Source organism: Neolamprologus multifasciatus, chromosome 18 (genome assembly GCF_963576455.1).
Source record: "Neolamprologus multifasciatus chromosome 18, fNeoMul1.2, whole genome shotgun sequence".
In the NCBI taxonomy this organism is placed as follows: Eukaryota; Metazoa; Chordata; class Actinopteri; order Cichliformes; family Cichlidae; genus Neolamprologus; species Neolamprologus multifasciatus.
This window is the reverse complement of record NC_140456.1, coordinates 4,772,054-4,915,260: the sequence shown is the minus strand read 5'-3', so window position 1 is coordinate 4,915,260 and position 143,207 is coordinate 4,772,054. Positions and strand designations below refer to the sequence as shown.

Here is a 143,207-nt window from a genome sequence, read left to right as displayed (position 1 = left end):
TCTTGCTCAGAAAAAGGAGCTGATCAACATGCTCTGAAGTCAGAGCATGTTCCAGTCCACAAAAGCGTTTTTTTGTAACAAAATATTGATTTCTGCTGTCCCTGTATCGATACATTATTAGCAAACAAAATATCACGATACTACACAGTATCGATGTTTTCCCCCCACCCCTAGTTTCTACCAACCACATATTACAAACCTTTCAAAATGGAACACAACACTATCAAAGTTAAACCAAACCAGTTTAGTCCAAAATATTAGATCTCAAAACAACAGCTGTGTATCAACAGGTGCTCACATAAAAGTAGTGTGAGATATGATACAAACATAGATAATAACCAATGTTGGAGAGTAACGGAATACATGTACCAGCGTTATGTATGTAAAATACAAAATATGAGTAACTGTATTCTGTTACGGTTACCATTTAAAAAGGTGATATTTAGAATACAGTTAGTTTGTTGAAATAAATGGATTACACAGCTGTTTTGTCCTGTTTCATATGTCAGGCTATCCCCTTTATATTTTTGGTAATTCCACGCTGGTGGAAACCCAAACAAGACTCTAATGCCTGGGTCTCAAACTCGCGTGAGGGAGGGAGAAAAAAAACGAGAGTCGAAAAGTACGAGGTGCTACCAACAAGAAATTGTTGAGACTGAAGCATGTAAATATAATAACCACTGCAGCCAAAAAGAGTGCCTGATGAGCCCAGTAAGCTGTTAAGACTTGACTGTACACTGTGTTCATGTTTTCCCTCCAAAACAAAGTTCAATTGGAGCAGCCTTTCAACACCTCTTTCTGTCTCTTGCTAGCAAAGTTGACCCAGAAAGTAAAGCTAGTTAGCTGCTACAGTCACGGAACCCGAGGTATTAGCCAGCGGTCTCTTTACTAGGGTTCGAGATTGTCAGGGCATTGTGGTGTGGAGAGAAGGAAGAGAAGACCCAAATGGAGGACTCACAGATTAGTGAAGGATGAGGATGGTGTTTATTATAAATGCAGGATGAACATAACATAATAGAGATTCTGACATTGACTGACTGAATGGCTGGCTAACTGAACTGGAAAAAACACACACGGAATCGACGATGACAAGATAACTAACTGGCGGAAAGTACGGACTTAAATACTCTGGCAAATGATGACAATTAGAGACCAGTGAGTACACAGCTGAATATAATCTAACTAATAACACAGTAAGAAGAACTATACATAATGCACATAAACAGAAAGTTGACACAGTTAAACAGCAAACATGACATCTAAACCGTGACAAAGTCTAAAACTGAAAACACTGGGTCAATGATCCAGGAATCCTGGCAGAGTACAAAAAGAAAACATTTTTCATTAGCAGTCAAAAACTAATGTGTACAATTATAGCAGAAAAGCTGTCACGTGTCTGGTCAAAAGAGAGTATTAATGTATTTATTTGGTAGTTCACGTTTGCAGTTTTGTCTTGTAATACAATATTTGAAATGAAAAAACAAACAAACAAAAGATCATATTTTAGGAATTGGTTGTGGGTGTTTTCTTGTTTATTTGTTTGGGGTTTTTTTGTACTACCTGAACACTAAAGTGGCCTTCCAATGACATTACAGTGTCAGAAGTGGCCCACAGCTCATTTAAGTTTGAGACCTCTGCTCTAATGTAAGTGTCCTCTTAATGTTGGTGGTGTCAGTTACACAGTGGACCTGGAAATTCTGACACTATTTCACATTTAAAGAACAAGGCATGGGCAAAAGCTGACTGTGCAATGCAAACTCTGTTTGCCAGCAACCAAGCTGCTCTCAGTGTCAAAAAACTCCACCTCCAACCTAAAGAAACATCTGGAAATACGTTGTTGTTGTTTTTTTTTGTTTTTTTTTAAACTAACGTTAGCCTACTGCAACTACCTTGTTTTAGTTGTGGTAGCTACCTGGGTTATGTGCCACTTCAGTATCTTCAATGTACTATTGCTGTGTAATTTATTACTATTACTGAAGGCTACTCACCACCAAGCTAACATTGTTAGCTGGCGTTAGCTGAGGTTAGTTCATAGACTGTCAGACTTGATGGATAGCATTAACAACTTGCAAGCTGCAAATAATCATGTGCAGTTCTGAAAGTAGACAAAAAGAAAAAAAATATTACTGATACAGAAATAGTTTTCTATATAAGATCACTGCAAAAAGTGCAGCCTTACCTAATGTCCACCCTACTGTTACTCATTTTATATTAAGATTTAATAATCTAATTCACATTTGGTATGGAGAGTAGCCTTCAGTAATGGTAATACATCACACAGTAATAATACATTTTTGTAGTTGTAAAAAGCATTACTCCCATTGATTAATGTAATGGAATACATTACAAATTACATTTGGGGCCATGTATTCTGTAATCTGTAGTGGAATACATTTTAAAAACAACCCTCCTAACACCTATAATAACTTGGCAAATAGTTCTGATTACATTAAGACTCATGTGATCTCAAGCACTGTTGAGACCGAACCAAAGCAACATGAAGAAATGTCCATCAAATGTCAATCAAAAGCCCACAAATAATAACATAATGATGTCAGATAAAGGTGGTAAAGGTGCACACCTTTAAAGTTGTGAGACAAACTCTGTTTTTCTTGTCCATATGGAAACACAGAAACTGAGCTTTCAAAAGTCTTCAGCCTTCCTAGAAGGATTTTTAAAAATAAAAAAAAACGTAGTATTCAGTGATCCAAACACTGTTTATATTGGTTAAAGAGCCAAAACAGTCAGAAAAAGCTACATTTACCAAATGTACCTGTTAATGTAGTCAGAGACACATAAGCTCCGCCACCAACATTTTCTAAAAATGAAACTTAGCATGTAGCATGTTTTCCTATATGCCTTTTCAACTGTACCGAAGAAGTGAATTTTTTCCCACAGACACTGCAACAATGTGGCTTTTCATCTGTGTGGCCTCCCATGTGTCTTTTCAAACTTGACATATGGGTAAAACCATTTCCACAGGCACCACAACAATACGGCTTCTCACCGGACTCTCATGTGAATTTTCAAGTTTGTGAGGGAACTAACACTTTTCCCACATGTACTGCAGCAATGTGGTTTCTCACCTGCGTCGACTCTGATGTGGGCTCTCCAGTACTTGAGACAACTAAAACTTTTGCCACATGTGCTACAACAATGTGTTTTTTTACCTGTATGAATTGTTATGTGACTTCTCAAAGTTGTTGCCACACTAAATTGTTTCCCACAGGTGCTACAGGAATATCTTTTTTCACCTGTATGTAATTCCATGTGTATTTTAAAAGATGCTTTATGATTAAATCCTTTCCCGCATGTGCTACAGGAATATAGCTTCTCACTTGTATGAATTCTGATGCGAGTTCTCAAAGCTCCTGCCACACTAAATCGTTTCCCACAAGTGCTACAGGAATATGGTTTCTCACCTGAATGAATTCTTATATGACTTCTCAAAGTTCCTGCCACACTAAATTGTTTCCCATAGGTAATACAGGAATTTGACTGCTCACCTGTATGAATTTTTATGTGACTTCTCAAAGCTGTTGCCACACTAAATCGTTTCCCACAGCTGCTACAGGAATATTGCCTTTCCCCTGTATGCAATTCCATGTGTATTTTTAAAGATGTCTTGTGATTAAATCCTTTCCCACATGTGCTACAGGAATATGGTTTTTCACCTGTATGAATTCTTATGTGGGCTCTCAAATTTGCTGCTACACCAAATCTTTTCCCACAGGTGCTACAGGAATATGGTTTTTCACCTGCATGAATTCTTATGTGGGTTCTCAAATTTGCTGCTGAACTAAATCTTTTCCCACAGGTGCTACAGAAAAATGGCTTTTCACCTGTGTGAATTCGCATGTGTCTATTTAAGTGCGACTTTGAACCAAATATTTTGCCACAGGTGCTACAAGAATGAGGCTTATCACCTGTGTGAATTCTCATGTGTTCATTTAAATGTGTTTTTAGAGTAAATTTTTTCCCATAGGCGCTACAGGAATGCGGCTTCTCGCCTGTGTGAATTTGCATGTGTTGTTTCAAGTTTCCCATGCTATTAAATTTTTTCCCACAGGTACTACATAAATGTACTGTCTTGGAATTTTGAACTCTCAGTCCTGCTACGACTTGATCTGACTTTTTTCTGTGTGAGTTATCATCCTTGTTTTCTTCCTGATCCGTGTCAGGAGAGTTGTGAGAAAGGAGCTGGTCACTGCTTGGTTCTAGTTCACTGTGGTCGTTTTCTTCACGAGCAGGAAAAGCTTCTGTCTCCTGCTTTCGTACAAATGGTTTTGCCACTTGAGTGGTACTGAGTTCCTCCTGTTCCTCTTGTTCCTCTTTTATCTGTGAAGAATCCTCCTGGTCCAGACTGGAGTTCTTCTCCTGGTTACAGACCTGCTGATCTGTGAGGCCCTCCTTGTCTTTACAGTCACATTGTGGAGGATCTGAAGGGACAAAATGATAATATCAGAAAAACATAAATTGGATCAACTGTAATGTAACCTCAACAATTAGCAGGTCCTTACATGGTAAACATGGTTCTCACATGTACCAGTAAAAGGTATGTTCTGGGGAGAAGCTGTTTAGCTGACTCAGTGATAGACATTTTGGAAATCTAATTTACGTAAATAAAAAGATGATCATGCATCAGGTGAGATTTAAAAACAGGACAAAAATTTTGCAGTAAAAAACAGATTCTCAGACAAACTGTAATGCTTCTAAATAAATATAACTGCTGTGTTTTCTGTGTTACCAGCTGACTATTGACTCTTTTCAAGTCAATGTTATTGATACAGCACCAAATCACAGCAACAGTCGCCTCATGGGGCAGCTGATCAAGCCTCGTCGGAGGAGCTACTTTAGAGTGTGGTGGAGCTCTCTCCGACGCTGGATCATTGCGTGGCTTCATGTTAGTCTCTTGGCCAGTTAGTAAGTTTAATCTGCTTGTCAAAGGAAAATTGTTGGTGTGGAGTGTGGAGATAAGCGGGCAGCGAGCACGGGGTGCTCAGACACTGAGGAGCAGGGACAAAGAACACTAACAGTGGGAAGAGGACATGTCACGGGAGTCGGGAACGCATTCAGGTTTTATTGTTATTTTCCATGCACTGCAAATAAACGCACTGCTTGCATTCACAGCTCCTTCCTCACATTCCCACAGTTGGCCAGCGTCAACTGTGACGGTCTGTCTCCCGAATCCAAACTGGAAACTGGTTTCACAGAACAGGGGCCTGAAAACTGAAGGCTCTTCTTCCAATTCTACTTTTAAATACTCTAGGAACAATAAATAAGCCTGCAGTGCGAGAGCGAAGTGATCCAATGGGGTGATATGGTACTTGACCTTGTGTGTGAATAGCAGGACTTTGAATTAAATTCTGGATTTAACAGGGAGCCAGTGAATGGAAGCCAATATAGGAGAAATATGCTCTCTTTCTAGTTCCTGTCAGTACTCTTGCTGCAGCATTTTGGATTAACTAAAGGCTTTTCATGGGTTTTTAGTACATCCTGATAATGGTGAATTACAGTAGTCCTAGAAGTAATAAATGCATAAACTAGTTTTTCAGCGTCACTCTGAGACGGGATATTTCTAATTTTACAGATCTTGTGCAAATGGAAGAAAGCAGTCCTCCATATTTGTTTAATATGTTCATTTGAGGACATATCCTGGTCACAAATAAAAATCACAAACAAATAATAATAATCCCATCCAGAGTATCTCCAAAAGTTGATTCTATTCATCTGGACGTAGCGTTTTCAGTGGGAGAAACGTTTCGTCGCTCATCCAAGTGACTTCTTCAGTCTCAGCTGACTGCAGGTTTTCCTAATCTTATAAACAGTAAATTTGCATAATGACTGAACCTAGCACCACTGAAGGATCAATGGGCTGCGAGGTCAGTTCCTTCATCATAATTATGGAAATTCTCATGACCATTGATCAACAACCACTGATCAAAGCCCACTGATGGCCATGAGTACCATTCACAGAGAGTTGGGGAATGGCTGCAATCACAGCATTGCAAGATGGCGAAAGATGTACCCTCCTCGATTCAGAGATTGTCTTTCCCTTTTCACGTAAATCGCCTCCTTGACTCCGCACTCAAACCAGTGTTTATCCCAGATGTCTTAGCATATGTGAGCATAAAGGCCCTTTTACAGCAGATGGAGCATGTGTTGCTAATGCTAACTGCTAACTAAAAGCCAAGGATCCAGAATTTGTTGCGCTGGCTGCTGAGCTCTGTGAGTTTTTGCGACAGCTCTATGTGTACTAGATGCACCTGCTCCTTGTCGTTTCTATCTCTGACTTTATGTCCTCTTCTAGAGTTTGTGTTGTGTTATCTTCAAATGTTCAATAAAAACATGTATTGCTGGCATATAAAAGGGCATTTATTCTTCCAGGACCTGAAGTTCAGTAAAGCACCCCTTCAACAGCCAAACCCATCTGTTCTCTGGCACAAAAAGCAGAACTGAGTAAACTGTGTGTCGGTGTGACGTAGTGCAGAAATATAGCTGGCAAAGAATTCAGACCTAAGCTACAGCAAACACAAATCTTTTTTCTTTCTTTTTTTACCACACACACACACGCACACACACACACACACACACACACACACACACACACACACACACACACACACACACACACCAAATCTTCACATATTTTGATTTACAAGGTTACAAAAACTCAGTACACAAATATGCATTTGTTACCCGCTTTAAGGTGCGCATTTGAGAGTTATACTACAGAGTCAAGTACTTCTGATTCTTCTCTTTTCACATTAGCTACAGTATCCAGAGTCATACGTAGTGACGAGGTGAAGTGAGGAGGTAAAATTATTAACAATATAATCGACCTCTGTTGGAGTAGCATTCAGGTAGCTGCTCTGCGTTGGTACAGGGCATTAAGGATAACAACAGTGGGTGAATTATATTCTTAAACCTTGTTACAGCACTTTCAGAAAGACATCTACTGTGATGAAATCTACTCACCACTGCTGTGTAATCAATTATTGTAAATTTATATGTTATTGGGAAATGATCAGACGAGAGGGTTTAAATGTTCAGTTTCTATGCCATATGTCAAAACAAGATCTAGAATGTGAGTAAAGGGTTGGGTGGGTTCTTTTACATCTTGAGAGAACTGAGTCTAATAACAGATTGAATGCCATGTTGAGGCCTGTTAGTGTTGGGAGCTTGGAAGCAAAAGCATCTGGACTTTCACCTCTCATCAGTTCTAAGAGCAATTGATGGAGAGTCCCAGATTTTTAAGCCCTATTCGGAGTGTCCCTGAGAGGGTCAAGGAGACCCAATTGATCCTCTACCTAATCACACAAGCCAAGGTGTATAAACGGGTGTGGGTCACAATCAGCCAGGGTTTCGGGTGAATCCATTGAGAGACCTTGCCCCACCCTATCATGTGATTTACTGAGGTCACATGGCCCAGGATATGAGTGGGCGTTAAGTTATTGTCTGGAACCGTCTTCTGACCTTTCTTGAGCTCAAGAGCTAAAGAGAGATTAGAACATCCACCAAGCCGGGCATTTTAAAATCATGGTCAAACTTACACTTCTCTATATTTCATAAACATGTAGCAAGACAAACACAACCCTGTGTATATTGCAGATATTCATCAACAGCTGGCCACACCCTCAGGAAGTCCACCAATAACATCACTACACAGGCCTTGTGCTGGAATCCAAAGGGTAAGACAGGAAGACCCAGAAACATATGGCACAGGGACACACCTATCATAGTGTTGTGCGGTTTGTGAAAAGCTTAATTTAAAATCAATAATTTATTTTCAAATTAAACATTCGGCACTAATAGGGAAAATTGTCAATTTTAAATTGTCAACTATATTTAAAAAGTTTACAAAACAGATGCATTAATGCTGCTTATTGCAGTTGGTCTTTAGATTCTTCATGTGCCCCTATAACTTATCTCTGAGGTCTGATTAGGACCCAACATGAGTTTTATTCAGTTTTGTAGTAAGAAATCCATCCATTACAGCTTTGCATACCTATTATGTGCAACTTTACTTCAGGGTTCCACTTGATGCCCAGCTCCTGCCCGGTCCAGATGATGGTATCTTTGGCTTCCTGCTTCAGTGAAAGCTGCTTTCCTTCCTGACTGATGGACAATTCCTCCTGTTCCTCTTTAGTTTGTGAAGGATCTTTGTCCTCCTGGTCTGGAGTTGCTCTCCTGGTTACATATCTGCCATGAATCTAAAGAAAAAGAAAGACAATAAAAAATAAATCAATTTTATTTTGCCTACATAGTAAAAGGTAACTTTGCTTCTAAACAGGAAAATGTGTACAGTACAGTTCAAGTGGATTTAGCAGGTGAAGGAACCCCATACGTGGTTGTAAAGGGTCAGTGTGGGGAAAAGAATGATAACTCACAATAATTTCTATGAATCTCCAGTAGATTTTCTTAGTGTACAGGCTGTGATACGTCTATCATATACTATCTATCAAATATATATATTCTGGTCTAAATAACCCAAAATGTGATGTTCATGTGGATGCCAGGTCCTAGGAGGTTTAACCAACACTGGCCTGGTGGTGCCACCCACAATGCCAGCAGTGATTATTAGACTTAATCCAAGTAGATATTTGCTCCTTTGTCCTTTGTCACACTGATCTACAAAGTGCAGTGTTATTACAATAAGGACAACAAGCTGTGGGCTTCCACTTCAGTGACTGTCAGTGAGATGTTTGTCCATTCCTCTCTCAGAATGTCCTGTAGTTTATCTCTGACCTCTGACACAGCTGCTGTCACATCCTCAAAGTAGCTCAGAGGACGGATATTGATGCTGGATGAGTCTGTAGACTCACTGAGTGCTGACAGTGAGGGGTAGTTGTGTAGAAACTGGATGTGATCCTCTGTGTGTGAGAGCTGCTTCAGCTCAGCATCTTTCCTCTTCAGCTCAGTGATCTCCTGCTCCAGCTTCTCCTGAAGCTCTTTGACTCGACTCACTTCAGTTTCCTGCTGGGATCTGATCTGCTGCTTCACATCAGAGCTTCTTTTCTGGATGAGATGGATCAGCTCAGTGAAGATCTTCTCACTGTGCTCCACTGTTTGATCAGCAGACTGATTGATGGCCTCCACCTCCTGTTGAAGCAGCTTCACATCTTTCTCTCTGTCCTGGATTCTCTGCTGGATGTTTTGTCGACTCACCTCCATCTCTCTCTGCCTCTCAGTCCTTTCTGCTGCAGCTGAGACTGTGTCGTGGCCTTTATGTTCATCCACAGAGCAGAGATAACAGATAATCTGCTGATCAGTACGGCAGAACATCTTCATCATCTCGGCCGGGGCTCGAACCGGCAACCTTCTGATTACAAGACAAACAGCTTTTGAGCCACGATCACCCCAACAAATGTATATGTATGTATGTATGTATGTATGTATTAGGGGTGCAATGATACACAAAATTCACGGTTCGATATTTTTTCGATACAAAATAATGTTCATGCCTTTTTAATTTGTCATTTATTAAAATTATAAACTATATAAACTAAAATTATAAATTGAACTCAAAAGTACAGTTTTTAAATTTAATGTTGCTGAAACAACAAAATAATAAAAAAATAAATCTATCTGATCGAGAAATCACTCATCTTTGGAAAAGAGAGTTTATTACAGAGAAATGTCTCTTTCCAAAATAAAAGCTATACTATACGCTTCTTCTGGGCTATATTCTCAGCAGCATATTAAACATATCAGGTCCCCATAAGGAGAATCATGTGCTAACGGCTGTCTAAATGACTCGGGTAAAGTTTGTAGCATGCGTGCTTGTTGTTTTTGTCTGCTTCCACTTGTCTTTGCACGAGGATGATGTCGGAGTAAATGTGCAGTCATATTCGTTGTGTTCCCACTATTGCTGTCAGCATTAATCTTGTTAAAATGACATTAGCGCGGCAAATCTCCGTTAACAAGTTACCGCGGATCGCCCCGTGCGTGGGGCTGGACGGCGTCAACACGTTAACGAGCTAACTGCGCTAACGCACTAGTTCCCACCAATTGAGCATTGCGTGGCACATCCAACATACTGTTTTACTTTTGTCCATGATGTGCTTACCATCAGGTTCATACGTCACATGAAGACCAATATAGTTCCAAACACCAGATCCGAATGAGGGTGGGGGAGGTTCAATTTTGGGTAGCGTTGAGGCAGTTGCCATGTTGCAACGAGCATGCTAGCTTGCGCTGCGCTCAGTGGATCTGCACTCGACACTGCAGCCTTGGCGGAGTAGTCGAACGCAGATCCACTGAGCGCTCAACACAGACAGCATCATCAGAAGAAAAGTTGATAAAATAAATAAAAAATGTTGTATTGTTTGATACATATGCGTACTGAACCAAAAGCACTGTACCGAACGGTTCAATATTGATACGAGTATTGTTGCACCCCTAGTATATGTATGTATGTATGTATGTAACTTACATTTATCTGGACGTACACACAGGGGCCTGAATGAAGCCCTGAACTAAAAGACCAGCAGCATGGCTGAAATGGCCATAACTGGTTCAGATGCACTAAATGGCAGGGCCTCCAATGTCAACATCACAGCAGCTCTGAATCGTTAAATGCACTACCTGCGGTAGCAAAGGATCTGGCTGCCCCATCATCAACAAATTGGGGGTGACTGGTTCTGGGTCTGCCAAATCAGATAAAACATAGCCTAAGGGGTGGATAACAGTTATGAGTTAAAAACACCTTCAAGCTCAGCCAGGACTGTTGTTAGCACTTCTTCACTGAGGACTTGCAAACCCAGGACTGTAGTCAGGCCAGCATTGACAGACCGGATTTCACACTCCCAGCAGTGTGAAATCATTTTGGAGGCCAAAATTATGATCACTATGTGGAGTAAGTGGAATTTTATATGATGCTCCCACCCCTGAAATGGGTTCCTTGGTCACATAGCAACTCTGCTGGCTTTCCACTCTGGGGGATAAATCTCCTCAGGGTTATCAGAAAGGAGTCTGTATCTATGTTGAACAGTAACTCAATATGAACTGCTCTTGTGAGATATTTGAAAAGCAGACCCCAAAGTTTCTCATGTCGATGGTCAATTTTGACCTGCAGCTGTCCAAAGCAACCAGTTCCTATTGAGAAAAATGTTGGTTTATGCAATCTGAGCTGAGAAGGATGCAAATCAGCCATCTTAGGGTTGACTGGTTGGGCTCTCAAGCTTTGGCAATAAGGACAAGAGAACCTCTCTCTTGTGATAGCTTCATGACCACAAAGAATCCAGAACACTCTCCTCTGTTCAGCAAAGAGTCGTTCTGCACCTGGTTCCCAAAAGTTGATTCTGTTCAGCAAGTTAAGGAAATTCAAAAAGCACCATACATGTTTTTTGTTGAAGAATAAAAGGAGAGTGTGTCTGTGCACAGAGAAAAACGCCCCAACAACTATTAAGTTTTATATACCTGTGCAGTGTAAGTCTTCCTCGTGTTTCCAGATGTTAACCAGCACTCTGAATCGCTCTTTCCCAGTCCAGACGAAGATTTCTTCAGACTCCTGCTTCACTACAACCTGCACTACATCCTGACTGGTGCAGACTTCCTCCTGTTCCTCTTTAATCTGTGGAAGTTGTGGACCATCCTCGCTCAGACCAAAGTTCCACTCCTGGTTATAGACCTCCGGGTCATTTAGACTCTCCTCTTCCTCACACTTCATATTGCTGTAGGGGATCTTAAAGGATAAGGGGACATAACAAGAAGGTTACTAATATGATGACAGGAAGGCACATCTGAGCAAACAGGGTTCTTGAAAAGTAGCAAGAAGTGAATGTGTTTAACTTTTTTGATTATGTGATTAGGGCTGTGCGATATGACCAAAATCTCATATCCCGATATTAAGACATCTATCGTCCGATAACAATATAAATCACAAAAATTTAACATTTTCTGTAAATTCTGTGAATCTCGGGCAGCTCGATTTGCGTGAAGTGTTTCCAGCTGGGCGTTGCGTACCTGGAGTCGAGTGTTTTAATTGAAACGATACATTTTTAGACATAAGTTGTAACGGCCGCCGTTTTCTTTGTGAGTATTTCTTACACGGCGTGCTGCGGGGAAAAGTCTGTTCTAACGTTTTTAGCACCTGACGGCTCTTTTTTGCTTCTCATCCGTAAATACTCTGCATCTTTCACGTAATTCAGTTTATTTTGAAAAGTCTCAACAGGATCTTGAGCTTTATTGTGAAAGGTTTATGTGGAAAATAAACAAGCGGACACGTTGTTGCTAAGGACAACGCATAAAAACAAGCGCTTCTCTGTCTGTAGTGTGGTTATATTAAATATAAAGAGAACTTTAAAGAAAGAGAGAACTTTAAGAAATTAATATTGCCACTACTGTGACCATCAAAATAATGAAAAAGTATTGCCGTAAACAGTTTATTTTGCGACACCACGAAACAAACGATAGCGTAAAATGAAACGATAGACGTTTTTATATCGTCATCCGATATATATCGTTATATCGAACAGCCCTAAAGGGAAAAAGGAGAAAGGATTGTGGAAGTATATTGCAAAAAGCAAGTCAAGAGGGTCAGATTATGTGGAACACACAGATTTTAAAAAAGGAATGATAATGAGGCATTTGTAATAACTAAGCTGTAAATATAAAAAGATCATGGTCCTTTGTGTCTGAAGGATTTCCCTCCTCTCTTCATTTCTTTAGTTGTGGGGAAGGGGTGGGTAGTGGGTCACTTCATGTGTTTGAATTAACTAGTGATTTTTGACGAGATTTAGTTCTGCAATATTTTCATTTTCTCTCGCCAATTACATAGAATCAATGTACCATTATTTAATAACATTTGGAACACATTTCTGACCTGTTTGGTTCAGACACCCGGGGCTGAACCAAAGTTGCTGCTCTTAGCACAGAAAAACTGCTAATCCGGCCAGTATTCACCCCCAGTGAACCACCATGAGGATTATTCTGCGCCATCGCCGCTCTCTAAAATCATGACAGACATGTACCAAGCTCCTGTCCCATAGCAGTCTTTTTTATTGATAAATTTTAATTGTCTATTCCATTCTTATTATTTAGCTGCTTGCCTTTATTTATACTCCTTTTCTTCTTTAATTGTTGCCGTTCAATTCAAATCAATTAAATTTTTTTAAATTAAATTCAATTTTATTCATATACCACCAAACCACAACAACAGTTGCCTAAAGGCACTTTATATTGTAAGATAAAGACCCTACAATAATACAAGAACACACCAACAATCAAATGTTAAGCAACCACTTTGGCAACAGTGGGGAGGAAAAAACTCTTTTAACAATATATCATTCAGTCATTCAGGTAACAGTCGTCTAAGGCGCTTGGAAAGAAAGTAGCTAGATTGCATGTTTCACCTCCTATCCGATACACTTTTTAAAAAAAATTCTAAAGCCAAATGGTGGATAGTCCCAGGAATTTAAAACCTGGTGGGAGTTGCCCCTTAAGATGATTATGTCTCTCGTCACACAACAAACGTGTGAAAAGAGGGTCAATATCATAAGAGATTTTGTGTCAAACCATTGTGACACCCTGACTTGAAATCACCTGTTCAAAGATGGTCGTTTAGAGTGGATACTTAGAGTGAACACTTTAAGTGTGTGTAAACACACTTAAACACACACACACACACACACACACACACACTTTAATGGTGAAATGTAAATTATATAACTGTGCACAAATGTTCTTTCTTCCCTTTTCTTTTCCGTGCTTTGCCTTCACAGTGTTGCACGTCTAGTATTGTGTCAAATATTATTGAAGTAAGATGCACGTTTTGTAGTCCATCGTGTTTACATACCTGTTTATTTCGGATATCCAGCAGTATGCGCTCACAGCTGGTCCTCCTCAATCATAGCTTATTAACATTTGACATTTCTTCGCCTGCAGTACCAACTCTCTCCTTTTTTTTTCTTTTTTTTCCCTTTATTTATTTATCCTTCTTATTTCATTGTACTGTATATTGTTACTCTTATTTGCCTTGTATGTCTACTGCACAAACTGAACCAACTCTCTCCTTTAACTCTCTCTGCACCGAAACATCGCGTCACATCCGTTTTTTCTTCTATTGCATTTCTGGCAGATTGGACTGAAAAGCGTACTAGCGCCCCCTAATGATTCAAATTGAGCACTGACTTAAAGGAATAGTGAATGACAGAGATCTCAAACTCATTTTACATCGTCAATCGCAAAAACCAAATTTTAATCTTGAGTGGGCCAGACCAGTGAAACTCTGCTTTCTATCGATTTATTCTTCTTCCTGCTCCTTTTCATGCATGGAAACAGTGTTACTTTAATTGAAAGGAAGGTTGTGTATGGGAATGAATTACTGCTGTACCATGTGTGAAACAAAAAAAAAAAAAAAAAAAAAAAAAAAAAAATTTAAGTACACACTTTAGTATCAGTTTGAAATAAAATCAAACAAGCTGAGCTGAACATGATCCCCTCTTTAGCAGAAACTAAAATTAGAGCAACTGAAACAAGAGCATTTTACACATGCTGACGGGGCTGCAGACGAGTAAGGACAAAAGGTATCTGCATGAAGTCCTTTTTTTTTTTTTTTTTTTTTTTACCATTTTATTAGGTTTTTACGTCTTGATGCATTCTCAAACATCCACTTAGGTGAATCTTCAAAGGTTGATTTTGTTTATCTGGACGTAGCGTTTTCAGTGGGAGAAACGTTTCGTCGCTCATCTAAGTCACTTCTTCAGTCTCAGCTGACTGCAGGTTTTCCTAATCTTATAAACAGTACATTTGCATAATGACTGAAACTAGCCCAGTGAAGGAACAATGGACTGGGAGGTCAGTTCCTTCATCATGATTATGCAAATTCTCATAACCAACCCTTGATCAAAGCCCACTGATGAGTACCATTCACAGACAGTTGGGGAATGGCTGCAATCACAGCATTGCAAGATGGCGAAAGATGTACCCTTAGGCCCCCTCCTTGATTCAGAGATGGTCTTTCCCTTTTCACATGAATGTGAAAAGGGAAAGACTTTTCATTTAAGTGAAAATCTTTAGAGAGAAACTTTGTGAGCATTGCAAAATGTTGCTGCACTTGTTATCAAAGTGCATAATCCATTCTCACACTCAGCTGCTGTTGACAAAGATACTCAGCAGACTGAGGAGAAAGGTTATAACAGGGAATACTGGATTCAATTCAATTTTATTTATATAGCGCCAAATCACAACAAAAGTTGCCTCAAGGCACTTTTTATTGTACAGTAGATACAGAGAAAAACCCAACAATCATATGACCCCCTATGAGCAAGCACTTTGGCGACAGTGGGAAGGAAAAACTCCCTTTTAACAGGAATAAACCTTCGGCAGAACCAGGCTCAGGAAGGGGCGGCCATCTGCTGTGTACCGGTGTGTCCTCTCCACTCTGTGAAAGAGGCTCCGATTTCAGATTTCCCAATAGACGTCCACATCGAACGCGATAGATGTGACCAGAGTGTCAGGTTACAGTTTATTGTCTGGAAGGACGTTATTCTCTCTAATATGATGTGTTCTCAATGAAAATTAATATAGTCATTTATGCGTAGTGAGCTTTTTGATTTCCAATGAAAAATGTAGTATGTTATTTACGACTGTACTAGTTCTCACCACATGATCAAACTCCTCACCTTATCACTATGGAAGAAGCTAGCCACCCTTTGGAGAAAAGTCATTTACACTGCTTGTATCTGTGATCCCATTCTTTCAGTCACTACACAGAGCTCATGACCGTAGGTGAGGGTGGAACCATAGATTGACCAGTAAATCCATGGCTTACACTAAAGCTGCATCAAAGCTCAAACCCCAGGAGAGTTAATGGCTTTCCACATTTATTCATTTGACACCTAAAGTTGATTTTTGATTTCCTGAACTTTCTGGGTTGAAGTTAATCCACAGTTTTCATCAGTGAAGGGTTTTAGGGTTTTTGTAGTGGACACTTTTCTCTCCCATCTTTCCCATGGTCCCTTAATGCAGCATCAGTGTTACAGGTTGTGACTCCGGTGAACAAATTGACACAGTGTGATATTACAGATATTTAAATCTCTCTTTACTGATGATGTTGAAGCTGCCGAAGGCTCAGTGAAGTTTATACACTGAGGTTAACAACTGAAATTTGAAAACCAATAATGCACAACACAAGAGGTTGCCTTCATCCTGCTAACCGGGATGGAGATAGGTAAAGCATTGCACCTTCGTTTGTCCATACATTTGACAATTTGCCATGTATTTAGGATGAACAAGTCCTTTATAATAAAGGTTACATTATGATAAAGTGCACTGTGTCATAAAACATAACATATAAACATTTCTACTAAAATATGCTGCAGAAAGGCAAATATGCATTTTTTTTAGTCATAATTACACTCAAACACCGTAGCAAAAGTCAATTTAGTACGTCCTATGTTCTATATATCCTTTTTATTGGATTTATTCTATATGCTGCCGTGAAAAAAAGGTTGCGGTCGAAAAGAGTTTTGAAGCACAAAAATGCAGGACTTTTTTGTGTAAGGAGGGCAGCAACACACCTTTGATGGGTCTAGTCTGCTGTAAATGCAATAGAAGAAGGAAAGCGGAAGTGACGCGACTCTTACTATTTAGCAGCGTCTTCAGTATCCGAGAGTTTAAGGAGAGACGAAACTGCAGCCGAAGAAATCTCAGAAATTGAAAAGACATCAGTGAAGTGATCAGCTGTCCACGCAGACTGTTGGATATCCGAGATAAAGTCACACAGGTGTGTAAAACGGCGTCAATGAGCTAACGCGGGAATACGACTCCTGTAGGACCCTGATCAGAGCTCAGTTTGCAGGCTCAGATCTCAAACCAGCAAGGAGCTACGAGCTGTTTACAATAGGAATAACACAAGTTTATCTCTCTCTCTCTTTTTAATGAAAACATTTCAGCCCGAAGTTCAGTGAGACACGGGAGGCGCGTGACTAGTAAAAAGGCGACTTTACACGTTTAAATCAAAGATACGTACAGAGAAAGTGGGGCAGGTCCAGATAGTCCTGAAATACCTCCTATTATGTCTCCTTATTCTAGCTACTTTTCCTTGACCTTGAAGGAAAGCGTAACGAGGCCGATTAAAGGTGTAAATGAGAATTAATAAGCACTTTAAAAGAGAAGCACAGTTCAGAGAGCTGCAGTGACTCCAGACTGTGCAAGAGATGGACTACAAAACCCGCAGCTGGGTTCTTATAAACGAGGTTAACAGGGGGTTCAATATTCGCCATTTCAGCAATGTTTCTGTTATGTATTCAATAAATTACAATGCTGTATACGTATACATCTATACTTATATTTAATAGTCCTTTATTTATCCAGGGAAAAATCTCATTTCAAAGAGAGTCCTGGCATCATGGCAGCAAAATTAAAAAAAACATGTACCACATAAGCACATAACAATTAAATCAAATACAATATTCTGTACAAACATGTGAAAAATATAGAGTAACAGAGCATTAAGAGCAACCAGTCTAGACCAATTAATGGCACTTGCTGGGTTCCCCCTAGGGGTGGGGGAAAAATCGATACTGTGTAGTATGGTGATATTTTGTTTGCTAATAATGTATCGATACAGGGACAGCAGAAATCGATATTTTGTTACAAAAAAAGTTGACTTCAGAGCATGTTGATCCTTTTTCTGAGCAAGAATCCTGACATTCCTTCACTGTCCAAATGTGTTTAACTTTTTTTTTGGCAGCAATAAACATGACAGTTTACTTATTTTAATTTAAGACATGTTTTATTTTAATTAAGTTTAAAACTTTTTTATTTAATGTAAAATTATATTTTGTTTTAATTTACTTTCAAATTCTTCAGTTGCTGAAGGGGCTGCATAGTTTCATAAACTGCATAGTTCAGAATAGCTATAATTGTACCAGATGGTTGCGTTCAGTTAAGTTGGACTAGACTGTAATACAAACCGTTCAGTTTGTCAACAATAAAACTGAAATGAGAGAAAGACTGAGTGTGAGACTTTGATATTAGAGAAAATGAATATTGATAAAGTTTACCTTTATGTACAGAATCTGAATATCGCAAAATATTTAAAAAAATTGCCATTTGTGTAAATTTGTATAGATTATATTATATCTTATATACCTATTATGATATGCTATCTTACATTACAATGTAAATTTGAATATAATTTATTTTGACAGTAGTCATAACAGCAATAAAAATAATATATTACTAAAAATAACACCGCTGATGGTGAAAAAACAACCACATAACAGCAGTAACCTGTTGTGTATCTCTTATGTGTTTGTGGAGATGTGCATGGCTTCAGCTTCAGGTGTCTGACCAAGGTCAGAAACGGATTCCGGATGTCATTAAATTACAGTTTTTGTTACTCTGGGAGGAAGTTATTCTCTGTAATGTGACGTGTCATTACCCAGAGCTCATGAGCGACAAATGTGGAGATGGATGCGTAGGTGAGGGTGGGACCATAAACTGATGGCTTTGCTTTTACGCTCAGCTCTCCCATCACCACAACAGACATCAATGCACTGATGTCTGTTATCGGAGAGTGGGATTATGTCTGGAACCTATCTCAGCTGTCGTAGTGCAGGAAGCTTGGTACACCCTGGACAGGTCGCCAACCTGATGCAGGGCTAACACACAGAGACAGACAACCATTCTTACTCAGATTCTTGCCTATGGGCAACCAGTCACCAATTAACCTAACCCCACTAACTGCATGCCTTTGAAATATGGGAGAAAGCTGGAGTACCCGGAGAGAACCCACGTGTACCACATAAGCGATATGGGATATGTTGTCAAAAAGAGTGTGTAATTGGCACAGGTAGATGCCTCAAAGCTTTGAGTACAGCACCAAAACTTTGTCTCTATTATGTTACTCTTGACAGAGTCCTCACCATAAGTGTTTACAGTGGACCTGCACATTTTGCTGTGCCTCAGTAATACTGGTATTTGATGAAACATGGCAGAACTTAAATGAACTGTCTTTTCAGTTGTGCACACTGACTGAGCTACTAATGTGAAGATGGATCCAAATGAGAATATTGCAACTGAAAGCTTTTCACTGCTGTTGCAGTACTAGTTAATACAAAAAAACCCCCTGTAAGATGTATCTCACAAATATTTATAAAAAACAATCCTATCATTCCTCCACTTTATTTATCGTTTTCATATTTTGTCTCAAAACATTTGTCACATTTGTGTTTCCCTGTCATCTCATAAGTAACCTTTTTGTTATGTCCGTTTGTCCCTCAAGACTTCCCACAACAACATGAAGTGTGAGGAAGAGGAGGGTCTGGATGACCAGCAGGTCTGTAACCAGGAGAGAAATTCCAGTCTGAACAAGCAGAGCCCAGAGCTCCTACAGATTAAAGAGGAACAGGAGGAAGTCTCCACCACTCAGGATATAGACTCGCTTGTAGTGAAGCAGGAGGCTGAAGGAATCATCGTCTGGACTGGGGAAGAGCAGCTCAGACTACTGGATACAATCTGGAAATGTGAAAAACACGACAAAGGCATGTAATGTTCTTAGTAAAAACAAATATGACTCGTGTAGGATTCCAAACGAGACACCAAATTACTTTTACTTTTAGAGGTAGAGGATGAATTTAAGAGCCAAATGCAAGTAACATTATACCTCTATTATTATACCTTTCCTAAGCTAACTCTATACTCTCTATCAGTCAGCTGATAAACTGACATAAATTCTTAGACTGAAGAGGTGAGACTAGATTTTAATGCAGCATTTTGTCCAAACTGAATACAATTCTTTGCTTATTGAAGCTGAATCATTTTGAAATTCTTTATATTTACCCACAAATGTTGCTAAAAGTTTAGAAAGAAACAATCTTGAGAATGTAAATAATGGTACAACCCAAAAATAACATAAGAGAACTTAATTTATTCCCAGTTAGATGTTCGTGCTCAGTAAGAGCAGAGCATGGGCAGTAACGCATTACTGTAATCCGATTACTTTTTCAAGTAATCGAGTAAACTAAGGGATTACTATTGCAAAAAAGGTAATTAGATTACTGTTACTTTACCGTAAGCACACTGTGTTACTGCGTTACTAAAACCGTGTTTTTTTTTTTTTTTAAAAAAACATTTTGCGAGTGTGTCTCATGACAATGTCGTAAGCGAGTGCGACGTTTGTGGCAACAGCTGTGTGCAGATCAACAATGGATCATATATCGAGTGCAGAGAGAGTATGAGCATGCAGCGTTTAAAGCGTGGAAGTACTGACCTTACTTTGAGTTTGATTCCGTAAAAAGCGTAAAACGCTTTTCACTGCGTGGGAAGAAAACTTCTTTTTACAGTGAAAAAACCCCTAAACTTCCGAGAAAGCACCCAGTACGCTACCACGTAATGGGAAATTCACAGAGAAACTCGCGGATTCTTCCACTGACCGCTGTGGCACACCTGCACCAGGGCAAACATCCGCCTGCCTTACAGGCGAAAACAGAGCAACAGGACCACTAGTCTTTGATTTTATTTATTTTCTGCTATGTTTCACTTGCATTTATTTGAAAGACTGAGTGCAAACACAAAAAATATTTTATTTTTATGTGCTGGAATGTGCAGAAAATAGGTTTAAATGTTAAAACAAAATTTTTCCAGTCAGAGAATGTTGCATATAATTAAATTTTTGCTTGATGCGTAAAGTTAAAAGATTAAAACTAATAAAACAAGTTTTAAAAAGAGACTTTTCCATTTGATTACATTTTGTATGATGGATTATGCAGAAAAAGTAGAATTGGGCTGAAAGATCTATCACTTTATCACCTATTCAGGTTTTGAAAATAAGTAACGAGTAAAGTAACGGGATTACTTTTGGGGGAAGTAATCAGTAATTAGTTACTGATTACTTTTTTTAAGTAACTTGACCAACACTGTCAGTAAACATAGTAAAAACATTGTTACTGCCTTGAAAACTCCAAGGATAGGAAATTTAATTCCAGATAGCAAAAATAGGACAAGATCCAAATATTTTAATAACAAACAATAAAATATTATGTTGCATAGATAAATATTTTTTGTTTAATTCATCTTTTAACTTTTGAATTGTTTTTTTTTTTAGTTAGTTTTATTCAAGTAAAACATAATTCAGTTTTGGTCATAATTTAGACATTTAAATTGTTTTAGTCTAGTTTAAGTTAACTAAATATCATAAAACTTTCATAGACTAAATCTAAAGTTGATTTAATTGACTAAACAATAAAGTGTAAAGGTTTGTTGGGTTTTTACTGGAGAGTGTTGCTCCACATGGTTTGCAAAGCATCTTATTTTCATTGACATTACATCTGAAATGTCTCTGTGCATGTACTCTTCTCTGCCTCCTAAATGTTGAGATTTTGTCACATTTTCATTAGAAATTGGAGGTATAGGAGTTGGCTAAACCCACTCTCCGAACCTGTTTACCAGGTGCAGATTAAATGTGCACATCTAACGTCACTGCACAAGAAGATTACTTCTGATTGGATCACTTACAAACTTGTCCAGCCTTTCTAAAGAAATGACATTGTTCTGATTGGATTGGAGAGCATTCATGTGGTGAACAAAATATGGGTTTGATCACTGCGTGCTGTAATGTGATCATATACCTCCATCTTGACAGTGTAAAACTTTAGGTTCTGCAGCTCTTGGAATAAATATAAAATTGCTACTTTATATCTATTTAATCAAATACAAAAATGTATATTTCTAAATATAATCATAGTAGTCCTAACCAACTGGTATAGTAGTGGTGGACAAGCAGAGGACAATGGCCATAGTAGTAAAGGTAGATAATACCAAGTGATAGCAACATCAGGATGAAGGAGAACAAGAAGCTTTGAGAAGCTGAAACATTGGTCTCAGTGGTAATGGAAGCACTCTGTGCAGTGACCCTCAAGCTAGGCGAGTGGCTCCAGCAGATCCCCGGAACAACATCCAAGATCTCTGTCCAGAACAATGCAGTCAAACATTGTTTGAACAGCGTATTTTGGCCATATCATAATTTTTATGCATGTTTTCAAACTTTGAGCTGTATAAACTTGAGTGCTTATTGGACTTAAAGATATCAGGTGATGTGTATTTGCGTAATGAGTGAAGGCGTGGTCTAAGGAGGTCACCACTTTATAGAAATGTGTGCATAATTTTTAGGCAGCTTCCCTTCCTCAGGCAAAATGGGCCAAAAGAGAGATTTAAAAGACTCTTAAAACTCAAAAAATGTGTACGGTCTTTCAGAGGGATGCAGCACTTTTGAAATTGCTCAAATATTGGGGCGTGACCACAGGACCATCAAAACGTTTTGTTGCAATTAGCAAACAGCATCGGAATAAATGTACCGATGCAAAAACACACAAATTAACTGCCAAAGATTTAAATTTTTTTTTTTTTTTTAGAAGGCACTTTCTTCAAGCAGTGGTGCGGGAAAAATCTGCATCTTTCAAGAAGACCATGAATTTTATGCAGGACAATCGCATGCATCGAAGTATTCCACTGGATGGCTAGCCTTAAGGATGAAAAAATAATGACATGGCGCCCTTCCTCACCGGACCTAAAGCCTATTGAGAACCTGTGGGCCCTGCTTAAACGGGAGATTTACAGGATAGGAAAACAATACACCTCTCTGAACAGTGTCTGGGATGCTGTGGTTGCTGCTGCACAAGATGTTGGTCATCAACAGATTAAGACGCTGACAGACTCCATGAATTAAAGGGTTATGACAGTTATTGAAAAGAAGGGTGGTTATATTGGTCACTGATTTTTTTTTTTTTTTTTTTTTTTTTGACACGGCAGAAATGTTTATATGTCAATTTTGAGTTGTTTTATTATTTTCATCTGTTTAAAGTGAAAACAATCTTTTATCAGATGCGTTTTTTCTATTATGTTTGTCCCTTCAGACTTCCCGCAACAACATGTCTGTAAGCAAGAGGAGGATCTGGATGACCAGCAGGTTTTTAACCAGGGGGGCAACTTGAGTCTTGACCAGGAGGACCCAGAGCTTCCACAGATTAAAGAGGAACCAGAGGAACTCTGCACAAGTCAGGTGCTTGTGCTGAAGGTCGAGACTGATACCTTTATGGTGACTTCTACTTATGAGGAACCTGAACCAAACAGTGACCAGCTTCTGTCTTACAACTCTCCTGAACCAGAAAGTCGAGATGAGGATGAAAGTGAGCATGTAGACTCAGGATCAAATAGAAATGCAAAGCCTGAGAAGAGAGGACATCACAGAAACAGTAACCCAGCAGACAGCTGTCCTGTGTCAGAGAGTGAAACGTCTTTAAAATGTGACACTTGTGGAAAAACCTTTGAATATAAATACAAACTGACAAAACACCAGAGAGTCCACACAGGTGAGAAGCCACATTCTTGTAGCACTTGTGGAAAAATTTTTAGTTACCTGTCTGCGTTAAAAACTCACATGAGAAGTCACACAGGTGAGAAGCCATATTCTTGTAGCATATGTGGAAAAATATTTAGTTACCTGTCTGCATTAAAAACTCACATGAGAAGTCACACAGGTGAGAAACCACACTGTTGTAGCACATGCGGGAAAAGGTTCAGTGATCTGATGAACTTGAAATCTCATATAAGAGTCCATACTGGTGAGAAGCCATATTCCTGTAGCACCTGTGGAAAAAGATACAGTGATAGGACGAACTTGAAAACTCACATGAGAATTCACACAGGTGAGAAGCCATATTCCTGTAACCTCTGTGGTAAAAGATACAGCGATAGGACAAACTTGAAAACTCACATGAGAACGCACACAGGTGAAAAGCCATATTTCTGTAGCGCCTGTGCGAAAAGATTCACTTATAGGATACAGTTGAGAAGACACATGAAAATCCATGTTGGTTAAAAGCTTCCTACTTAGACAATGTCTGAAAGCTGTTAGGTGGAACAGTTTAATAGTGGAGCACATGTTCATGAGGAACCAAATCACTTCAAAGCCTGAAGGAAGAGCTCATACCATTTTCAGGTCAATATGGTATATATCCTGTCTAGAATAGTAATTAACTCTACTCTCTGAATTGTTTATTCCAATTGTTAGCTTTTTTCTGTATAAGGAAAACACTGATTTTACAGCCATCCATCCCTTTTATGGCACTTTTCCAGGGCCAAATGTTAGGGCACGCAGTCTAGGCAGAGAATTATAGACATCACTCATCCCGACAACCTGCTTCAGCTCATTTGGGGGACACCAAGGCATTAGATTCTAGGTTAGCAATAATATATAATTTCTGTAGTGTGGCCCGGGCCTGCCCTCGGGCCCCTTTGTGTTGGAACACCTCACCTAGGAAAAGCTCAGGAGGCATCCTATTCAGATGTCTGAGCCACCTCAATTGGCTGCATGCCACATTATTTTTATTATTTAAGTCGTGTACATAGAACAAGATACAAAGCCTTAAAACGTGTTAAAAACACAACAGCCTTGATAAACATGGAGTAGTTAGGATCTAAAAGCAGGGTTCATCACGTCATCACTTAAAGACCAGATGACAACAAGCCAGATACCCCATGCTCCTATGAGGATAAAGAGCTGGACCTGAACCTGTGGTTCGATTAACACAGAGTCATTTCTCTTGTACCCTGGCATAGATCTTTCCAGGAGTCAGAATAATATGTTGCCTCTGTAATTGGAGCACATCTGCCAGTCCCCCCTTCTTAGGCTACCACTCCAGTCAGAGTTGTAGCCTTAGATTGAAAAAGCAGAGAGGTGTGTCAGCCAAGAAAGTGCCACAACATTCAGAGAGTTGAGAAACTCATGGTGAATCTCATCCACCCCTGCAGCCCTGCCACCAAGGAGTTGTTTAACTACCTCAATGACATCAGCCCCAGTAACGGGCAAGTCCTCCCCCTAGTCTCCAGACTCTACTTCATGTACAGAAAGCATGTCAGTGGGATTCAGAAAATCCTTCAGGTTGTCTATTTCTTGTTTCCTCAGTTCAAGTCAGCAGCACCCCACCCATACTATACACCATATGAGTACAGCACCACTTTGCCCTCCTGAGTCACTTGGTAGTTTGCCAGAATCCCTTTGAGGCAGATCAAAAGTCTTGTTTCATGGATTAACCAGACTCCTGCACGAGAGATTTTGTTTCAGCTTCTTCCAGAGCCACACTCTGCTTGGCCCAGTGGAATCTGTTTCCTTTAGAATCCCACAGGATAACCACAGGAGCTCTTTCAGTTTGACAACTCCCTTCACCTTGGTTATTCACCATCTGTTCAGGGATTACCCCACAACAGGCAACTCCCAGCCATAGCTCCATGCAGGTGCCTGAACAATGAACGTGCAGAACATGGTCCACTCAGACTCAATGTACCCAGACTTCTTCAGAAAACTGCTACTTGATCCATCTCACCACCAGGTGGTGATCAGTTGGCAGCTCTGTTCCTCTATTCACTCATGTGTCCAAGACCACCAATAAAACATTGACAAAATCTATCCTTGACCTTTGACCTGGGGTGTCCTAGTACCACATGCACTTATGCGAATAACTTATGCTCAGACATGGTGGTTGACATAAAAGTCCAGTGACAAAACATCACAAAAAATCACACCCCTCTAGTGTGCAATATCATGTAGACATGAACATTAAAGTCTAAAAATAGAAAAATAAAGTGTCCAAATGTGTCACTTTCCAGCACCCCACCTACTGACTTTAATAAAGCTGGATATTCTGAACTGTCATTCACCTATAATCAGGACCAGGACCTGTTCCCTGACCCAAAGTTGCAGGGGAAAAGACACACTCGTCCACTGGGAAAACCCTATTGTACAGACAGTGAACTTGGTGAGATATTAGTATACCCATCCCTGCCTGTTGCCTTTCTGTGTATGGGGAATCTAGAGTTTGGAAGAGTGGAACATCTCCAGAGCCTGAGCCATGCATTCAGGTGAACCTTACTATGTCTAGCCAGTCCCTCTCAATCTCATGCACTAGCTCAGATTTATGTCCTACCTGAGAGGTGACATTCTATTTGTCAACTTCAGTTTTCCTACCATGAGCCAGGGTTACAACTCCTGGAGCCTCTGCCCTTCACTGCGACCCAAAGTGCATTGCACCCGACCTCTACAGTGCTTTCTGCAGGTGCGGAGTCTGCAGGAGCCCCATGGGTTAAGGTGTGCCCACCAGGTGTTCTCTCTTGAGCCTTCTCCCTAGGCCTGGCATAGGGATAGGCACCAGTATCCATGTCCTGGGCAGGGTGAACTGGCCCCTTGTTTTTCCTTGCTTCAAAGGGGTCACCTAAATCGCTCATCACTGGCCCCTCACACAGGAACAATTTGCCTGTGAGACCCCACCAAGGTCAAGCCTCTGACATCATAGCCACTGTGATCACTGAGACAAACAAGCCCGGCTAATTTTACATATGTCTGTATTTGTACTTTTCTTATTCTTTTAAGCTGTAGAGGTGATACTTAAAACATGTAAAACAGCTTAAAACAGCTGTAGATTGAAGTTCTTAATCGTTTTCACTAAACTAAGCTTTGTTGTACAAAATAAAGCATGAATTTTTTTTTGGCTTGTTGCTTTTGTTTAATAGCCTAGATTTCTCTGTCATTCAATAAAGAGGTTTTACTACACAGGAGTAGAAGCTGTAAATTGACACACACAAGACAAATAATATCGAGTCATTATCAATTCATATGTTGTGATGTAGGCTTAAATTTCAATATGCACTTAAAAGTTATGTTTATAAAGTTTACATAAAACCTTAAATCTTTTTGGGACCAACTCTTTTTCTGAACTGTGATCTCTAAGACAGGTGTGTCCAAACGTTTTGCAAAGAAGGTCAGATTTGGTGAGGTGAAAATGTGTGGGGGCCCACCATTCAGCCTGACATTCTTTGAACCATTAGCATTAAATGCAAATTATGTATTGAAATGTTGTTTTTTTTTTATTTGAAAATGGCATAGTTATCATGTCTTCACATAAACACAAGTAAATTCAAACAAGTTTTTATCCACATACAATAAAGAAAAAGTCTTATCTGGAGGAAAAAAACTTCAGGAAGATTAAACGTATCTGAGTTTGTTTTAAATATTAAATATTATTCACTATTAAATGCTCCCTGTACACTGCTGGATTCAAAACGTGAGCACAGGCATATTGTAACACTGACTGAATCAGTGGATCACTCACTCTTTTCTTTTTTTAAATTGACAATCAAAGAACAAATATATATTATTTCATTTTGAATTGCCTATCAAAAGGAAATAGTACTTGTTTTGATTATTTAAATTTTAGATTTGGATCAAAAATATGAAATGGGGAAAAAGGGCTGCTGGAACAAATTTAATTTTAAAATTCAATTTGTCTGCTTTACGAGACCTTGTTTCATTGTCAATTAAAAAATTAAAGAATTAATGATACATGGATTGAAAAGAGTCTGTGCACATTCAAAATTGGGGTTTTGATCATCAGAAAAAAGAATATAAGTATGAAATAAATTCGCTGATATTTTAGAATTTATTCACCTCAGAAGACCAAACCAATAGCCTGCATTAATTTGAAGGGTGATACAGAGATCTCAACTACATTGAAAAGGCCAGGCCTTACTCAAAGACAGTGGTTTTATGTTACAGAGGTGACAGTCGGTTAGTCTTTATCTTAGCGCTTAAAATTAGAGCCTAAAATATAAAATCATTGTTCTGCTGTCTTTAATGTTTTATTTAAATTCAAAACCTATTTTAAGAATAATTTCTCACACAGTACTCTGTAGTAGTAGTAGTAATAATAATAATAATAATAATAATAATTTATTATTATTATTGCACTTTATTTGTGGGCACCTTTCTAATACTCAAGGTCCTTACAAAGCATAGAAGACAAACTCATTCTCAGGATCATGTTATCTTCAGACTCTACTTCAGAAGAGCATCAAATAAGTTTTTGCAAAATCCGCAGACAGTTACTGCTTGGTTTCTTTAGGAGTATGAAACTGTGATTTACTGTTTACTTCTTTCAGATCAGTAACACCATCTGAGCCGGTTCTAGACAGGCATATATGAGGGGGCAGAGAGAAATGTAAATATTAACAAAACTTTAAAAAGTAGGCCAAGTTACAAAGAAAAAGGCAATAAATCAAGTCTTGAAAAATAAAACTGAAAAATAGAAATACAGAATAAAAAAAATCTCCTTCCAGATCTTTACAACCAACAGCATAAAATCTATCTTAATTAAATGGCCTAATTCTCAAATAAATTTTCAAAATAAAGTATGAATAAAATAAGACATTCATTTCATGGAAACTCAAATTAACAGAGTCACATTAAACGCACATCATTGCCTGCCGTAGCGTTCTTCACAGTTGCACTTCACCTTAAAGGTAGGTAGGTAGTTTAAAACAAAGTCCCGCAACTAAAGGAAAAATTTAAAAAAAATATTTCAAACAAATACAAAATTAAAACATTAAAATAATTCACTGTCAGTTACATTGTGACGACAGAGATTGGCTGCATAATTTTGCTCTGCTCCGATTTGCATACTAACAGTGCTGGGGTGAGTGGGGCAGCCTGCGCACAGAGCACGGAGGGAAACAATAACTAACAAGACATGAAACCCATTATCTCATCATTATCTTTATGAGACCCACGATGTAAAATGAGACAGTGCTTAACTTGAATCATTGGGAGGGCGCTAGTACAAGTTTCCGACTAGCCTGCCGGAAACACAATGAAGAAGAAGAAGAAGAAGAAAAACGGAAGTGACGCGGTGTTATCGCTGTTCGGCGCAGTAGAATTTACGGAGCGACTTGGTGAGCAGGCGATGAAATCTAAAACCTTACTAAAGCTCGATGAAGAAATCATCCGTGAATGCAGACTATTGGATATCTGAGATAACAGGTATGTAAAACTGTCATGTTAAAAGATCCTCTACGAAACGTGTATCCTACGTCTTTCCCTGCAGGACTTATGAACGACAACCACTGGTAAAAAGAACGCTTGAGCACAAAGGCGGGAGTTTTAAAGAAAAGCGAACATATATTTTTAGATTTAATCACCGTCTACTATGGCGTTATTTTCGTGCCACTCGTCTGAGCGCACGTAAAAAGAATTTGCCAGCACGAGTGTTGCATTTTGAGGATAAACTTTTTTTGAGCGAAGAAAGGCTCACTTTTAGCGAACAAAATTTCAGTGTGTGCTTTTATCCATTTACACAGCCCCGAGCTCAGTTTTTGCTTTTGCTCAGATCTTTGCGGACCTGCAGCATTTAGATAGTTTACACAGTGCAGCTGTAGATCTGTAAGGCCAAGGGACTGTGCGCACCGCGCTCCCCTAATAACAGGAAGTAGTGTGGAGACAAAGCACGCAACGGAATTGAAAACGTAGAAAAAGAGAAAAAAACATTTGTTTTTACCCAGTGACATAATTTACATATTCGTCATTTGTGTGTGTGTGTGCGCGCGCGCGTCACACACATGTGTGAAGGGGTTGTATTGTGATGTGGATATGTGGGGCAACCGACTATCTTTGAACAGAAATGTTTAAACCGGTCAGGTGATTTCAGTAGGCACACGATGGGCTGAGCCAGGGTCTCCCAATGCTTTCACACAAAATCTCTTATGATAATAACTCATAGCCTTTTTTCACACCTTGGCTTGTCAATGATCATTGACTCACTTAAGTAGTCCCTAAAGTGGGTCAACGATCCTCTTAAGGGACAGCTCCCACTAGGTTTTAAATACCTGGGACTAGGGCTGGGCCATATCATACCGTTCACGATAATACCGGTATAATGTTGGGCAACGTTAAGAAAATGAAATATCGCGATAGAATATGGGTAAAACACGCATGCACAGTGCCTTTGTTTTCATACGCACATGGCAGAAAAAGCATGGCAGCGACGGAGAATGAGAAGGGGGAAAGCGGATCATTGAATGAACCGGATGAACCAGAATTGATTTGTTAAAATGCTGCAACTTCAGTGGTGTGGAACTGGTTTAGCTTTCGTCCCTCAGATACACAACAAAGCACAATTTTTGGTAGAGCATGCTAGCGGGCCGTCGTTATTACCGTGTTTATTGGAAAATATGACACATTTAAAATCAATCCTTTGATTTTTCTGAAAATCGACAGTGCCCTTTATAATCCCGTGTGCCTTATGTATGAATTCTGGTTGTGTTTACTGACCTCGAAACAATTTTGTGGTACACAGCGCTCGAAAATGTGTCAAATGTTTTAGTACAACTTTGCTATGAACCCGCCGCTTGATGGATTGTCAAAGCATTACGGCTATTGTAGGCAGGAGCCTCACGGAGTGATATGTACTGTGCTTCACAATGGGCGATGTATTGAGTTTTAAAATATATGGATATATTTTTATATGAGATGTGACAATATCGTTTATATCAATGTAGTCTATGTTACGTTGTAATTATACTTGAGCTGCAAGTTTGTTTCTCTTAGGGCTGGGCGATATGGCCTAAAATCCATATTGTGGTACTCCATCCCCCTCAGTTCCCAAAGTTAAAGGAACACCGAGAGTTAAATGGTCTAAATTCTTTCATCTTTAATCAAATGATCAGCGTTGCTGCTTTACCAGGTGTAACAATTAAGTTTAACATCCATGAAAACAGAAGTTATTAAATTTAAGGGAGTTACAAGTTAACAGGATGTTAGCTCGCTAGTTTCCACCTAAACATGACATACCATGTTCTGACTGAGAGATTTTTGAAACTAATTAAGACGTACAGCTCTGCTACCACTTCCAACATAAATGAAGACAGAAAACTAAACAGCAGTGGCGTTTGCGGGGTTACTGAAGTTGGACTACCTGGTATATAATGTTGTGCTACGTGATTGCTAGCGACACAGCTATGTTAGCGTAACATTAGCACAGTGAAGCTGGAGGATGAACGCCAACTTTTTTTCCACTTGATAAAAGTTAACGTGGGGGATTCTGGTGGTTTGGGACAAATGCAATCGCATAGCAGGATGCTATACACGGGGCAAACTTCAGTCAGGAGAACAACTGAGATTATTCATCCACAATACGAGGTTAGTTATTAATATACTGCAACAACATGGGAACAGAACAGCTGCGAGAGAATTCAGCATTAATGAATCAATGTTATGGAAGTGGAGGAAACAGTTTTTGGCTTGTCCCATATTTCAAAAGTGCTTCATCTCTTTCCTATGACTGTCGCCTGCCATAATTTGCAGATGATAATGGTTGTAGCCGCTGTGATGCTTTCGACCAAAACAGGCGACCAAAACATTACTATTTTAGTGCTGTTAGCGTGACGTTAACGCCATAACTGTATTAACGGGGTAATTCTCTGTTAACGAGTTACCGCGGATCACCCCATGCGTGGGGCTGGACGGCGTCAACGAGCTAACTGGGCTAAGACGTTGATGCCTAAAATCCTTTCATTTTCTCAAAAATCGACAGTGTGCCTTATGTATGAATTCTGGTAGTTTACATTTTGACTGCACAATTGTGAGCTTTTTGTTATGCACAAAAACAACATTATTTTATTTTACTTATGGTGCATTATTATTTAATAAATGCTGATAATTTATTTCTGAGTGTTTTTTTTTTTCTTGTACATCTATGCTGTATGTTAATAAAAGTGCCTGTGTGCGATTTGGGACACAGTTTTGACTAAGAACTCTCTTTTTGTTCCTACTTTATGGCTTTAAAAAATATCGAGATATATATCGTATATCGCCATCCAGCTAAAGAATATCGAGATATGAATTTTGGGTCATATCACCCAGGCCTACTTGAACATAATATTACCGTATTGTGTCTGTATAACCTCTTTTTGAGTTTTGTGGATATTATACATGGTTATGCTGAGGATATGTCGGCTAATTTCCACTGGAAATGCCTTTTGGTGAAACTCAGCAAGGAATTTGCATTTGCACTGTTACATTTTTATATAACTTTAATGCACATAAAACAGCTGCTTGTTTAAGTGAAAATACATAGATTTTTTTTTTTGCACTAATAAAGTTGTGAGCAACATGCTCACAGTATACAGACTTGCTAGAATATATTTGCTCAGATGTGCCTTCACATCTGTCATCATATTAGTAACCTTCTTGTTATGTCCCCTTATCATTTAAGATCCCCTTCAGCAATATGAAGTGTGAGGAAGAGGAGAGTCTGAATAACCCGCAGGTCCATAACCAGGAGAGGAACTTTGGTCTGAGCGAGGATGGTCCAGAACCACAGATTAAAGAAGAACAGGAGGAAGTCTGCACCAGTCAGGAAATAGCGAAGGTTATAGTGAAGCAGGAGTCTGAAGAAATCTTCGTCTGGACCGGGAAAGAGCGGTTCAGAGTGCTGGATAACATCTGGACACGTGAGGAAGACTTGCACTACACAGGTATATAAAACTTAAAACAGTCTTAATAGGGAAAAATATGATTGATGTAGGATCATGTAGTGGATATATAGTGCATTTACCTCTTGGTTGAGCCAAGGCTCATAGTCAGGCTCACCTTAACAACCTAACCTGAACGCTTTTTCACTGTTTACAACAGTGTGTGAAATATACTGACTACACTTATAGTCAGTATATTATATTATATTGAGCCAGCAGGCACGGCCCCTTCTGCTTATTGTGTTATGACAAAAAATTACATCATTGGGACCCAAGCAGATCTTAAAGTCCAAAACCTACTGAACTTTGAAAACAGGAAGTTTTGCTATTTTCAAAGGGATCGTACTTTTTTTATTTATTTTTTGTTCTCTGTTCTCACAAACTCTCCCTCTCCTTTTATCTTGTGCTCTTTCACAAAAACACGTATGGTGCCTTTCTGAACAATTTTGAATTTGGCTTAACTTTCTTAAATTTATGTGTTGATGCGTGCACGGTGAATCCGAATCAACTCTTTGGGACTTGCCAAATTTACATCTGCAACATGCCAACTGTTGAGTGACGTCCCATCTGAGAGATGTGAAACGCAGCATTAGAAATGTACAGCCCACACTCACCACAGACTTTTTGCACTCTCCCACAGGTCCGCACACACACGATATTATCAAACTAGAAGAAAATGGACCCCTCAAACACGAAGATTCTGACTCTGTAACAGTGCCGGACGAAGATGGGTTTTCTGTCCACTCCTCTGGGCTGGACTCTGCTGATAGTGATGATGAAGCTGACTTGAGTGAAGAGATGTATCCGTACTATGACACGTACGTATACATTTATGAAATATTGTTTGTTTCTGAGTTAGAGAAATAACTATGCAGCATTAAATATACATCATTATATTATTCTCATGGTGAATGCTTCTAACACTGTGCAACTTCTTTGTGTGAAGTGATGATGATTATGATGATGATTATGAGGAGGAGGAGGAGGAGGAAGAAGAAGAAGAAACCGAAGCCGCCACTACTCTGGATGGAGGCAGAAGAAGATTAAGGAGCCAGAGGAGTTGGCCTTCAGCAAACAAAGCCAAGCGCTCTAGGTCAGAGCCACTCTCTGGTGATGCAGCTGCCTGGAAAAGTGAAAAGGACCCCGACAACTTGCCACACCCCCTGCCACATTTCCTGCCCACGAGAAAGCCAGGTATCCAACTACCTCTTTCAGAGTATCTGACCAATCCATCTCCATCTAAGCTCTTCAAGATGTATTTTAACTGGGCCGCTGTCAAAACACTGTGTGCAAACACAAACAAAAATGCAGCAAAAAATATTGCTGCAGGTAAAAAATTCAAATGGGCTGAGCTCACAGAGGCCGAACTCTATCGCTACATTGGCCTGACACTGTACATGTGGATTCTGAAGCTGCCAAATATCAGGGATTTTTGGCGTGTCAGTTCCATCTTTTATGTGCCGTATCCTAGCAAGGTAATGTCGAGAACCCGGTTCCTCCTCATCACCTGGAACATTCATATGAGTGACCCTGCTGAAGATGAACTCAACGACCGCAAAAAAGGCACCGATGATTATGACTGCCTGCACAGAATACGCCCCCTGTATGACAGTTTGCGGTTAGCTTGCAAAGCGGTGTACCATCCCCAGAACAACCTCTCTGTGGATGAGCGCATGGTACCGACCAAAGCCAAAACTGCCCTAAAGAAAAACATAAAGAAGCAAAAAAAGAGGTGGATAAAATTTTTTGTGTTGTCTGACAACACGGGGTACACTTTTGACTTCAAGGTTTATACAAGGAAGTCCACTCTGGAAACCAGGAGGGGGCTGTCATTTGATGCAGTGGTGTCTCTCGTCAACAAAAACTGCCTCGGATCTGGATATCACATTTACTTTGATAAGTTTTATACCAGCCCAGCACTGTTCCGCCACCTTCACGATCTGGGGTTCGGAGCATGCGGCACATTTCGGGACACGAGAATCGGCACCCCGAAAACCAAAGTTAATGCCTTGACCAAAGAATCTCCCAGAGGGACAGTGAGGTGGATCAGAGAGGGAGCCCTAATTTTCATCAAGTGGATGGACACAAGGGAGGTGAGTGTGTGCTCCACCATGCACACTGCCTTCTCAGGGGACACTCTGAAAAGGATGTGTAAGGTTGGTGGAAAACGCAGAGTAGTCGAGGTGCCGGTGCCATCGGCTGTGAAAGACTACAACAGCTTTATGGTGGAAGCTGACCTGTCAGACCAGCTGATTGGCTCCTATTCCTCATGGAGAAAGAGCAGGGCGTGGTATGTGATGGTGCTGTATCATTTCATTGACATTGCTGTAACAAACAGCTACTTAATCAGCAAGGAGCTGTGTGGCAGACTGGAGGAGCAGCCTGTGAAGCACCAGGCCTTCCTGGAACAGCTGATAGCTGAGCTCTGTGAGGTTCCCCTACAATCGGTCCCAGAGAGGTATCAGCACATCCCTGTTGCCATTGTTGAAGGGGCATCTGGCCATAATAAAGCCTCAAAGGGGCGAAGGAAGTGCAAATTGTGTCGGAAGTGCACTCCCTTCATGTGTGAGGCATGTAGAGTGGCTCTGTGTGTTATCGTTGACAGAAACTGTCACAAGCTGTATCACAGCTCCTTAAAGGGTACTGAAAATTAAAATTTGACTTCATGCTTCTCTGTATACAAGTTTCCCTGACACTTAAAACTTTGATTAGACTGTTGAAAATTGTTTATTTTGATATATTGTAACTTTGCAAATGTTTCACATGTGCATTTTGTTTTAGTTTGTAATGCTGTTAATACATTTAAAATGATTGCATCTCAAAAATGAAGCTATAAACATACTAGCAATAAATTTCGAGAGCTTCAAAAGGATTCTGTGACAATTTTCTTTTTACATTTATAATTTTGAGGCACACAGTTATAAAAAAATTGTATGTAGAAAATTGTCTGTGAAGGTTCTCAGTCATCCAGGTCATCGTAGTCAAAGGAGCTTACAAAGAAAAGCGTCTGGACTTCTTTAAGTTACTTGAAGACGTTTCACCTCTCATCCGAGAAGCTTCTTCGGTTCTAAGGTCAAATGGTGGGGAGTCCCAGATATAAACCTAGTGGGGGTTTCCCCCCACAGAGGGACAAAAGAACCCCCTGTTGATCCTCTAATCACCTGAGCCAAGGTGTGAAACTGGGTGAGGGTCCCAATCAGCCAGAGTTTCGGGTGAGTTCATTGTGAAACCTGGCCCCACCTTATCATGTGATTTCCTGAGGTCAGATGGCCCAGGGTGTGAGTGGGCGTTAAGGCGTCTGGGAAGGGATCTCAAAACTGGATTATAGATGGCAGAGAGTTGGTGTCGTAAACCACCGCCTCTGTTCAAAGATGGTCGCTCACAGTGGACATAGATGGCTTCTTTCACTCCTCTTTCAAACCATCTGTCCTCTCTGTCCAAAATGTGAACATTGGCATCCTCGAAAGAGTGACCTTTATCCTTAAGATGCAGATGGACAGCTGAGTCTTGTCCTGTGGAGGTGGCTCTTCTGTGTTGTGCCATGCGCTTGTGAAGTGGCTGTTTGGTCTCTCCAATGTAGAGGTCTGGGCATTCCTCGCTGCACTGTACAGCATACACCACATTGTTAAGTCTTTGTTTTGGCGTTTTGTCTTTCGGGTGAACCAGTTTTTGTCTGAGTGTGTTGCTGGGTCTGAAATGCACCGGGATGTCATGCTTGGAGAAAACCCTCCTGAGTTTTTCTGATACACCGGCTACATAGGGGATGACAATGTTGTTGCGTCTGTCCTTCTTATCCTCCCTCGCTGGTGTCTGATCTTCTTTTCTGTGCCTCTTTGCTGACTTTAAGAACGCCCATTTAGGATAGCCGCACGTTTTGAGAGCTTCCTTTACATGTGTGTGTTCCTTCTTTTTTCCTTCAGGCTTAGAGGGAACATGTTCTGCCTGGTGGTGTAGGGTCCTAATTACTCAAAGTTTGTGTTCCAGAGGTTGATGGGAGTCAAAGAGGAGGTACTGGTCCGTGTGTGTGGGCTTCCGGTAAACTTCGATGTTGAGGTTGCCATTCTCTTCAATGTGCACAGCGCAGTCCAGGAAAGGCAAACAGTCGTCCTTTGTGTCTTCCCTGGTGAACTTGATGTTTTTATCCACAGCGTTAATGTGCGCAGTGAAGGATTCCACTTCTTGTGTCTTGATTTTGACCCAGGTGTCGTCTACATATCTGTACCAGTGGCTGGGTACTCTCCCTTTAAAAGAGCCAAGAGCCTTCCTTTCCACTTCCTCCATGTAAAGGTTGGCTACAATAGGTGACACGGGGGAGCCCATGGCACCTATTGTACGCAACAACATTGTCATCCCCTATGTAGTCGGTGTATCAGAAAAGCTCAGGAGGGTTTTCTCCAAGCATGACATCCCGGTGCATTTCAGACCCAGCAACACACTCAGACAAAAACTGGTTCACCCGAAAGACAAAACGCCAAAACACAGACTTAACAATGTGGTGTATGCTGTACAGTGCAGCGAGGAATGCCCAGACCTCTACATTGGAGAGACCAAACAGCCACTTCACAAGCGCATGGCACAACACAGAAGAGCCACCTCCACAGGACAAGATTCAGCTGTCCATCTGCATCTTAAGGATAAAGGACACTCTTTCGAGGATGCCAATGTTCACATTTTGGACAGAGAGGACAGATGGTTTGACCTCAGGAATTCGCATGATAAGGTGAGGCCAGGTTTCACAATGAACTCACCCGAAACTCTGGCTGATTGGGACCCACACCCAGTTTCACACCTTGGCTCAGGTGATTAGAGGATCATCAGGGGGTTCTTTTGTCCCTCTGTGGGGGGATACTCCCACTAGGTTTATATCTGGGACTCCCCACCATTTGACCTTAGAACCGAAGAAGCTTCTCGGATGAGAGGTGAAACGTCTTCAAGTAACTTAAAGAAGTCCAGACGCTTTTCTTTGCAAGCTCCTTTGACTATGTAGAAAATTACATCTTTATAAAAATCTGTTTTTTGGGCTTATTGTACTTTACCCATTTATCAGTTACTAAGAACTTATTACATATTGAATTTGGGAAATGAAGGTTATAATTATGTAGCCAGCTGAAATGGCACATTTCACACAGCATGTAAAAATACAAGGATAAGCTGTAGCAGACTTGTTGTATGGGAGATCACAACTTGGAACCCTCTTACCATCTGTAGACCAAAGAACAGATTGGTCTGTAGGCCTGGATTAGTTCAACAAGTTACCATACCAGCGTATGTGAATGACCTTCATAATACTGGCAGACTTTGATTAATTTTCAGCTAACTCCAACTTTGTAACAAATTCAAATCATTAAACTAATAAATAATGTCTAAAGATACATTGATATTATTTAATTTAATTAAGACAATAGAGGCCCTATGGTGGCGGAGGAGCAGCAACAACAACAACAACAACAACAACAACAACAACAACAACAACAACAACAACAACAACAACAACAACAACAACAACAACAACAACAACAACAACAACAACAACAACAACAACAACAACAACAACAACAACAACAACAACAACAACAACAACAACAACAACAACAACAACAACGGAAAAAACAAATGAATTCAATTTTATTTATATAGCACCAAATCATAGTAACTGTTACCTCAAGGTGCTTCATATTGTAAGGTAAAGACTCCACAACAATACAGTGAGTGGAAAAAGAACGTGCATCATGAAAATCCCCGGTAGCCTAACTGCATATTGCAGAATAACTAAGGCAGTATTAAGGGTCACGCAATCCAGCCCTAATATTTGATTAATATGCACATTGAAGGACATATACTCTTTGAAAATACCTTCAAGATTCCTCAGTGCAACTAGAGGCCAAGGTAGTACCATCCACAGTAATAATCTGGTTTGGTACCAAATTCCTAAGATTTTAAGGGGCAAGTACAATAACCTCAGTTTTATATGAACTGAGCAGCAGAAAATGCAAGGCCATCTAGGTCTTTATGTCTTTAACACATTCCTGCAGTTTAACAAATTGGTGTGTGTTATGCCATCTTTGCCTTCTAATGATATTGCCTATAGGAAGCATGTAAACAGAATTGGCCCTAGCACAGAACCCTGTGGAACTCCATTTACACGAACAAACGAGTCTATTAGAGAGATAGAATTCAAAACACTGAAGCGCTGTAGCTGTTTAAGTAAGTTAAATAACTACAGCATGTTCTAATCACTGTAATAAAATACTATGGCCAATAGTATTGAATGCTGCACTGAGGTCTAGCAGGACATGAGTCCACTGTCAGGGACGAAAGAAGATCATTTGAGACCTTCACTAAAGCCATCTCTGTACTGTGATGGGCTCTGAAACCTGACAAAAAGTCTTCAAATAGGAAATTCCTCTGTAGATGACCGAATCCCCCAGGTATAGTATATTGTAATGTTTAGTGTGTGTGTGAGGAAATGAACCTTTGTAGATACATTTTATGTAAGCTTTTATTTTTTAAACATTTTTCTGAACAGCCTCCACCACTTTGCAGTCTGCCTCCCAACCCACTACTAGCAACCATCACGATGCCCTGGCCAGCTACCGGCTCCTTTCACCGCTCCAGCCCAACACACCAACCTACACAACTATACAACCTCCCCAGCAAATAGAGTGTGCGTTGAATGCCTTTGATAATGAAAGTACGCTTTGATAAAATTAGTTTCACCACAATTTCATTGTAATTTTACCATTGAAACACTAATTTATGTTATTAAATATCATCTTATTTTGATTTTTTAGATTCCAGAGACTCTGTGAGTCAACTTTTAAAAGGCAAATTCTAAAATGTTGTACTTTGAAATTTTACATAGGATTTCATCTACATGCGAAAGGGATAAACTTGTAAACAGTTTGAGCTGATTGAACTACTTAAACTTGAAATCAAAATGTGAAGCCATAACTTATGGATATAGTTGTTTTTTTTCTCATCACAAACAGATGCAGCCTTCCAGAAACTGATAACTATGGTGACAGAGCTGACCAGAGAAGTCAGGGACCTCCGTGAGGAGTTCAGAGCCTTCCGTCAATCCTGCAGCAATGAACCTGTTGATGCTGGCGTTTTGCCTCTGGATTTGCCTTTACATAATATGGATGAGCTGAACAATGCAGAGGCAACTCTGCAGTTACCGGAAGCAAATAAAACAATGGTAGGTTCTTAAAGCTTATTAAAATTGCCTGCTGCTGTATGTCCTGCTTGAATATACATCAACATGCTATCATTGGAAGATCCAACAAATAGGAATTAACCAAAATATTTCCTATTATCTCAAAAAAAAAACCATTGTCTCTTTCAATTATTTCATGTCAACTCACAAGCATATTCATACACATTTAAAACATAAGTCACAATAATTCAATTTTTGAAAATATTTTGATAGGTGAGACGCTTTTCTTTGATTGGAGGGACCACACTGGAGGCGCGAGTCCGTCGTATACTAGCCTATGCCATTACAAATGAGCTGGCCTCTGGACTTAACTGGACTGGGAGAAAAAATAAGGACCAGACCAAGCAAAAAAGGGCATTTAAAGAGACAGTGCTCTGCAAGTGCATCTTTGGTAAGTTTTATTGTTGATTGTAGTTTTATGAGCCTTCAGTGAACCAATAGAGTGGATCAATTGAAGTGCTACATGCATCTGTCATTTCCTGTGTCAGGTCTTTGCTAGATTTCTTTCCTCTTTCTTAAGAACATGACTTTTATGTCCTGTTAACCTGGAGATAGTGTTTTAGGTCTTCCACTTCTTTTGTCCTCCATTTGTTTTGTCCTCCATTTGTTCAGTTTCTTCCCTTTTTTTAAGGATACCTGGCACACAATGCTAAGACGTGCCAAATATGCAGCTAATAGCTCTGTGGGAATCACCTTGTTGGTAAAAAAAATTATAGTTATGTCCATCACACTGGCACTTTTCATGATTCAGCTTGACAGTTTAATTATGTATTTGGGACCGCTGAATTGGAGTGACAACCAAAAATTCCTTTGGACAAGCCAAGCCACAAATGCTGAGCTTTCAGCTAATAACACTCAGAGTTTCTTGAAGTCTCTTCACAGGCACCTTAAAGCCCACCAACATCTCACGTTAGCTGATCTCAATAGGTCACATAATAGGGTGAGGCAAGGTCTCACAATAGTTTCACCTGAAACCTCTGCTGATAATGACCCACACCCTTTTTCACACCTTGATAAAGTCACCTTTCATGTGATGAGATACATGATCATTAGTGGGTTCTTGACCCTCTTAAAGGACTGCTATCACCAGGGTTTTAGTACTTGGGACTCTCCAAAGAATGTTGAAAGACCGGAAACTATGACTGCGAACAAAACAAAGTAGTGTGGCACCTTGGAAGCAAAAAAATAATAAATTTGGCAGACTTATTTCTACCTTAACCATGGCAAGGTGATAGTTGTGGCTTGCCCAGTCCTCGTTGTCTGAGGGATACAGGAAAATGTTTAGGACAATATGTGTAATTTCAGGCCCCATGTTTGGTTCTGCAGCCAAGCAGATCATGAAATATAGCACACCGGTGAACAAAGTGAGGCAGTAGCTTGCTGATTTCAGCCTTGTGACTTTCATGTCAAGCCTACTAGTTTATAGCAGCGGTCCCCAACCTTTTTTGTGCCACGTACTGGTTTAATGTCAGACAATATTTTCACGGACCGCCCTTCATGTTGTCGTGGACAGATACAACAAATTAAAATGATATGACCAAGACAAAAACTGTGGTATTTTGTAAATATAATAATAAAATTCAGCAAATTCACGGTAAAATTGTGCAACTTTATTAGCAGCGTCCTCCTGAAATGCGCCAACAACATTGAGAGTAACATCCTCCTCTCCGCCCCTTAATGCTCTCTGGTCACTATGGTAACGTGTAAATATTTCTTTCAAAATAAGAGACACAACTACAACACCGGAAAAGACCCAGGGTAACAGAATTAACGATTAAAAAAAAAAAAACTAACCCTAAACCCTATTCATAAATTTCACACCCGGGCCTCCGTTACCAGTCCGTGGCCCAGGGGTTGGGGAACGCGGGTTTATAGGCTTTCTCCCTGCTTTTTACAAGAGGTTGTTCATATTTAAGCTCTAATTGAGCCTCTCTTTTTTTTCTCTTTATTTTTTTGCTTATTTGTTTTTGTCCTAGATGGCCTGACTCAGCAGGTGGGGGTAAATGCAGTTTCTGAGTTTGCCTTCGCCAAAGCAGTGCAGAAATGGCTCTGCTATGCTCCCGATCGGATGGGTGGTGCAGGACGCCCGATATCCAGCCCCATCCCGGAGTAAACTAAAAACAGTGACTTGTAACTAATACATTTAACAATAAATCTTCTTTATAAAATAAATAGTTTTTTTTATTAATACAAATTTGTCTTTTGTCATTTTTTTAATTACATAATGCCCAGTGCTTAATATTATAGGGTTGTTGTTACGAACATGATAAATTATAATGTTCAACATATAATGGTTATCCTGTTTTTAGATCAAACACAATTGTCTTTTTCACAGGTTTAAGTGTTGATGGTAGTTTTCTGTGGTCTAGGATTGATGGAAATACCTATTAAGTCCTGTTTTAATCATGATTTTATTGTTGTTTCAATATTAACCAAGGGTACAAAAGTATTGGAAAATCAACACCGAAATTCAACATTGATTCATCATTAACTGAGGGTAATAAGTGATATAAAATCAATGCTAAAATTCAACACTGATCAAATATTAACAGAGGATGTAAATGTGATGTAAAATCTACGTCAGATTTCAATGGTGATTCAACTGAATATGCTGATACTGGTTTAACATTATTTCAATGAATATTCGTCATTTGGGTTAGAATATACAAAATAAATTCTTGAGATAAAAGGAAATGTTCAAATCTGCCAGTACTCAGCTGAAACGTGTGGGTCAAGAGATGGTTTAATCATCAACTTGAAGGCCTCTGGTACATCGCCGATTATTAGATAATATTTAAGACTGAAGCATTAATCAATGATAGCACTTCTTTGAACAGTCTTGTAGGAATGGGGCTAAAAGACATGTTGATGGTTTGGAGAAAGTAATTACTTAAGTTAACTTAGAAATATCTCTTGGAGAAAAGTAGAAAATAAATATCAATGGTACTAAAAATAGCTGTATATAATGTTACCGTACCACAGTTCACAGATCGCATTAACTTGGGGACGAACACTTCCAGCTCACCAAGGATGATATAAAAAGTTGCAGGTTAGCCTTTGTAGCCTTTGTTTCCATTAAAAATGGAAGACATTTTAAAGCTGATGTCTACTGTTAACCAAGGCATACGGATCAGTAGGTTTGACCCTCATCATCCACTGCAACACAAAGCAAACACTGTCCTAATAGATACAGCGGCTATGGAAGCAGAAGAACATCATATCCAAATACCTTGATATGATGAGACTAAAGAAGTCACTTGGATGAGCGACAAAACGCCTTTCCCACTGAAAACACCATGTCTAGATGAACAGAATACATTTTTGGGATTTCCCATCCTGGATAATCGAGCATTGATTAAGATATCTGAACTTTGTAATGTCTCAGGAAGAAACTGCTTCAGTTATTCTCTCAGTTTTCTTAGTTTTACATTCTTTGCATCAGATTTAAGTGAGATCCAGGAATGAAGAGAGAAGAAAAGACTTAGAACAAAGTTTATTTTATAATAAGAACCTTTTTTGTTTGTTCACATATTAAATAGATAAAAATATGAAATATCCCACCATTAATTACAATAATTCAACATGCCTTTTTTGTATTCATGAAAACAAAAATGTAAAATAAAAAGACTACACATTTGGTCCATCAGAGATAGATGTGTGTGTGTGTCCAGCAAACAGTTTTATTTAAACGTAATCACTTCAGCACTTTTTTTTTTTTGTCTAAAGGCGAAGAAAGATGCCCAACGGATTTACTTTATCAAATGGACCATCCCAGCCTTGCCGTATTGGTCTATTTGATTCACATTTTATTGTTTATTTTATTTCATTTTATTTTCACTTGCTATATACCTGACAGACTTGACTGGGGAAAAAAAGGGGAGAAAGAAAGAGGGAAAGAAAAACAGCGGGGATGAGGAACGGTGATAAAGGGCAAAAAACAAAAACCAACAAAACAAACAGACAAAAAAAAATACATATATCAATCACCTGGATCACCTGTTGAGAAAGAAAAAAGAGAAAACAAGCAAAAAAAAGAACAACATAATAAACAACATCATTGCGATGATCTATGTGAATATAAGAGTAAATGCTAAATATTAAATATTATTGTGCAGCACCCGTGTGTACACCTGTGACCATGAGTGCACTTGTTTTTAAAAGGTTCCTTCATGTAATGATCTGCTAGAGGGTGTGGGGGAGCCACAGCCCCGTCCTCCAGGGCATGAAGCAGGTATGGAGGAGATCAAAACTCCAGACATCCAGAGGCCCTCAGAGCATAAGAGACCAAGGAAGACCAACGGAGGGGTGACCGAGCCACTATCCCGGAAAGAGCTGAGGAGAGCCCCAGATGAGGGGTCACTCAGCAGCCGCGAAGCAGAAGCCGGGGGGGTTGCAGTGACGTGCCCGTGAGCTCCGCCGGCAGCCAGTGGTGCCAGAGAGACCAAGCCCGAGGCTGAGAGGCCGAGGGCACCCCACCCCCGAAGTGGCCCGAGCGAGCCCCAGGCTCCAGGCCCCGACAAGCAGCCACCAGGAGTGAGCTGGTGTGTACCTGGATGTCCATCCCCGGACACAAAGAACCACCAACGCACCGATGTCTGCCACTGGCAGGGAAAGTGGTGGGGGGAGACAGGCCTCCATACCTTGGAGGGCCTGAGATGTCCCTAGAGAGGTGGGCTCTGATACCCGACCTGACATAGACAGAGGCACACACAGATACAAAGACTCCAAACCTCCCTCCGCCCACTCATATGTAGTGTTGATGCATGTGTGTCCTAAGGTGCATTAAAAACCCAGGAGGGCATGGAGCTACCTGCGAGAGAGCAGCAGGTAGCCCCTCCTGATAGCCCTCAATGTCTAAGTGTATTTAAAATTGAGAGGTGGGCAACAACGCCAGGGGTGAGGTTGTACACCCTAAAGGTCTTCTGGATGCCATGTAGTGTGCCCACCCCCAAGATCCTATATGTATGTGTTATGAGAGTGTGAGTAATGTCTAAGTTGTGGGATAAAATTGAGGGGCAGGCAGCCAGAAGGGGACAGAGGGGGGGATGCCTTCCCTGCACCCTGGTGACACACCTTTACCCCAAGGCCCTGCATGTGTGGGTGATTGTGGTGGAGCGGGAAGAGGGAGGCAGCTGGAGATGGGAAGGGAAGGAAGGGAGGGGCAAGTGGCCTCTACTACGGTAGCTCTGCCCATAAAGTTCAACTGACAGCTAATCTATGTGCAGTGCATAAAGAAAATGATGGAAAGACAAACTAAAAGAAAATTTAAACCTCTTACACCATTAAAGACTAAAGAGCAGCTGAGTCAATGTGGTCTGGACTCTGTGGAGGAGAGTTATGGTTTCAGAGCCTCTGTAGGACAGAAAACCTGCATTTATAGTGGGATAGTCTTCTGCTTAAATAACAGGATCATTCAAAACCGTTGTGTGACTCTGGAGGTTACACCCATAGACTGTGTGTCAGAAATATGATTTGTGTTAAGTATTTAAGTAATTTTATATGGTTTCCATATTCTTAAAATTTGCTTTTGAAGGCGAATTATCTCTATTTCCAGTTAGCATCGGACTTCATTGAACAAGCTGGATGATGGAACAAGCTGATGCTTTAATTTGCTGAATTATTTTGCACATCTTGCCTGTGGTAACAACACAGGCAAAGTTTTCACATCCATTACACAACATGGTGAGCGTCAGTACTTGAGGGATGAAGTCACTCATGTCAACATACATTTGCATCAGAGAACAGTCTATTCAATATACTTTTATTTCTATTTCTATAATATGTGAAAACGAGAATATAAAATACCCCCCAATCTAACATCTCTCACAATACAAGTGAAACTACAATGCTTTGTAGACTGCCCAAGAATTTGAACATGGGCTTAAGTATAACAGATTTTCTTTAATAAACCCAAATTCAAGCACACTGGGTGAAAAAGTCCATTGTAAAAATCTGAGTTTAAATAAATAGTTTCTCAATTTATACAAAACATAGTCAGACACCAAGAAACAAATTGTGGAAAAAAGCTAAATAAAGTAGAACATTGTTATGTTGTTTACTGCAAAGAACTGGTTCTAATCATTTTTATGACATTTTTTTTAAACTATAAAAATCAGAAAGGAATTTGGTTCCAGTAGATGGTGGATCTCAAGCACAGCAATGTAAATCTCTCTTACACACACACACACACACACACACACACACACACACACACACACACACACACACGTCTATATATACATTACACATACATACACATACATACACAAAGCTGTGTAAACCAACTATAAATAACTAATCTAAACTTATATACATTAAATACAGAAATTAAATGAGGTGGAATGAATACTACAGAATGTACACAAATAAAAAGCACAACTAACTAAATCAACATCACAACATGAAGTGACTTCCAGTCCATAATGACTCCAGATTTTTGGTCTTAGGTATTACTTGAATGATTTCAAATCCTTTGTAGGAAAACCAGAATGACTGATGAATTAAATGTTTGCAATAAAAAAATAATAATAAATGTTTTTTATAACAAAATTGATTAGGTAAAAAAAATATTAACTAACATCTACAATTAATACATACATGTTATCTGTACAGAAAAACATTCATCATAGTAACAAGCCAATTAGTGTAACAAACAGTTGTTACTGTTACGGACATAAAACACCAAAATGAACTAAATATGAGGTAATCTTTTCCCTCATGCATTGCAGTGAAGCTCCGCTTTGATATTGCTCCATTTGAACTCTTTCCTCCACCTTTGACACTTTCATGTACTGTGAATTCTCATGTGGTTTTTCAAGTTTGTTGTCTGACTCAATATTTTACCACATATGTTACACAAGTTTGGCTTCTCACCTGTGTGAATTCTCATGTGAACTCTGAATGCTGACGCGTCACTAAAGCTTTTCCCACAGGCGCTACAAGAATATGGTTTCTCACCTGTGTGGATTCTCATGTGAACTCTTAATGCTGATGAGTGACGAAAGCTTTTCCCACAGGTGCTACAAGAATATGGCTTCTCACCTGTGTGGATTCTCATGTGCCTTTTCAAGTGTGCCGCCTGACTGAACGTTTTACCACATATTTTACACAAGTGTGGCTTCTCACCTTTGTGGATTCTCATGTGAACTCTTAATGCTGACGCGTCACTAAAGCTTTTCCCACAGGCGCTACAAGAATATGGCTTCTCACCTGTGTGGATTCTCATGTGAGTTTTTAATTGGATCAGCTGACGGAATCCTTTCCCACATGTGCTACACCGATAAGGTTTCTCACCTGTGTGTGTTCTCATGTGAGTTTTGAAGAACAGAATGCAACTGAATTTTTTTCCACACAGACTACAAGAATATGGCTTCTCACCTGTGTGGATTCTCATGTGTGTTTTTAAGTGGATCAGCTGACGGAATCCTTTCCCACATGTGCTACAGCAATAAGGTTTCTCACCTGTGTGGATTCTCATGTGAGTTTTGAAGCACACAATGTCACTGAATCTTTTTCCACAGCTGCTACAAGAATATGGCTTCTCACCAGTGTGGTTTCTCATATGAGTTTTCAAGCTGTCCATATCACTGAATTTTTTTCCACAGGTGTTACAAGAATGTGGCTTCTCACCTGTGTGGATTCTCATGTGCCTTTTCAAGTGTGCCGCCTGACTGAACGTTTTACCACATATTTTACACAAGTGTGGCTTCTCACCTGTGTGGATTCTCATGTGAACTCTGAATGCTGACGCGTCACTAAAGCTTTTCCCACAGGCGCTACAAGAATATGGCTTCTCACCTGTGTGGGTTCTAATGTGAGTTTTTAAGCCATTCATCTGAATGAATCGTTTCCCACAGGTGCTACAAGAATAAGGTTTCTCACCTGTATGGACTCTTAGATGGTTAAGCAGTCTGTATTTATACTGAAAGGTTTTTCCACAAAACTCACATTTTACAGACTTTCTACTTGTGTCAGGCTTACACTGACTATATGACATGAGCTGGCTCTCTACTCCACTTTGCTTTCTCTGATTTCTCCTCTTTGTGTTTGCATTTGTAGTTGATCCTGAGTGCACATGCTCACTTTCTTCCTGGCCTTGGCTCCACTCTGGCTGAGGACAGTTGTTAGAAAGAAAGTCACTGCTTGGTTCAGGTTCCTCATGAGTAGAAGTCACCATAAATGTATTAGTCTCTTCCTTTAGAAGAAGCCGCTCTCCCTCCTGACTGGTGCAGGGTTCCTCCTGTTCCTCTTTAAATTCTGGAGGCTTTCGATCCTCCTGATCCAGACTGGAGATCCTTTCATGGTTAGAGACCTGTTGGTCTGCAGGAACCTCTTCCTCCATACAGATCTTTTGATCTGAAAAGTCTCAAGAGACAAAAACATAAAATGAAAAAACCAAAAACTCGAACATTAAAAAAAACAAAGCAAAACATCTCATCAACTATTAGAAGTTCTCTATGAGCATGTCGCCCACGTACGCCAGTGTAATTCAAACAGTTATGCTAGTGATACTGACACTTAGATACACCGGAACAAACTGAAATTTGGGGAGCTACATACAAATCAAAAGATCTTGCTGCATTTTCTTACATATTAATTTTGTACATTACTACAATGAATTTTAAATGAAACCACTCAGATGCAGTTTAAGTGCAGACCTTCAGCTTCAATTCAGTAGGTTGAATGAAAACACGGCATAAAAATGTGAGAAAAAAATCATCATGTTCGTTTCTAATACAGATGCTTGCTTTCTCCTTTTTAATACTCTGCCAGGCCTTTACTGCAGTGACTTTTAGTTCTTATTTGTTTGTAGGCCTTTCTGTCCCAAGTTTAGCTTTCAACAGTAGAAATGCATCCTCAACTTGGTTAACACTTGAGAGTCGACGGACGTGCTGACACGCCAAAAATCAGACCACCAATTTAGGATAAAACAGCAACAAGATGCAACAACCCAGAGTCTCCATTTCAACTTGGGTCGAAAGTGCGGACTTCAAACTTTATACCAGTTTTTAAATTGTGTTGACAGGCCACGTAAAACAGACGTATGATAAAAAATACACACAATGTTTTTTTCTGAATAAAACAGTAGTGTTTTCAGCGGGAAGAAACTGTAAAAACAGTGTTTTTTAAGGACAGCACTAGCAAACACTCCTTTTTATCTTGTGAGAGAAAAAGACAAAACACCCCTGTGTTGCCTTTAAGGCATTTCTCTGAATAAATAGGTTCATAAGTTTGAAATAAATAATTCTAAAAAGATTTGCCATTAAAAAATTAATATGTGTTGTTAAAATGAATAATTCATGCTTTACTTAGGTTTTAGTTAAAAGGAAAATATAGCTAAAATGTATTTCCTGTTCTGGCGGGGCACTTCCGGTTCCGGTCAAGCACTTCCGGTTTTGGTCAAGCACTCGGTTTTGCTGAGAAACAGGCTCCTCATGCTAAAGGCAGTATGGAGATGTAATCAAATGCCATCTACTCCGAATTATCAGGCTGGAACGCCGTAAGTTACTTTATATGACAGTTCATGCAGATAGCTTTGGATATTAATGTATATTTTGCTAACATGAATGTTTTAGTGAGAGTAATGCACTTTATTGATGTAAACATGCTTCTGCCTGTTGAGATGGAGTTTATTTTCTGTCATTTCAGTTTTCACCACATGTTCATGGAGACAATTAAACAAGCTGCAACTAAACTCCAGGGTCTTCATTTGTGGTTTAACTCGGTGTCACCAACATCCTCGTTGAAAACATTACAACCCCTTTCTTTCCCTATTAGTGAAAAAATGTACCATGTTGGCCAATGTTGTTTGGGAAGAGGTGGAAGTTTTAGGAGTGACACCGAAAGAAAGAGAGAGAGCAAGTTTTGATGCGGGAGAGATTTGTAACATTTAGCATGTTTGGAGGGTATAGTTAGGGTGTAGTGTAGTCGTTGTGTTGTTTTGTGTCAGTTCTACTCGTGAATGCCACAGTTGCTCCAAAAAAAGCCACCAAAGGCAGATTGCAGTGTAAACGCTGTCTCCATGTGGAAAACAGGAGTGATACGCCTCATGTTGTCATACCTGCAGGGTTTATACCTGTGGTGTTCTTCCCAGTCTTATGTGTGCATTTTTAAGTACGTAGTACCATGTACCGATGATATTGGCAAAACGTGTGCATAATTTTTAGAAATGTACAATTTCTATTTGCATTTTAAGTTTCAAAAATGATTTGTTAAACATGTTTGTGGTTTTTACAGTAAAAAATATAACTTTTTTCTACTCTGATTTTAGGTTTTTTGTCTCAATTGTCATCAGTTGAAGCAGAATTTGAATTTTTTTTTGAAAACATGGACATGGCATCCTTTGGATTAATGAGGATCACTTGCTTGTTCTCAGTGCTCAGGTCAAAAACTTTCTTCTCTGATGGAATTTCCTATCAAACTGGCTGCTTAGGTGTCAAGTTTCTAACTCAACAATGCTCCCATCCAGACGACGGGCTTTTCAGGGAAGGCCTTGCATCAGCTAGACAATATTAAACCACATACTGCATCTATTCCAACAACATGGCTTTGTAGTAGTAGAGTCCAGGTGGTGAACTGGCCTGCCTGCAGACATAGCAAATCCAAAAATCCAAATCCAAAATGCTGCAGCAAGAGTACTGACAGGGACTAGAAGGAGAGAGCATATTTCTCCTGTTTTGGCTTCCCTTCATTGGCTTCCTGTTAAATCCAGAATTGAATTCAAAATCCTGCTCCTCACATACAAGGTCTTAAATAATCAGGCCCCATCTTATCTTAATGACCTTGTAGTACCATATCACCCTATTAGAGCACTTCGCTCCCGCTCTGCAGGCCTACTTGTTGTTCCTAGAGTATTTAAAAGTAGAATGGGAGGGAGAGCCTTCAGTTTTCAGGCCCCTCTTCTGTGGAACCAGCTTCCAGTTTGGATTCAGGAGACAGACACTATCTCTACTTTTAAGATTAGGCTTAAAACTTTCCTTTTTGCTAAAGCATATAGTTAGGGCTGGACCAGGTGACCCTGAATCCTCCCTTAGTTATGCTGCAATAGATGTAGGCTGCCGGGGATTCCCATGATGCATTGAGTTTTTCCTTTCCAGTCACCTTTCTCACTCACTATGTATTAACAGACCTCTCTGTATTGAATCGTATCTGTTATTAATCTCTGTCTCTCTTCCACAGCATGTCTTTATCCCGTCTTCCTTCTCTCACCCCAACCGGTCGCAGCAGATGGCCGCCCCTCCCTGAGCCTGGTTCTGCCGGAGGTTTCTTCCTGTTAAAAGGGAGTTTTTCCTTCCCACTGTCGCCAAAGTGCTTGCTCATAGGGGGTCATATGATTGTTGGGCTTTTCTCTGTATCTATGAAGCGCCTTGAGGCGACATTTGTTGTGATTTGGCGCTATATAAATAAAATTGAATTGAAATTGAATTGAATTGAATAGCAAATGTTTCTTTCATCCACTGAAAATATTTTGCATGAATGTGAAAAATATGAAAATGGAGACCCAGGACTGTTCAACAGCTAGAATCTTATATCAGAGAAAAATGGGAAGAAACTCAAAACAGCAGCTCGTCTCCTCAGGTCACTAACTGTTGTTAAAAGAAGACAGAAAACAGTGGTAACATGGCTGCGTCCTGACTTTTCTTCTTCAATTTCAAAATAAGCAAATGTTTTGTATATTTGTTTGTTTTGTTGTTTTTCTTCTACAATGTCCAACTGGGTTTAAATCTGTAGAAATTTTTATATCCATTACAAAATAAAGCCAATCAGTATCATAATATGAACTCATTTTCAGATTTCAACATTAACTAGACTCAAGATTGTTTCTACTTTCTCAACCAACACACTTCAGCTTGTTCCTTTTAGTTTCAGTCATTTAAACGTGTTGCGCTTGGGCCTTAAATTATTCCTGTACCCCTGAAAATAAAGTTTAAGTTCTAATTAGAATCCTACATTAGTAATATTTGTTTGTCTCATCTATAGAGTATTCCAAACTTTTCATACTTTGTTGGTAAAATTATTTAGCACTAATTTCCTAGCAGCGGCTGTACTGTCTTGTCACAATTACATCCAGCTGTATTAGGAATTAGGTTAAAGAACTGTTTTGTTTTTTAGTTTAACTGTTGTTAGTTTTGCCATATTTGTGCCTTACCAACAGTGTTGGGTAGTAACGGAATACCCCGGGGTTCCCTTTACTACGGTTCGGAGCCACGGACCTGTTTCATATACGCGCGGAATAGTTTTCTATATGAGACGCAGCAAAAAGTGAAGCCGTACCTAATGTCCAACCTACTGATACTCATTTTACATTAAGATTTAAAAGTCTAGTTGGTACTGGTATGGCGAGTATCCTTCAGTAATAGTAATAAATCACACAGCAATTCATGTAGTTGTAAAAAGCATGTTAATATATTAAGTAATCCAAAGTATTCAGAATACATTACACTCACTGAGTAACGAGTTCTGAATACATTACAAAATACATATATTCTGTAATACCTTTTAAAAGTAACTTTTCCAACACTGCCTACTGTTAGCAAACTTGCGAGCCACATGCTATGAAGCAAATCTATGGTCTACAGTGACCCCTTGTAGACATTGTGAGACATCGTTTCTGCTTCCAGAAAACCACAATTTGTGGGACTGTCAACTGCTCCTAAAAGAAAACTGAGCAACAGATATTAAGGCGCCTTTTCCTTCTTCCCAGTGCAGACATCACTGATGCTTCACTGGTTCCTGCCTTCCTGATAGTTTCACATACCTTTGCTTTGTATCTTTATTTCAGGTTTCCAGATGGTATCCAGCAGTCTGAGCTTCTCCTGCCCGGTCCAGACCATGATGTGTTCAACCTCGTGACTGGTGCAGAGTTCCTCCTGTTCCTCCTTAATCTGAGGAGGCTCTGGGTCCTCCTGCTTCAGACTGGAGCTCCTCTCCTGGTTACAGACCTGTTGGTCTGCGAGAACCTCCTCATCCTTACTATTCATTCTGGTTTGAGAATTCTTGAAAAGAGACAAGTGATAACGGGAGAAATTAAAAATGAACAAATGTGACAAATGTTTCAAGAGCACCGTGTGAGTGACTCAAGTTCTGATACTTTTATAAGCAAAATTAAGAATACAAAAACTTTCAGGTAGCTGCTGCCAGCTTCACAGTTGCGCAACTGTTTGTCATTTTAACCTGCCACAGTGACAACCAAAAGTAATTATATCATTAAAATGTATATTTAGATGGAGGATTTTAGAGTGTTTCTCACTACCTGACTATGATCTGAGTCCAAATTTCAAATTAAAAGCTGTTTCACTTTGTTTGCTGATTTGTGCTTAAAGCATTAAATACTTAAAGTATTTTGTTTTGTTTTTCATTATTTTCAAACCACAAAATAATTGCAGTCACAAAAATGAATTAATATCATGTAAATTATTTAAACTGTACTTAAGTAAAAATATAGAATCACCATGGTGGGATGGTGGTTAACATTGTTGCCTCACAGCAAGAAGATTCTTAATTGGACTCAGGAGTTTGCATGTTCTGCTCCTCAGTCTGTCGGTTCTCTCTGGGTACTCCAGCTAGGGCTGCCACAAACGATTATTTTTGAGATAGTCGACTAATCACATCATGCATGCATGCACTCCCCGCTGCCGGTGTTCCAGATTAACTGGCGTCGGTCGAACAGATGTGTGGTAGATTGTCTGGCCTCATTTGAGACTTCTCCAGCTGCTATGTGATAGTGGATCTGCTACAAATTGCAGATCATATGCAAGTTTTGGAAAATACATTATAAATATTACTAACTTAGCTTTAAACAGACAAAATTGAAAGTTCATCAATTATTGTGCTTGAAACAAATTCAAACGTGGCGATAGAGCCAAGTGCAGATGTGTGTCACAAATGAATCTGGCTGTAGGCTATGGCACTTGGCCACAGGTGGCGCTAGTTGACTCAATTTGAGTGCACACAAAGTAAACTGCACGTTTTAGTTGTGCAGCGAAAACGCTGAAATCAGAGTAATAACACGTACGAGGGGAACAATAACGAAGACAAGCTTTACTCTTGCTGTTCTGTGAACATCATCGGCGTGGTGTTAATTGTTTGCTGTTTTCGCGATCGCCTCGCGCACGAGAATATCACCAGGTAAACTCGCGACATTTTGTTGTTCAAGAGCAACAAGACTGAGGGAGTGTGTTTGAGGTAACCTTGTAAATGTCACAGATGACACATTTGGTGTTTATTTGCTGTTTTGTCGGTAGCGGCTACTGAAAAGCAAGTCTACCACGCATCTGGCCGTTCACTCGCAGAAAAAGCTCATCGATGGTGGCTGGGATCGCGGCACGATCTCAGGGCTCAGGTAAACGAGCCCGCCAGCCCTTTATAGTGGCCGCGACCACTGGCGATAAGGAAAGGTAGCTCGCTCGGGGAGACGTTTTTATGGTCGACTTAATAATGGAATAATGGATTGCATTTATATAGCGCTTTTCGAGACCCTCAAAGCGCGTTACAATCCCACTATTCGGCTCCATACTTAGGCTCCCAGAAGAGCCCCGAGAGCCCTCGTGCTGTCTTTGCATACCTCCACAATGGTACGTTATTTAATCTTTAAAAAAAAGGAGATTTCCTGCGTACGACCAGAAAAAGCCCAAGTACCACGCGTTCCACAGTTTTAAAATAAATAACCTACAACATCTGCACGGTAACCACGTGGTGCGAGTTGAAGGTTTCTCTCACAGATTCTTTCGTCCGGGTGTTTAATACTAAAATCTTACCGTTTAAATCAAAGGGACGCACTTACGTGATGAGCTGCTGCTTGAATTTAGTCTGCGCTGGTTGATCTCACCCTGGTCGATTTCTTAACCTCCGAGCAGATTTCTACCTTGAAAAACTCTCAAACCACTGTTGTTTGTTTGTTGTGGAGTTTGAGTGACGTCATTTCCGCTATACTTCTTCTATTAGAATTTCGAGTAGAACTGGCGCACTGCTGCCCTCCTCGGGTCATTCGTAGTCCAAATAAAAGTCCTTCCAAACAGTCCAGTGCTTTGCAGAAACCTGAATAAAGAATTTTAGTTCCCCAGTGATCCAAGCCAAGTATTGACTTAAACAGTCTGTAATATTCTGCAGCACAACTGGAACAGACTGTCTAAACATGTAAAGTAATGACACCCATTCTTTTCATTCTGTTATTGCTTTTGCCACATGCTGTTTTTTTGATGATGGATCCACATTCCGAAGACCCAGTGCTTATTAAATTAAATTAACAGTCTTGAACTTCATTTTAGACCTGTTTTAATCACCCTAGCAGCTACTATGTTTGTCATTTCCACTATTTTTCTTGCACTAAACTATTTGCACTAAACAATAATTTCAGATAAACTGTAATTCCATTCATCCATCCTGCTTTTCTCAAATTTCTCTGTGGCTTTTTCACAGTTAGAAGGAAATGCTTCCCAGTCTGCCTTACTAAAGTCAAATGAGCAAAGTCATTTGTTTTATTCAGTAAAGCATTCCAGAGCTTTTCAGAAGACAAGGCCTATGAACCAAGTGATGCTTCTGCAAGGCCCTCAGAAAAGTAAAACGCTACACTCATCCACACAAAAGCATGTCTTTCATCTCTTCTAGGAGGAAATACTATATTTATATTGTTATATATTATAATTAGTCCTCCAGTTAAGTTAGTCTCATATCACATGTGGCTGCATTACATCCTGCAACACCTCGACCGCGCGGGAACTTACGCCATGGTCCTGTTTGTGGACTTTAGTTCGGCTTTTAACACCATCGTGCCTGAACATCTCTCCTCCAAACTATCCCAGCTCAGTGGATCACCAGCTACCTGACAGACAGGAAGCAGCAAGTGAGGCTGGGGGAGATCACCTCTGAAACTCGGTCCCTCTGTATTGGTGCCCCTCAAGGATGTCTCCTCCTTCTACACTAATGACTACACCTCCAAGAACTTGGCTGTTAAACTCCTAAAGTTTGCAGATGACACCACCGTCATTGGCCTCATTCAGGATGGTGATGAATCTACATACCGGCAGGAAGTTAAGCATGTTTCGTTTGTTTGATGTTACCTTGTTAAATTAGTCAGTAAGAGCTGTAGGGCCATTTTGTTTCTATAAATAAAGAGACTGGTATAGGACCAGCATGCACTGGGGTGGGCCTATGGGTTTTACCAGAGCAGGAGAAGCAGCAGGAAGTAACAAAAAATGGATCTTGTTATTGCTTGCCAAACTGGATGAATAAACCATAAAAACGCAACTTTCAAGTTTGGACAGTGGACTTCTTTTGCCTGCGTACGGAATATTATCGCAGTGCAGCAGTGGCTTGTGGACTTTTAATTGTGGGATGTTTGGTTGGTCAAACAAAAGGAATTGCCACTACAATTGGACTTCAGGAGACATCCCTTAACTCTGCTCCCCCTCACCATATCAGACAGCCCGGTGTCTACTGTGAAGATCTTGAAGTTCCTGGGTACCACCATCTCCCAGGACCTGAAGTGGGAGACCAACATCAACTCCATCCTCAAAAGGACCCAGCAGAGGATGTACTTCCTGAGACAACTGGGGAAGTACAGTCTTCCACAGGAGCTGCTGATCCAGTTCTACACTGCAGTCATTGAGTCTGTCCTGTGCTCCTCCATCACAGTCTGGTATGGTGCAGCCACTAAACAGGACAGGAACAGACTGCAGCGGACTGCACGGGCAGCAGAAAGGATCATTGGCGCCCCCCTGCGCCGATGATCTGTCCACAATCCAGGATCTGTACCTCTCAAGAACCAGGAAACGGGCAGGGAAAATCATCACAGACCCCTCACACCCTGGACACAGACTTTTTGACCTGCTGCCTTCTGGCAGACGGTACAGAAGCCTGCAGACCAGGACCACCCGACATAGGAACAGTTTCTTTCTCCTCGCCATCTCCCTCCTAAACAGTTGACCTGTATTAAATCCCAGTTCTTTGTATTCCTTACGGCAAAGAAAGACACGGCTCAAAGTGGTCAAACTCAAAAAATGATCTTTATTTTACATTCCCGGGAAGGGAGACCTGAACACACGAACACACAAGCTCAGGTCTGAAGCACAAACAGGAAGCCTAGTTATTTATATACTTCCTCTAGACGTCACACACACGTTAAGTTTCGATCAAACACCCTACTTAGTTTCACTTTTTGCCTGCAGCTCATGTTCTCTGCAAAAGCATGCAGTTTCCTGTCAGTACTTTTGGCACAGACTGTACTCAGAGTTGGGCCTCTCTTATCCATAAAACAATATAATCAGCAAATAAGCATTCAGATTATATTATGTCACACTGCTCCCACTGCCAGACTGCAACTGCACCTTATGTAAATTCTGTAGTATTCATTCCAGCTCATTTCATTTCTGTATTTAATGTATATAAGTTTAGATTAGTTATTTATAGTTGGTTTACACAGCTTTGTGTATGCATGTGTAATGTATATATAGACGTGTGTGGGTGTGTCAATATACCAAACAGATAAATGTATTTGTTTCTTTCTAAAGTAAAGACAAAAAAACTGCTTGACAAAGAATGTTCTGCTAATTTCTCTGTTAAAGCCCATGAAGTAGAAGACAAAAAAAGGTGAAGAATATTTGTGTAAATAAAATTCATATCGATCACTGGTACCTTCAATGGACAAACAAACACAGGAAGGATCACCTTTAAAAATTCAAAAACATCAAGAGAACAAAATGAAGATGTCAAAGTACCACCCATAATGTTTGACTGACAGCTGATCTCGGTGCAGAAATGATGGAGAGAAAATAAAATGGAAACTAAAATACAGATTTAAACCCACAAAATGAAAGTCTTCGGTCTATTTCAGGTTAATGAATTCAGCAATATCTCCATAATTGTTGTAAAGTCTAAGCCCAGCGTAGAGCGGCTGAGTGAATGTGGTCTGGACTCTGTGGAGGAGAGTCATGGTTTCAGAGACGCTGTAGAAGGACAAAATACCTGCTCTGTGATCCAGGTACACTCCTACTCTGGAGGAACGAGGACCTGAGACACGAGTTTGGATGTTGTTGTACCAAAATATATAACTGTTTTTGGAACAATCTAGTGCCCAAGATTTGTCATTACGACCAAATCCACATTCATTTTGACTCCCCGCTCTGCTGATATTCTTGCATGCAACTGCTACAAAAACTCCCCCTCTCCTCACTACCTCCCAGTAACAACGTCCAGTCAGGCTCTCTCTACTCAGGACCTGCCACCATCCAGTAAATCTGTCTGGATGATCCAAAAAGGATTGTTGATGATGCATGAATGTTACTTTTCTGTTCTCCTCTGATAATAACAGCTGTGTGTGTGCTGTGTTTGGATCCAGTGAGATTTTACATGAATATTTTAAGAATCCAGCTCTGGTCTTTGGCTCTGGTTGTGACAGTAAAACATCCACTTCAGTGACTGTCAGTGAGATGTTTGTCCATTCCTCTCTCAGAATGTCCTGTAGTTTATCTCTGACCTCTGACACAGCTGCTGTCACATCCTCAAAGTAGCTCAGAGGACGGATATTGATGCTGGATGAGTCTGTAGACTCACTGAGTGCTGACAGTGAGGGGTAGTTGTGTAGAAACTGGATGTGATCCTCTGTGTGTGAGAGCTGCTTCAGCTCAGCATCTTTCCTCTTCAGCTCAGTGATCTCCTGCTCCAGCTTCTCCTGAAGCTCTTTGACTCGACTCGCTTCAGTTTCCTGCTGGGATCTGATCTGCTGCTTCACATCAGAGCTTCTTTTCTGGATGAGATGGATCAGCTCAGTGAAGATCTTCTCACTGTGCTCCACTGTTTGATCAGCAGACTGATTGATGGCCTCCACCTCCTGTTGAAGCAGCTTCACATCTTTCTCTCTGTCCTGGATTCTCTGCTGGATGTTTTGTCGACTCACCTCCAGCTCTCTCTGCCTCTCAGTCCTTTCTGCTGCAGCTGAGACTGTGTCGTGGCCTTTATGTTCATCCACAGAGCAGAGATAACAGATACTCTGCTGATCAGTACGACAGAACATCTTCATCACCTCATCATGACGAGAGCAGATGTTCTCCTGGAGCTTCTTGGAGGGCTCCACCAGCTTGTGTTTCTTTAATGGAGCCACATCATAATGAGGCTGAAGGTGTTTCTCACAGTAAGATGCCAGACAGACTAAACAAGATTTCACAGCTTTTAACTTCATCTCAATGCAGAAATCACAGGCCACATCTTCAGGTCCAGCATAGCAGTGATCAGCAGGAGCAGCTTGGAGTCCAGTCTTCTTCAGCTGCTCCACTAAAACTGCTAACATGGTGTTTTTCACCAGGACAGGCCTCGGTGTGAAAGTCTGTCTGCACTGAGGGCAGCTGTAGATTTTCTTCTCGTCCTCTCCATCCCAAAATCCATTAATACAGTTCATGCAGTAGCTGTGTCCACAGGGAATAGTCACTGGCTCCTTCAGTAGATCCAAACAGATCGAACAAGAGAAAGTTTCTTGGTCCAGCTGAACTCCTTTCTGCGCCATTTCTACTCTCAGTGTCAGCGACTGTGTGAGTTTCACTTCCTTATAACTGAAACTAATGCAGTTAATGGGGCCTGTCAGCTCTTCCACGTCACCACATGCTGGTTACACCCATCTTCAAAGTTTAGATCAGAAGGGGAGGGAACACAGAAACATGTGGACAGAGAGGAGGTGCTGAGTCAGAGAGTGGGAGGTTTATCAGACTGTGTGTCATTAACACTTGTTATAACAGAGCATTTTTCACATTTTAAAAAGTACTGTTCAAACTTTTTAAATTATCTTCTACATCTGCTAAATTAATCCTTTTATCCACTTCAATAAACATTCACATTTACATTTATACCTATGGCAGTTTAGAATCACAAATTAACCTAACCCCACTAACGTGTCTCTGGATTGTGAGGAAGCCAGAGTGCCCAGGGATAACAAATACAAGGACAACATGCAAACCTCATGGAAAGGCTTGTACAAATGCTGCATAAGACATAGGATGAGACCAATATCACCTTCAGAGTCAGTCACACTGAATAAAAACTATGTAGAGGGGAAAATCTACATACTGTGTCTACATTTGCACAAAAGTCTACAGCAGAAGTGGCAAAAGTGCAGACATTCTGTACAGATACCAGTGTTAAAAATATTCCAGTAAAAATAGAAATACTGATTCAACTTCTTTACTCAAGTAAAGGTGAAAAAGTAAGCAAGAGCAAAGCAAAATCAAAATCAAATAGTAAAAATCACAAAACAATAATCAAATAACTTAAACTTTACTTATCTAACTAACCTGCTCTGAGCTAATGCTGATTTTGTTCTTATCTTTTGTCAGGATAGGTTGGTGGAAGGATGAGCACAACCAGGCCTAAAGATGCACTTATCCCTGTGTTCAGTGTTGATTATCATCACCAATCAGGGAAGCAGCTGGACATCCAGTGGAAGTATGATCTAAATCAAAATCCTTCTGAATTAACCATCTAACACGACAAAATGAGCCGATGAAAAGCCAAAAGTTCCAAAATCATTTCACAGGTTCACAGGTTGGACTGTGGTTCTCCTTTTAGCGTCTCTGCTGGAATTTTAACTGTGAACCTCTTAGATCCAGTTTTCTGAACTGCTCATCTCACAGAGGACAAAAGGGAAGAACCCTGAATCTCTTCTTCACCTCACTTTTATACCTGCTCACCCTTTCTCCCCCCTTCCCTCAGTGGATGTCACATCTTTATACTTGGGCCGTCCAATCAAGTTGTTGACATTTACTCAGCCATTGTCCACCCACCTCTCTCTCTCTCTCTCTCTCTCTCTCTCTCTCTCTCTCTCTCTCTCTCTCTCTCTCTCTCGTTTGATACTAAAGTTCAAACTTTAATATCACTTCATTACATTTTCTTTGTTATTTTTAATCACCTAAGACTGAATATTAAGATTTTTTGTCCTCTCTTAGCTGTGATCTAGAGGTGGCAAGGGGAAGATTCAGTCTCTTTCTTGGCTGATTTCCATCCTCTACACTGACAGTGTGGTGTTTACGCTCTCTTTATACTAGATGATATAAAGTAAGTATGAAGGTGGAATTCAGTAAATCAGCTTAACTTGCGATTCATCTCTGCTACACTTGATGTAACCTAACTCTGATCATGAAACCACAGCACCTGTGCACCAATCACACACTGTTCTTTACGTTAAACCCATCACAGTACAGCAACTCAACTTAAGTATTTTCATGCAACCTTTAAATAACACAGTTGGTCTACCTCAGTTTGTTTAGCAGGATGTATGAAAAATATAATATCTGATTTAAAAACATGAGGACTTACATGTAAGCTTTACATTTTCAGTTTATAAACACCACTGAGCAGTGGTGTTAGCTAGCAATACATGGTGCGACAAACTGCAGACACACACAATTTGTGTGTTTACTGATGTTTGTTGAGCTGATAGAAACACTGCATTTGAAATGATCTGCTACAACATGTTTTCCTTTATGCTCACTCCTATTCTGTAGGGATAGCTAGATGCTAGTCACCGGATCCTTCAGTAGATCCAAACAGATCGAACAAGAGAAAGTTTCTTGGTCCAGCTGAACACTTTTCTGCGCCATTTCTTGTCTTAGTATCAGCGACTGTGTGAGTTTCACTTCCGTATAAATGAAACTAGTCTGAGCTCTGATCTAAACAACATGTGTTGCTGCTGTGAATGTGGCCTTTGAGCTCTTACAGATTGCCACATGTTGCTTACACCCATCTACAAGTGGAGATCAGAAGGGGAGGGAACAAGTGAACATGAGGACAGAGAGGAGGTGCTGAGTCAGGGAGGGGGGGGGGGGGGTTATGAGGCAGTGACTCATTACAGGAAGCCAAGAGATGTGTGTTTAACACTTCTGCAGTTATGGCAGACATTTAAATATTCTGATGGCAGAATTTACAGTCTGATATGCTCTGATAACTTTTATTTAGTGCTGCTGAGCTTTAGTAAATGTAAGTATTTTTTTTATTGTTTGTGACACTTTGCTGTTTCTTATAACATGTATGACTGTCAAGCTGACATTAATGGTCTTTTAATGGTATATAATTTGTTAATGTGCAGTCAGAAACCCTGACCAGGAGTCTTTCACTGAGATTTCCTGCTTGTCTCTAAACTCTGCATCAGTGTTTATGTCAGAAACTCTCAAAATGTCAGAAAATCACAGTAATTATCTAGAAAGAATTTCACCCATATCTGTAAAATTAAAACAAATAGAAATAAAAGGAGCAGATTTAAAAATGAAGAGAAAATCCCTTTAATGATTCATCTGGTGACACAGCTGATTAAACCTCAGTATGTCTATTTATAAAATGCTTTGTACAGACATATAATCACTAAGTACTGTAATAATAATAATAGACAAAGGGCTGTGCTCTGAACCCATTCCTACACTCACTCTACACCCATGACAGCTTGGGGTAAAAAGGGCTAATAACATAACTGAGAGTCTTTCAGGATTGAGTTCACTTGTTGGTGAGACAGCCCTGGAAAATTATTGCCAAAACAAGCATTTATGCCTGAATATCTCAGAAAGAAAGGAGGTTATTTTGAATTACATGAAGGTGGAGGAGCATTCATCTGCTGGTACTCATGAATAACTCAACTGTGGAAACAGTGGACAGCTTTAAATACCTCTGAATATATAAAGACTTGACCATATGGGCAACTCCTCCAACTGTTGTTAAAAAGAAAACCAACACCTTGGACCTCAAATTCTCAAAGGAACTTTAACTGCAACGCAAAAGTGTGCTCTCCATATTTATTTATTTATTTTTAATTTAATCGCTTTACACAAATCATGGTCACAATACAAAATGAAAATGTTCCGATTATACATAAAAAACACCCCAAAAAACCAAAAAGAAACCCCCCTCCCTCCCCACCCGAGGCTTATGTAGAGAGAAACAGAACAAAACAAAACAAAACAAACAAAAAATGTATGTCACACATCTGGCAAATACGTTTTTATATAGTCAGTAAATGGGTTCCAAGTCGCAGAGAATTTTTGTTGTGATGAGAGAACTCTGTATCTAAGTTTTTCCAGTGGTAAAAAGAAAAGCACCTCCTTTAGCCATACATTTAGTATACATGAAGGAGCCTTATCAGACTTCCAGTGGAATAGAATAAGTCTACGGGCAAGCAATGTAGCAAATGCTATGGCATTTTCCTGAGATTTACTAATTTCGTATTGAGGTGGCATAACTCCAAAAATGCCAATGCGGAAATCAAGCACTAAATTTTGCGCACTGATGTGAGATAATACTTTGAAATATTTCCCCAGTAATTAGCCAGGTTCGGACAAGACCACATCATGTGACCCTCATTTGCTGGATTATGTCCACACCTGGGACAGGCAGGATCGGCTTCTGGGAAAAATTTTGAAAGCCTCTCTCTTGTATAATGAAGACGATGAAGAATTTTAAACTGAATTAAACCATGGCGAATGCAAAGGGAGGGAGTATGTATACGATTCAAACAAGATCTCCACTCATCATCAGATAAATCCACCCCAATGTCTTTTTCCCAATTATTTTTAGTTTTTTTTTCCAAGTAGTTTTCCAAGCCTTAAGCTCTGTACCAGTTTGGAGATTCGCCTTTTGCCAAAAGGATCCATTTCCAAAATAGTATCCACTTGATTTTTAGGAGGTAGGTAGGGGAAAAGGAGGGAAAGGGAAGGGAAAGAAGGAAAAAATGTTTTTGCAAAACTTCATATTTGCAGATATCTAAACACATGTGAGGTTGGTATATTGTAATCTCTCATCAAAGCGTCAAAGGTGTTAAAAGTTTCTCCTGAAAATAAATTGTTAAAAAAACTTCAAACCATTATTATGCCAAATTTGGAATGTTTTATCTGAAATGGATGGCAAAAAAGGGTTAAAAGCAACAGGGAAAAATTACTAACCTGTTGCAAACAGAAGTGCCTTCTGAATTGAAGCCATATTTTTATAGATGTTCTTACAACTGGATTTGTTATTTTCTGTCTTTGATTTAGAGCTAGGGATGAGGTTAAGAGGGGAAGTGGATTAGACATCAGTTCCATTTTTACCCAAGCCTCACCCTCGCTATTTTCATAAACACATTTCCAGTGCAATAATTTGGTGATATTAGCTGCCCAGTAGTAAAAGATCAAATTTGGCAACCCTAGCCCACCAGCCTCTTTTGGTACTTCCAAAAATGTTTTTTTCCATTCTGGGATTTGAATTTTTCCAAATAAATGTTGCTATTAATCTATCTAAATCTTTGAAACTTGATTTGGTTATGAAAACAGGAACCATTTGGAAAACATAGAGAAATTTTGGTAAGACCACCATTTAAACTATATTTATTCTGCCTGCTAATGAGATTGGAAGTGTTGCCCATTTTTTAAAATCGTGTGATGTTTGTTCTAACAAAGTGTCAAAATTATGAATCCACAACTCGTTCATTGTGCGGGTTATATTTATTCCCAAATATTTAAACGTTTCTTTTACTAATTTAAAGGGGAAGGCAGAGAAATCTTGCTCTGTTATTAATAGGGAATAGTAGGCTTTTTGAATAGTTCAATTTGTATCCAGATATGCGTCTGAAGTGGTCTAATACCTTGAGCAGTTTAGGGATTGATGCCGTTGGATTAGATATATACAGCAATAAGTCATCTGCATACAATGATACTTTGTGCACTGTCCCATCCCTAGAGATCCCGGCAACCTGACTGTCCTCCCTAAGAGTGATAGCTAAAGGTTCGATTACTAAGTTGAAAAGATAGGGAGATAAACTACAGCCTTGCCTGCAGCCTCTACTAAGCTGAAAAAAGTCAGAAGTTACATTGTTTGTCCTCACTGCTGCAACTGGAGAGGAATACAGTATTTTAATCCATTTTCAAAACAATGGGCCAAATTCAAATTCAAGGACTGCATGAAGATGTGGCCATTCTATACAGTCGAAGGCCTTTTCTGCATCAAGAAATTATTATTTCTGACTTTTCTTTTGGCTCTTATGCATATAGAATATTAAGTAGGCAGCACATATTATAAACTGACTGTGCCCTGGTATAAAGCTTGATCAGGATTGATAATTTTGGCAGTATAAGATCGATTCTATTAGCTAAGATTTTTGTGAGAATTTTGTAATCGCAATTTAAAAGGCTCACCGGTCTGTAGGAGCTGCATTGTGAGGGATCCTTACCCTTTTTGTACAGCACAGAAATTATGGCTTGTTTCATAGTATCTGGTAATTTCTCTTGAAAGAATATTTCCTGGTATACAACTTTGAGTATTGGTGCTAGTTTGTCTATAAACATTTTATATAATTCAATAAGGAAACCATCAGGTCCTGGTGCCTTGTTACTTTGCATTGATTTAATTACTTCAACAATTTCACTAATGGTTATCTCTCTATCAATTTCTGTTCTGTCATTTACAGATATTTGTGGAATCGGTAATCTATCAAGCATTTCAGCAACATTTTTTTTTTTTATCAACCGGATCTGAAGTGTAAAGATTGAAATAAAACATTTTAAACTGGTCATTAATAGTTTTCGGATTGGACGTCTTTTCTCCAGAGGTTTTACAGATTTCAGAAATCGTGTTAACTGATATGGATTGCTTAATTTGATGTGCCAAGAGTTTTTCGGCTCTTTCCCCATGTTCATAGAACTTTTGCCTTGATTTGAAAAATAAACGTTCTGTTTGCTGAATGGAAAGGATTTTGTGTTCTGAGTTTAGTAATAATTTTCTCCTATAGAGGTCTGGTGTTGGATTTTCTGCATATAAGCAATCAATTTCTTTTATACTGTTGGCTAGGTTGTTTATTTGTTGTATGTATTTCGTTTTTTGAAATGATACATATGAAATTATCTGGCCGCTAAGATAGGCCTTTAATGCCTCCCATATAACAGTCATTTTCATTCCATGGGTTTGATTTGTCTCTAAGAAATATTGTATTTGCTCAGAGACCATTTTTTAAAATGAGTCTTTAGTTAGGAGTAAAGGATCAAGCCGCTATGCCGATTTTTGACTTGGGCGTTCATAAAAATAACAACTAATTGCAGTGGACTATGGTCTGAGATAACGATAGAGTTGTATTGGCAATCTAAAACCTTGGGAAGAATTCTATTATCTACAACAAAAAAATCTATCCGTGAATATGACCGATGTACTGGTGAGAAAAATGAGAATTGTTTAGATGTAGGATTCTTGTTCCTCCAGGGGTCGAAAAAAGCGTAAGATTGCATAAAGGATTTTAGAACGTTGCCCGCTTTTGAAATTTTGCTGTCAGGTTTTGGATTTGATCTGTCAAGTTGAGGATTAAGCATGCAGTTAAAGTCACCACCCAGTATCAAATGGGACTCTGGGAGGTGCTTTAAAAAAGTACAATAAAAATTTGGGTCATCCCAGTTTGGTCCGTATACATTTGCAAGAATTACTTGTTTCCCATACAAACTGCCCTGTACAATAATATATCTCCCTCTGGTATCCGCCACAGTTGATAGTGGAATAAATGGAATCCCCGTCCTAATTAGAATAACTCTCCATATTTATATTTCTATATTTAAGTTAGTCCCTGAGGTTAAGTGGCTTGAATCAACCTTTGTTGTGATTGGGCACTATATAAATAAAATTGAATTGAATTTAAATTAAATTGAAAGTATTTCATGTGTTTTGGGGGAAAAAAAATGAACAAAAAGTTATTTATAGTAAAAACCTTCACTTTGTTCACATGCTAAACATTAAAAACAATGCATGAAGTTATCATTGATTGCAATTATCAAAGCAATAGGTTTATAACATATAAAGCTGGGAATACACTGTGTAATTTTTTCAGTCGCATTATTTCGTTCCTGCTGAAACTCTACGACTGAATCGTAGTGGTTATAAGTTAGTAAGGTCATGATGCATGTTCTCATACTATACTCTCCGATGGTCCGATGCGACCTATGTGCTCACACTGTGTGTCCAAATTTTAGCTTTATAACATGAAGTTTTACCAAAGCTTATATTATATAGTTAATAACACAAAATCTGTCTCTCGCTCATCCCTCTCTCTCCTTCACTCACACACACACACACACACACACACACCACCATCAACTTTTCTAAATTGCTAATGAAAACATAACTGAGCAGCAAAGTCCATCTAACTCTTCACGGTTGTTGTGGTCATGATAATTTTGTGAGGCCACATTGAAAAGCCTCGGATGAACTTGCCAAAGTTCTACAAGTTAGGCGTCCGTAGCTTGTATCCAGATCACACGCTGCACTGCCATGTTGCTCCGACTTTTTCCCTTCTGTGTTTGGGCACGCGCAGTGTGAGAGGTTGTGTTAAATTGGCTTGTGGCACTGCTTCAAGGTTCAAGGTTCTCTATTTGTCACATGCATAGTTATACAAGTATAACACACAGGGAAATGTAACCTGACACGCTCCTCGACATGTGCAAAAATGGGGGGGGGGGGGGGGGGTATGCAGTGTATGCCCAGCTTTATTTGTTTGTGTATTCAAAAGCAAAAACAGAAAGATTTAGTCTCCAAACAAATAAATATAATTACAGATTTCTGTACAAATGTACACTGATAAGAATAGAAATCTGTAGACAGATTTCTATTCTTATCAAAAAAAAATTCTCATCAAAAACTTTATTTTTTTGTCCCAGTCCAGCCCTGTATGCAGCTCATCTGCAGTCTGGTGTTACCTACATCTTCCTATTCAGAAGGCAGAATTTCAGAGTTCTGAGTACAATCGAAAGCACCACGGCTGCAGTTTTTCTGTTGGATGTAAAAAGCAGGCTAGAATCATGCAGCGGTCAACGAAGGTCCAGGCGTGGGATTTCTCTCGTGGAAATATGTATTATCTTTTCCTTTCTATTGGTAGGTGGCACAGTGCACTTGTGGCAAGTAAGCAAGCTAGACGACTGGCAGTCTGGCTGGGTATCCAGTTACGGAAGCAACACATTAACAAGAGAATTCTGAGTAAAACCAGTTACTTTCCCTAGTAAGTTACTTTGAAAGTAACGAGTAACTTGAAATAACTGAGTTACTTTTGACAGAAGTAACTAGTAATGTAACTAAGTTACTAATTTAAAGTAACTTACCCAACACTGGTATTTTATTCATCGGTTAAATTGTGTTCATATTTTTTAACAATAAGTAGGAGGACAGAAATACAGTGAAAGATTAGTTTCAGTTAAGGACATTCTTTTACCATGCTCCCATTACTGCTAAGGACCTTCAGAATGACACAAATGATGAAGTGTCAGGAAATGTATTTTTTTTTAAAGACACATAGTTAATTTAATTATTTTAGTATCATGTCATGAATAATATTTTCTGACCAAACAGGCTCAGACAGCATTATTCAGAAGGATATCAGAACTGGAGCAGTGAGATACAGACAGGTGACAAATTAAAGGAAAACGCTTCTTAGTGAGCTTTTTGTGTACCATGTGCCCTCAGAACAGCCACAACTACTAACTAACAGATGTCTGTGAAGGTTCTCAGTCATCCAGGTCATCGTAGTCTAAGGAGCTTGGAAAGAAAAGCGTCTGGATTTCTTTGAGTTTCTTGAAGACGTTTCACCTCTCATCCAAGAAGCTTCTTCAGTTCTAAGGTCAAATGGTGGAGAGTCCCAGATTTAAACCTAGTGGGAGTTTCCCCCCAAAGAGGAACAAAGGACACCCTGATGATCCTCTACCTAATCACATAAACCAAGGTGTGAAAGCGGGTGTGGGTCACAATCAGCCACAATCCACACTCATACAATCTAGTAAGAGTGGCTGGATCCAGGCAACTAACCGCTCTTACTGGATTGTATGATGTCATCTCAACAAGAACAAATTAAGTTGCTGAATTTCATGCAGATGCTACATGATTTAATTACGTTCACCATAGAAACATGGAATTATTTAGTTCAAATTACAAGTTTGGATCTTATGCATGTAACAACCACCCAATTTCATTTTTGTGATTCGACTCACGAAATTCACAAGATCACATTAGATGTCAAACCACAGGAAAATCAGTGGGGTTACAAGAGGCAGACAACCATACACACACCACGTGTATGCTGTTACTATTTCTTATGGTTTAACTTGTCAAGGACAACAACATAAAGCATCATCAAGCATAGCTTTCCTACTTTTGTTAAGTCTGTATTGACAGATTAATGCCGTGGTGGTTCGTGCTGTTGCCTCAGAGCAAGAAGATCCTGGGTTCAAATCCACAAAGTGGTGAAGTTTGCAGTGGGTTCTCTCTGCGTACTCTGGTTTCCTCCACAGTTAAAAGTCATGCAGTTGTAAGGGTAACTGGTTATTCTAAATTGCCCAAAGGTGTTAAAGTGCAAATGATTGTTTGTCTCTGTATGATAGACTGGCAACCTGTCCAGTCTGTACCCTGTCCCTCTTGCCCTATCACTTCTGCAGCCCAGATAAAGATAAGAAGATGGGTGGATTGGAAGTTGCTGTAAATCCAATGATTTTTTTTGTTGAACATTACTTAATATGAATACAACAGACTACAGACATAAGTTACATTTCATTCATTCAACAAGATTATCATTGGTGTAACAAACAAATATTTTACTAGTTCATGTAACAAGACTGATTTGATGTGCCAAAGTGTTTAAACAATATGAGATGGATTTAAATACATTTAATTAGACTAACGTGGTGCAAACATGTTGATTGAACAAAAGTCAAATTAATTGAATGTTAATGTTAATATTATGTTAAACCTACACACATATATCATGTTGACACAACACAATCAAGATGGATTAATATAACATGATTTGTTTAGATGGAATATAAGTGGCAAGATAAAATTACGTTCATCCAATGAATTATTTTTTTTGAGTGTGTGTTAAAAGACTTAAGAAAACTATTCATTTTTTTTTAAATTTAAGCATACATCCTTTGTGTTTATTCTGCATTCACTAAATTATTTTTGCATAAATGTCAGTTACAACCTTAAATACAAAGTTGAAAAAATGTAATTGCAACCAGGCTATCAAGTAGTTGCGATTAAACGCGATTAATTTCAGAAAATTGTGCGATTAATTGGTAATTTTTTTAAAATCTATTGACAGCACTACTAATCACATTAACTCATTTTCTTTAAACACCGCGTCTCTGTGGCTTTCAAACCCCAAAACGGGCTGCACTAAAAACTGGTCCACCCATAGAATTGGGTCTCACAGCGCAAGCAGAGTAATATAGTGTACACTGTTAAGTGCCAGGAGGATTGCCGTGATTTATACGTGGTAATTAATGGTCATTAATCGGTAGTCATTGATCAATGGTCATGACAGTTTGCATATTAATGATTATGAAACTGACCTCACAGCCCATTGTTCGTCAGTGGTCCTAGTTTCAGTCCTTATTCAAATATACTGTTTATAAGGTTCGGGAAACCTGCAGTCAGCTGAGACTGAAGAAGTCACTTGGATGAGCGATGAAACGTTTCTCCTACTGAAAATGCCACGTCCAGATGAACAGAATCAACTTTATGGGACTGTTAAAATATTCTTTTTAAAAGAATCTACCAAGTCTTCTAAATTAGTTTAATCATTTTATTCATTTTAGGTATTCACATACTCCATATAAAGACAGAAAATAGGGAATAGGTTGTAAAGACTGAGCTAAGAACAAATATAGAACATATACGTTTTGCAGTTTTAGTTACAAAAATAAGAAAATTCAAATTGGCTCAAAAACAAAAATTGAGCAACAATAATAGAGCATTTTAACTTCTTTTCCTTCATCTCAGTGCAGACATCACACATTTTACACTGATCGTTTGCTGTCCTCTGCTGTTTGTTATTCAAGTTGTTTTTGACATTTACAGTGGGATGCAAAAGTTTGGGCAACCTTGTTAATCTGTAAATCCAATAAACACTTCTCAAATATCACTGTGTGTGTCTCCTATATGATATATTTAACTGACATTTTTGTATTGAAACAACCAACGATTTATACAGGAAAATAATGACTATTAACAAGGTTGACCAAACTTTTGCATCCCACTGTAACTCTTACAGTACTAAACCTTTTCTCATCTGTGATAATATAGAGCCCAAACAGACAGGACATGCACAATGTCACCTTCAGTGTCAGTCACACTGAATAAAAACTAGTATAAAGGTAAAAATGCACATCCCATTAGTGCAGAGGTCTACAGTGACTGCAGACAAGGTGCTCTGATTGTTGCAGAATCTACAATATATGCTTATGCTCTAGTAACTGTAATTCAGTATCTCTAAACTGTGTGTATTACAAATAGTTTTCATTCATTTCTAAAAAAAAAAAAAGTTTCTTATAACACATGTAACTGTCAAGCTGATACTAATTTTATTTATTAACATGACCTGGGAGAAGGAATTTTTTCAATGTGTGTTTTGCTAAATAATTTGATGCCCTGTCAGTATTTTTCATTTTAATGACATGTAATTGTTAACCATATTTTTGTAGTGCTGTTTCCTGTTTTATGATCTTCATTCAAATAAGTGGTAAATATTAAAGTAACAGTGAGTTTTATAATATAGTATTTTCATCATTTATAAGTACAACAATTGTGTTTATATGTTTTAACAATAAATAGGCGGACAGAAATCAAGTGACTAAGTTTGAAAACTAAGTTGTTGTTTGTTTATTGTGTTTTTTGTTTTTTCCCCCCACCATCTTCTATATACTACGATCTAGGGACCTTCAGAATGATACAAAAAGTATTCAGTCACGTGGTTGAAGATTCTATTGTGTCATACATAATGTTTTCTGACCAAACAGCTTCAGACGCCATTTTTCAGAAGCACAAGAGATCAGAACCAGCTCAGCAACAAAGACAAGTGGGAATGGGAAATTAAAGGCTTTTTATTAAGTTGTTTGTGTACCATGTGCCTTTAGAATAGCTCCAGTGTTTCATGATATTGATTCTGCAAGTCTCTGAAACTGTCAGGATCTGACGGCGCCCTAACCGGTCGACCTGCCTGTGTATATATTTGTGTGCGTGTGTATGTGTCTCTCCTATCACCCTGTCTTCCCCTCCGGCTCCGCTGTGTGTTAGGAGGTAACCTAGCAACAGGCTACCTCCGACCCGGAAGTGCTGTCGCCCGGAGCTGCCGCACCTGCAGCCAATCCACCAGCTGCTGCCCATCTTCAGCAGGGCTACTTAATGGTGTGGCTGAGCGACAGACAGCGCTGGAGTATTGCACTAAGCCTGGTAGTGTTTTCGAGTCGCTAACGTTATTGAAGTACTGTCTGATCTTCGTACTCGTTTTGCTGTCGTGTGTGTGTTCACCCAGGGATTGACGGAGGATTTACGGACACAAAGGAAGCACTTGGAGGAGAGACGGGCACTCACTACCACGCACGGGCTTACACGGAAGGAGGGACGCACTATCACCATCGTTGCACATTTGAACTGTTGTCACCTTGCTGCACTGTAAATAAATGCACTGTCATTATTTCTGAGCTCCGCGCCTGAGTCCACTCTTTAACAACCGTGACAGAAACTCTAAAGGAGAAATGAACACAGTTCTATAAAAACAACTACAAAAAACCCCTTCATTTTGTGTTTTGATTATGGTGGTGAGAACATTTTCTTCAGTCCAAAATCTGCCAGAGGTGTGCTGCTGGGTTGAGATTTGTGATTGCCAAAGCATATGATTAACATCATTTTCTTAGTCCTCAAATGTTCAGTGACCCCACTTCAGTCCAGTCCCATCACAGTAGAGATAATTTTGCTTTATAAAGGTGAAGTGGAAAAAGGTGTGGTTATTGATTTCACATGGGCTGGTCAGAAACTTGCTGATCTACTGGGAGTTTCCCGCACAACCTGTCAGGGCAGGACACACAACTCCAAAGCACAAAGTAAAACTCAAAACAGCTTTGTAGTTGAACAATAGTGTTAAGCCTGGGCGGGCCCAAAAGCAGACACGGGAGAGAAAACAAAAGGCGAGCCATTTATTAGGCTGAATCCACAAACAGAAAACAAGGCAAAGCAAGCTGGAGAAAAACTAAACTGAAATCTAAACTGGGATAACTTAAAATTAGCTATCAAAACTGTGACAAGACAACATGAACAGAAGCATAAAAGAAACGTGAGACCTGGAATAACATAATGCAAGACGAACAGACAACCCGACAGAGGGAGACAACAACAGAGAGGCTGAGACAATATATATACACACACGTTGATAAGGGCACAAGAAACAGGTGGGAAAACAGCTGAAATTAATCACACACTAAAGTAAAAGAAAAGATCACAGAATAGCTAATATTTTTGTGTATGTACAAAATAAAAACAGAAAGGTTAGGTCTTCTAAACAGATAAAATGTAATTATGCATTTCTTTCCTAATGTGCAAAGTGATGATAAATTCTGTGTGATAAAGGAAACAATCCTAATTTCACTGTTAAGGCCCATGAAGTGGAAGACACAATATACGAATACATCAATACAAATATTCCCTAAATATTTAGAGCAAAGAAAAGTTTACATTTTCATGTGGTGAAGCATTTTTGTTAATAAAAAAACACCATGAGCAATGATAGGGTCCATGGCTAGATATACAAAGGAAAGAAGACCACCTAAAAAACTTAAAAACAAAACAAAACTAGAATGTATCACCCATAATGGTTGACTGAGAGCTGAACTCTATGCAATGTAGAAATTGGCAAAAATGATGGAGAGAAAATAAAATGCAGACTTTAAACCCACAACACTATATAAGAGTTCAGTTTATTTTGGTTTAATGAACTCAGCAAAATCTCCATAACTGTTGTAAAACCTTACTCCAGTGTAGAGCGGCTGAGTGAATGTGGTCTGGACTCTGTGGAGGAGACTCACGGTTTTGGAGACACTGTAGAAGGACAAAATACCTGCTCTGTGATCCAGGTACACTCCTACTCTGGAGGACCCAACATCTGAAATGGGAGTTTCAGTGTTGTTATGCCAAAATGTATAACTGTTTTTGGAACAATGTAATGCCCAAGATTTGTCATTATGTCCAAATCCACATTTATTTCCACCCTTTGCTCTGCTGATGTTCTTGTAGGCAACTGCTACATAAACTCGCCCTTTCCTCTCCACTTCCCAGTAACAACGTCCAGTCAGACTCTGTTCACTCAGGACCTGCCACCATCCAGTAAATTTGTCTGGATGATCCAAAAAGGATTGTTGATGATTCATTAAAGTTACTCTTCTGTTCCCCTCTGATAATAACAGCTGTTTGTGTGCTGTGTTTGGATCTAGTGTGATTTTGCATAAATATTTTAAGAATTCAGCTCTGGTCTGTGGCTCTGGCTCCACTTCAGTGACTGTCAGTGAGATGTTTGTCCATTCCTCTCTCAGAATGTCCTGTAGTTTATCTCTGACCTCTGACACAGCTGCTGTCACATCCTCAAAGTAGCTCAGAGGACGGATATTGATGCTGGATGAGTCTGTAGACTCACTGAGTGCTGACAGTGAGGGGTAGTTGTGTAGAAAGTGGATGTGATCCTCTGTGTGTGAGAGCTGCTTCAGCTCAGCATCTTTCCTCTTCAGCTCAGTGATCTCCTGCTCCAGCTTCTCCTGAAGCTCTTTGACTCGACTCACTTCAGTTTCCTGCTGGGATCTGATCTGCTGCTTCACATCAGAGCTTCTTTTCTGGATGACATGGATCAGCTCAGTGAAGATCTTCTCACTGTGCTCCACTGTTTGATCAGCAGACTGATTGATGGCCTCCACCTCCTGTTGAAGCAGCTTCACATCTTTCTCTCTGTCCTGGATTCTCTGCTGGATGTTTTGTCGACTCACCTCCAGCTCTCTCTGCCTCTCAGTCCTTTCTGCTGCAGCTGAGACTGTGTCGTGGCCTTTATGTTCATCCACAGAGCAGAGATAACAGATACTCTGCTGATCAGTACGGCAGAACATCTTCATCACCTCATCATGACGAGAGCAGATGTTCTCCTGGAGCTTCTTGGAGGGCTCCACCAGCTTGTGTTTCTTTAATGGAGCCACATCATAATGAGGTTGAAGGTGTTTCTCACAGTAAGATGCCAGACAGACTAAACAAGATTTCACAGCTTTTAACTTCATCTCAATGCAGACATCACAGGCCACATCTTCAGGTCCAGCATAGCAGTGATCAGCAGGAGCAGCTTGGAGTCCAGTCTTCTTCAGCTGCTCCACTAAAACTGCTAACATGGTGTTTTTCACCAGGACAGGCCTCGGTGTGAAAGTCTGTCGGCACTGAGGGCAGCTGTAGATTTTCTTCTTGTCCTCTCCATCCCAAAATCCATTAATACACTTCATACAGTAGCTGTGTCCACAGGGAATAGTCACTGGCTCCTTCAGTAGATCCAAACAGATCGAACAAGAGAAGGTTTCTTGGTCCAGCTGAACTCCTTTCTGCGCCATTTCTACTCTCAGTGTCAGTGACTGTGTGAGTTTCACTTCCTTATAACTGAAACTAATGCAGTTAATGGGGCCTGTCAGCTCTTCCATGTCACCACATGCTGGTTACACCCATCTTCAAAGTTGAGATCAGAAGGGGAGGGAACACAGAAATATGTGGACAGAGAGGAGGTGCTGAGTCAGAGAGTGGGAGGAAGTGGGAGGTTTATCAGACTGTGTGTCATTAACACTTTTTATAACAGAGCATTTTTCACATTTTAAAAATACTATACTACTTTGATTTTTGCCTTTATTTATCATTTCTAGTCTTTTGGTTTCTTTATCTGAGTTGTGCCTGCTGGTTTCTGTTCTGTGTTGTCTCCCCTGTCTGCTGTATCCCCATGTCAAGTCTGCGTCTCTGTGTTATGTTTCTAGTTTTACTTTGAAAGTCCGTGTCTCATGTTAATGTGTCTGGTTTTGCTTCCTTTGTCTTTTTAGGCCTGAGTTTCTGTCCAGCCACCTGTTGCTGCTGGAGGGTCCAAGAGGCCCGTCCAGCAACCTGCCTCTGCTGGAGGGTCCGAGAGGCCCATCCATCCTTCTGCCTCCGCTGGAGGGTCCGAGAGGCCCGTTTAGCAACCTGCCTCTGCTGGAGGGTCTGAGAGGCCCATCCAGTCTTCGTCGCCTGCAGCGCCACCATCAGTAGCTCCCACGCCATCGCCTGCAGTGCCACCACCTGCTCCTCCATCTGCAGCCCCCCCGCTGTTGATGCAGTGCCACCGCCTGCTTCTTCATCTGCAGCTTCCACGCTGTCGTCGCCTGGTCCTGCCTCGCCTGGTCATGAATAAACACTATGTAGAGGGGGAAATGTACATACCAAGTCTACATTTGCACAAAAGTCTACAGGAGAAGCAGCAAAAGTGCAGACATTCTGTGCAGATACTCTGTACAGATGCTAGTGTTAGAAATTCTCAAGTAAAAGTAGAAATACTGATTCAACTTCTTTACTCAAGTAAAGATGAAAAAGTAAGCAAGAACAAAGCAAAAGTAAAAATCAAGTTTTTTGCTGGATGTCAAACATATGAAAGACTCTTGAGCATATTTATTTAGCAAAATCCACAATGGTATAGCCATGCAAAATAAAAGATGCCCAAGTGTGCACCCTCATGCTTGTCTTTGAACTGTATGTGAAGTGTACATCTACAGCTGAAAAGAGACTGTTTCCGTAATTCGTGAATCTACTGATTTGTTTTTAATGTGACACTTTTTTTTCATGAACTGCAGATGATGAAATCCTCTTTATTTGAGAAAATATATCCTTATACTAGTAACAACTTCTTTACTATGTGAATAAACTATTTGAACAACTAAATCAGAATCAGAATATTTTATTGATTCTGATTCTGATTTAGCTAGTGGGTTCAGAGTGAAATCCAATTCACACACACAGATAAACACAAGGACAACATGCAAATCACACAGAAAGGCCTTGCACAGTTGCACAGTGCTGGAGGCCTTAAAGCCTTTCAATAGATATAAGAAGATGGTTAAGGCAAGAGATTACTATTTTGTCTTTTACATTGGTGCAAATGGAGGAATAAATGCCAAAAAAAAGAAAGAAGGTTTTTAAAAATGACCACGTAAAACAGTTCAAGTGCCTCTGTGTTTACGGAGAGAAGGGGATATATGTGGCGGGCAGATGGTCGCTTCACCAATGACCTGGGCTACTTTGAGCTGGTTAACATCAACGACAAACGTAAGACTAAGTGCACAGACACAATTGATAATCTGGACAATAAGAAAATCCAGATATGTTTTCCACAGGGAGCAATACAGAAATAAAAGATGTAAAACAAGTAGCCATCCTGGGCAACAGAAACAGCAGAATCCTCCACATGCATCAAATATTGCAGAGCGCAGATATCAGTCACAGATGCAATGGAATCAATCTAAAAACAGCAATCAAAGAAACATTGCAGCAACATTGGCTTGAGGAGGTTTATGACCTACTTTGTCAGCATAAAGAGTAGATTCCTCCGAAATTCTTTCCAGGAAGCACTGAAATACAGGAATGAGAACTTTGGAAAGATCCGACAATCTTTGTTGTTATCTGTTTGTGCTGCTTTTTAAAGGAACAATTGGATTGTTTATAATTTGCAAGAGTACATGTATTTGTTTGGTTGATTTAGCAGAAGCACTGTGGAAAATTTTACAAGGACGTGCGCTTACATCCATGTAACAGTACAAGAGAGGCACGGCTCAGCAGGTTCTGAGGTACCTGTTTACAAAATGTTGTATCCTATCTAAAGATTCTTTACAATTTTACATTGAGAAACATTATTCTTGAAATATTTGACCTGTATAAAGTATCATGTCTTAAATGTATTTCATTCATTTTTGAACCATAAGACTAACAAACTGAAATGTAACAGGAGGGAACTTAAATACTGACTTAGCTAAACTCTATGACACACGAGGGGAAAACAAAATAGCTGCCATATAACTACCTAACACAAAACAATTAAGCAAACTCCAAACACCCCCCTGGCAATTAAGCATGTTGTTCGGTCCAATGAGGCTGTCAGCAGTACTTCAGATCCCCCAGCCTTTTGCCAACCAGGAAGGAGAAGCCAAACCCGCAGGTATCTCAAACAAAGAGAGACGTATTAATAAAACATAGAATATAAATTTGACCATGCAGTGTTGATATGGGTGCACTCCATATAAACATTGTAAGGTGTGATGGAAAAAGTAAACTAATTTCATAAAGAAACAATATAATAGACAATAAATAAAATATATTTAAAGTAGGGACTGCAAAGTAAACTAAAGTGAAGCAAACTAGTGGTGAGGTGTGGAGCTTACCATGTGTGGCTTGGCATCACAAACACAAAGCCAACAACAAAATGCAAAGATGAAAATCACCGCAAGAAGTTTTTAAAGCAATCAAACCACTATGAATTCTACTTTAGAAACAAGAACAGATAGAAACGAAGGCTGCGACCTGACTGGTTACACGTTTGTTACCTGTTGAAGTTCAGAGTCTGGCTGCTGTGCTGGGGTCGGCATTGCTCAGCTTTAACATCACTCTGGGTTCTTGGCTAGCTTAGTGTTGGTTGTCTGTGCAAAGTTGTGTTAGCAGGATCATGCAGCTGTTTCTGTCCTGGACACAGTTTACACTTTACCATCTCACGCTTATCCTTTTGTTTAATAAAAATAAAAGTCCAAGCTGTAGACTGTGCCACTATTTTCCTCCTGCAGCACACACAATGAGATAAATTCCACAAATTTACCCACTTGAAACCAGTTCTCTACAAGAACTTGATTCTTTTATATAATTCAATTCATTTTTATTGATTTGGCGCCAAATCCCAACAGTTACGTCAAGGCACTTTATGTTGTAATGTTTTCTTGTTGTCATGTCTGTCGTTGTCCACCAGGTGTCTGCTTTGGATCATTTTTTCCTGTGTAACTGTTGTTTTACACCAGTGATCAGAGTTTTGTTTGTTGGTTTTTTGTGGTTTGTTTCTTTGTTTGGATTTGTTTTTATCCACATTTGTACATATGTCTGTATATTTTCACCAATAGCTATGACAGGAGATGGGACAACCCTGGAAAAGTAGTGCCAAAACAACCATCTATGCCTAAATGTCTCCAAGACAAAGGAGGTGTTTTAGTTAAATGAAAGGGGCGAATCACTCATCTCCCAGAGATTCACGAATCTCACACCGGCAGGCTAAGAGAGCAGTCCATATCTGACTGAAGAGAATAAAAATCTAGGACAGAGAGGCTGTGAGTCACAACCAGTAATGCTGATGCTGCACCGAGAGACCATGGGAAAAACTGATAAGTTTGCAGTTTATAAATATGAAATTAAACACTTCAGTGCTTTAAAATGTTTAATAACTTTGTCCATGATGACCTAAATTAAAAAACTCTATATACTGATTGAAAGAAAAACATTGCTTTAAAAATCAACAAGTATGAGATTGACTGATGAATCTTCCTCTGGTCTAAACATGAACTTTGTGGGGTTTTAGGAGGAAGATTTCTTCAGTTATTCCCTCAAGATTATTTTAGCATTTTTCCTATCATACTTGACTGAGACCCTGGAATGAAGACAGAAAAAAACTTTTTTTTCAACAACGTTTTATTTGTAATTATAATAATATTAAATTTCTTCATGTAGTGAATTTTAAAAACAATGGACAATCTCATCTTGATTACTCCTTAAAACTAGAGTTTCATAATACCTCATTTGTCATGACTTAACTAAAAAAAGTCTTCCAGTTATACATTTCTTTCCACGTGTATAAAGTGATGATCACTACTCATTTAGAGATCAGCTCTTTTTATGCAGTGAAATGTTTTTGTAGATGAAAATAATCATGAGCAGTCATAGCCTCCATGGCTAAACAGACTTAGGAACAGCTCGTTATAAAACACTCAATAACATCATTCAACATCTAGAAGATTTTGGGGTAACACCCATAATGATCGATTTACAGCTGATCTCTGTGCACAGCCAAAATGTCACAACAGTGATGAAACTAAAATACAGATCCACAATATGAAAGACTTTAATCTATTTCAGTGTGACGAACTCAGCAATATCTCCATAATTATAGTAAAGACTCACTCCAGCATAGAGCGGCTGAGTGAATGTGGTCTGGACTCTGTGGAGGAGAGTCATGGTTTCAGAGACGCTGTAGAAGGACAAAATACCTGCTCTGTGATCCAGGTACACTCCTACTCTGGAGGAATGAGGACCTGAGACAGGAGTTTGGATGTTGTTGTGCCAAAATATATAACTGTTTTTGTTGCAATCTAATGCCCAGGATTTTTCATCGTGCCCAAACCAACATTCATCCTGTGCTGTCCTGATATTTTTAGATGCAACTGCTACAATAACTCCTCTTCCTCTCCTTAACACTTCCCAGTAACAACGTTCAGTTAGACTCTCTCTACTAACGACCTGTTTGTAAGAAGTGAATCTGTATGGATGATCAAAATAAGACTCATGATAAAACAATAATGTGACTCTTCTGTTCCCCTCTGATAATAACAGCTGTGTGTTTGCTGTGTTTGGATCCAGTGTGATTTCCTTTGAATGTTTTAAGAATCTATCTCTGGTCTTTGGCTCTGGTTGTGACAGTAAAACATCCACTTCAGTGACTGTCAGTGAGATGTTTGTCCATTCCTCTCTCAGAATGTCCTGTAGTTTATCTCTGACCTCTGACACAGCTGCTGTCACATCCTCAAAGTAGCTCAGAGGACGGATATTGATGCTGGATGAGTCTGTAGACTCACTGAGTGCTGACAGTGAGGGGTAGTTGTGTAGAAACTGGATGTGATCCTCTGTGTGTGAGAGCTGCTTCAGCTCAGCATCTTTCCTCTTCAGCTCAGTGATCTCCTGCTCCAGCTTCTCCTGAAGCTCTTTGACTCGACTCACTTCAGTTTCCTGCTGGGATCTGATCTGCTGCTTCACATCAGAGCTTCTTTTCTGGATGAGATGGATCAGCTCAGTGAAGATCTTCTCACTGTGCTCCACTGTTTGATCAGCAGACTGATTGATGGCCTCCACCTCCTGTTGAAGCAGCTTCACATCTTTCTCTCTGTCCTGGATTCTTTGCTGGATGTTTTGTCGACTCACCTCCAGCTCTCTCTGCCTCTCAGTCCTTTCTGCTGCAGCTGAGACTGTGTCGTGGCCTTTATGTTCATCCACAGGGCAGAGATAACAGATAATCTGCTGATCAGTACGGCAGAACATCTTCATCACCTCATCGTGACGAAAGCAGATGTTCTCCTGGAGCTTCTTGGAGGGCTCCACCAGCTTGTGTTTCTTTAATGGAGCCACATCATAATGAGGCTGAAGGTGTTCCTTACAGTAAGAAACCAAACACACTAGACAAGATTTCACAGCTTTTAGCTTCATGCCAGTGCAGAAATCACAGGCCACATCTTCAGGTCCAGCATAGCAGTGATCAGCAGGAGCAGCTTGGAGTCCAGTCTTCTTCAGCTGCTCCACTAAAACTGCTAACATGGTGTTTTTCACCAGGACAGGCCTTGGTGTGAAAGTCTGTCTGCACTGAGGGCAGCTGTAGATTTTCTTCTCGTCCTCTCCATCCCAAAATCCATTAATACAGTTCATGCAGTAGCTGTGTCCACAGGGAATAGTCACCGGATCCTTCAGTAGATCCAAACAGATCGAACAAGAGAAAGTTTCTCGGTCCAGCTGAACTCCTTTCTGCGCCATTTCTCGTCTCAGTATCAGCGACTGTGTGAGTTTCACTTCCGTATAAATGAAACTAATCTGAGCTCTGATCTAAACAACATGTGTTGCTGCTGTGAATGTGGCCTGTGAGCTCTTACAGATTGCCACATGTTGCTTACACCCATCTACAAAGTTGAGATCAGAAGGGGAGGGAACAAGTGAACATGAGGACAGAGAGGAGGTGCTGAGTCAGAGAGCGGGGGGGGGGGGGGGGGGGGTTATGGGGCAGTGACTCATTACAGGAAGCCAAGAGATGTGTGTCTAACACTTCTGCAGTCACTGCAGACAATTAAATACTCTGATGGCAGAGTTTACAGTCTGATATGCTCTGATAACTTTGATTTAGTGCTGCTGAGCTTTGTGTGTTGTAAACTATTATCTATTGTTTGTGATAGCTTGTTGTTTCTTATAACATGTATGACTGTCAAGCTGACACTAATTGTCTTTTATTGGCATATACTTTGTTGTGCAGTCAGAAACCCTGACCAGGAGTCTTTCACTGAGGTTTCCTGCTTGTTTCTAAACACTCTGCATCAGAGTTTATGTCCAAAACTCTCAAAATGTCAGAAAATAATTATCTAGAAAGAATTTCACCCATATCTGTAAAATTAAAACAAATAGAAATAAAAGGAGCAGATTTAAAAATGAAGAGAAAATCCCTTTATTGATTCATCTGGTGACACAGCTGATTAAACCTCAGTATGTCTATTTATAAAATGCTTTGTACAGGCATATAATCACTAAGTACAGTAATAATAATAATAGACAAAGGGCTGTGCTCTGAACCCATTCCTACACTCACTCTACACCCATGACATTATTAGCTCTTTTTGGGGGAAAAAGAGCTAATAACATAACTGAGAGGTTTTCAGGATTGAGTTCACTTGCTGATGAGATAGCCCTGGAAAATTATTGCCAAAACGAGCATTTATGCCTGAATATCTCAGAAAGAAAGGCGGTTATTGTGAATTACATGAAGGTGGAGGAGCATTCACCTGCTGGTACTCATGAATAACTCAACTGTGGAAACAGTGGACAGCTTTAAATACTTCCGAATACCAGTGTTGGGGAGTAACGGAATACATGTACCGCCGTTACGTATTTAAAATACAAAATATGAGTAACTGTATTCCGTTACAGTTACCGTTTAAAAAGGTGGTATTTAGAATACAGTTACTTTGTTGAAATAAATGGATTACACGGCGGTACTTCCCTGTTTCATATTGTCGCGGGTCAGGACTGTTTGGGTTTTGTTTGACAGCTACGTTCTGTTGTTCCCAGTGTTGCCAACTCCTTAGTAAGGAAAATCGCTATTGGCTGTCCTAAAAGTCGCTAGAAGTCGCCAAATGACGTCATCACCTAATTTGCATATTTTGTCATACTAATGTAATTGTAACCTACGTTGTTGGAGAGAGAAATAACGTTGTGGAAGAGACATAAAGTGAGTAAAAAACGTCCTAAATGCAGTTAGAATTTATTTAGAACTACAAATTAAATTTATTTTAGCAATTATTGTTTTTTAATGTCACAATTCCAACCCTGCTCCTTTATCCAGGCCTGGACTGGCAAAAGTGACCCGAAATTGGCACTCTGGTGGAGTTACTTTGTGTGTGAGAGTGTGTGTTTATAAGTAGTTTTAAACCTTGTGATCCACAAAACAGCCTAACAGTAAAAGAAGAACTCATGAGCGATTCATTTGCAGTTTGGACGCACAGGTGTGAACGTCTCCTGCCTTGATAGCAGCTGGGGGAGGACTATCCTCCACCCGTGAGCGCTTTGGCACGGGTGAGGCGCCCACGGCAGCACCTCTGCTTGTTGAGAGTGAGAGCGATACGCGTTTTCACGTCAAAAAGTCGTCATAAATAAGTCTCCAATAATACCAGAAAAAGTCGCCAGATTTGTCGCTAGTCGCTTTTTAGAAAAAGAGTCGCTAAGGGGGTCTGAAAACTCGCTAAATATAGCGACAAAGTCGCTAAGTTGGCAACACTGGTTGTTCCAGGCGGCAGCGTTATGGTTGCCATGGTTACAGGGTGACGCTCTCTCTCTGCGTGTTTCCTGGGTGAGAGAGCGTTGTTGTGCTAAGCTAATAGGCAGAATGCTACAGGTATAGCTCTAAAGAATGTAGCATCATAGGCAGTGTAGTCCGTGCTGCAGGGAGAATGGACTGCCATACCCGTTATGTGTCTGTGAGCGAGGGAGGGAGGAAAAGGAAAAGTACGAGCTGTCATCGAGCAAAAACGGGAGCTAGAAGCATGTAAATATAATAATAACCACTGCAGCCAAGAAGAGAGCCTGACGAGCCCAGTTGTAAGTAAGCTATTAAGACTCGACTGTACGCTGTGTTCGTGTTTTCCTCCGAAACAATAAGTTCGGTTGGAGCAGCCTTTCAACGTCTCTCTCTGTCTCTGCTAGCAAAGTTGACCCAGACAACAAAGTAAAGCTATTTTTCAGCTACGAGCCTGACACGGAACCCACCGTATTAGCCAGAGGTCCCTTTACTACGGTTCGGAGCCGCGGACCTTCAGTAACAGTAATAAATCACAGCAATAGTACATTCATGTAGTTGTAAACAGCATGATAATATATTAAGTAATCCAAAGTATTCAGAATACGTTACTCTCATCGAGTAACGTAACGGAATACGTTACAGAATACATTTTGGGGCATGTATTCTGTAATCTGTAATGGAATACATTTTAAAAGTAACCTTCCCAACACTGCCGAATACACAAAGACTTTATATGCGCTACTCATTAAACTGTTGTTAAAAAGAAAACCAACACCTTGGACCTCAAATTCTCAAAGGAACTTCAACTGCAACACAAGAGTGTGCTCTATATTTTTATGTTTATATATTACAGTTAGTCCTTGAGGTTAAGTGGCTTGAATCAACCTTTGTTGTGATTTGGCACTATATAAATAAAATTGAATTAAATTTAAATTAAATTGAAAGTATTTCAGGTGTTTCGGGAGAAAAACTGAACAAAAAGTTATTTATAGTAAAAACCTTCACTTTGTTTACATGCTAAACATTAAAAACAATGCATGAAGTTATCATTGATTGCAATTATCAAAGGTATAGGATTATAACATCTAAAGCTGGGAATACACTGTGTGTTTTTTCAGTCGCAGTATTCAGCTCCTGCTCAAACTGTACCACTGAATCACAGGGGTTAGAAGTTCGTAGGTCATCGTTCTCACATTATACGCTCTGATGCAACCTGCGTGCTCACAGTGTACGTCCAAATTTTAGCTTGGTAACATTTCGTGTTACCAAAGGTTATATTATTTAGCTAATATGTGACACAAAATCTGTCTCTCGCTCTCCCCCTCTCTCCTTTGCTGACACACACACACACACACACACACACACACACACACACACACACACACACACACACACACACACACACACACACACACCACCACCATCAACTTTTCTAAATTGCTAATGAAAACATAACTGAGCAGCAAAGCAAAAATTCTAGCTCAAGTGAAAAATCCACTCCAATTTAAACCCACAACAATATGAACGAGTTCAGTCTATTTCAGTTTGATGAACTCAGCAATATCTCCATAATTATTGTAAAACATAAGTCCAGCAAAAAGCGGCTTAGTGAATGTGGTCTGAACTCTGTGGAGGAGAGTCATAGTTTCAGAGACTTTATAGAAAGACAAAATACCTGCTTTGTGATCCAGGTACACTCCTACTCTGGAGGACCCATGACCTGAAACTGGAGTTTCAATGTTGTTATGCCAAAATGTGTAACTGTTTTTGGAACAATCTAATGCCCAAGATTTGTCATTACGACCAAATCCACACACTTTTCCACACCCTGCTCTTCTAATGTTCTTGTACGCGACTGCTACATAAACTCGCCCTTTCCTCTCCACCTCCCAGTAACAACGTCCAGTCAGACGTTCTCTACCCAGAACTTGATAACAATATCTGAATCTGTTTGGATGATCAGGATAAGACTGCTGATGTTTCACAAATGTAACTTTTTTGTTCCCCTCTGATAATAACAGCTGTGTGTTTGCTGTGTTTGGATCCAGTGTGATGTCACGCGAATATTTTAAGAATCCAGCTCTGGTCTTTGGCTCTGGTTGATCTGACAGTAAAACATCCACTTCAGTGACTGTCAGTGAGATGTTTGTCCATTCCTCTCTCAGAATGTCCTGTAGTTTATCTCTGACCTCTGACACAGCTGCTGTCACATCCTCAAAGTAGCTCAGAGGACGGATATTGATGCTGGATGAGTCTGTAGACTCACTGAGTGCTGACAGTGAGGGGTAGTTGTGTAGAAACTGGATGTGATCCTCTGTGTGTGAGAGCTGCTTCAGCTCAGCATCTTTCCTCTTCAGCTCAGTGATCTCCTGCTCCAGCTTCTCCTGAAGCTCTTTGACTCGACTCACTTCAGTTTCCTGCTGGGATCTGATCTGCTGCTTCACATCAGAGCTTCTTTTCTGGATGAGATGGATCAGCTCAGTGAAGATCTTCTCACTGTGCTCCACTGTTTGATCAGCAGACTGATTGATGGCCTCCACCTCCTGTTGAAGCAGCTTCACATCTTTCTCTCTGTCCTGGATTCTCTGCTGGATGTTTTGTCGACTCACCTCCAGCTCTCTCTGCCTCTCAGTCCTTTCTGCTGCAGCTGAGACTGTGTCGTGGCCTTTATGTTCATCCACAGAGCAGAGATAACAGATACACTGCTGATCAGTACGGCAGAACATCTTCATCACCTCATCATGACGAGAGCAGATGTTGTCCTGGAGCTTCTTGGAGGGCTCCACCAGCTTGTGTTTCTTTAATGGAGCCACATCATAATGAGGCTGAAGGTGTTTCTCACAGTAAGAAACCAAACACACCAGACATGATTTTACAGCTTTTAGCTTCATGCCAGTGCAGACATCACAGGCCACATCTTCAGGTCCAGCATAGCAGTGATCAGCAGGAGCAGCTTGGAGTCCAGTCTTCTTCAGCTCCTCCACTAAATCTGCTAACATGGTGTTTTTCACCAGGACAGGCCTCGGTGTGAAAGTCTGTCTGCACTGAGGGCAGCTGTAGATTTTCTTCTCCTCCTCTCCATCCCAAAACCCATTAATACACTTCATGCAGTAGCTGTGTCCACAGGGAATAGTCACCGGATCCTTCAGTAGATCCAAACAGATCGAACAAGAGAAAGTTTCTTGTGTCAGCTGAACTCCTTTCTGCACCATTTCTCCTCTCAGTATCAGCGACTTTGCGAGTTTCACTTCCGCATGACTGACGCTAGTCTGAGCTTACCAGCATGTATCTGTAGTGAATCGGGCCTGTGAGCTCTTCCGTGTTACCACATGTTTGTCACATTCATCTTCAAACTGCAGATCGAAAGGGGAGGGAACACAGAAACATGTTGACAGAAAGGAAGTATTGAGTTAGAGAGCAGGAAGAAGACGAAGGGTGTGATTCGTTTCAGGAAGAGGAGAAATGCTTGTTGAACACTTCTTATAACAGAGCTTGTTTCACACTTTTTTTCAAAACGTGTTTAAGTCTGCTAAAATAATTTTAGCTTCTTTTCCTTCATCCCAGTGCAGACATCACTGTTTTTTCTGTCTATTCCTGTGTGTCATTTATATAAAAGGTAACTTTTGACAGAAATAGACCATGTGTCATGTGAGAATATAGAGCCCATGCCTTTATTGCACATAAATGTAATATATTTTTAAAAGACACACAGTTAATTAAATTATTTTAGTATCGTGTCATGAACAATATTTTCTGACCAAACAGGCTCAGACACCGTTATCCACAAAGATATCAAAACTGGAGCAGTGAGATACAGACAGGTGACAAATTAAAGGAAAAAACTTCGTCATGAGGTTTTTGTGTACCATGTGCCCTCAGAACAGCTTCAGTCTTTCATGGTATTGATTCTGCAAGTCTCTTAAAATCTAAAGAACAAATGAAATGAAAAAAAAGTGTTTTTTTTAGAGTTTTGATGAAATTGTTAAGATCACTTTATTTTACGTCATTCAAAAGATAATGATGAAATCATGACTCATGAAAGATGTTCAGCTTGGTTGAGACTGCCTGGCTTTGATGGCCAAAGCGCATGACTCACACCATTTTCATACTCCTGAAATATTCTATGATCCTGCTGCAGTCCAGTCCCATCAATATAGAAATGTTTCACCCTACACGGTGACTGTGAAAGTGCTGTGGTCAGACGGTCCAGTCTGAGTATTTCAGACACTTGCTGATCTATTGGATTTTCTAGCACAACCACATCTAAGGTCTACAGACAACGGTCTAAAAAAAAGTCTAGCAAGCTGAAGTTTTCTGGGTGAACTTTTTGTTGATGTCAGAGGTCAGAGGAGAATGGCCAGAGTACTTTGAGCACTTTTGAAGGCAACAATGACTCAAGTAGCCGCTTGTTACAAACTAAGGCAAGCAGAAGAGCATCTCTGAACATATAACATGTTCCTCTTTGAAGGCAATGGCCTGCAGCAGCAGAAGACAATGCTAGGTGCCATTGCCGTCAGCTAAGGATGAGTTTTTTGCTGCAGCATTTGAATTATACCTCTGGTATCATCTCACTCTGATCCTTTTGTGCAATAAAAATAAAGGTTATGTCCATATCCACTCTGCAGACTGCGCCCTATTTTTCTAATCTGGTACACTCTGTGTAGAGGTGTTTTTTTTTCTGTTCTCAAACTGATCTCCCCGTTGGAGCTCAGTCTGGGGGGAGTTATTTTTTTTATCCTTATCTTTCCTCATGTGGTGCATTTTCCATTGTTATACCTTTCTGACCTGTCTTCCCCATGTGATGTTTTTTTGTATGTTTGTATGGTTTGTATGGAGGTTAAGATGGCACCGCGATTGCGTGCGATAGGTCGGCAGCCTTAACATGAAATTTCGCACTCGTGGGACTAATAAAGGTATCTTATCTTAAACTGTAGCAAGTGTGAGTGGAGCTGATGAGCAGAATCAACAGGCAAGGAGATTAACAAATCCAAGGAATTTAACTATTGGGAACCAGTTTGTGACTCCCATCCCTAATGATGACAGATTTCATTTATAGAAAGTAAAACACAAGCAAAGTGAAATCAATCAAAAAGGATGAAAAGTATAAAAAAAAAATACAGATTTTTTTGTTCAAAGGCCAGACTTTTTAGTGAGTCTGGATGTGTGGGGGCAGTTTTATACAACTCAGTAGCTAACTTATACTTATCAAAATCCTAAAATATTCAGAAGCTTTGTACAATTCAGATTTTAAAAGACAGCTCAGTTTAGGACCGTAGAAAACCAACATCTCATGTCTGTGGCATTTGAAAACTAAAGTCAACTGAATACAAATTTTGTGGGAAGATGATGAAGTGTTGTAATGATTACTACAAACACTACTGATGTTATACATTGTGGATGTAGTGAAGAAAAAGACGAAGAGGGCTGGCATAACTAAAGAGGATGCTAGAAACTGTGAGATATTGGAAGATGAGTCACTCTGGCGACCCCTAAAGGGAGCAGTTGAAAGAAAAAAAAAAGATTGAAATCATTTTCTTTTTCTTACTATGTTGTTGTAATTTTGCTCCCAAGAGCTGACATACTGGTTTAATGATGCTGAAATGTCTCCTGCAGTTTCCATCAGTATTTCTGTCAAACACTCAGATTTTAATAATAATATAATGTCAAAACTCTAAAACAAATTTCACCCAAATCTGTAAAACTAAAACAAATAAAAAGAAATTGAGCAGATTAAAAAATGAAGCAAAGGCAGAAAAATCCATTCATTAACTTAGCTGATTAACTACAGTCAGTAAATTTATTTACATAACACTTTTCACAGACATGTAATCACAAAGTACTGTACAACAAAATTGGTAAACTATAAACTATAAAAAATAAAAATACAGTAGAAAATTAAAATAGAGGTAAAACAAAACCAGTTACCAGTACTGTGCAAATGTCTCGAGCACCCCTCTTTTCTTTACATTTTACTTTCAAGGAGCCAGAGTTGTAATTTTTGACAGTTGGACAGGTAATCCATTTCTAGGTCACAGCAGCAAGTATAGCAGCAGGTATAAGCAGAGACACACAGAGTTGAATTTTTCCAGCCACCTCCTCTAGTTTTTCCTAAGGGCCACCAATAAGTTCCCAAACCAGCTGAGAGATAAAATCTCTCCATTGTTTCTCCTGGGGCCACATCCTGCAGTACCCAGAACACTTCACACTGGACACTTTCTGGTTATATGCAAAAACCACCTTAAACATCTCCTTTTGATATTTGGGGAGTAGGAGCTCGACTCTGAGACGGAAAAACACGTGAAACGGTCCATTCAGAGTCAATGTCCCTAGCTTTCATCAGAATGCTGTTAAAGCTCTCAGAGTTAACGATCTTGTGAACTGGAACCTCTACCAGATGCTTTCAGCACATCTACAGTATGGGTATGCAAGGTCGTTCTGGCATCCTTCCCCACCACGTCCTCCAACTCACCACTAGCTAATGATCAACTGACAACTCATAACCTGACTGTTCAGAACATACAGCTGCAGACCTGACTATATGATTACAAAATTGATCAGCAATCTATGGCTCAGGTTTTGCTTCACTTCTTATGTTGAGTGTTGGGGACCCTAAGTAGCCCAGGTACATGCTGAGTAGTTCTCGGATAATATTCGGCATGTAAGCAGAGACATCAGCCAGGAAACGTTCGCCAACCCAAAGATGCAGGGAAAAAAAACGCCCAAAACAACTGTTGAACCAGAAGGAAACAAGTATACCTGGAAAACTCCAGAGTAGAGTAGTAGCAGGGCTCGCAAAATCACTAGCCCCGGGACGTCAGGCTAGCGATTTTTCCAGTTGGGCTACCAAAATCTAACTCAGCCCTGCCCGTCGGGCTATTGTAGGAAGGAAAATATATGTCTATGCTTTTGCATTCTTTCGCCAATGTAGCTGAGTAATTATGTCATTGGCATCGATGAGCTGCTGTCAATGTGTGACATATTGAAATCGTGTTTGAATTTGCGCTTGCTTTTTGCTTTCACTTTCATTTTGCGATCGCGCGAACGGTGTGTAGAGAGCGACAGCACTGATTGGTGAGTGACGATTAATTGCGCACCAATTCCTCTGACATCTTATCACTCATTAGCTTACTATTCAAACGCTACAAGTGAAATCTCTTGCAGCAAGCTTAAATATGTGAGAGGTTGAGTGCGCAAAGAATCGCTGACCGTTATGTAAGTGCGTGTGTAAAGCAGCAGGATATATATTTTAGTTCTGCTGAGCCAAATAAGACAGGTCAGGGTGAAGAAGGGGCAGCCAAAGAAAAGCTCACCGCAAAACGGAAAAGTTATGACAAATCAGACTATGAGGCAAAAAGAAAGCGCAGCTTTTTTGGTTTCATGGACAAAAGAATTTCTGTGGCTGGAATATGACAAGCTAAAGAACATGATGTTCTGCCAGGTGTGTTGCGAGTTTCATTTGATTTCTGAGTCGACAAGCGCCTTTGTTACTGGGACCAGTAATTTTAAGAAAGACCCCATCAGAACCCATGAGAAATGCATTATTGCCCAGTCTGCAGTATCTTTCCCAGAAAAAAACAGCAATTGCAAAAAAAACCCAAAACATACTAAAAATAAACCAAGCACAACAAGAACTCCTGAAAAATCTGTTTAGAACAGCGTGGTATATTGCAAAGAGTGAACTACCACTGGCAAAATTTATCAGTCTTTGCAAACTTCAAAAAGCAAATGGCCTCGATCTTGGTTCCACTTGCCTCTTACCCGTGACTTCAGTGGAAATTTCAGATTCAGGATCTGACACAGACTGATTCATGTTCTACACATTTCTTACAAGTTCATAGAAATTTCTGTTCAATTTGAACCAAGTATTTGAGTTGATGGTTGTAATTTTTATACAGTTGTTGTGATTTGTATTTTAACAATTTTTTTAATTAACTTTTGTTTCCGTTACAATATTATACTTTAATGTATAATATTGTAAAGGAAACAAAACATAAAAAAATAGCTTTCTTTTTTATTCGGGCTACTTAAATTTATTTTGGGCTACCAAAAACTGAAGAATGCCTGCCCGAAGGGCTACCAGAGATTTTGAAATTTTGCGAGCCTTGAGTAGAGTAGTACTTTCCCAGAGACTGGTTGCACAACCCAACCTGTGCATTGAGGGGAGCCCAACTATATCTAGAGGTATATCTTGACCTTAGCCACCAGCTCAGGATTCTTCCCCACCACATGTACCCAAATTCAGTTTCATTACCTGGGGGTTGCCAGTTAGTTGCTTGCACACATTCCAGGCTCTGGTTGTCAATCGTCAATCCAGTACTATCTTCAGTCAATTACTCATCATAAACTTGGAAAAACTTTATGTTGCATCCTGCCTACTTCACATTAACAGCAGTTATGTCACTTTCTATGTTCTCTGGTCACCACGTCACAATTAATTTTTTTTAAAAAGTACAATAAAAAAAGGTTCCAATGCGTCATAATAATAAGCCAAATAAACAATTGTGAGAGTTCTGTACACGTCTCAACCTGAATATGAGGTCACATTTTCCCTTAGTTGTTGCAGTGATTTGGTTTTTCACCAGTGTGGGCTCTATCATCGGCACACTGCCATGTCTGACAGCTCTCACTCATTTGTAATCTTTAACCAGTATGAATTCCCATGTGTCGTTTCAGGTTTGCCATCTGACTAAATCTTTTCCCACAGATTGCACAAGAATGTGGTTTCTCACCTGTGTGGATTCTTACATGAGTTTCCAGTGTTGATTTCTGACTGAATCTTTTACCACAGGTGCTACACGAATGCGGCCTCTCACCTGTATGAGTTCTGATGTGAGTTTTCAAGTGTATCATACGACTGAATCTTTTCCCGCAGGTGCTACAAGAATGCGGTTTGTCACCTGTGTGATTTTGCACGTGAGTTTTCAAAGTTATCATGTGACTGAATCTCTTCCCGCAGGTGTTACAAGAATGTGGCTTCTCGCCCGTGTGAATTCTCATGTGTGTTTTCAAGTTTGCCATCTGACTAAATCCTTTCCCACAGATGCTACAGGAATGTGGCTTTTCACCTGTATGTGTTCTCAGATGTTTAGTCAAGTTGGATTTACACTGAAAGGCTTTTCCACAAGTGTCACATTTTACAGACTTTCTACTTGTATCAGTTTTACACTGGCTGTCTAAAGCCTGAGAGTCATTTACTCTTCTAATATGACTTCTGTCTATTTGATGTCTCAACAGATCTGCACATCTAGTCGATCCTTCGTTTCTGCTCTCTGGTTCAGGACAGTTGTGAGAAAGGAGCTGGTCACTGTTTGGTTCACTTTCCTCATAAGTAGAAGTCACCATAAAGGTATCAGTCTCCTCTTTCAGTATAAGGTGCTCTCCCTCTTGACTGGTGTAGAGTTCCTCTGGTTCCTCTTTAATCTCTGGATGCCCTGGGTCTTTCTGATCAAGACTGGAGTTCCTCTCCGGGATGCAGACCTGTTGGGGGAGACCCTCCTCTTCCTTACATTCATGTTGTTGTGGGATTGCTGAAGGAACAAAAGGACACAAGAAAAAAGCTTCCTAATGTTATGACAGGAAAACACTAAAAACAGTATGGTATGTCATTCAAAATATGAAACCTGACCTGTTTGCTTCAAAAGTCAATCCTATTAATTCCAGTTTGCATAAGTCAGTTTTTGTTTCAACTGCATGTGATCTTAATGTTCTGGATCTTCAGTCCTGGCTTCAACAACTTGAAAAAGAAAATGCTCAGCAAGTTGATAAAGTAAAATACTTGGAAAACCAAAGCTGACCGAGTTCCCCCTTTGTTTTCTTTGTCTTCGTCCGCTGCCATAAAGAAGCTTCCTTCATGTCATCCATGAACTCACCATCATAACATTGACCTGCTGAGGTGCATTCTGTTATTTTCTTTAGTCAGTTATTACTTTTTAGTGGATTGTTCAATGTGATTTCTAAAATTATATTATATATGGGTTCGTATACAAAGTGTAAACCTGCACGTTGAAAGGAGCGATTTCAGATGGTTCGAGGATGCCTCATGGGCACCTCCCTTTGCAGGTGTTCTGGTCATGCCCAGAAACCTGCTGGAGACATAAAAATTACTCATCTAGCCTGGGAATGCCAGGCTAGATGATCCAGTTCCACAGGATCCCTCAGTTGGAGAGGAATGTCTGGAAAAGTGTGCTTAGCTTACTGACCCAACTTCGGATAAGTGGATGGATGGATAGATAGTACTCATCTGTTATGTAGAAAACATAACAAGCAATGGGAAAACAACATGAATTGAATTGCTTGTTTGTTGTATCCCACATTGTAGATGAGTTACCAAACATTTGAATAACACGAAGTCAGCGTTCATTTCACAAAAACAGAGTTCAACCTGTCTTGTTCTTACATCTTTCTCTGTCTCTGAGTAAACATTCTCACCCTGTGAAATAAAGCAGTGATACCTTTAGCTAGCAAATACACAGTGTAACATGTGAACTGAAGAAAATCAGATATAATGACAGCCCTAAAAAGCAAATTTTTCAGGCTCATAGCCTGGATTTATGCCCCAGTACAGTCCTGCATATAACTAAACAGGAGTAATGTTTAGCCACATTAAGATGTGTGGATCCACTGTGAAAAAGTAGGCTTGCTTGTTAGCACTTATAACATTAGCCACACTTGACTAACTAGTCTGACATTTGGGGTATTTTAAATTATTTTATAGTATGTTATAATGATCTCTTCAACCTGATCTATATCTAAAGGCCTACGGGTCTTGTTTTGGGAAATGAGCTACATTTGTTGTATTTTTAGTTGTAATGAATGTTTTTTGTTTGCAAGCCCTTTTTGTGTATGTTTGGACAAACTGTGTAATTTCTTTCTATAGTTTTATCATTAATGTCCATTTTGTATCTGAGGGTGTTTGGATCAAAGATTTTATATTTTTGGCTCTTTCTGTGTGAAATACTACCTTTAAATATTTCAAATATCTGCTCCACGTTAGCTTTTTGCTTATTCAAACATGTTTTGTTACTCAAACCAGACTACATATATTTTCATTAAGTTAATCAGTGTTAATTTGTTTTATCGTTGCTTTGTAAAAAGCTATCATTTTATTTATTTTGTCTTGTGACCTTTTGTTTTCTGTTTGCTTGTCTTATTCGTTCTGTGTTAGTTGTGTATAGTATGTGTTGCTCTCTTATCATTTGTTGCATGAATTTTTGTTTGGACCCCTTCAACAAAGAGATGCTACAGCTCAAGAGGTTTATCAACATATAATGAATCTGATTCAGATGTAGAGCTGTGTGATGTCATGTCGTGTAATGAGACTTATGACTATGACTCAAACTAAATGACTAATATTAAGGAAAGAGGTGCGATATATGGTCATCTCCATAGAAGCTTCCAAAATATTATTTATATTTATATTATTTATTATTATTATTATTTATTACTTTGTAATTTTCCACAGTTTATGTGTACAGGAAGTAAGTATGCAGCCAGTCTGAACCAGTTTGCTCATTGTAGCTCTTTTCATTCAGTCTCAAGGTCGGTCTTTCTTTATCAGGCAGGCTCACTCAATAAATGCCTCTCAGAGGGCAGTTCTTTGTTAACCAGCCTGCACAAAATGCTTTGTGTGTCTGTTCATGCTGGTCCTTCTGCAGCTTTAATGAAGCACTCAAAGACATTGGAAGTGGGCTTTTTCCCCCCAGATTTCCACCACACAGCTGAATCATTTTAGTCTGAGCTAAAGCTGCTGCAAAAGCTTACAGCAAAATTCATAATCACGATTATTTTTGGTCACATAAACCTGTTGCAGTTTCACTCATTTAACAGGGTAAATTTTGAAAATAAAACCTACATTTAAGTCAAATCGATTTGTTTGTTTAAAAGAGACGAGAGTGATGGGAGACACAGCGTCGTCTTGCAGGGAGTTTGGCCCTGATCAGGCAGTGATTTTGATCACTGAACCCATCAAAGGATGAAGATGGGTGGTGAGGAGCAGAGGACTCTCCTGCCTCAGGACCCACAGGGTAAGGGACAGAGAGATCAAGCTGTCAGCCAGCTGTGGCACAAGTTTTGTCTCACATTTTAACCTCAAAAGTGACTTTCTCTGCGCCTTACTCAGTGTGTAATGCTAAAAGTTTACATTTGTGTATATATATATATATATATATATATATATATATATATATATATATATATATATATATATATACAAATGTGTATATATATACACATATATATATATACATAGCTGCACCAGGGTCCTACATGATCATCGCAGTTATACATACCTGTTATGTGTAACTTTGTCTCGGGTTTCCGGCTGATATCCAGCAGTCTGCGCTGACGGCTGATCTCCTCCTCATACTGGACCATCGTTGTTTCAACCTCAGAGGAGATGTCTTCAGCTGTAGCAGTTAGTCTCTCCCAGATAAAGTCTCTCAAATGCTGAACTGAAGACATTGTTGCTTCAGTAACTGAAACATTTGTCAAACCAAAATCTTCCAGCTAACTGCAGACATATATGTGTCACACCTGAAGATAACATCCATCAGAGCCCTTGAGTACTAAAGCTGTATCCCAATTCAGGGGCTGCATCCTTCTCCGAGGCTGCTTTAATTGAGATCGTCTAGCCTACGACGCGCTGCTCCTGTTGCTTAGCAACGCTGACAGTAGCAGCTGAGAGCCTTTTTTACAGCATTGCTTGATGGATGTGAAAATATCAATTGTATCTCGTTTATTTAATTTTTACAGGAGATGTGATGTGCCTTACATTGAGAGAGGACCACACCCAGGTGCAGTAATGTTAACACTAGGAAACAACAGTTAGGTATGTAGATAAAAGCAGAGTCATTTAAATTTAACTTTATTTAGTTAATAAAGGGATTCTCCTTTCTTTGCTTTATTTTAAACCTGCTCAGGTTAATTTTATTTGTTTTATTTTTTAACAGATTTGGGTGAAATTATTTTTGTCCAGAAGCTCTGACTGTTATGTGTTTGCAGGAGCCAAATGCAGATTCTCAGACAAAGTGAGTCAAAAGAAAATACTTTTAATTTTATAGGTGGAAGTTCAACCTTTCTGGGTACTCCGGCATTCATCCCTCAGTCGCCTCTCATCCGAGAAGCTTCTTCAGTTCTAAGGTCAAATGGTGGGGAGTCCCAGATATAAACCTAGTGGGAGTTTCCCCACACAGAGAGACAAAAGGACCCCCTGATGATCCTCTAATCGCCTGAGCCAAGGTGTGAAACTGGGTGTGGGTCCCAATCAGCCAGAGTTTCGGGTGAGTTCATTGTTCACTCATTGTTCCTGTGCCGACATATCAGACGTTAAAGTGTGTTTCTGTGTCTCTAGATTCCCCAGACCCATCCCCGTGTTTCCACGTGTGGAGTGTGGAGAGAGGTCGGCGTGGACATGTGTGGGATTTCCCTTTTTCCGTGGAACCCTGCCCCTCACGTCTTGTAAATAGCACAATTTCCGCACTGCCTGTAAATACACTTGGTGAAGAAATTGTAAATAAAACTTTCTCTGTTAAATCACAACCCCGGAGTCCTGCGTGTGGATCCTCAGAGCAACCCGTGACAGTCCAGCAAGAACACCACAAAAATTCAGAAGAAAAGCAACAAACAAAATCCCGACTGAAAAACAGACAAGGTCACAATAACTGAAATTATTTATACTAATACATGTTGTGCTTTTCATACAAATTTATACACATTAGAGCTAATCAGGGGAATAGGGAACGACTGAACACACAGGTGAGACTCATCAGAATTAATGACGCAGGAAGTAAAACTAAATACAAAGCATAAGAGACAAATGACCATCAAATAAAATGAGAAGTCAATGGCTAACACTGAAACATCACATAAAAGAACATGGGGGAAAAGTTAGGAAAAACAACATAAGCATCTTTGTGCAAACTGCTTCTGAGCAACACAAACTGACCTGCATAACTTATTTTTCTTCACTTGGGCACACTGGATGCTGGTTTTTATTCCACTTGCTTTCGATAGTTAAATCTTACTATAATAAACTTTTACTCGTCTATGAAAGGGCCCTAAAGTATGTTAAAGGAGCCACCTTCAGAATATGAAACCTCTAACTGCAAGGCAAAAACTGTAGCAGCTGAACATCCCTATGCTATCAGACCTGAAGATGCTTTTAGCTACCTTCAATCAGGCACTTGACCTGCCACAAGGACAGAAAGCAAAACAAACAGAGACAGGACTTCCTTCATACAGGAGACTTCAAACACAGAGACGGGATAAGACAGACAGGACATGAAAGGAAACTAAGATCATCTGATGATCATAGAAAAGAAAACTCAAAATCACTATAATATTTAAAGGACTTAAGAGAACTCTTAAATCCAAAAGAAAAAATCACGAGCCACCAAAAATCTTAAGACTCTGGGCCAAACACACTGAACTATGACAGTGAGATGAGCAGTCAGAGACTAATTATTCTTAATCTTTATCCTTTATCTCCCCACATTCTCCTCCTCTACCTCCACTCCTTCATTTTCTTTGTTCTTCTTTGTAAAAGAGGAAGACAGGGAGAAGCCGCTCTCTTTCCCCCACACACACTCTCCCACCTCTGACTCTCCATCATTAGTTACGACCACAGGTGGACCTCTGCAAGAATGTGAAAATAAAAGGTTTTGTTTTGTACTGCATATATTAACAGAAAATTAATCTTTATTCAGGCTTAGCTGTATTTAGGTGGTCACTCTGCAGTGACCTAAAAATATGCCCAAGGAAAAGTGCAAATGGTTAGTAGCAAGTATCATCCATGAAAAAGAGAGGAGCAGAGAAAAGCCTGTGAAAAGTCCTGAAAGGGTTTCTTTATAGTGCACCTGAGCCTGACCTGCTCACGTATGTTCATCCAAAATCAGGTCAGCTCCACCTAGCAGGTACCTGAATGAGACAGAGAACAAGAAAACACGGCCTGGCCTGCGGCGATCACACAGTGCATACTGTAATCATTATGTCAACATTATGTGCAAACAGAAATCTACTTTTACTTTACTGCTCAGCCTTGTAAAAGGTGTAACTGTCACGAACATTTAGAAAGCTTCATATGTTTATGAGTTATTATGTAATATTTACAGAATCAGTTTTACTTTGTGATGCAGTATTTGAAAAGAATTCCTGGAATCCGAAGCTTTTTCTTACATGTCTGTGTGTGCATTAATTTCTCATTTCATTTATACGATGATGTGTTCAGGTTTGAGGACCTCCTGCGGCTTTTTGGAGACTTTTATTGATTTTAATATAACACTGGGTATGGACCTACTAACAGAGTTAAATTCTGTATAATGTAAAAACCAGAAAATAAACCCCATATTCCAAAGGAAAACACACCCAAACTAACACCAGTCTGACGTCAAGATCCTGGAATGAAGACTGAAGAAAAGACTTTGTTCAAAAATGTATTTATTAGAAAACCCTTCAGCTGGTTCCCACATTAAACAATGAACATAATGACTAATCTCCTCGTCAAGTGTGATCACAGAAACGTTCTGATAACACCCCATTTGTTTTTTGATTTAGAAAATAAAAACTGTGATAATGGAAAACCCATGAAGTGAAGGAGAAACAACAATAACATACAAAAGCATTAATATACATGTTAAATAAAATTTTTGATTTACATTTAGATTTAAGATTTACATTTGGAAAAATATATATGTTTAAAATGAAAATCATAAAATTATTATGAGCAGTGATAGCCTCCACGACTAAAGAGACATGGGAAGTTTCCCTTTGAAAAACTAGCAAAATTAACCAAAATTAACTAATAAAATAATCAAGGAAATAAAATATGAAATACCTACAACAAAAATAAAACCAACCCATGAACAGACAAATCTAGAAGTGTACTAGAAGCAACACTAACAACACTCAATGGGGAGGGCTCCACACAGGAGGCGTCTCTCCTGCCTCTTTAGCTCTGATGGTGTAAGTAAAACATCCACTTCATTGAATGTCATTAGAATTTTTTTCTATTATTTTTTAACATTTTCAGTTGGTTCTGGCATGCCCTTCTTCTTAGATCTAAGAAAGCTGATTGATGCTGTACACAGGGAACCACTAATGGGGTGCAGGGAGGCAGTACGCGAGACAACATCTTGAAGATGTCGAGGTTCTGCCCATAATGTTTGACTGACATCTGATTTATGTGCAGCACATAAATACCACAATAATGATGGAGAGAAACTAAAAGGGAACTAAAATACAGATTTAAACTTACAACAATATGAAAGACTTAAGTCTATTTCACTTTAATGAACTCAGCCATGTGTCCAACCCAAAGTCCACATAAAACTATGTCTGTGAAATTTTCTGTTGATTGTTTGAAATAAAAAAGTGAGATAAGAGCCCAGACAAAATTCTTCGGGAGGTGTAGCCGTTAGGGGTAGGGTGGGGTGTGGGGGGTATTTTCAATCCATAGCCATAACTAACTAACTAATTATATATATAATGTTTAACCTGAGTAGCAAAAGAGTGCAGGGGGGTTGAAAACAATAAGCCAGGAGTTAGCTGTGCTCCTGGACTCTATCAAGCCTTGACCTCCCGGTCAGCTATTGCGCTGGTGGATAACAGAGCTCTCCGAAAACGTGGAAGCACTTTTGCAAATATGTGATATTTTTATAAATTAAGTAGATATTTGAGCATTACACAGCTACATTCTCGCCTGAAAATATCTTAAAAGGTTATTTTGTGACCCAGAAAGGGTAGTCTGGGGAAAAGGAGGAGGGTGGTCATTGGAGCCTGGGCCAAAAAACTTATTACTTTTTCTGGGTCACAAAATAAACTTTTAAGATATTTTCAGGCGAGAATGTAGCTGTGTAAAGTTCAAATATCTGCTCGATTTATCAAGACATCACATATTTGCAAAAATGCTCTGACGTTTTCGGAGACGTCCATTTTTTTTTTCATGCTTTGTGGCAGCTTTTGAACATCTGTGGCATCTATTAATGTCAAATCTAGCCTTTATTTAACAACATAAGCAATCTCTATGTTACAATAATTGCACAGCCATTAAGGATAAAATCAGTTTCTGAAAACTGTTCTGCTTTTTCTCCCTCTGCTTGCTTCTTACTGTCTTTGAGGATCGGGATCAGCACTCCTGTTGTTGGACAGAAAGACATCAACTCAGTGGTAAGTATTTCGGTTTTCCAATATATTAGCAACTGTCAGTGACATTTATATTAATCAGGCTGAACTTTAATCATACTTTAGATCAGCCTGTTTTACTTATCGTTTTATTTGTGCTTTGGTTTGGGGAAGTTGTTTCTTTACTGATCTTTTCCTGTCTTCTGTTATTAGACTTGAGATATGACTGCACTATGCTGTTGCTGGTGACTCCAGTTAATTCTACAAGACATGCTGTGTAAGTAAACAAACAACAACAGTTTGGTCTGCATTTCTTGAAAGATCACATCCCCCAAACTTAGTTTAGAGGGTCTACACTGTATATAGTGAAGTCTGCAAGTTTTCTAACAGCAAAATTTGTTTTGTTCCCAAATCATTTTGCACATCATTAGAATGAAAGTTATTGGCCATGTTTGCATAGCCCTTTTTAAAATGATGCTTTCATGGCATTATTGTGTGTCGGGTGGGGGTCAGGGCTATCCAGACTGACAATTGGGACATTGAATGTCACCTCTCTGGTGGGGAGGGAGCCTGAGATTGTGTAAATTGGAGTCTGTTTTATACCAAATGCAGAAAAAAATGTTTTAAGAAAGCAATTAAGTTCATGTTCCAAAAAATATGATTGTTTGCTCGCAGGACACCAGGAGAGATGAGTCCTCCGTCACAGATGGTGTGGTCAGTGAAGATGGTCGCCTGCAGGTTCAAGCTCATTGCATCTCCAACCCACATCCACTGCCACTGTACTTAAGGGACGTTAAAGACCTTCTTCTGCACCTACATTTGGATCACCTCGATCCATGACAGTTATTCGGGCAGTAATGCCTGGACTGGAAACAAGCCATCCTTAAAACATTACAACATTCCAGCTCCTGTGTTGGAATGAAAAACAAATGTGTTGTTTAAATCAGAGACTGCACTTGTGACAGAACAATAAATATTTTATTTTGATTATATAAGTAATGTAAGTACAAAACAAACTTGTGGTAGGCCTAAACTTATTTTCAGAATAATTACATCTGAGACTTTGTTTCATTGTAAGATTATAACAGTGATGGCAATATAATTGTTTGTTGTTCAGCAGAACAGTGTCCAGTATGTTGGCTGTTATACTTTGTTGTGTTTGAAAATAAAAGTTGGGCTGATTTTAACATCATTACAAAAAGTGTTGTTAATTCTTTTTAATCATATTCAGGTTACCACAAATAGTTTTTTCATTTAGTTGAACTTGAAATGTTTGTCAGTAGGTAAACAATTAAAATTGTACAGTCAGAAATATCAAGTTATTCTTAATACTGCAGACTTGCAATGTGTAAGTTGTCCTAACAGTCATCTTAAGTAAGCTTTACTTAGATTTTTTGAGGCAACGAGTTTCCTCAATTTTTTTCGAGTTCTGGGAACTAACAAGGCTGTACAGTGTACTCAAAATGAGCCAGGTACAGCGTGTGGTGGTGGTGCACATGCATAGACCATGGTGTGGTGGCAGGTTGAAAGGTTGTGGTGGTGGATGCATGACTTGTCTTAGCAGTAAAAATCCATCTGCAACTGAACTTGTCTCTCAAGAGTGACTTATAATTTACTGTGATGTTCAGAAGCTGGCCTCTCAGATGACTCCATCATATCCAGAATTCTTTTCTTCATCTGTATGTCCACCTCTGCAACATTACGCAAATGTGTTTCAGTTGAAAGTCTTCTTTTAAGTCTGTCCTGTCTGTAGCCCTTGAGTTTTGCCTTGACAAAAGGTAGAATAATGAAAAAGAAATGAACCACAATAAATGTTAAAAATAATTGAGTGGTGGAATGCCAAGATGAATATTTCCTTAAGTGCTCCACTTAAATATTTTAGGTTAAGTGTTGTCTTTTCCTATACTTTTAAGTGTACAACATTGTTGAGGTAGGGATTGAAGAGCAACACAGTTACACTGCAGATTGAGATGAATATAAATGTGTGATTATGATGACTTGGTATAGGTTAAGCTACACAGTAGTTAAAGAAATGAAGGCGAGCTGTATGATTACTAGGTGAAAGCTAAAGGAAACGCGCGTATGCGCCTCCCCGTCCCCCAAGCGAAGGCCGTGGCAAATGAGTTCGTGAGGGATTCGAACTGGCGGCCTTCTGTACCAGAGACTTCCGCCACATGTCATACGCCAAGCGGCCGGCCGAGAGATCGATTGAAAAAAAAGCCATTTATCTTTTCCTCTTCAGCCAGCTTTTTTTCTCATCGTTTTTACAAAGTACACATTAAGCTTCTTCTGCAATATTCTTACACACTAATTACACATGGAAACCTACACTGTACAATGGAATATTGTGTTTCATTTAAAATATTAAATAGGCTCAACTCAATTTTTGACAATTTGTTATTAGAACTCCATTTAAATAACTTACCAGTACTTTTTATGCAAAAATGCAGATAAACTCAATTTATTTCACTTGTCTTAACTTAGAAAAACTAACTAAGCTGGAAGTTTTACTTCACAGGGCGGAAGGATGAAAGATGTGTTTTGAAAATGCCACGTCACTACCGTCCTCCTCCCTCTCGGATCAGTCCGCATGTTCACGGTGCCAGCATTTGTTATGGAATATGTTGAGCAAACCTGGAGAAGCCTCAGCTCAACATATTATTGTCATTGCTGTGGATCTTTACCTGATACACTGACTTGGTGAGTAAATGTTTACTCTTATTCAAACTGATTTTGTGGCTTCTCTTAGTTTAGCACCAGGATTATAATCTTGCTAGCTAGTTAGTGTTAGCCTAGCGTTGCTGCTGCCGCTGGGCTCATGTTACTTAAAAATTAACACCACAGCCTTAAAAACCTTACATAAAACTATGTCTGTGAAATTTTCTGTTGATTGTTTGAAATAAAAAAGTGAGATAAGAGCCCAGACAAAATTCTTCGGAAGGTGTAGCCGTTAGGGGTAGGGTGGGGTGTGGGGGGTATTTTCAATCCATAGCCATAACTAACTAACTAATTATATATATAATGTTTAACCTGAGTAGCAAAAGAGTGCAGGGGGGTTGAAAACAATAAGCCAGGAGTTAGCTGTGCTCCTGGACTCTATCAAGCCTTGACCTCCCGGTCAGCTATTGCGCTGGTGGATAACAGAGCTCTCCGAAAACGTGGAAGCACTTTTGCAAATATGTGATATTTTTATAAATTAAGTAGATATTTGAGCATTACACAGCTACATTCTCGCCTGAAAATATCTTAAAAGGTTATTTTGTGACCCAGAAAGGGTAGTCTGGGGAAAAGGAGGAGGGTGGTCATTAGAGCCTGTGCATACTTGTAAACGCAGCAATGGCGGAGGAGCGCGGCTAAAAAACTTATTACTTTTTCTGGGTCACAAAATAAACTTTTAAGATATTTTCAGGCGAGAATGTAGCTGTGTAAAGTTCAAATATCTGCTCGATTTATCAAGACATCACATATTTGCAAAAATGCTCTGACGTTTTCGGAGACGTCCATTTTTTTTTTTCATGCTTTTGGCAGCTTTTGAACATCTGTGGCATCTATTAATGTCAAATCTAGCCTTTATTTAACAACATAACATAACTTTTCACAGGTGGGGGCCAGTGAAAAGTATAAGAAGCTGTGTAACACGTCACCATTTGGAGACTTGCTGTGACCCTCTCTGCATCTCTCCCCATCCGGATGGTTTTTATGCTCATTGTGTGAAAATTGTATGGAAATAAAGGATTGTTGATTGAGCATTTATACACCGAGTATTGTCCTTCCTTCAGCCCAAAGATTCAAAGAACTGGGAAAATTCAACAACTTGGTGCCGGTGACCCGGATCTTTGGTGTGCTGAGGAGGGGCAGATTTGGCCTGTGGTGAGATCGTGGGGCGAGGCGAACAGAGGACGGTCCAAACATAAAAAGGTAAGCACAGCCTGTTGTATTATAAATACCAAATGTGCATATTGGGCTTTCCAAATTAATCTGTTCGCTGAGTTACACGTATTTTCACATTAAATTGTCGGTGTCTGGTTTTCGGCGCAAGATACTAACAACATAAGTTGAGGCTGAATTCAAGTGTTATAGGAATTTTCTAGCAAGATACTAATAATATTCTACGTTGAGACTAGAAATCAAGTGTGTTATAGGAACTGGCTCTAGCAAGATACTAATCATATTCTACGTTGAGACTAGGGTGCAGCCCACTTTTACCCTACATAATTAATTTTGTCTATGACTGGCTTCTGTTGCAAGAAATGTGGAAAAACTTTCAAAAAGCGGCCAAAGTGTAGAATATGAAATAGAGGTGAAATAGAGTCTGGCTTATGGTGCGCTTGCATTTTCAAAGGTGAGCTCAGAGGTTTCTGTGTGTGTTTCTGCTGATGAGACGCGCTTGCTGTGTTTCTGTGTGAAATATGAACATGGTGACAGTGACGGTTGATGTGTAAATGGGAGGACATTAGAGCAAAGACACATTTTAGGATCAAAGGTTGATGCCTAGTGGACCTGTGGAAATTGGTTTTGTTCATGGTGTTGGCAACCCCCCTGCCTGTGGACGCGCAGTCAGGTCCAGCGGCGTCTGGTTTGCTGAGGTGGTGACTTGGGGACTGAGGACTCCCGCATAGCCACAGAATAATATTGAAAACGTTTGTGTAATCACGGGTTTACATTTTATTCTGGATTAGAACATAGAACAAGACACATTTTGCGAACAAAGGTTGAGTTCTAAGTATAGTAAGAGAAAAAGGTTAAATAAGGTTAAATAAGGTTAAATAAGGTTGAAAAAGGTTGTATTCCTCGTTTCAGTGGTTGAAATTGTTGTTTGCCTGTCCCCTGACGAGTGTTAAATTAAATAAAGAGGGTATTTGGAGCCACATAGAGATAGACGGGCTGAATTGGGTATATTACTCTGTGGTGTAAAAAAAAAAAAAGGAGAGAGAGAAAGATAGGACGGTGTAGTTTGTGTGAAAGCGCCGTTAGAGTCGGCGTCTCGTCTGAAGTACGGGAGTCAATTAAAGTAACGGGATCATTTGTGTATAAAAGTGTGTTTGTGTTGTGCAGAAATTGTGGCAGGAGGCCAACAGAATAATTTGTGTCTAAAAGTGTGTTTGTGTTGTGCAGAAATTGTGGCAGGAGGCCAACAGAATAATTTGTGTCTAAAAGTGTGGTTGTGTTGTGCAGAAATTGCGGCAGGAGGTCGTGTCGTGAATTGTTGCAAATTGTGAAGTCATTTTGGAGGGTTTAAAGGTGTGTAGTGGTGTGAAAATGTTGGGGTCTAAGTCTAACATAGAAAAAGGGGGTGTGCAGGGTGAGTGGAAAACTTTTGAGAAGCAGAGAGAGGAGTTGTTGAGGGCGCTGCAGGTCATGCGACCTGGGAGTGCGCCAGAGAAAAAATTAGAGGTTGCAGCTGTGGCAAAGGAGAGTAAGGAGTTGTGTGATAAAGAAGGAGTGATTGTAAATATAAGACGTCTTTGTAATATAATAGAGAGTTGAGTGTGAAACGAGGCTGTGTGTGACGACAGCGCGCTGCGAGCTAGTTTAGACGGTGTGTGAACATGCAAATGAGGTGGCTGCTGTGAAGCCCACAGAGGACTTCCTGTTTAGCGTGTTATTGAGTTTTATAAGTATGATTTGCAAACAATGATACATGCCTGTAATTAAAACGCTGATTTTGTTGATTATAATATTATAGATACAGTTTTTGAATGACTACGGTGAATGTTTGATGTTTGGCTGGGTTTTGATATAGGAGAGATGGCTTGGCGGCTGCTGGGGGTGAGTGTCGGTGGCCGGAAATCTGCATGCCCATAAAAGGCAACTGCCTGACTGTGTGAACGATGCACCGGGAGAGAGAGAGTAAAATCTAGGCAGATGAACCAAATGGATGTTTTAAGAAAAATAGTAAATGAATGTTTTAGTCTCTTAATACAGGTGGATTTCTCTCAACCTGGAAACCTGAGTACAGCGGCAAAAGGATAGACTAACAAAATTGGGACGACAGACAGGCCAAGCTCTGGCTCAAAATTTTACAGCTTGACCTCTCACTTCGTCCTCACCCTGAAAAGAAGCTTAAAGGACATCTTCTCCTCCAGTTATCGGTTACCATCACTGGAAATTTTCAGGCAAGTTTTTCACTGAATTGTTTTTGGCACCATGTGTCTCTGAATCTCACAAGCAAGCTCTAATTCCTGGCTGAAGACATGGAATGCTGTTATTTAAGGTGGGAAATCAAAATTTGGGAAACAAAATTAAAAACACACACAATTAGAGAAATGCCTTGTTGGAGAAAAAGTTAAAATAACCCACCCACAAACGCACACACACGCAATGAAGAAACAGCTTACATTCATGAACACGTGAAGATTTTCCAGCAAGGTTAAAGCAGCAAAACTTAACATACACATGTTGTTAAATGATAAAGTTTATCCACTAATAACAAATAAACTCTCTGGGTTGCAGGACAACAACTTGACTTCAAAAAGACAGACACTGGTATGATAAACCAGTGATGAAATAATAAATTTAGTGGTTAAAAGAGTCAAATTGTGACATGTTTTCTTCTGATTGATTAATACAAGTGATTACTGAATGAAAGAAAATTCCTTTTTTGAATTATTAAACATGATCTTAAGAATTTTAACGTGTACCTGTGTTGTCCTGTCAACTTGGTGGGTTAGGAGTTGATTATATAGTGAGAAAAAACAAAAAAAGGGGGGGAGAAGGCTGACACAGGGCCTGGCCCCTCTCTGAATAACACAGCCAAAACAACATCATTTTCCTGTTCGTCTGTTTTTGTTTTGTTTTTTCTCTTTATGCTTAATTACAGGCTGCTTTATCGGCCCGGAAAGCCGAGGCTGACCTGGACTCCTGCTCTCCCCTCTACCATCTTTGCTCTCCCTTCTACCATCTTTGATGTGACCCTGACCAAATGCTACAGCAGCTGGACCCACAACAACAGCCTGAGAATGTCAACAGTGCTGCAGGAAAAAGATCTCATGCAGCGGAGACGCAGAACGTTAAATCCAAGGCCCGTTTCACTACACGGGGGAGATTTCCAGACAGCTTCAGCTGACAGAGCTGTGACGAGACGCCTATTAAGCCCGGATGAAAAGTGAGGCCGAGCAAAAGAATGCTGACCTTAACAACTCTGCATTAAAACTGTGCAGGACAGTGATGGACCAACACGGATGATCGGGCAGCAAAAAGGGCGTGCCAGAGACACGAGGAGTAACTGAGGTCAGGAGGCACCTCAGATTGGACAAAAGCAGCAGAAGAACATAAGCTGAAGGCACAGGTGTCGGGGCTCAGCCAGGAGCTGACCTCTGAGAAGAGCCGAACAGCAGAGCTGCAGAAGGCCGTGGAGCAAAGCAAGGAAAACATCAATAAACTTCAATCTGACGTGTACGGAAAAGACTCTGAGGTTTCTGCCCTCAGTGAGAGCTCGAGACATCAGAGCAGAAACTGAGCATGGCTCAGGAGGAGCTGGACAAGGAGAAGATGCAGGACACTGGAGAAAAGGACTGCCTCAATTGGGGCCAGAACCAGTATGGACAGAACTTTGGGCAGCAGCACCAATGGACCCAAACGGACTGAAAAGGAGGAGAGCAGGACCCCAGAGCACGCTTCAGGCCCTGGTTTACCCAGAACACCAGAACAGGAAAGTGATGAACACAAACACACACACAAACACACACATCTACATACACTGACTCAGAATTAAGAGAAACACACATACGAACACATATGCACTCATTGATTGACTGAGAAATGACACACACACGCACACAAATCGAAATGCTGATTCAATTCACTGAGAAGTGATCCACACACACACACACACATACACATGTTTGTGCAATGAAGAGTGATACACACACGCTGATGCAATGAAGAATGCTTTACTAACAACTGCTATGCTGATACACAAAATGCTGCACACAAACGTCCAAATACAGAATTTGTTACAACAACAAGAAGCCATTGATTGTTAATTGGTTAAATGCATTTCATGTCACCCAGAGGGCATTTGTGTAGATTTAGGGGACAGGGTCTAAAGCAGTTTGGTTATGAAAACAATGTCTGTGAGTGATGTCTGTTTATGGCTCAAGGCCTCGACTGAATTGTTTACTGTGCTTCACACAGCCTGATAAGGAGCAGTGGTACAGAGTGAAAATGATGAATTAACGGTGTGAGCCTTATTTCGGAGCGCCACATTTTTGTGATTGAGATTTAATTGAAGGAGGAACACACTGAAAATAAAAAATAAATTTAAAAAAAAAAGAAAAAAAAAGAAAAAGGGGGCCAGCCCTTGGATTTACGTAAGTATCCCACGTGTATTTAACACAATTGCCTCAGGCTTTAAAGATTTGTACAAAATTCAACAGGAAATCATAGCTTCCCTGTATTTCCTACATTGTTGGCATGCTGGTGAGTGCTGTTGCTCCACAGTAAGAAGGTCCTGGGTGCAAGTCCACAGTCTGGCTAGTTTGCAGTGGTTTCTCTCTGGGTATTCTGGTTTCCTGCCACAGTGAAAAGTCATGCAGCTGTTAGAGCTAGGTTAATTGATGATTCTAAATTATCTGTGAATGTAAGTGTAAATGGTTGTTTGTTTCTAGGTGATAGACTGGTGACCTGTTCGGGGTGCACCCTGCCTCGTAACATATCACTTTCTGGTGAAGTTTTGGTTGATTGTGGGTTTTGCTGAACACTAGGTTGATTTTATCAGTGAGGTTTGGATTGTTTTCTTTCTCTAAGAGAGAGAAAGGTGGTTTTATGCTTGGACAGGTTTCTAATGGGCCCCAGTATTTGTTATTATATGAGTATTTTATTGGTTACGTTTGTTTTTGCTTTTGTGTGCACTGAGATAAGAACATCTGAGAGGAGTGATCCACCGGTGGTGATATTTTGGTATTTTGTGAGTTCCTGATTTAACAAATCAGCTCTTTAATCCAGGCCTGAGAGAGTGAACTTTAAAGCGCTATAAAACATTCTTACTGAAAACAGTCGCAAAGTATTTTTCTCCACATTAAAATGGGCTCAGGAGAAAGCCACTTATTGGGGACAATTAGAAAATGAGAGTCCCTGCCTAAAAAAGGATTCAGCGAGGTAATCCAACCTAAAGTTCTTCTTTTTCTTTTTGAAATGACGTCATTTTGCTGAGGGTGGAAATCAAATGCGGCGATGGTTTCCACTATCAGCAAAGAAAGAAAGAATGGATGAATGAATGAATGAATGGAAATAAAAACAAACTGACTGACTGGTAAAAGCTGACAAGACTTGACCACGACTCAAAGTTTACCTCCACCTAGACAGGCCAAAAGGGTGGATGAATTTATATGTTTCTTTTTACAGGAGCAGAAAGATGACAGCAACATCCGAGGTTGCGTGATGATTTAACCTTTTAAATGCCACTTTCTGTGTTTGTGAATCTACCAGGGGTGTGTTATTCATGGGCTTGTGTTGCTCACAGAGATTACTGTGAGAAAGTGTGTATACATCTGCGCAGCGCTAACATTTACATTCTCTTTTCTACAGCATTACAGTTCTTCATGTGGTTTGATGATGTGATTTATGACAGAACAATTGGTTGATGTTGGTTTCTCTACTACAGGATTGATGATGCTGTTACACTTTGTTGTTGGGAAAATGTTGAAGGTTACTTTGACGATGTGAATAACGTGAGAAATTTCCTGTGTTGAAACCAGTGTCATTCCTTTTACAGCAGGCTTCATTTTATGGCCTTTTACGGCACCTCTGGAACCTGTCGACCTGCGCCTGACCACCAGGATTGTCTATGTGTGCTCCTAATGTCTGTTTTTTCTAAGAGTGGATGTGGAGGATTCAGCAGAAAACAGACAAGTGACATGAGGAAACAAATAAGATGTAGTGTTTATGGAATAGTTGAATATGAGCTCATAGTGATAAAATGGGTGGAGTGACATTGTTTAAGGGAAGTCACAGATTAAATTGTGGAATAAATTGGGATGATTCATGATTTGGGACAAATTATGGTAATAATAGTGATTTAATGATTGGAGAAAACCTGCACATGATACTTGTCTTTTATGCTGAATACTTTATCACTCTTATGATCTACAGTTGGTTGCAAATGTGAAGTTTGATTTAACAGATTTGTCTTCCAGGATACAGGCTCCAGGTGGAGCTGGGAGGTGAATAAGCTGAACATGTAACTGCTGATTAATGTTTTTACACAGGGTTACAGGTTGGAGTATGGCTGCTCCAAGTGGGAAACCCTGGAGATTGTTTTAAAGAGAATGTGCAACATTCTTGTACATGTCTCATTGAGGAGTTGACACATGGTGGAAGCCATGTGGGGAGAGGAGTGTTATTTTTAATCTGTAGATGTCGTGAGGTGCCATGACGAGAAGGAGTGGCTGAGAGGATCGTCCACAGGATGGGAGCTGAGGCCAGGAGAGAGGCTTCAGGAGGATCAGAGATCATCTTCAGCACAGCAGACATCACACAGAGAGCTGTGCTACTGAGCTTCCAGGAGATTGAGAGGAGACTTCCCACAGCATGATTTTAAATATAATGAGAGATTCATCGTTGACATTGAGGAAGACAACTAAGGTGTACGACGTGCTCTGCCTTAAATCTTCAGCAGCGTTGGACGTGACAACTCGAGGGATGGAGAGAGCGTGCCAAGCTCTAAAAGTGACAGCGCAGAGGAAATCCAGCGATGGAATTGTGTTTCTGTGTGAAGCACAAATACTAGGAGACTGGGAAATAGTTGACACCACTTTTCCCAAGGATGAAGATCACCTAAAGTGTGTCACTTTGCCATGCAGATTTGATGCTCTGCAGAGAAGCCTTCTGTGAGGGAGAGATGTAAAGAGACGAGCCTTTCATCTACATTTAATTCATGTCAACCCTAGAATGTATGTTGTAAGTGATCTCTCTAAAGAGAGATCAAAGGGGGAATTGTGAGATCATTATTCTCCTTATATTTTTAGGTTAAAGAACATGACCATTGTTGTAGTATGTTAGACAAATGTTCCAGTATATCTCTGGGGATTAAAAGAATGTGACCATCCTTTGGGTTCTGTTAGACAAGTGGGCGCCACCATTTATCTGCTGTGAATGTTTTACACTGTTTTCTTGTCATGTCAGACTGCTTAAATCATTTTCTGAGAATGTTGTGTGCAAAAGACCTTGTGCCGATAATAGCAGAAACAGACCACATTCTGTGCCCCCACCCTTGTAGGAGGTAGAAAGACAGGGAGCCGAGGTCATAACTTAGGCGCCACGACAGATAAGAGAGTGTGAATGTTTAGGTTTACGACCAGGTGGGGGCCAGTGAAAAGTATAAGAAGCTGTGTAACACGTCACCATTTTGAGACTTGCTGTGACCCTCTTCAGGCATCTCTCCCCATCCGGATGGTTTTTATGCTCATTGTGTGAAAATTGTATGGAAATAAAGGATTGTTGATTGAGCATTTATACACCGAGTATTGTCCTTCCTTCAGCCCAAAGATTCAAAGAACTGGGAGAATTCAACAATATATAGAATTTACTATATAGCTGGATGAACATGAAAAATATGTCTATAATAACAAATGACCATGAGAGCCAGTAGAATTAATTCAACTGGACACTCAAAAGACGTTTGTTGTTGTTCAGCAGAACAGTGTCCAGTATGTTGGCTGTTATACTTTGTTGTGTTTGAAAATAAAAGTTGGGCTGATTTTAACATCATTACAAAAAGTGTTGTTAATTATTTTTAATCATATTCAGGTTACCACAAATAGTTTTTTCATTTAGTTGAACTTGAAATGTTTGTCAGTAGGTAAACAATTAAAATTGTACAGTCAGAAATATCAAGTTATTCTTAATACTGCAGACTTGCAATGTGTAAGTTGTCCTAACAGTCATCTTAAGTAAGCTTTACTTAGTTTTTTTGAGGCAACGAGTTTCCTCAATTTTTTTCGAGTTCTGGGAACTAACAAGGCTGTACAGTGTACTCAAAATGAGCCAGGTACAGCGTGTGGTGGTGGTGCACATGCATAGACCATGGTGTGGTGGCAGGTTGAAAGGTTGTGGTGGTGGATGCATGACTTGTCTTAGCAGTAAAAATCCATCTGCAACTGAACTTGTCTCTCAAGAGTGACTTATAATTTACTGTGATGTTCAGAAGCTGGCCTCTCAGATGACTCCATCATATCCAGAATTCTTTTCTTCATCTGTATGTCCACCTCTGCAACATTACGCAAATGTGTTTCAGTTGAAAGTCTTCTTTTAAGTCTGTCCTGTCTGTAGCCCTTGAGTTTTGCCTTGACAAAAGGTAGAATAATGAAAAACAAATGAACCACAATAAATGTTAAAAATAAATGAGTGGTGGAATGCCAAGATGAATATTTCCTTAAGTGCTCCACTTAAATATTTTAGGTTAAGTGTTGTCTTTTCCTATACTTTTAAGTGTACAACATTGTTGAGGTAGGGATTGAAGAGCAACACAGTTACACTGCAGATTGAGATGAATATAAATGTGTGATTATGATGACTTGGTATAGGTTAAGCTACACAGTAGTTAAAGAAATGAAGGCGAGCTGTATGATTACTAGGTGAAAGCTAAAGGAAACGCGCGTATGCGCCTCCCCGTCCCCCAAGCGAGGGGCCGTGGCAATGAGTTCGTGAGGGATTCGAACTGGCGGCCCTCTGTACCAGAGACTTCCGCCACATGTCATACGCCAAGCGGCCGGCCGAGAGATCTATTGAAAAAAAAGCCATTTATCTTTTCTTCTTCAGCCAGCTTCATTTCTCATCGTTTTTACAAAGTACACATTAAGCTTCTTCTGCAATATTCTTACACACTAATTACACATGGAAACCTACACTGTACAATGGAATATTGGGTTTCATTTTAAATATTAAATAGGCTCAACTCAATTTTTAACTATTTCTTTTTAGAACTCCATTTAAATAACTTACCAGTACTTTTTATGCAAAAATGCTGACAAACTCAATTTATTTCACTTGTCTTAACTTACAAAAACTAACTAAGCTGGAAGTTTTGCTTCACAGGGCGGAAGGATGAAAGATGTGTTTTGAAAATGCCACGTCACTTCCGTCCTCCTCCCTCTCGGATCAGTCCGCATGTTCACGGTGCCAGCATTTGTTATGGAATATGTTGAGCAAACCTGGAGAAGCATCAGCTCAACATATTATTGTCATTGCTGTGGATCTTTACCTGATACACTGACTTGGTGAGTAAATGTTTACTCTTATTCAAACTGATTTTGTGGCTTCTCTTAGTTTAGCACCAGGATTATAATCTTGCTAGCTAGTTAGTGTTAGCCTAGCGTTGCTGCTGCCGCTGGGCTCATGTTACTTAAAAATTAACACCACAGCCTTAAAAACCTTACATAAAACTATGTCTGTGAAATTTTCTGTTGATTGTTTGAAATAAAAAAGTGAGATAAGAGCCCAGACAAAATTCTTCGGAAGGTGTAGCCGTTAGGGGTGGGGTGTGGGGGGTATTTTCAATCCATAGCCATAACTAACTAACTAATTATATATATAATGTTTAACCTGAGTAGCAAAAGAGTGCAGGGGGGTTGAAAACAATAAGCCAGGAGTTAGCTGTGCTCCTGGACTCTATCAAGCCTTGACCTCCCGGTCAGCTATTGCGCTGGTGGATAACAGAGCTCTCCGAAAACGTGGAAGCACTTTTGCAAATATGTGATATTTTTATAAATTAAGTAGATATTTGAGCATTACACAGCTACATTCTCGCCTGAAAATATCTTAAAAGGTTATTTTGTGACCCAGAAAGGGTAGTCTGGGGAAAAGGAGGAGGGTGGTCATTAGAGCCTGTGCATACTTGTAAACCAGCAATGGCAGAGGAGCGCGGCTAAAAAACGTATTACTTTTTCTGGGTCACAAAATAAACTTTTAAGATATTTTCAGGCGAGAATGTAGCTGTGTAAAGTTCAAATATCTGCTCGATTTATCAAGACATCACATATTTGCAAAAATGCTCTGACGTTTTTTGGAGACGTCCATTTTTTTTTTTCATGCTTTGTGGCAGCTTTTGAACATCTGTGGCATCTATTAATGTCAAATCTAGCCTTTATTTAACAACATAAGCAATCTCTATGTTACAATAATTGCACAGCCATTAAGGATAAAATCAGTTTCTGAAAACTGTTCTGCTTTTTCTCCCTCTGCTTGCTTCTTACTGTCTTTGAGGATCGGGATCAGCACTCCTGTTGTTGGACAGAAAGACATCAACTCAGTGGTAAGTATTTCGGTTTTCCAATATATTAGCAACTGTCAGTGACATTTATATTAATCAGGCTGAACTTTAATCATACTTTAGATCAGCCTGTTTTACTTATCGTTTTATTCGTGCTTTGGTTTGGGGAAGTTGTTTCTTTACTGATCTTTTCCTGTCTTCTGTTATTAGACTTGAGATATGACTGCACTATGCTGTTGCTGGTGACTCCAGTTAATTCTACAAGACATGCTGTGTAAGTAAACAAACAACAACAGTTTGGTCTGCATTTCTTGAAAGATCACATCCCCCAAACTTAGTTTAGAGGGTCTACACTGTATATAGTGAAGTCTGCAAGTTTTCTAACAGCAAAATTTGTTTTGTTCCCAAATCATTTTGCACATCATTAGAATGAAAGTTATTGGCCATGTTTGCATAGCCCTTTTTAAAATGATGCTTTCATGGCATTATTGTGTGTCGGGTGGGGGTCAGGGCTATCCAGACTGACAATTGGGACATTGAATGTCACCTCTCTGGTGGGGAGGGAGCCTGAGATTGTGTAAATTGGAGTCTGTTTTATACCAAATGCAGAAAAAAATGTTTTAAGAAAGCAATTAAGTTCATGTTCCAAAAAATATGATTGTTTGCTCGCAGGACACCAGGAGAGATGAGTCCTCCGTCACAGATGGTGTGGTCAGTGAAGATGGTCGCCTGCAGGTTCAAGCTCATTGCATCTCCAACCCACATCCACTGCCACTGTACTTAAGGGAAGTTAAAGACCTTCTTCTGCACTTACATTTGGATCACCTCGATCCATGACAGTCATTCGGGCAGTAATGCCTGGACTGGAAACAAGCCATCCTTAAAACATTACAACATTCCAGCTCCTGTGTTGGAATGAAAAACAAATGTGTTGTTTAAATCAGACACTGCACTTGTGACAGAACAATAAATATTTTATTTTGATTATATAAGTAATGTAAGTACAAAACAAACTTGTGGTAGGCCTAAACTTATTTTCAGAATAATTACATCTGAGACTTTGTTTCATTGTAAGATTATAACAGTGATGGCAATATAATTGTTTGTTGTTCAGCAGAACAGTGTCCAGTATGTTGGCTGTTATACTTTGTTGTGTTTGAAAATAAAAGTTGGGCTGATTTTAACATCATTACAAAAAGTGTTGTTAATTATTTTTAATCATATTCAGGTTACCACAAATAGTTTTTTTCATTTAGTTGAACTTGAAATGTTTGTCAGTAGGTAAACAATTAAAATTGTACAGTCAGAAATATCAAGTTATTCTTAATACTGCAGACTTGCAATGTGTAAGTTGTCCTAACAGTCATCTTAAGTAAGCTTTACTTAGTTTTTTTGAGGCAACGGGTTTCCTCAATTTTTTTCGAGTTCTGGGAACTAACAAGGCTGTACAGTGTACTCAAAATGAGCCAGGTACAGCGTGTGGTGGTGGTGCGCATGCATAGACCATGGTGTGGTGGCAGGTTGAAAGGTTGTGGTGGTGGATGCATGACTTGTCTTAGCAGTAAAAATCCATCTGCAACTGAACTTGTCTCTCAAGAGTGACTTATAATTTACTGTGATGTTCAGAAGCTGGCCTCTCAGATGACTCCATCATATGCAGAATTCTTTTCTTCATCTGTATGTCCACCTCTGCAACATTACGCAAATGTGTTTCAGTTGAAAGTCTTCTTTTAAGTCTGTCCTGTCTGTAGCCCTTGAGTTTTGCCTTGACAAAAGGTAGAATAATGAAAAACAAATGAACCACAATAAATGTTAAAAATAAATGAGTGGTGGAATGCCAAGATGAATATTTCCTTAAGTGCTCCACTTCAATATTTTAGGTTAAGTGTTGTCTTTTCCTATACTTTTAAGTGTACAACATTGTTGAGGTAGGGATTGAAGAGCAACACAGTTACACTGCAGATTGAGATGAATATAAATGTGTGATTATGATGAGTTGGTATAGGTTAAGCTACACAGTAGTTAAAGAAATGAAGGCGAGCTGTATGATTACTAGGTGAAAGCTAAAGGAAACGCGCGTATGCGCCTCCCCGTCCCCCAAGCGAGGGGCCGCGGCAAATGAGTTCGTGAGGGATTCGAACTGGCGGCCCTCTGTACCAGAGACTTCCGCCACATGTCATACGCCAAGCGGCCGGCCGAGAGGTCGATTGAAAAAAAAGCCATTTATCTTTTCCTCTTCAGCCAGCTTTTTTTCTCATCGTTTTTACAAAGTACACATTAAGCTTCTTCTGCAATATTCTTACACACTAATTACACATGGAAACCTACACTGTACAATGGAATATTGTGTTTCATTTAAAATATTAAATAGGCTCAACTCAATTTTTAACTATTTCTTTTTAGAACTCCATTTAAATAACTTACCAGTACTTTTTATGCAAAAATGCTGACAAACTCAATTTATTTCACTTGTCTTAACTTACAAAAACTAACTAAGCTGGAAGTTTTGCTTCACAGGGCGGAAGGATGAAAGATGTGTTTTGAAAATGCCACGTCACTACCGTCCTCCTCCCTCTCGGATCAGTCCGCATGTTCACGGTGCCGGCATTTGTTATGGAATATGTTGAGCAAACCTGGAGAAGCCTCAGCTCAACATATTATTGTCATTGCTGTGGATCTTTACCTGATACACTGACTTGGTGAGTAAATGTTTACTCTTATTCAAACTGATTTTGTGGCTTCTCTTAGTTTAGCACCAGGATTATAATCTTGCTAGCTAGTTAGCGTTAGCCTAGCGTTGCTGCTGCCACTAGGCTCATGTTACTTAAAAATTAACACCACAGCCTTAAAAACCTTACATAAAACTATGTCTGTGAAATTTTCTGTTGATTGTTTGAAATAAAAAAGTGAGATAAGAGCCCAGACAAAATTCTTCGGGAGGTGTAGCCGTTAGGGGTAGGGTGGGGTGTGGGGGGTATTTTCAATCCATAGCCATAACTAACTAACTAATTATATATATAATGTTTAACCTGAGTAGCAAAAGAGTGCAGGGGGGTTGAAAACAATAAGCCAGGAGTTAGCTGTGCTCCTGGACTCTATCAAGCCTTGACCTCCCGGTCAGCTATTGCGCTGGTGGATAACAGAGCTCTCCGAAAACGTGGAAGCACTTTTGCAAATATGTGATATTTTTATAAATTAAGTAGATATTTGAGCATTACACAGCTACATTCTCGCCTGAAAATATCTTAAAAGGTTATTTTGTGACCCAGAAAGGGTAGTCTGGGGAAAAGGAGGAGGGTGGTCATTAGAGCCTGTGCATACTTGTAAACCAGCAATGGCAGAGGAGCGCGGCTAAAAAACGTATTACTTTTTCTGGGTCACAAAATAAACTTTTAAGATATTTTCAGGCGAGAATGTAGCTGTGTAAAGTTCAAATATCTGCTCGATTTATCAAGACATCACATATTTGCAAAAATGCTCTGACGTTTTCGGAGACGTCCATTTTTTTTTTTCATGCTTTGTGGCAGCTTTTGAACATCTGTGGCATCTATTAATGTCAAATCTAGCCTTTATTTAACAACATAAGCAATCTCTATGTTACAATAATTGCACAGCCATTAAGGATAAAATCAGTTTCTGAAAACTGTTCTGCTTTTTCTCCCTCTGCTTGCTTCTTACTGTCTTTGAGGATCGGGATCAGCACTCCTGTTGTTGGACAGAAAGACATCAACTCAGTGGTAAGTATTTCGGTTTTCCAATATATTAGCAACTGTCAGTGACATTTATATTAATCAGGCTGAACTTTAATCATACTTTGGATCAGCCTGTTTTACTTATCATTTTATTTGTGCTTTGGTTTGGGGAAGTTGTTTCTTTACTGATCTTTTCCTGTCTTCTGTTATTAGACTTGAGATATGACTGCACTATGCTGTTGCTGGTGACTCCAGTTAATTCTACAAGACATGCTGTGTAAGTAAACAAACAACAACAGTTTGGTCTGCATTTCTTGAAAGATCACATCCCCCAAACTTAGTTTAGAGGGTCTACACTGTATATAGTGAAGTCTGCAAGTTTTCTAACAGCAAAATTTGTTTTGTTCCCAAATCATTTTGCACATCATTAGAATGAAAGTTATTGGCCATGTTTGCATAGCCCTTTTTAAAATGATGCTTTCATGGCATTATTGTGTGTCGGGTGGGGGTCAGGGCTATCCAGACTGACAATTGGGACATTGAATGTCACCTCTCTGGTGGGGAGGGAGCCTGAGATTGTGTAAATTGGAGTCTGTTTTATACCAAATGCAGAAAAAAATGTTTTAAGAAAGCAATTAAGTTCATGTTCCAAAAAATATGATTGTTTGCTCGCAGGACACCAGGAGAGATGAGTCCTCCGTCACAGATGGTGTGGTCAGTGAAGATGGTCGCCTGCAGGTTCAAGCTCATTGCATCTCCAACCCACATCCACTGCCACTGTACTTAAGGGAAGTTAAAGACCTTCTTCTGCACCTACATTTGGATCACCTCGATCCATGACAGTCATTCGGGCAGTAATGCCTGGACTGGAAACAAGCCATCCTTAAAACATTACAACATTCCAGCTCCTGTGTTGGAATGAACAACAAATGTGTTGTTTAAATCAGAGACTGCACTTGTGACAGAACAATAAATATTTTATTTTGATTATATAAGTAATGTAAGTACAAAACAAACTTGTGGTAGGCCTAAACTTATTTTCAGAATAATTACATCTGAGACTTTGTTTCATTGTAAGATTATAACAGTGATGGCAATATAATTGTTTGTTGTTCAGCAGAACAGTGTCCAGTATGTTGGCTGTTATACTTTGTTGTGTTTGAAAATAAAAGTTGGGCTGATTTTAACATCATTACAAAAAGTGTTGTTAATTATTTTTAATCATATTCAGGTTACCACAAATAGTTTTTTCATTTAGTTGAACTTGAAATGTTTGTCAGTAGGTAAACAATTAAAATTGTAAAGTCAGAAATATCAAGTTATTCTTAATACTGCAGACTTGCAATGTGTAAGTTGTCCTAACAGTCATCTTAAGTAAGCTTTACTTAGTTTTTTTGAGGCAACGGGTTTCCTCAATTTTTTTTCGAGTTCTGGGAACTAACAAGGCTGTACAGTGTACTCAAAATGAGCCAGGTACAGCGTGTGGTGGTGGTGCGCATGCATAGACCATGGTGTGGTGGCAGGTTGAAAGGTTGTGGTGGTGGATGCATGACTTGTCTTAGCAGTAAAAATCCATCTGCAACTGAACTTGTCTCTCAAGAGTGACTTATAATTTACTGTGATGTTCAGAAGCTGGCCTCTCAGATGACTCCATCATATGCAGAATTCTTTTCTTCATCTGTATGTCCACCTCTGCAACATTACGCAAATGTGTTTCAGTTGAAAGTCTTCTTTTAAGTCTGTCCTGTCTGTAGCCCTTGAGTTTTGCCTTGACAAAAGGTAGAATAATGAAAAACAAATGAACCACAATAAATGTTAAAATAAATGAGTGGTGGAATGCCAAGATGAATATTTCCTTAAGTGCTCCACTTCAATATTTTAGGTTAAGTGTTGTCTTTTCCTATACTTTTAAGTGTACAACATTGTTGAGGTAGGGATTGAAGAGCAACACAGTTACACTGCAGATTGAGATGAATATAAATGTGTGATTATGATGAGTTGGTATAGGTTAAGCTACACAGTAGTTAAAGAAATGAAGGCGAGCTGTATGATTACTAGGTGAAAGCTAAAGGAAACGCGCGTATGCGCCTCCCCGTCCCCCAAGCGAGGGGCCGCGGCAAATGAGTTCGTGAGGGATTCGAACTGGCGGCCCTCTGTACCAGAGACTTCCGCCACATGTCATACGCCAAGCGGCCGGCCGAGAGGTCGATTGAAAAAAAAGCCATTTATCTTTTCCTCTTCAGCCAGCTTTTTTTCTCATCGTTTTTACAAAGTACACATTAAGCTTCTTCTGCAATATTCTTACACACTAATTACACATGGAAACCTACACTGTACAATGGAATATTGTGTTTCATTTAAAATATTAAATAGGCTCAACTCAATTTTTAACTATTTCTTTTTAGAACTACATTTAAATAACTTACCAGTACTTTTTATGCAAAAATGCTGACAAACTCAATTTATTTCACTTGTCTTAACTTAGAAAAACTAACTAAGCTGGAAGTTTTGCTTCACAGGGCGGAAGGATGAAAGATGTGTTTTGAAAATGCCACGTCACTACCGTCCTCCTCCCTCTCGGATCAGTCCGCATGTTCACGGTGCCGGCATTTGTTATGGAATATGTTGAGCAAACCTGGAGAAGCCTCAGCTCAACATATTATTGTCATTGCTGTGGATCTTTACCTGATACACTGACTTGGTGAGTAAATGTTTACTCTTATTCAAACTGATTTTGTGGCTTCTCTTAGTTTAGCACCAGGATTATAATCTTGCTAGCTAGTTAGCGTTAGCCTAGCGTTGCTGCTGCCACTAGGCTCATGTTACTTAAAAATTAACACCACAGCCTTAAAAACCTTACATAAAACTATGTCTGTGAAATTTTCTGTTGATTGTTTGAAATAAAAAAGTGAGATAAGAGCCCAGACAAAATTCTTCGGGAGGTGTAGCCGTTAGGGGTAGGGTGGGGTGTGGGGGGTATTTTCAATCCATAGCCATAACTAACTAACTAATTATATATATAATGTTTAACCTGAGTAGCAAAAGAGTGCAGGGGGGTTGAAAACAATAAGCCAGGAGTTAGCTGTGCTCCTGGACTCTATCAAGCCTTGACCTCCCGGTCAGCTATTGCGCTGGTGGATAACAGAGCTCTCCGAAAACGTGGAAGCACTTTTGCAAATATGTGATATTTTTATAAATTAAGTAGATATTTGAGCATTACACAGCTACATTCTCGCCTGAAAATATCTTAAAAGGTTATTTTGTGACCCAGAAAGGGTAGTCTGGGGAAAAGGAGGAGGGTGGTCATTAGAGCCTGTGCATACTTGTAAACGCAGCAATGGCAGAGGAGCGCGGCTAAAAAACGTATTACTTTTTCTGGGTCACAAAATAAACTTTTAAGATATTTTCAGGCGAGAATGTAGCTGTGTAAAGTTCAAATATCTGCTCGATTTATCAAGACATCACATATTTGCAAAAATGCTCTGACGTTTTCGGAGACGTCCATTTTTTTTTTTCATGCTTTGTGGCAGCTTTTGAACATCTGTGGCATCTATTAATGTCAAATCTAGCCTTTATTTAACAACATAAGCAATCTCTATGTTACAATAATTGCACAGCCATTAAGGATAAAATCAGTTTCTGAAAACTGTTCTGCTTTTTTCTCCCTCTGCTTGCTTCTTACTGTCTTTGAGGATCGGGATCAGCACTCCTGTTGTTGGACAGAAAGACATCAACTCAGTGGTAAGTATTTCGGTTTTCCAATATATTAGCAACTGTCAGTGACATTTATATTAATCAGGCTGAACTTTAATCATACTTTGGATCAGCCTGTTTTACTTATCGTTTTATTTGTGCTTTGGTTTGGGGAAGTTGTTTCTTTACTGATCTTTTCCTGTCTTCTGTTATTAGACTTGAGATATGACTGCACTATGCTGTTGCTGGTGACTCCAGTTAATTCTACAAGACATGCTGTGTAAGTAAACAAACAACAACAGTTTGGTCTGCATTTCTTGAAAGATCACATCCCCCAAACTTAGTTTAGAGGGTCTACACTGTATATAGTGAAGTCTGCAAGTTTTCTAACAGCAAAATTTGTTTTGTTCCCAAATCATTTTGCACATCATTAGAATGAAAGTTATTGGCCATGTTTGCATAGCCCTTTTTAAAATGATGCTTTCATGGCATTATTGTGTGTCGGGTGGGGGTCAGGGCTATCCAGACTGACAATTGGGACATTGAATGTCACCTCTCTGGTGGGGAGGGAGCCTGAGATTGTGTAAATTGGAGTCTGTTTTATACCAAATGCAGAAAAAAATGTTTTAAGAAAGCAATTAAGTTCATGTTCCAAAAAATATGATTGTTTGCTCGCAGGACACCAGGAGAGATGAGTCCTCCGTCACAGATGGTGTGGTCAGTGAAGATGGTCGCCTGCAGGTTCAAGCTCATTGCATCTCCAACCCACATCCACTGCCACTGTACTTAAGGGAAGTTAAAGACCTTCTTCTGCACCTACATTTGGATCACCTCGATCCATGACAGTCATTCGGGCAGTAATGCCTGGACTGGAAACAAGCCATCCTTAAAACATTACAACATTCCAGCTCCTGTGTTGGAATGAACAACAAATGTGTTGTTTAAATCAGAGACTGCACTTGTGACAGAACAATAAATATTTTATTTTGATTATATAAGTAATGTAAGTACAAAACAAACTTGTGGTAGGCCTAAACTTATTTTCAGAATAATTACATCTGAGACTTTGTTTCATTGTAAGATTATAACAGTGATGGCAATATAATTGTTTGTTGTTCAGCAGAACAGTGTCCAGTATGTTGGCTGTTATACTTTGTTGTGTTTGAAAATAAAAGTTGGGCTGATTTTAACATCATTACAAAAAGTGTTGTTAATTATTTTTAATCATATTCAGGTTACCACAAATAGTTTTTTCATTTAGTTGAACTTGAAATGTTTGTCAGTAGGTAAACAATTAAAATTGTACAGTCAGAAATATCAAGTTATTCTTAATACTGCAGACTTGCAATGTGTAAGTTGTCCTAACAGTCATCTTAAGTAAGCTTTACTTAGTTTTTTTGAGGCAACGGGTTTCCTCAATTTTTTTCGAGTTCTGGGAACTAACAAGGCTGTACAGTGTACTCAAAATGAGCCAGGTACAGCGTGTGGTGGTGGTGCGCATGCATAGACCATGGTGTGGTGGCAGGTTGAAAGGTTGTGGTGGTGGATGCATGACTTGTCTTAGCAGTAAAAATCCATCTGCAACTGAACTTGTCTCTCAAGAGTGACTTATAATTTACTGTGATGTTCAGAAGCTGGCCTCTCAGATGACTCCATCATATGCAGAATTCTTTTCTTCATCTGTATGTCCACCTCTGCAACATTACGCAAATGTGTTTCAGTTGAAAGTCTTCTTTTAAGTCTGTCCTGTCTGTAGCCCTTGAGTTTTGCCTTGACAAAAGGTAGAATAATGAAAAACAAATGAACCACAATAAATGTTAAAAATAAATGAGTGGTGGAATGCCAAGATGAATATTTCCTTAAGTGCTCCACTTCAATATTTTAGGTTAAGTGTTGTCTTTTCCTATACTTTTAAGTGTACAACATTGTTGAGGTAGGGATTGAAGAGCAACACAGTTACACTGCAGATTGAGATGAATATAAATGTGTGATTATGATGACTTGGTATAGGTTAAGCTACACAGTAGTTAAAGAAATGAAGGCGAGCTGTATGATTACTAGGTGAAAGCTAAAGGAAACGCGCGTATGCATCTCCCCGTCCCCCAAGCGAGGGGCCGCGGCAAATGAGTTCGTGAGGGATTCGAACTGGCGGCCCTCTGTACTAGAGACTTCCGCCACATGTCATACGCCAAGCGGCCGGCCGAGAGATCGATTGAAAAAAAAGCCATTTATCTTTTCTTCTTCAGCCAGCTTTTTTTCTCATCGTTTTTACAAAGTACACATTAAGCTTCTTCTGCAATATTCTTACACACTAATTACACATGGAAACCTACACTGTACAATGGAATATTGTGTTTCATTTAAAATATTAAATAGGCTCAACTCAATTTTTAACTATTTCTTTTTAGAACTACATTTAAATAACTTACCAGTACTTTTATGCAAAAATGCTGACAAACTCAATTTATTTCACTTGTCTTAACTTAGAAAAACTAACTAAGCTGGAAGCTTTGCTTCACAGGGCGGAAGGATGAAAGATGTGTTTTGAAAATGCCACGTCACTACTGTCCTCCTCCCTCTCGGATCAGTCCGCATGTTCACGGTGCCAGCATTTGTTATGGAATATGTTGAGCAAACCTGGAGAAGCCTCAGCTCAACATATTATTGTCATTGCTGTGGATCTTTAGCTGATACACTGACTTGGTGAGTAAATGTTTACTCTTATTCAAACTGATTTTGTGGCGTCTCTTAGTTTAGCACCAGGATTATAATCTTGCTAGCTAGTTAGTGTGAGCCTAGCGTTGCTGCTGCCGCTGGGCTCATGTTACTTAAAAATTAACACCACAGCCTTAAAACCTACATAAAACTATGTCTGTGAAATTTTCTGTTGATTGTTTGAAATAAAAAAGTGAGATAAGAGCCCAGACAAAATTCTTCGGGAGGTGTAGCCGTTAGGGGTAGGGTGGGGTGTGGGGGGTATTTTCAATCCATAGCCATAACTAACTAACTAACTAATTATATATATAATGTTTAACCTGAGTAGCAAAAGAGTGCAGGGGGGTTGAAAACAATAAGCCAGGAGTTAGCTGTGCGCCTGGACTCTATCAAGCCTTGACCTCCCGGTCAGCTATTGCGCTGGTGGATAACAGAGCTCTCCGAAAACGTGGAAGCACTTTTGCAAATATGTGATATTTTTATAAATTAAGTAGATGTTTGAGCATTACACAGCTACATTCTCGCCTGAAAATATCTTAAAAGGTTATTTTGTGACCCAGAAAGGGTAGTCTGGGGAAAAGGAGGAGGGTGGTCATTAGAGCCTGTGCATACTTGTAAACGCAGCAATGGCAGAGGAGCGCGGCTAAAAACGTATTACTTTTTCTGGGTCACAAAATAAACTTTTAAGATATTTTCAGGCGAGAATGTAGCTGTGTAAAGTTCAAATATCTGCTCGATTTATCAAGACATCACATATTTGCAAAAATGCTCTGACGTTTTTTGGAGACGTCCATTTTTTTTTTTCATGCTTTGTGGCAGCTTTTGAACATCTGTGGCATCTATTAATGTCAAATCTAGCCTTTATTTAACAACATAAGCAATCTCTATGTTACAATAATTGCACAGCCATTAAGGATAAAATCAGTTTCTGAAAACTGTTCTGCTTTTTCTCCCTCTGCTTGCTTCTTACTGTCTTTGAGGATCGGGATCAGCACTCCTGTTGTTGGACAGAAAGACATCAACTCAGTGGTAAGTATTTCGGTTTTCCAATATATTAGCAACTGTCAGTGACATTTATATTAATCAGGCTGAACTTTAATCATACTTTGGATCAGCCTGTTTTACTTATCGTTTTATTTGTGCTTTGGTTTGGGGAAGTTGTTTCTTTACTGATCTTTTCCTGTCTTCTGTTATTAGACTTGAGATATGACTGCACTATGCTGTTGCTGGTGACTCCAGTTAATTCTACAAGACATGCTGTGTAAGTAAAACAAACAACAACAGTTTGGTCTGCATTCTTGAAAGATCACATCCCCCAAACTTAGTTTAGAGGGTCTACACTGTATATAGTGAAGTCTGCAAGTTTTCTAACAGCAAAATTTGTTTTGTTCCCAAATCATTTGCACATCATTAGAATGAAAGTTATTGGCCATGTTTGCATAGCCCTTTTAAAATGATGCTTTCATGGCATTATTGTGTGTCGGGTGGGGGTCAGGGCTATCCAGACTGACAATTGGGACATTGAATGTCACCTCTCTGGTGGGGAGGGAGCCTGAGATTGTGTAAATTGGAGTCTGTTTTATACCAAATGCAGAAAAAAATGTTTTAAGAAAGCAATTAAGTTCATGTTCCAAAAAATATGATTGTTTGCTCGCAGGACACCAGGAGAGATGAGTCCTCCGTCACAGATGGTGTGGTCAGTGAAGATGTCGCCTGCAGGTTCAAGCTCATTGCATCTCCAACCCACATCCACTGCCACTGTACTTAAGGGAAGTTAAAGACCTTCTTCTGCACCTACATTTGGATCACCTCGATCCATGACAGTCATTCGGGCAGTAATGCCTGGACTGGAAACAAGCCATCCTTAAAACATTACAACATTCCAGCTCCTGTGTTGGAATGAAAAACAAATGTGTTGTTTAAATCAGACACTGCACTTGTGACAGAACAATAAATATTTTATTTTGATTATATAAGTAATGTAAGTACAAAACAAACTTGTGGTAGGCCTAAACTTATTTTCAGAATAATTACATCTGAGACTTTGTTTCATTGTAAGATTATAACAGTGATGGCAATATAATTGTTTGTTGTTCAGCAGAACAGTGTCCAGTATGTTGGCTGTTATACTTGTTGTGTTTGAAAATAAAAGTTGGGCTGATTTTAACATCATTACAAAAAGTGTTGTTAATTATTTTTAATCATATTCAGGTTACCACAAATAGTTTTTCATTTAGTTGAACTTGAAATGTTTGGTCAGTAGGTAAACAATTAAAATTGTACAGTCAGAAATATCAAGTTATTCTTAATACTGCAGACTTGCAATGTGTAAGTTGTCCTAACAGTCATCTTAAGTAAGCTTTACTTAGTTTTTTTGAGGCAACGAGTTTCCTCAATTTTTTTCGAGTTCTGGAACTAACAAGGCTGTACAGTGTACTCAAAATGAGCCAGGTACAGCGTGTGGTGGTGGTGCACATGCATAGACCATGGTGTGGTGGCAGGTTGAAAGGTTGTGGTGGTGGATGCATGACTTGTCTTAGGCAGTAAAAAATCCATCTGCAACTGAACTTGTCTCTCAAGAGTGACTTATAATTTACTGTGATGTTCAGAAGCTGGCCTCTCAGATGACTCCATCATATCCAGAATTCTTTTCTTCATCTGTATGTCCACCTCTGCAACATTACGCAAATGTGTTTCAGTTGAAAGTCTTCTTTTAAGTCTGTCCTGTCTGTAGCCCTTGAGTTTTGCCTTGACAAAAGGTAGAATAATGAAAAAACAAATGAACCACAATAAATGTTAAAAATAAATGAGTGGTGGAATGCCAAGATGAATATTTCCTTAAGTGCTGCACTTAAATATGTTAGGTTAAGTGTTGTCTTTTCCTATACTTTTAAGGTGTACAACATTGTTGAGGTAGGATTGAAGAGCAACACAGTTACACTGCAGATTGAGATGAATATAAATGTGTGATTATGATGAGTTGGGTATAGGTTAAGCTACACAGTAGTTAAAGAAATGAAGCGAGCTGTATGATTACTAGGTGAAAGCTAAAAGGAAACGCGCGTACGTGTCTCCCCTGTCCCTCAAGCGAGGGCCGTGGCAAATGAGTTCGTGAGGGATTCGAACTGGCGGCCCTCTGTACCAGAGACTTCCGCCACATGTCATACGCCAAGCGGCCGGCCGAGAGATTGATTGAAAAAAGGGCCATTTATCTTTTCTTCTTCAGCCAGCTTCATTTCTCATCGTTTTAGCAAAGTACACATTAAGCTTCTTCTGCAATATTCTTACACACTAATTACACATGGAAACCTACACTGTACAATGGAATATTGGGTTTCATTTTAAATATTAAATAGGCTCAACTCATTTTGACAATTTGTTATTAGAACTCCATTTAAATAACTTACCAGTACCTTTTATGCAAAAATGCAGATAAACTCAATTTATTCACTTGTCTTAACTTAGAAAAACTAACTAAGGCTGGAAGTTTTGCTTCAGAGGGCGGAAGGATGAAAGATGTGTTTTGAAAATGGCCACGTCACTTCCGTCCTCCTCCTCTCTCGGATCAGTCCGCATGTTCACGGGTGCCAGCATTTGTTATGGAATATGTTGAGCAAACCTGGAGAAGCCTCAGCTCACATATTATTGTCATTGCTGTGGATCTTTAGCTGATACACTGACTTGGTGAGTAAATGTTACTCTTATTCAAACTGATTTGTGGCGTCTCTTAGTTTAGCACCAGGATTATAATCTTGCTAGCTAGTTAGTGTTAGCCTAGCGTTGCTGCTGCCGCTGGGCTCATGTTACTTAAAATTAACACCACAGCCTTAAAAACCTTACATAAAACTATGTCTGTGAAATTTTCTGTTGATTGTTTGAAATAAAAAAGTGAGATAAGAGCCCAGACAAAATTCTTCGGGAGGTGTAGCCGTTAGGGGTAGGGTGGGGTGTGGGGGTATTTTCAATCCATAGCCATAACTAACTAACTAATTATATATATAATGTTTAACCTGAGTAGCAAAAGAGTGCAGGGGGGTTGAAAACAATAAGCCAGGAGTTAGCTGTGCTCCTGGACTCTATCAAGCCTTGACCTCCCGGTCAGCTATTGCGCTGGTGGATAACAGAGCTCTCCGAAAACGTGAATGCACTTTTGCAAATATGTGTTATTTTTATAAATTAAGTAGATGTTTGAGCATTACACAGCTACATTCTCGCCTGAAAATATCTTAAAAGGTTATTTTGTGACCCAGAAAGGGTAGTCTGGGGAAAAGGAGGAGGGTGGTCATTAGAGCCTGTGCATACTTGTAAACGCAGCAATGGCAGAGGAGCGCGGCTAAAAAACGTATTACTTTTTCTGGGTCACAAAATAAACTTTTAAGATATTTTCAGGCGAGAATGTAGCTGTGTAAAGTTCAAATATCTGCTCGATTTATCAAGACATCACATATTTGCAAAAATGCTCTGACGTTTTTTGGAGACGTCCATTTTTTTTTCATGCTTTGTGGCAGCTTTTGAACATCTGTGGCATCTATTAATGTCAAATCTAGCCTTTATTTAACAACATAAGCAATCTCTATGTTACAATAATTGCACAGCCATTAAGGATAAAATCAGTTTCTGAAAACTGTTCTGCTTTTTCTCCCTCTGCTTGCTTCTTACTGTCTTTGAGGATCGGGATCAGCACTCCTGTTGTTGGACAGAAAGACATCAACTCAGTGGTAAGTATTTCGGTTTTCCAATATATTAGCAACTGTCAGTGACATTTATATTAATCAGGCTGAACTTTAATCATACTTTGGATCAGCCTGTTTTACTTATCGTTTTATTTGTGCTTTGGTTTGGGGAAGTTGTTTCTTTACTGATCTTTTCCTGTCTTCTGTTATTAGACTTGAGATATGACTGCACTATGCTGTTGCTGGTGACTCCAGTTAATTCTACAAGACATGCTGTGTAAGTAAACAAACAACAACAGTTTGGTCTGCATTTCTTGAAAGATCACATCCCCCAAACTTAGTTTAGAGGGTCTACACTGTATATAGTGAAGTCTGCAAGTTTTCTAACAGCAAAATTTGTTTTGTTCCCAAATCATTTTGCACATCATTAGAATGAAAGTTATTGGCCATGTTTGCATAGCCCTTTTTAAAATGATGCTTTCATGGCATTATTGTGTGTCGGGTGGGGGTCAGGGCTATCCAGACTGACAATTGGGACATTGAATGTCACCTCTCTGGTGGGGAGGGAGCCTGAGATTGTGTAAATTGGAGTCTGTTTTATACCAAATGCAGAAAAAAATGTTTTAAGAAAGCAATTAAGTTCATGTTCCAAAAAATATGATTGTTTGCTCGCAGGACACCAGGAGAGATGAGTCCTCCGTCACAGATGGTGTGGTCAGTGAAGATGGTCGCCTGCAGGTTCAAGCTCATTGCATCTCCAACCCACATCCACTGCCACTGTACTTAAGGGAAGTTAAAGACCTTCTTCTGCACTTACATTTGGATCACCTCGATCCATGACAGTCATTCGGGCAGTAATGCCTGGACTGGAAACAAGCCATCCTTAAAACATTACAAACATTCCAGCTCCTGTGTTGGAATGAAAAACAAATGTGTTGTTTAAATCAGAGACTGCACTTGTGACAGAACAATAAATATTTTATTTTGATTATATAAGTAATGTAAGTACAAAACAAACTTGTGGTAGGCCTAAACTTATTTTCAGAATAATTACATCTGAGACTTTGTTTCATTGTAAGATTATAACAGTGATGGCAATATAATTGTTTGTTGTTCAGCAGAACAGTGTCCAGTATGTTGGCTGTTATACTTTGTTGTGTTTGAAAATAAAAGTTGGGCTGATTTTAACATCATTACAAAAAGTGTTGTTAATTATTTTAATCATATTCAGGTTACCACAAATAGTTTTTTCATTTAGTTGAACTTGAAATGTTTGTCAGTAGGTAAACAATTAAAATTGTACAGTCAGAAATATCAAGTTATTCTTAATACTGCAGACTTGCAATGTGTAAGTTGTCCTAACAGTCATCTTAAGTAAGCTTTACTTAGTTTTTTTGAGGCAACGAGTTTCCTCAATTTTTTTCGAGTTCTGGGAACTAACAAGGCTGTACAGTGTACTCAAAATGAGCCAGGTACAGCGTGTGGTGGTGGTGCACATGCATAGACCATGGTGTGGTGGCAGGTTGAAAGGTTGTGGTGGTGGATGCATGACTTGTCTTAGCAGTAAAAATCCATCTGCAACTGAACTTGTCTCTCAAGAGTGACTTATAATTTACTGTGATGTTCAGAAGCTGGCCTCTCAGATGACTCCATCATATCCAGAATTCTTTTCTTCATCTGTATGTCCACCTCTGCAACATTACGCAAATGTGTTTCAGTTGAAAGTCTTCTTTTAAGTCTGTCCTGTCTGTAGCCCTTGAGTTTTGCCTTGACAAAAGGTAGAATAATGAAAAACAAATGAACCACAATAAATGTTAAAAATAAATGAGTGGTGGAATGCCAAGATGAATATTTCCTTAAGTGCTCCACTTAATATTTTAGGTTAAGTGTTGTCTTTTCCTATACTTTTAAGTGTACAACATTGTTGAGGTAGGGATTGAAGAGCAACACAGTTACACTGCAGATTGAGATGAATATAAATGTGTGATTATGATGAGTTGGTATAGGTTAAGCTACACAGTAGTTAAAGAAATGAAGGCGAGCTGTATGATTACTAGGTGAAAGCTAAAGGAAACGCGCGTATGTCTCCCCGTCCCCAAGCGAGGGCCGTGGCAATGAGTTCGTGAGGGATTCGAACTGGCGGCCCTCTGTACCAGAGACTTCCGCCACATGTCATACGCCAAGCGGCCGGCCGAGAGATTGATTGAAAAAAGGGCCATTTATCTTTTCTTCTTCAGCCAGCTTCTTTTCTCATCGTTTTTACAAAGTACACATTAAGCTTCTTCTGCAATATTCTTACACACTAATTACACATGGAAACCTACACTGTACAATGGAATATTGGGTTTCATTTTAAATATTAAATAGGCTCAACTCAATTTTTGACAATTTGTTATTAGAACTCCATTTAAATAACTTACCAGTACTTTTATGCAAAAATGCAGATAAACTCAATTTATTTCACTTGTCTTAACTTAGAAAACTAACTAAGCTGGAAGTTTTGCTTCACAGGGCGGAAGGATGAAAGATGTGTTTTGAAAATGCCACGTCACTTCCGTCCTCCTCCCTCTCGGATCAGTCCGCATGTTCACGGTGCCGGCATTTGTTATGGAATATGTTGAGCAAACCTGGAGAAGCCTCAGCTCAACATATTATTGTCATTGCTGTGGATCTTTAGCTGATACACTGACTTGGTGAGTAAATGTTTACTCTTATTCAAACTGATTTTGTGGCTTCTCTTAGTTTAGCACCAGGATTATAATCTTGCTAGCTAGTTAGTGTTAGCCTAGCGTTGCTGCTGCCGCTGGGCTCATGTTACTTAAAAATTAACACCACAGCCTTAAAAACCTTACATAAAACTATGTCTGTGAAATTTTCTGTTGATTGTTTGAAAAAAAAAGTGAGATAAGAGCCCAGACAAAATTCTTCGGGAGGTGTAGCCGTTAGGGGTAGGGTGGGGTGTGGGGGGTATTTTCAATCCATAGCCATAACTAACTAACTAACTAATTATATATAATGTTTAACCTGAGTAGCAAAAGAGTGCAGGGGGGTTGAAAACAATAAGCCAGGAGTTAGCTGTGCTCCTGGACTCTATCAAGCCTTGACCTCCGGTCAGCTATTGCGCTGGTGGATAACAGAGCTCTCCGAAAACGTGGAAGCACTTTTGCAAATATGTGATATTTTTATAAATTAAGTAGATGTTTGAGCATTACACAGCTACATTCTCGCCTGAAAATATCTTAAAAGGTTATTTTGTGACCCAGAAAGGGTAGTCTGGGGAAAAGGAGGAGGGTGGTCATTAGAGCCTGTGCATACTTGTAAACGCAGCAATGGCAGAGGAGCGCGGCTAAAAAACGTATTACTTTTTCTAGTCACAAATAAAACTTTTAAGATATTTTCAGGCGAGAATGTAGCTGTGTAAAGTTCAAATATCTGCTCGATTTATCAAGACATCACATATTTGCAAAAATGCTCTGACGTTTTTTGGAGACGTCCATTTTTTTTTTCATGCTTTGTGGCAGCTTTTGAACATCTGTGGCATCTATTAATGTCAAATCTAGCCTTTATTTAACAACATAAGCAATCTCTATGTTACAATAATTGCACAGCCATTAAGGATAAAATCAGTTTCTGAAAACTGTTCTGCTTTTTCTCCCTCTGCTTGCTTCTTACTGTCTTTGAGGATCGGGATCAGCACTCCTGTTGTTGGACAGAAAGACATCAACTCAGTGGTAAGTATTTCGGTTTTCCAATATATTAGCAACTGTCAGTGACATTTATATTAATCAGGCTGAACTTTAATCATACTTTGGATCAGCCTGTTTTACTTATCGTTTTATTTGTGCTTTGGTTTGGGGAGTTGTTTCTTTACTGATCTTTTCCTGTCTTCTGTTATTAGACTTGAGATATGACTGCACTATGCTGTTGCTGGTGACTCCAGTTAATTCTACAAGACATGCTGTGTAAGTAAACAAACAACACAGTTTGGTCTGCATTTCTTGAAAGATCACATCCCCCAAACTTAGTTTAGAGGGTCTACACTGTATATAGTGAAGTCTGCAAGTTTTCTAACAGCAAAATTTGTTTTGTTCCCAAATCATTTTGCACATCATTAGAATGAAAGTTATTGGCCATGTTTGCATAGCCCTTTTTAAAATGATGCTTTCATGGCATTATTGTGTGTCGGGTGGGGGTCAGGGCTATCCAGACTGACAATTGGGACATGATTGAATGTCACCTCTCTGGTGGGGAGGGAGCCTGAGATTGTGTAAATTGGAGTCTGTTTTATACCAAATGCAGAAAAAAATGTTTAAGAAAGCAATTAAGTTCATGTTCCAAAAAATATGATTGTTTGCTCGCAGGACACCAGGAGAGATGAGTCCTCCGTCACAGATGGTGTGGTCAGTGAAGATGGTCGCCTGCAGGTTCAAGCTCATTGCATCTCCACCCACATCCACTGCCACTGTACTTAAGGGAAGTTAAAGACCTTCTTCTGCACTTACATTTGGATCACCTCGATCCATGACAGTCATTCGGGCAGTAATGCCTGGACTGGAAACAAGCCATCCTTAAAACATTACAACATTCCAGCTCCTGTGTTGGAATGAAAAACAAATGTGTTGTTTAAATCAGACTGCACTTGTGACAGAACAATAAATATTTTATTTTGATTATATAAGTAATGTAAGTACAAAACAAACTTGTGGTAGGCCTAAACTTATTTTCAGAATAATTACATCTGAGACTTTGTTTCATTGTAAGATTATAACAGTGATGGCAATATAATTGTTTGTTGTTCAGCAGAACAGTGTCCAGTATGTTGGCTGTTATACTTTGTTGTGTTTGAAAATAAAAGTTGGGCTGATTTTAACATCATTACAAAAAGTGTTGTTAATTATTTTTAATCATATTCAGGTTACCACAAATAGTTTTTTCATTTAGTTGAACTTGAAATGTTTGTCAGTAGGTAAACAATTAAAATTGTACAGTCAGAAATATCAAGTTATTCTTAATACTGCAGACTTGCAATGTGTAAGTTGTCCTAACAGTCATCTTAAGTAAGCTTTACTTAGTTTTTTTGAGGCAACGAGTTTCCTCAATTTTTTTCGAGTTCTGGGAACTAACAAGGCTGTACAGTGTACTCAAAATGAGCCAGGTACAGCGTGTGGTGGTGGTGCACATGCATAGACCATGGTGTGGTGGCAGGTTGAAAGGTTGTGGTGGTGGATGCATGACTTGTCTTAGCAGTAAAAATCCATCTGCAACTGAACTTGTCTCTCAAGAGTGACTTATAATTTACTGTGATGTTCAGAAGCTGGCCTCTCAGATGACTCCATCATATCCAGAATTCTTTTCTTCATCTGTATGTCCACCTCTGCAACATTACGCAAATGTGTTTCAGTTGAAAGTCTTCTTTTAAGTCTGTCCTGTCTGTAGCCCTTGAGTTTTGCCTTGACAAAAGGTAGAATAATGAAAAACAAATGAACCACAATAAATGTTAAAAATAAATGAGTGGTGGAATGCCAAGATGAATATTTCCTTAAGTGCTGCACTTCAATATTTTAGGTTAAGTGTTGTCTTTTCCTATACTTTTAAGTGTACAACATTGTTGAGGTAGGGATTGAAGAGCAACACAGTTACACTGCAGATTGAGATGAATATAAATGTGTGATTATGATGATTGGTATAGGTTAAGCTACACAGTAGTTAAAGAAATGAAGGCGAGCTGTATGATTACTAGGTGAGAAGCAAAAACGCGTAGCCCCCCGCACGTGCCCGCCAAGCGAGGGCCGTGGCAATGAGTTCGTGAGGGATTCGAACTGGCGGCCCTCTGTACCAGAGACTTCCGCCACATGTCATACGCCAAGCGGCCGGCCGAGAGATTGATTGAAAAAAGGGCCATTTATCTTTTCTTCTTCAGCCAGCTTCATTTTCTCATCGTTTTTACAAAGTACACATTAAGCTTCTTCTGCAATATTCTTACACACTAATTACACATGGAAACCTACACTGTACAATGGAATATTGGGTTTCATTTTAAATATTAAATAGGCTCAACTCAATTTTTGACAATTTGTTATTAGAACTCCATTTAAATAACTTACCAGTACCTTTTATGCAAAAATGCAGATAAACTCAATTTATTTCACTTGTCTTAACTTAGAAAAACTAACTAAGCTGGAAGTTTTGCTTCAGAGGGCGGAAGGATGAAAGATGTGTTTTGAAAATGCCACGTCACTTCCGTCCTCCTCCCTCTCGGATCAGTCCGCATGTTCACGGTGCCGGCATTTGTTATGGAATATGTTGAGCAAACCTGGAGAAGCCTCAGCTCAACATATTATTGTCATTGCTGTGGATCTTTAGCTGATACACTGACTTGGTGAGTAAATGTTTACTCTTATTCAAACTGATTTTGTGGCGTCTCTTAGTTTAGCACCAGGATTATAATCTTGCTAGCTAGTTAGTGTTAGCCTAGCGTTGCTGCTGCCGCTGGGCTCATGTTACTTAAAAATTAACACCACAGCCTTAAAAACCTTACATAAAACTATGTCTGTGAAATTTTCTGTTGATTGTTTGAAATAAAAAAGTGAGATAAGAGCCCAGACAAAATTCTTCGGGAGGTGTAGCCGTTAGGGGTAGGGTGGGGTGGGGGGTATTTTCAATCCATAGCCATAACTAACTAACTAACTAATTATATATATAATGTTTAACCTGAGTAGCAAAAGAGTGCAGGGGGGTTGAAAACAATAAGCCAGGAGTTAGCTGTGCTCCTGGACTCTATCAAGCCTTGACCTCCCGGTCAGCTATTGCGTGGATAACAGAGCTCTCCGAAAACGTGGAAGCACTTTTGCAAATATGTGATATTTTTATAAATTAAGTAGATGTTTGAGCATTACACAGCTACATTCTCGCCTGAAAATATCTTAAAAGGTTATTTTGTGACCCAGAAAGGGTAGTCTGGGGAAAAGGAGGAGGGTGGTCATTAGAGCCTGTGCATACTTGTAAACGCAGCAATGGCAGAGGAGCGCGGCTAAAAAAGTATTACTTTTTCTGGGTCACAAAATAAACTTTTAAGATATTTTCAGGCGAGAATGTAGCTGTGTAAAGTTCAAATATCTGCTCGATTTATCAAGACATCACATATTGCAAAAATGCTCTGACGTTTTTTGGAGACGTCCATTTTTTTTTTCATGCTTTGTGGCAGCTTTTGAACATCTGTGGCATCTATTAATGTCAAATCTAGCCTTTATTTAACAACATAAGCAATCTCTATGTTACAATAATTGCACAGCCATTAAGGATAAAATCAGTTTCTGAAAACTGTTCTGCTTTTTCTCCCTCTGCTTGCTTCTTACTGTCTTTGAGGATCGGGATCAGCACTCCTGTTGTTGGACAGAAAGACATCAACTCAGTGGTAAGTATTTCGGTTTTCCAATATATTAGCAACTGTCAGTGACATTTATATTAATCAGGCTGAACTTTAATCATACTTTGGATCAGCCTGTTTTACTTATCGTTTTATTTGTGCTTTGGTTTGGGGAAGTTGTTTCTTTACTGATCTTTTCCTGTCTTCTGTTATTAGACTTGAGATATGACTGCACTATGCTGTTGCTGGTGACTCCAGTTAATTCTACAAGACATGCTGTGTAAGTAAACAAACAACAACAGTTTGGTCTGCATTTCTTGAAAGATCACATCCCCAAACTTAGTTTAGAGGGTCTACACTGTATATAGTGAAGTCTGCAAGTTTTCTAACAGCAAAATTTGTTTTGTTCCCAAATCATTTTGCACATCATTAGAATGAAAGTTATTGGCCATGTTTGCATAGCCCTTTTTAAAATGATGCTTTCATGGCATTATTGTGTGTCGGGTGGGGGTCAGGGCTATCCAGACTGACAATTGGGACATTGAATGTCACCTCTCTGGTGGGGAGGGAGCCTGAGATTGTGTAAATTGGAGTCTGTTTTATACCAAATGCAGAAAAAAATGTTTTAAGAAAGCAATTAAGTTCATGTTCCAAAAAATATGATTGTTTGCTCGCAGGACACCAGGAGAGATGAGTCCTCCGTCACAGATGGTGTGGTCAGTGAAGATGGTCGCCTGCAGGTTCAAGCTCATTGCATCTCCAACCCACATCCACTGCCACTGTACTTAAGGGAAGTTAAAGACCTTCTTCTGCACTTACATTTGGATCACCTCGATCCATGACAGTCATTCGGGCAGTAATGCCTGGACTGGAAAAAGCCATCCTTAAAACATTACAACATTCCAGCTCCTGTGTTGGAATGAAAAACAAATGTGTTGTTTAAATCAGAGACTGCACTTGTGACAGAACAATAAATATTTTATTTTGATTATATAAGTAATGTAAGTACAAAACAAACTTGTGGTAGGCCTAAACTTATTTTCAGAATAATTACATCTGAGACTTTGTTTCATTGTAAGATTATAACAGTGATGGCAATATAATTGTTTGTTGTTCAGCAGAACAGTGTCCAGTATGTTGGCTGTTATACTTTGTTGTGTTTGAAAATAAAAGTTGGGCTGATTTTAACATCATTACAAAAAGTGTTGTTAATTATTTTTAATCATATTCAGGTTACCACAAATAGTTTTTTCATTTAGTTGAACTTGAAATGTTTGTCAGTAGGTAAACAATTAAAATTGTACAGTCAGAAATATCAAGTTATTCTTAATACTGCAGACTTGCAATGTGTAAGTTGTCCTAACAGTCATCTTAAGTAAGCTTTACTTAGTTTTTTTGAGGCAACGAGTTTCCTCAATTTTTTTCGAGTTCTGGGAACTAACAAGGCTGTACAGTGTACTCAAAATGAGCCAGGTACAGCGTGTGGTGGTGGTGCACATGCATAGACCATGGTGTGGTGGCAGGTTGAAAGGTTGTGGTGGTGGATGCATGACTTGTCTTAGCAGTAAAAATCCATCTGCAACTGAACTTGTCTCTCAAGAGTGACTTATAATTTACTGTGATGTTCAGAAGCTGGCCTCTCAGATGACTCCATCATATCCAGAATTCTTTTCTTCATCTGTATGTCCACCTCTGCAACATTACGCAAATGTGTTTCAGTTGAAAGTCTTCTTTTAAGTCTGTCCTGTCTGTAGCCCTTGAGTTTTGCCTTGACAAAAGGTAGAATAATGAAAAACAAATGAACCACAATAAATGTTAAAATAAATGAGTGGTGGAATGCCAAGATGAATATTTCCTTAAGTGCTCCACTTCAATATTTTAGGTTAAGTGTTGTCTTTTCCTATACTTTTAAGTGTACAACATTGTTGAGGTAGGGATTGAAGAGCAACACAGTTACACTGCAGATTGAGATGAATATAAATGTGTGATTATGATGAGTTGGTATAGGTTAAGCTACACAGTAGTTAAAGAAATGAAGGCGAGCTGTATGATTACTAGGTGAAAGCTAAAGGAAACGCGCGTATGTGTCTCCCCGTCCCTCAAGCGAGGGCCGTGGCAAATGAGTTCGTGAGGGATTCGAACTGGCGGCCCTCTGTACCAGAGACTTCCGCCACATGTCATACGCCAAGCGGCCGGCCGAGAGATTGATTGAAAAAAGGGCCATTTATCTTTTCTTCTTCAGCCAGCTTCATTTCTCATCGTTTTTACAAAGTACACATTAAGCTTCTTCTGCAATATTCTTACACACTAATTACACATGGAAACCTACACTGTACAATGGAATATTGGGTTTCATTTTAAATATTAAATAGGCTCAACTCAATTTTTGACAATTTGTTATTAGAACTCCATTTAAATAACTTACCAGTACTTTTATGCAAAAATGCAGATAAACTCAATTTATTTCACTTGTCTTAACTTAGAAAAACTAACTAAGCTGGAAGTTTTGCTTCAGAGGGCGGAAGGATGAAAGATGTGTTTTGAAAATGCCACGTCACTTCCGTCCTCCTCCTCTCGGATCATCAGTCCGCATGTTCACGGTGCCGGCATTTGTTATGGAATATGTTGAGCAAACCTGGAGAAGCCTCAGCTCAACATATTATTGTCATTGCTGTGGATCTTTAGCTGATACACTGACTTGGTGAGTAAATGTTTACTCTTATTCAAACTGATTTTGTGGCGTCTCTTAGTTTAGCACCAGGATTATAATCTTGCTAGCTAGTTAGTGTTAGCCTAGCGTTGCTGCTGCCGCTGGGCTCATGTTACTTAAAAATTAACACCACAGCCTTAAAAACCTTACATAAAACTATGTCTGTGAAATTTTCTGTTGATTGTTTGAAATAAAAAAGTGAGATAAGAGCCCAGACAAAATTCTTCGGGAGGTGTAGCCGTTAGGGGTAGGGTGGGGTGTGGGGGGTATTTTCAATCCATAGCCATAACTAACTAACTAACTAATTATATATATAATGTTTAACCTGAGTAGCAAAAGAGTGCAGGGGGGTTGAAAACAATAAGCCAGGAGTTAGCTGTGCTCCTGGACTCTATCAAGCCTTGACCTCCCGGTCAGCTATTGCGCTGGTGGATAACAGAGCTCTCCGAAAACGTGGAAGCACTTTTGCAAATATGATATTTTTATAAATTAAGTAGATGTTTGAGCATTACACAGCTACATTCTCGCCTGAAAATATCTTAAAAGGTTATTTTGTGACCCAGAAAGGGTAGTCTGGGGAAAAGGAGGAGGGTGGTCATTAGAGCCTGTGCATACTTGTAAACGCAGCAATGGCAGAGGAGCGCGGCTAAAAAACGTATTACTTTTTCTGGGTCACAAAATAAACTTTTAAGATATTTTCAGGCGAGAATGTAGCTGTGTAAAGTTCAAATATCTGCTCGATTTATCAAGACATCACATATTTGCAAAAATGCTCTGACGTTTTTGGAGACGTCCATTTTTTTTTTCATGCTTTGTGGCAGCTTTTGAACATCTGTGGCATCTATTAATGTCAAATCTAGCCTTTATTTAACAACATAAGCAATCTCTATGTTACAATAATTGCACAGCCATTAAGGATAAAATCAGTTTCTGAAAACTGTTCTGCTTTTTCTCCCTCTGCTTGCTTCTTACTGTCTTTGAGGATCGGGATCAGCACTCCTGTTGTTGGACAGAAAGACATCAACTCAGTGGTAAGTATTTCGGTTTTCCAATATATTAGCAACTGTCAGTGACATTTATATTAATCAGGCTGAACTTTAATCATACTTTGGATCAGCCTGTTTTACTTATCGTTTTATTTGTGCTTTGGTTTGGGGAAGTTGTTTCTTTACTGATCTTTTCCTGTCTTCTGTTATTAGACTTGAGATATGACTGCACTATGCTGTTGCTGGTGACTCCAGTTAATTCTACAAGACATGCTGTGTAAGTAAACAAACAACAACAGTTTGGTCTGCATTTCTTGAAAGATCACATCCCCCAAACTTAGTTTAGAGGGTCTACACTGTATATAGTGAAGTCTGCAAGTTTTCTAACAGCAAAATTTGTTTTGTTCCCAAATCATTTTGCACATCATTAGAATGAAAGTTATTGGCCATGTTTGCATAGCCCTTTTTAAAATGATGCTTTCATGGCATTATTGTGTGTCGGGTGGGGGTCAGGGCTATCCAGACTGACAATTGGGACATTGAATGTCACCTCTCTGGTGGGGAGGGAGCCTGAGATTGTGTAAATTGGAGTCTGTTTATACCAAATGCAGAAAAAAATGTTTTAAGAAAGCAATTAAGTTCATGTTCCAAAAAATATGATTGTTTGCTCGCAGGACACCAGGAGAGATGAGTCCTCCGTCACAGATGGTGTGGTCAGTGAAGATGGTCGCCTGCAGGTTCAAGCTCATTGCATCTCCAACCCACATCCACTGCCACTGTACTTAAGGGAAGTTAAAGACCTTCTTCTGCACTTACATTTGGATCACCTCGATCCATGACAGTCATTCGGGCAGTAATGCCTGGACTGGAAACAAGCCATCCTTAAAACATTACAACATTCCAGCTCCTGTGTTGGAATGAAAAACAAATGTGTTGTTTAAATCAGACACTGCACTTGTGACAGAACAATAAATATTTTATTTTGATTATATAAGTAATGTAAGTACAAAACAAACTTGTGGTAGGCCTAAACTTATTTTCAGAATAATTACATCTGAGACTTTGTTTCATTGTAAGATTATAACAGTGATGGCAATATAATTGTTTGTTGTTCAGCAGAACAGTGTCCAGTATGTTGGCTGTTATACTTTGTTGTGTTTGAAAATAAAAGTTGGGCTGATTTTAACATCATTACAAAAAGTGTTGTTAATTATTTTTAATCATATTCAGGTTACCACAAATAGTTTTTTCATTTAGTTGAACTTGAAATGTTTGTCAGTAGGTAAACAATTAAAATTGTACAGTCAGAAATATCAAGTTATTCTTAATACTGCAGACTTGCAATGTGTAAGTTGTCCTAACAGTCATCTTAAGTAAGCTTTACTTAGTTTTTTTGAGGCAACGAGTTTCCTCAATTTTTTTCGAGTTCTGGGAACTAACAAGGCTGTACAGTGTACTCAAAATGAGCCAGGTACAGCGTGTGGTGGTGGTGCACATGCATAGACCATGGTGTGGTGGCAGGTTGAAAGGTTGTGGTGGTGGATGCATGACTTGTCTTAGCAGTAAAAATCCATCTGCAACTGAACTTGTCTCTCAAGAGTGACTTATAATTTACTGTGATGTTCAGAAGCTGGCCTCTCAGATGACTCCATCATATCCAGAATTCTTTTCTTCATCTGTATGTCCACCTCTGCAACATTACGCAAATGTGTTTCAGTTGAAAGTCTTCTTTTAAGTCTGTCCTGTCTGTAGCCCTTGAGTTTTGCCTTGACAAAAGGTAGAATAATGAAAAACAAATGAACCACAATAAATGTTAAAAATAAATGAGTGGTGGAATGCCAAGATGAATATTTCCTTAAGTGCTGCACTTAAATATGTTAGGTTAAGTGTTGTCTTTTCCTATACTTTTAAGTGTACAACATTGTTGAGGTAGGGATTGAAGAGCAACACAGTTACACTGCAGATTGAGATGAATATAAATGTGTGATTATGATGAGTTGGTATAGGTTAAGCTACACAGTAGTTAAAGAAATGAAGGCGAGCTGTATGATTACTAGGTGAAAGCTAAAGGAAACGCGCGTACGTGTCTCCCCTGTCCCTCAAGCGAGGGCCGTGGCAAATGAGTTCGTGAGGGATTCGAACTGGCGGCCCTCTGTACCAGAGACTTCCGCCACATGTCATACGCCAAGCGGCCGGCCGAGAGATTGATTGAAAAAAGGGCCATTTATCTTTTCTTCTTCAGCCAGCTTCATTTCTCATCGTTTTTACAAAGTACACATTAAGCTTCTTCTGCAATATTCTTACACACTAATTACACATGGAAACCTACACTGTACAATGGAATATTGGTTTCATTTTAAATATTAAATAGGCTCAACTCAATTTTTGACAATTTGTTATTAGAACTCCATTTAAATAACTTACCAGTACTTTATGCAAAAATGCAGATAAACTCAATTTATTTCACTTGTCTTAACTTAGAAAAACTAACTAAGCTGGAAGTTTTGCTTCAGAGGGCGGAAGGATGAAAGATGTGTTTTGAAAATGCCACGTCACTTCCGTCCTCCTCCCTCTCGGATCAGTCCGCATGTTCACGGTGCCGGCATTTGTTATGGAATATGTTGAGCAAACCTGGAGAAGCCTCAGCTCAACATATTATTGTCATTGCTGTGGATCTTTAGCTGATACACTGACTTGGTGAGTAAATGTTTACTCTTATTCAAACTGATTTTGTGGCGTCTCTTAGTTTAGCACCAGGATTATAATCTTGCTAGCTAGTTAGTGTTAGCCTAGCGTTGCTGCTGCCGCTGGGCTCATGTTACTTAAAAATTAACACCACAGCCTTAAAAACCTTACATAAAACTATGTCTGTGAAATTTTCTGTTGATTGTTTGAAATAAAAAA

General features: G+C 39.5%; 8 protein-coding genes, 8 long non-coding RNA genes and 1 pseudogene across 23 annotated transcripts in view; 9 read left to right on the top strand and 8 right to left on the bottom strand.

The window, feature by feature from the left end:
* LOC146497154 (uncharacterized) overlaps nt 1-8,345 on the bottom strand; it is an 8,380-nt pseudogene extending 35 nt beyond the window's left edge. The window contains exons 1-3 of the transcript XR_014870587.1: nt 8,306-8,345; nt 8,009-8,213; nt 1-4,439 (exon numbers count right to left, since the gene is read on the bottom strand). The exon at nt 1-4,439 is cut by the window's left edge and continues 35 nt beyond it. The product of XR_014870587.1 is annotated as an uncharacterized LOC146497154 (transcript). The remainder of the gene's footprint in view (nt 4,440-8,008; nt 8,214-8,305) is intronic.
* A 125-nt stretch (nt 8,346-8,470) lies between these two features.
* On the bottom strand, nt 8,471-9,483 carry LOC146497153 (tripartite motif-containing protein 29-like). The gene has a single exon (XM_085140976.1). It carries the CDS (start codon nt 9,292-9,294, stop codon nt 8,650-8,652), a length of 645 nt encoding a protein of 214 aa, XP_084997102.1. The 5' UTR covers nt 9,295-9,483; the 3' UTR covers nt 8,471-8,649.
* Nucleotides 9,484-19,249: 9,766 nt separating this feature from the next.
* Nucleotides 19,250-25,212, top strand: LOC146497152 (uncharacterized). Of its 2 annotated transcripts, XR_014870639.1 has the most exons (3): nt 19,250-19,493; nt 22,863-23,947; nt 24,055-25,212. XR_014870639.1 is itself a non-coding variant. In XM_085140875.1 (2 exons), exons 1-2 carry the CDS (start codon nt 19,250-19,252, stop codon nt 23,825-23,827), a joined length of 1,209 nt encoding a protein of 402 aa, XP_084997001.1. In that variant the 3' UTR covers nt 23,828-25,212. The 2 variants fall into 2 exon arrangements, 1 of the variants encoding a protein (XP_084997001.1); XM_085140875.1 differs by having other exon boundaries at nt 22,863-25,212.
* A 14,927-nt stretch (nt 25,213-40,139) lies between these two features.
* On the bottom strand, nt 40,140-54,428 carry LOC146497151 (uncharacterized). 3 transcript variants are annotated; one of them, XM_085140704.1, is made up of 3 exons: nt 54,277-54,428; nt 52,278-52,515; nt 40,140-47,875 (listed from the first exon to the last, which is right to left on the bottom strand). In XM_085140704.1, exons 2-3 carry the CDS (start codon nt 52,498-52,500, stop codon nt 46,305-46,307), a joined length of 1,794 nt encoding a protein of 597 aa, XP_084996830.1. In that variant the 5' UTR covers nt 52,501-52,515; nt 54,277-54,428; the 3' UTR covers nt 40,140-46,304. The 3 variants fall into 3 exon arrangements, with proteins under 3 accessions (XP_084996830.1, XP_084996827.1, XP_084996828.1); XM_085140701.1 differs by having other exon boundaries at nt 40,140-47,884; nt 54,277-54,427; XM_085140702.1 differs by having other exon boundaries at nt 40,140-47,884; nt 54,303-54,422.
* A 1,246-nt stretch (nt 54,429-55,674) lies between these two features.
* Nucleotides 55,675-59,135, bottom strand: LOC146497150 (E3 ubiquitin/ISG15 ligase TRIM25-like). Of its 2 annotated transcripts, XM_085140731.1 has the most exons (2): nt 58,212-59,135; nt 57,350-57,510 (listed from the first exon to the last, which is right to left on the bottom strand). In XM_085140731.1, exons 1-2 carry the CDS (start codon nt 59,013-59,015, stop codon nt 57,454-57,456), a joined length of 861 nt encoding a protein of 286 aa, XP_084996857.1. In that variant the 5' UTR covers nt 59,016-59,135; the 3' UTR covers nt 57,350-57,453. The 2 variants fall into 2 exon arrangements, with proteins under 2 accessions (XP_084996856.1, XP_084996857.1); XM_085140730.1 differs by having other exon boundaries at nt 55,675-59,132.
* Nucleotides 59,136-72,437: 13,302 nt separating this feature from the next.
* Nucleotides 72,438-74,923, bottom strand: LOC146497149 (tripartite motif-containing protein 16-like). Its single transcript, XM_085140778.1, has one exon. It carries the CDS (start codon nt 74,887-74,889, stop codon nt 73,231-73,233), a length of 1,659 nt encoding a protein of 552 aa, XP_084996904.1. The 5' UTR covers nt 74,890-74,923; the 3' UTR covers nt 72,438-73,230.
* A 3,097-nt stretch (nt 74,924-78,020) lies between these two features.
* LOC146497148 (E3 ubiquitin/ISG15 ligase TRIM25-like) lies at nt 78,021-82,540 on the bottom strand. 2 transcript variants are annotated; one of them, XM_085140738.1, is made up of 2 exons: nt 80,315-82,540; nt 79,447-79,616 (listed from the first exon to the last, which is right to left on the bottom strand). In XM_085140738.1, exons 1-2 carry the CDS (start codon nt 81,116-81,118, stop codon nt 79,560-79,562), a joined length of 861 nt encoding a protein of 286 aa, XP_084996864.1. In that variant the 5' UTR covers nt 81,119-82,540; the 3' UTR covers nt 79,447-79,559. The 2 variants fall into 2 exon arrangements, with proteins under 2 accessions (XP_084996863.1, XP_084996864.1); XM_085140737.1 differs by having other exon boundaries at nt 78,021-81,243.
* Nucleotides 82,541-82,661: 121 nt separating this feature from the next.
* Nucleotides 82,662-86,362, bottom strand: LOC146497147 (tripartite motif-containing protein 16-like). Its single transcript, XM_085140909.1, has one exon. The coding sequence runs from the start codon at nt 86,354-86,356 to the stop codon at nt 84,680-84,682; it is 1,677 nt and encodes a 558-aa protein (XP_084997035.1). The 5' UTR covers nt 86,357-86,362; the 3' UTR covers nt 82,662-84,679.
* A 2,863-nt stretch (nt 86,363-89,225) lies between these two features.
* Nucleotides 89,226-96,786, bottom strand: LOC146497146 (uncharacterized). Its single transcript, XM_085140919.1, has 2 exons — nt 95,432-96,786; nt 89,226-92,671 (listed from the first exon to the last, which is right to left on the bottom strand). The coding sequence occupies exons 1-2, from the start codon at nt 95,601-95,603 to the stop codon at nt 91,785-91,787; spliced, it is 1,059 nt and encodes a 352-aa protein (XP_084997045.1). The 5' UTR covers nt 95,604-96,786; the 3' UTR covers nt 89,226-91,784.
* A 2,734-nt stretch (nt 96,787-99,520) lies between these two features.
* On the top strand, nt 99,521-102,066 carry LOC146497145 (uncharacterized). The gene is made up of 3 exons (XR_014870746.1): nt 99,521-100,304; nt 100,473-100,536; nt 100,935-102,066. It is a non-coding gene; the product is annotated as an uncharacterized LOC146497145 (long non-coding RNA).
* Nucleotides 102,067-113,731: 11,665 nt separating this feature from the next.
* LOC146497144 (uncharacterized) lies at nt 113,732-115,864 on the top strand. Its single transcript, XR_014870752.1, has 3 exons — nt 113,732-114,510; nt 114,679-114,742; nt 115,141-115,864. It is a non-coding gene; the product is annotated as an uncharacterized LOC146497144 (long non-coding RNA).
* Nucleotides 115,865-117,286: 1,422 nt separating this feature from the next.
* On the top strand, nt 117,287-119,455 carry LOC146497143 (uncharacterized). The gene is made up of 3 exons (XR_014870760.1): nt 117,287-118,205; nt 118,374-118,437; nt 118,836-119,455. It is a non-coding gene; the product is annotated as an uncharacterized LOC146497143 (long non-coding RNA).
* Nucleotides 119,456-121,817: 2,362 nt separating this feature from the next.
* On the top strand, nt 121,818-123,257 carry LOC146497142 (uncharacterized). Its single transcript, XR_014870751.1, has 3 exons — nt 121,818-121,901; nt 122,070-122,133; nt 122,532-123,257. It is a non-coding gene; the product is annotated as an uncharacterized LOC146497142 (long non-coding RNA).
* A 5,463-nt stretch (nt 123,258-128,720) lies between these two features.
* Nucleotides 128,721-131,097, top strand: LOC146497141 (uncharacterized). The gene is made up of 3 exons (XR_014870750.1): nt 128,721-129,286; nt 129,455-129,518; nt 129,917-131,097. It is a non-coding gene; the product is annotated as an uncharacterized LOC146497141 (long non-coding RNA).
* Nucleotides 131,098-132,689: 1,592 nt separating this feature from the next.
* Nucleotides 132,690-134,786, top strand: LOC146497140 (uncharacterized). Its single transcript, XR_014870768.1, has 3 exons — nt 132,690-132,972; nt 133,140-133,203; nt 133,603-134,786. It is a non-coding gene; the product is annotated as an uncharacterized LOC146497140 (long non-coding RNA).
* Nucleotides 134,787-136,408: 1,622 nt separating this feature from the next.
* LOC146497139 (uncharacterized) lies at nt 136,409-138,422 on the top strand. The gene is made up of 3 exons (XR_014870747.1): nt 136,409-136,655; nt 136,824-136,887; nt 137,285-138,422. It is a non-coding gene; the product is annotated as an uncharacterized LOC146497139 (long non-coding RNA).
* Nucleotides 138,423-139,201: 779 nt separating this feature from the next.
* On the top strand, nt 139,202-142,482 carry LOC146497138 (uncharacterized). Of its 2 annotated transcripts, XR_014870749.1 has the most exons (3): nt 139,202-140,348; nt 140,517-140,580; nt 140,978-142,482. It is a non-coding gene; the product is annotated as an uncharacterized LOC146497138 (long non-coding RNA). The 2 variants fall into 2 exon arrangements; XR_014870748.1 differs by lacking the exon at nt 139,202-140,348 and having other exon boundaries at nt 140,355-140,580.
* The last annotated feature ends 725 nt before the right edge of the window (nt 142,483-143,207 follow it).

Bases quoted from the DNA above. Each gene is read 5' to 3' on its own strand.
- LOC146497153 (XM_085140976.1), bottom strand. From the start codon at position 9,294: ATGATGAAGATGTTCTGCCGTACTGATCAGCAGATTATCTGTTATCTC.
- LOC146497152 (XM_085140875.1), top strand. From the start codon at position 19,250: ATGAAGTGTGAGGAAGAGGAGGGTCTGGATGACCAGCAGGTCTGTAAC. The intron at 19,494-22,862 runs GCATGTAATGTT...TTGTCCCTTCAG, and splicing joins ATGTGAAAAACACGACAAAG to ACTTCCCGCAACAACATGTC.
- LOC146497151 (XM_085140701.1), bottom strand. From the start codon at position 52,500: ATGAATAGTAAGGATGAGGAGGTTCTCGCAGACCAACAGGTCTGTAAC. The intron at 47,885-52,277 runs GTATGTGAAACT...TTGTCTCTTGAG, and splicing joins AATAAAGATACAAAGCAAAG to ACTTTTCAGATCAAAAGATC.
- LOC146497150 (XM_085140730.1), bottom strand. From the start codon at position 59,015: ATGGCGCAGAAAGGAGTTCAGCTGGACCAAGAAACTTTCTCTTGTTCG.
- LOC146497149 (XM_085140778.1), bottom strand. From the start codon at position 74,889: ATGGCGCAGAAAGGAGTTCAGCTGGACCAAGAAACCTTCTCTTGTTCG.
- LOC146497148 (XM_085140737.1), bottom strand. From the start codon at position 81,118: ATGGCGCAGAAAGGAGTTCAGCTGGACCGAGAAACTTTCTCTTGTTCG.
- LOC146497147 (XM_085140909.1), bottom strand. From the start codon at position 86,356: ATGGTGCAGAAAGGAGTTCAGCTGACACAAGAAACTTTCTCTTGTTCG.
- LOC146497146 (XM_085140919.1), bottom strand. From the start codon at position 95,603: ATGTCTTCAGTTCAGCATTTGAGAGACTTTATCTGGGAGAGACTAACT. The intron at 92,672-95,431 runs GTATGTATAACT...TTGTTCCTTCAG, and splicing joins GACAAAGTTACACATAACAG to CAATCCCACAACAACATGAA.